This window comes from Struthio camelus, chromosome 17 (assembly GCF_040807025.1).
Source record: "Struthio camelus isolate bStrCam1 chromosome 17, bStrCam1.hap1, whole genome shotgun sequence".
Classification (NCBI taxonomy): Eukaryota; Metazoa; Chordata; class Aves; order Struthioniformes; family Struthionidae; genus Struthio; species Struthio camelus.
Window position 1 is genome coordinate 4,731,599 of NC_090958.1, and position 113,491 is coordinate 4,845,089.

General features: G+C 62.9%; 9 protein-coding genes across 23 annotated transcripts; 6 read left to right on the forward strand and 3 right to left on the reverse strand.

Moving 5' to 3' along the window:
* Positions 1-211: 211 nt before the first annotated feature.
* Positions 212-16,409, forward strand: GAL3ST1 (galactose-3-O-sulfotransferase 1). Of its 5 annotated transcripts, XM_068911234.1 has the most exons (4): positions 212-229; positions 1,010-1,076; positions 11,197-11,330; positions 12,661-16,409. In XM_068911234.1, exons 2-4 carry the CDS (start codon positions 1,062-1,064, stop codon positions 13,808-13,810), a joined length of 1,299 nt encoding a protein of 432 aa, XP_068767335.1. In that variant the 5' UTR covers positions 212-229; positions 1,010-1,061; the 3' UTR covers positions 13,811-16,409. The 5 variants fall into 5 exon arrangements, with proteins under 5 accessions (XP_068767335.1, XP_009683098.2, XP_068767336.1 ...); XM_009684803.2 differs by lacking the exon at positions 212-229 and having other exon boundaries at positions 300-1,076; XM_068911235.1 differs by lacking the exons at positions 212-229; positions 1,010-1,076 and adding an exon at positions 5,457-6,041.
* A 12,022-nt stretch (positions 16,410-28,431) lies between these two features.
* MTFP1 (mitochondrial fission process 1) lies at positions 28,432-32,105 on the reverse strand. Its single transcript, XM_068910853.1, has 4 exons — positions 31,792-32,105; positions 29,540-29,667; positions 29,222-29,454; positions 28,432-28,832 (listed from the first exon to the last, which is right to left on the reverse strand). The coding sequence occupies exons 1-4, from the start codon at positions 31,841-31,843 to the stop codon at positions 28,757-28,759; spliced, it is 489 nt and encodes a 162-aa protein (XP_068766954.1). The 5' UTR covers positions 31,844-32,105; the 3' UTR covers positions 28,432-28,756.
* A 556-nt stretch (positions 32,106-32,661) lies between these two features.
* Positions 32,662-39,125, reverse strand: SEC14L2 (SEC14 like lipid binding 2). 2 transcript variants are annotated; one of them, XM_068911208.1, is made up of 12 exons: positions 38,968-39,125; positions 37,250-37,325; positions 36,644-36,687; positions 36,407-36,466; positions 36,128-36,316; positions 35,578-35,673; positions 35,078-35,138; positions 34,831-34,914; positions 34,227-34,333; positions 33,992-34,131; positions 33,692-33,861; positions 32,662-33,415 (listed from the first exon to the last, which is right to left on the reverse strand). In XM_068911208.1, exons 1-12 carry the CDS (start codon positions 39,019-39,021, stop codon positions 33,264-33,266), a joined length of 1,233 nt encoding a protein of 410 aa, XP_068767309.1. In that variant the 5' UTR covers positions 39,022-39,125; the 3' UTR covers positions 32,662-33,263. The 2 variants fall into 2 exon arrangements, with proteins under 2 accessions (XP_068767309.1, XP_068767310.1); XM_068911209.1 differs by lacking the exon at positions 38,968-39,125 and adding an exon at positions 37,690-37,708.
* Positions 39,126-42,939: 3,814 nt separating this feature from the next.
* On the forward strand, positions 42,940-48,837 carry RNF215 (ring finger protein 215). Its single transcript, XM_068911258.1, has 10 exons — positions 42,940-43,161; positions 44,153-44,281; positions 44,715-44,786; positions 44,887-44,972; positions 45,816-45,870; positions 46,402-46,506; positions 46,755-46,871; positions 46,944-47,081; positions 47,433-47,535; positions 47,888-48,837. The coding sequence occupies exons 1-10, from the start codon at positions 42,940-42,942 to the stop codon at positions 47,908-47,910; spliced, it is 1,050 nt and encodes a 349-aa protein (XP_068767359.1). The 3' UTR covers positions 47,911-48,837.
* An 810-nt stretch (positions 48,838-49,647) lies between these two features.
* On the reverse strand, positions 49,648-60,089 carry CCDC157 (coiled-coil domain containing 157). 5 transcript variants are annotated; one of them, XM_068910991.1, is made up of 11 exons: positions 60,043-60,089; positions 58,778-59,169; positions 57,686-57,857; positions 56,243-56,936; positions 55,517-55,594; positions 54,599-54,789; positions 53,945-54,121; positions 53,189-53,357; positions 52,294-52,433; positions 50,559-50,647; positions 49,648-50,475 (listed from the first exon to the last, which is right to left on the reverse strand). In XM_068910991.1, the coding sequence occupies exons 2-11, from the start codon at positions 59,023-59,025 to the stop codon at positions 50,226-50,228; spliced, it is 2,208 nt and encodes a 735-aa protein (XP_068767092.1). In that variant the 5' UTR covers positions 59,026-59,169; positions 60,043-60,089; the 3' UTR covers positions 49,648-50,225. The 5 variants fall into 5 exon arrangements, with proteins under 5 accessions (XP_068767092.1, XP_068767091.1, XP_068767094.1 ...); XM_068910990.1 differs by having other exon boundaries at positions 50,109-50,475; positions 57,686-57,860; positions 58,778-59,188; positions 60,043-60,083; XM_068910993.1 differs by having other exon boundaries at positions 50,109-50,475; positions 56,243-56,933; positions 58,778-59,188; positions 60,043-60,081.
* Positions 60,090-60,389: 300 nt separating this feature from the next.
* Positions 60,390-75,244, forward strand: SF3A1 (splicing factor 3a subunit 1). Its single transcript, XM_068911631.1, has 16 exons — positions 60,390-60,655; positions 63,104-63,216; positions 64,902-65,106; positions 65,973-66,230; positions 66,692-66,766; positions 67,553-67,703; positions 68,192-68,385; positions 68,998-69,115; positions 69,229-69,414; positions 69,770-69,891; positions 70,055-70,297; positions 70,972-71,182; positions 71,998-72,152; positions 73,048-73,149; positions 73,361-73,432; positions 74,470-75,244. The coding sequence occupies exons 1-16, from the start codon at positions 60,590-60,592 to the stop codon at positions 74,569-74,571; spliced, it is 2,373 nt and encodes a 790-aa protein (XP_068767732.1). The 5' UTR covers positions 60,390-60,589; the 3' UTR covers positions 74,572-75,244.
* A 3,846-nt stretch (positions 75,245-79,090) lies between these two features.
* Positions 79,091-96,366, forward strand: TBC1D10A (TBC1 domain family member 10A). 3 transcript variants are annotated; one of them, XM_068911633.1, is made up of 10 exons: positions 79,091-79,321; positions 86,047-86,146; positions 90,077-90,184; positions 91,054-91,160; positions 91,839-91,953; positions 92,487-92,552; positions 92,929-93,118; positions 94,193-94,347; positions 94,653-94,979; positions 95,854-96,366. In XM_068911633.1, the coding sequence occupies exons 1-10, from the start codon at positions 79,116-79,118 to the stop codon at positions 95,854-95,856; spliced, it is 1,377 nt and encodes a 458-aa protein (XP_068767734.1). In that variant the 5' UTR covers positions 79,091-79,115; the 3' UTR covers positions 95,857-96,366. The 3 variants fall into 3 exon arrangements, with proteins under 3 accessions (XP_068767734.1, XP_068767733.1, XP_068767735.1); XM_068911632.1 differs by lacking the exon at positions 95,854-96,366 and having other exon boundaries at positions 79,107-79,321; positions 94,653-95,186; XM_068911634.1 differs by lacking the exons at positions 79,091-79,321; positions 95,854-96,366 and adding an exon at positions 85,747-85,853 and having other exon boundaries at positions 94,653-95,186.
* Positions 96,367-98,090: 1,724 nt separating this feature from the next.
* On the forward strand, positions 98,091-108,704 carry CASTOR1 (cytosolic arginine sensor for mTORC1 subunit 1). Of its 4 annotated transcripts, none has more exons than XR_011135105.1 (9): positions 98,091-98,299; positions 98,413-98,483; positions 102,340-102,533; positions 102,741-102,873; positions 103,032-103,155; positions 104,082-104,195; positions 104,288-104,370; positions 105,890-106,534; positions 107,153-108,240. XR_011135105.1 is itself a non-coding variant. In XM_068911214.1 (9 exons), exons 1-9 carry the CDS (start codon positions 98,187-98,189, stop codon positions 104,991-104,993), a joined length of 993 nt encoding a protein of 330 aa, XP_068767315.1. In that variant the 5' UTR covers positions 98,091-98,186; the 3' UTR covers positions 104,994-105,085. The 4 variants fall into 4 exon arrangements, 3 of the variants coding, with proteins under 3 accessions (XP_068767315.1, XP_068767316.1, XP_068767314.1); XM_068911214.1 differs by lacking the exons at positions 105,890-106,534; positions 107,153-108,240 and adding exons at positions 104,735-104,829; positions 104,928-105,085; XM_068911215.1 differs by lacking the exons at positions 98,091-98,299; positions 98,413-98,483; positions 105,890-106,534; positions 107,153-108,240 and adding exons at positions 98,498-98,811; positions 104,735-104,829; positions 104,928-105,087.
* A 1,651-nt stretch (positions 108,705-110,355) lies between these two features.
* On the forward strand, positions 110,356-112,711 carry LOC138061392 (leukemia inhibitory factor-like). The gene is made up of 3 exons (XM_068911216.1): positions 110,356-110,499; positions 111,519-111,655; positions 111,811-112,711. Exons 1-3 carry the CDS (start codon positions 110,463-110,465, stop codon positions 112,306-112,308), a joined length of 672 nt encoding a protein of 223 aa, XP_068767317.1. The 5' UTR covers positions 110,356-110,462; the 3' UTR covers positions 112,309-112,711.
* The last annotated feature ends 780 nt before the right edge of the window (positions 112,712-113,491 follow it).

Consider the following 113,491-nt stretch of genomic DNA (forward strand, 5'->3'; position numbering starts at 1 on the left):
CTGTTAACTTGTGTTTAGGGTGTAAACTCCAGGCGGCAATAAACGTCCCCTGACCCAGTGCGGCCCTGGGTGCTGGTAGTCCCGGCCCAAGCGCGAGGCGGAAGCTGGCGGCGGCTGGGGCCGGGGCCGGGGCCGGGGCCGGGGCTCTGCGCCCCCCCGGCGGCTTCCTGCGGCGCTGGCGCCGGGTTCGACCCTTGCCGCGCGCGGAGGGGCTCCGCGGCCGGAGGAGGTCCGAGGGAAGGACCTCAACCATGCGACAGCTTGCCGGGGCTAAACGCGGAGCAGGGCTTTCGGCGGCCGGCGTTGACCGGGCGGTCCGTAGGGCTTCCCCGGCCGCCCGCGCTCGAAGCACGGCTCGCCGGCGCCCGCAGGCACCTAAGTGTCTGCTGGAGCCGGGGCTCAGCCCGCAGGGGGCTGCAGGGGGGGGGAAAACCCTCGCGCCAAGGGAGTTTGCAGGTGTGGCAGATAAGAAAACCATCCCAGGGCTGATAAACCGAGCCGGTCCGGTCTGGCAGCGCCGGGAGAGAGCAGAGCCGAGCCGAGCCCGGTGCTGCGCGCACGGCTCTCGTCCTCCCTGGGCGGCCGGCGGCGGCGGCGGCGGTGGAGTCTCTTCTGGCTTCGGGATCGCCGCCTTGGCGGGCAGCGACCGGCGGGGGAACGCGGCGCCGGCGCTCAGGAGACCTGCCCCTCGCCCGGCCGGCGAGGCGGCCGCCAGCGAGTCGCGTCGGGCCGCGGCTCCCCCCTCTTCGCAGAGGCCGCGATGATAGTTTCTCTGCAAAGCGCTCGGAGATGTAGCGATTGGAGAGCGTTGCGTCAGAGCCGGGCAACGCGTGGGCAGAGAGGTCAAACTCTCGCGCTCCCTCTGCGCTCCCCGTCGCATGATGTTGGGACGTGGGACGTGCCGTGATGGAGCCGTGTCGTGACCACACCGGGTCCTGCGGTGATCGGTTTTATTGGTGACAGCAGTTTCTCTGTCTAAATTCAAATGCAGACCTCTCCTGCTTTCCAGCTCCTGCGTGCCTCTTCCAGGCGGGACCGGCTGTGGGAGCACAGGCTCAGCAATGGCGCTTTTCCGTGTAAGTCAGTCCTCTGTTTCTCCTTTTAAACCCAGGGTGGGATTGTTTTCTCTTCTCCTCCCAGGGTGGGCGTGAGGATCAGAGGGCGGAAAAGCACCTTATGGTCAAGGCAGAGCCCTCCTGGAGGTGTGATTCCTGGCAAGGCTAGTCCGCACCCACGGGTGCCTCCATCCTCACCAGACCATGGCAGGCAGGAGGGACTGGATTTAGGGCAGGAGGGCTTCCAAAAAATGTCCTCCAAAGAAGAAACCGCATCCGCTCAGGTCACGGAGGAGACAGTTGCCAGGAGGCTTCTGCCATGACCCTGTGCTTTAGCTTTGAGTTTGGCTCTTTTGCCTCAGGGTTCAAACGCGCCTGGGCCCCCAGCTGGGCTCCCGCTTGGCGGGGGAGAAGGCAGGATGGGACAGGTCTGCCGCTCGGGCTGTGGGAGCGCCGCCCCGCTCAGCACCCTGCAGCTTGCCGACTGCCGGCAAAGCACACGGTCCACTAACTCATTAAATTAGCGTCCCAAGGCAGCGAGCCACCCTGTGCTGGTGGGAGCGGGCAGCTCCCCGCGGCAGCTGGGCTGCCAGGTTCCTGCGGGCTGTCACGTCCCTGCCACAGCTTCTGGGTGCCAGGGTCCTCTCGTAGCTGGAAACGTCCTTTGAAGCACCCTCCTCCCCTCGGGAAACCAAAACCCGAAGGGAAGAAAAGCGCTGTTCTGGAGAGCAAAGTGCTTCGCTGGAGGGGCAGGATGGCTGCTTGCCCACAGCGGCTGTTTTGCAGCCCAGGAAAAGGGGGTGCCTTGGCGGGGGACGTGGGGAGGATCTGCTCACGGCGGCAAGGGTCAGGAAAAAGGATGGAAAAGCCACGATGCCAAAGCCAGACGAGTTGGCAGGGCCAGAGCGCATTACTTAAATCCACTGTCATGCTTAATTCACTCAGTGACTATTAACTGTGACAAATGTGCCTCAGGGGTAGGTGAGGAGATTGGCGATAAATCACCAGCGTAAATCCAGCCGCGGCTGGGTGCAACTGCAAACGCGTCAGCTGAAGGCTCAGCAGCGCCGTGAGCCTGCCGTGGCCCCCCGTCTGCCCTTGGGAGTTTTGCTGAAAGGGGTAGTGCGAAGGTGGCTGGGTAAATTGCTCCTGTTCTTTCTGCTTCTCCAAAGTGGCTCGCGCTAGGGGGCAAGCGCGGAGCCGCCGCTCTCACGCCGCGCGGTTAGTCGTTGCGCTCCTGCTGAGCAGAGCCGAGGCGCCTCTGCTGATCCCAGCAGAAAGGGCGGCCGTCTTTTCAGGAGGGCAGAGAGCGCTCTGATGAAGAGCCCTCTCCTCGCTAGAAGCGTACCCATGGCACGGTTACACACTGAAGACAAACAGCACCCCGCAGCAGCGCTCCCTGCTCTGCTGCCCCGGAGCACGTTTAATCCGAGTTTTGCCGACCCCAGGGGGCTGAAGGGCAGCAATACCCGGCACAGCAAAAGCTCAGCTTCCTCCAAAGCGATGGAGCGCTGCCATGAGCTGGACGGAGCAGGTTTTGCTCCTTCCCGGGGGAGCCGAAGCTCTGTGCTTCGTGCCTACAGCCCTGCGGCGCTCAGCTCCCTCCCGAGCCTTGGAGGGGAGGAGGTGGACGGTGGTCACCGGCCAATCTGATCAGAAGTACCGCGGCGGCGGGTGCAGTCTGGCCGAGCCCTCCCTGTGCCTGGGGATGAATAAAGCGCTGCAGGCAGAGCCGGGGCTGGCATGTGCCTGAAATTCCTCCCATTCCAGCGCTGGGCAGAGCGTGGGGGGCCGCTGCAGCCGGCCCAGGCAAGGGCTGGAGCACGAGCCGGGGGGACCGAGGGCTCGAGCTACAGGTGGGGTCGGCCTGCCCCAAGGGCAGGTGCGTGCATCTGAGCTGCTTGCTTTTCATTCCCTCTCGGCGCGTTGCGGGGAGCGGCATCTTCTGGGCTCGTTTGCACACTTGCTTGCCCCTCTCTCCCGTGTTAGGCTGGGGCCAGCCAGCTGTGCAAGTGCCCGTTTCTCTCCACTGCCTTCAGGGAGCCTAGGATGACCAGCACAGGCTTAGACTTGAATTCTTGGGTGCCTGAGGTAGCCTGAACGGATCCCATCTTCCAGTGCCATCTAGAGCTGGGGACACCTCTGCTTTGGCCCGAGCCAGAGGCTGGGCTCCCGTTCCGGGCAGTTGTGTCCTAGGAGGGAAGTGATTTTTCAGTCCAGCAGTTAGTGCCTGCATCAGACATCGAAGCAGGAGAGGCTCTTTTTGTTAAGATGGAGACCATTCTTGCTTTTCTGGTTCCTGAGCTGCAGCATGGGTAGGACCTCGGCCCTGCGCCGTGCCCGTGAGTTGCACAGATTAGCTGCGGTGAGGAGGTGGGAGGCAGGTCCCCTGGAGGCAGGACACGGAGAGCCCCAAGAGCGTGGCTGGCTATGGCGAGGCGATGACCTCCCGCCTGCCCTGAGCTCAGCAAGACAGCCCCGAGCACTACGGCCCTCTTGGGGAGCAAGCCCAGACACCATCGGGGGCTCCAAGACCTGGTGTCTGAGAACGTTGTGATCGAGCCTTTGGGGACTCCCTGTGCTGAGACCGCGTCCGGGCTGTGAGACACGGGATCTGTGTCAGAGCTCGCAGGCGTGAGCCTCTCCGCTCCACCCGCGCTCCCCGCAGCACGTCTGCCCTGTTGCAGCGTCCCTGGTTGTGTCTGCGGGGGGGGGGACAGAGTTACGTAGGCTCCTTTGGGGTGCAAAGGTGTGAAGCGAGGCCCATAAAGTGCGCCAGGAGGCCTGCAGAAACCTAAGGGCGCTCATCCCAGCGAGAGCGCCGGCCAGCGAGGGAAGCGTGGCCTGCACCGGCAGAGGCTTCGGTAGGTGCCGGGCACGGCCGAGGGGCGCCCTGCTGTTACGCTGCGGGCCAAGCCACCGGCACGGCCACCGCTGCGGTACGGCGCTGCGAGCCCCAGGGCAGCCAGCGGAGCCGTCGTCGCCTTTTACAGCAGAAAGCCGGCTTTGAGGCCGATGGGAAGGAGCCAGGGCCGCGTCCGGGTGCACAATGGCTCCTATTCTGGCCCGAGGGTGGGGTGATGCGCTAGCAGCCGGCGAGGACGGGAGCAGGGTGCCGCTGCGGACGGAAACGGCCCTCGCGAGCTTCCCTGCGCAGCTCCGGTGACGCTGCCCGCTGGAAACAAAGGAGCCGCGGGCCGCCTCGGTCCCCGAGCCCCACGCGGTGCTGCCAGCACAGGAGCGGTTTGTTCCCTCCGAACAAAACGCTGTCTTCACGGCCCTCGGAGAGAGCCCCGGCTCCAGGTCTCCGGGCCGTGCCAGCAGAGACCCTTGCCCGCCTCGCTCCCGCCGGCAGGCGCCGACCGCCCTCTCTGCCGCTGGCTCCAGTCCCGCAGGCCGGGGTGCTGGGGGCCCCCTGGGTGCCCGGAGAGCCGCGGCGGCGGCGCCCGTGCCCCAGAACCGCCGGTGTGCCCCGGGCCCCTGCCCTGAGCCCCGATGCTCGGCGGCCCCCCGGGCCTGACTCGCTCCCCGGGGGGACGGGACGGTCCCCGGGGCACCGGGAGCTCCTGGGGCCGGGCAGGGAGAGCTCTGCTGCCGTCGGGGCGGGACGCGCTGCCCTTCAGCGCTCGGGGCAAAGCAAGGTGGTTTTGGACGTGCTCTCTCCGTCGGTCTCCCTGCAAGCTTCGCCTTCTGCTGCCGGCGGTCGAAACGCGCGGCCCGTGGCTAAGGCGGGGTGGGCAGGGAGGCCGCGAAGCCCCTTGCCCGGCGCAGCAGCGAAGGGGCACGCGGGCGACCACGGGGAGGACGGCAGCAGCGAAGGCAAGCTGCCGGCAGCCGACCTCGGTGAGCAACAAGGCAGCGGCTTGCCGAGGGCCGAGGAAGGAGCCAGCGAGCTGCGGGTGGCGCGATTAGAGAGCGAAAGAGCAGAAATATTGCTGTGATCAAGGCCATAAAAGCCATTTAGATAGAGCGGGTGCCAGGAAGTCAGGCAGAAGAGGCTGCGGGACTGACGGGGAGGCCGTCGGGGCCGCGCCGCCAGCTCTGCGCTGGGCAGCCCCTTGGGCCGGGGCCGGGGCTGCGGAGCGGGCGCTCCGGCCGCGCGCGGGGTCGCCGCTCGAGCTGAGCGTGAGGCCGGGCCGCGGCACAAGCGTGGCGAGCCGGCGGCGGGCGGCCGGCCGGGCCCCCGGGCGGCTCCCGGCAAGCAGGGCGCTTTTCCCAACGAGCGGCTCCGCGCTAACGAGAAACCACCCAGCAGCACTTCCTGCCTGCCCCGCGGGCTGGCACCGCTCCGGCCTCCCTTTCCCTCCCCGCTCGCTGTTTGCAGGGGAAATCTCAGCCGCCCGCGGCGCCCCGCGCTGCCCGGGCCCGAAGGCGGCTCGGGCCAGGGCGGCGGCGGGCGCCGGGGGCGTTTCGCTGCGCTGAGCCGGGGAGCTGCGGGAAGGGTGCGCGGCGCCGGGGCACAATGCGCCCGTTGATGCGGGCGCTGCAGATGGATAGAGACGGCGCCGTTGTTCTCGGCGCTGGGAGGCAGCGGGGTGAATGAGCCCTCTGTGCTGCCTGGAGTGGGAGGAGAGAGGGAGCCGGGGAGGCAGCGCGGGCGGCCGCGAGCGCCCGCGGCCTGGACCGTCTCCCCGGGAGCCGGGGGAGTGTCTCGCTGCAGCTCCACACCTCGGAGGAGCCAGCAACGCTATCGGCCTCCCCTGGCAGCACTATAAAAGCAGATTTTTTTTTTTTTTGACCCCCCCCCCCCGCCTCCCCCGGCTGCTGCTCTGGCCTGGTATCCTCGGGATGGCATAGCGAGCAGGGCAGCGGCGCCCAGGGACGCCCAGGCTGCCTCCGAGCAGCCGGCGCTTGGGGGAGCTGCCCAGGGAGAGCTTATTCCATGTCGGAGCAGCATCTGCCTGCGCCGCCTGGTCCCCCTGCGCCCCGGGCAGCGGAGAAGAGGAACGGCAAGGTCCGCAGAGAGCAGCTCAAGCGGAGGAAAAGGTGATGTTCGCCGCAGTGCGGGGTGGGGGGGGGTGAGGGGGGCATTAAAAGCCGCAGCGGGCGCGAGTAGGCGCAGGGCAGCCGGAGGGACTCGCTGCGTGGGCGAGGGGGCAGCCGGGGAGGAAACGCCTGTACGTCCGCGGAGCTAGGGGGTGCGCGCGGGCGGGGGGGCGCGCGGCGGCCTGGCCCGCGCCGCGGGCTGCAAGGGGGGCTGTGCACGTGGGAGGGAGAGAGTCAGCGCCGGGGGGGCCTGCGGGGGTGGGGGGGGCAGGAGGAGAAAGCAGCAGGTGGATGCGCCAGGGCGTATCGCGCCGCAAAAAGTTTGGCCGTAGAGGAAATCGCCGCTGGAAGGGAGAACTGGCGAGGAGGCTGGCGAGCGGGGCAGGCATCCGGCCGCGGGGACCCTCGCGCCGGGCGCTGCTGGCCAGCCGGCTTCCGGGGGGAGCGCGGCCGGGCCGCCCCGGGGACGCGGCAGCGGCCGCGGGGGCCGCGCTGCCGGCGGGGCGACATGGCCGGCGAGGACGTGTCCTGCCCCGGTGGGAGGCGGCCGCCGGGCTCCGGCTGGGAACGGTAACTGGCCGGACAAGGGCTGGCGCCGCCGCTGCCCTGTGCTAACGGGAGCACTCGGAAAAAAGCCTCGATCTCTGCATTTCTACTCCCGGGCTATTAATAATTAAGCCGCTCACTTAAGGCAAAGTCAATAGAGCAACTGGGTTGGGAATTGTTTGCAAGAAACACCGCAGCGGTGCCAGCCTGGGTGGGGTTAGACATCCGACTGGCATCCCTGCGGACGGGGCCGGAGCCCCGCGGAAAGCGCGCCGGCGCGGGGGGCAGCGCGGGCCGGCGGGCGGTGGGGGCAGCGGCGGGGGCCGGCCGCCCGGGCCGCCGGCGCAGGGGCCGGCTCTGCAGGCGCCGGTGGCAGGGGGGCCGGCCCGGGCTGCCGGCGTCCGTGTTAAGCGCTGGGAGACGTGGGGTCTCCTGCAGGCCAACCGCCCCTTTTCCAGGCCGGGCCGGCACCTTCAGCCCCACGTCCCCGCGGAGCAGCCTGGCAGCGGCGCCCGTCTCGCCCCGCCGGACGGGGGGGGACGTGATGTGAAGCCGGACCCTGACCGCTGCCTGGCCGCCAGGCCTGCTGGCGGCACCCGCCACGCGCTCCCGACGGCCGGAGCCCGCTGTCCCCGCTCGGCGAGGGCCCGGCCGCCAACGCGCCCGCGGGGCGCAGGAGACGGCCCGCAAGAGCGGCGCGGCGGTGCCGGCTGCCCCCGCCGCCCCTGTCCGGTTCCCGGCGCGGTCTCGGGGCCGGCCGCGCTGGGGGTCGGGGTAAGGACGCGCTGCTGCCGGCTGCCCGCCCGCGCCTCGGGCTCCGCTTACGCTCGCCGTTCATTATTCATGGCGATGGAAATCTCAGCTGCGCAACACGACCCGGCGGCAGGGAGCCGGCGGCTCGCCGCCCTCCGCCGGCGCCGGGGAAGGACAAGGCGGGAGGCCGGCCGGGCTCGGGGCCGGCACCTCCGGGACACGCGGCCAGCGGCGGCGCGAGGGCCGGCCCCGTCGGCGGAGGCAGCCGCCGGCAAGCTGGCGGCGGTCGGGTAGCGTTTGGGCTTCTTGCTAGCTTAGAAATGCCGGGAAGGTCTGCGCCGCGCTGGGGGCTGGGGCAGAGCCTGGAAAACTCGGCTTTGCGAGCCGGGATCCCCGTTTGCTGGGCGGGAGGCTCTAGGGGGGCGACCCTGCTGCCCGGGGGGGCCGGCGGCTGGCACGGACCGCGCGGTGCTGAGCCGGCAGCAAGGCGCGTGGCCAGCGAGGCTGTAGGCAGCGTGCGGAGGTCGTACGGCAGCCGGGGAGCTGCAGGAGAGGCCTTCGGCGGCCGCCGGGCTGCTGGGGACGGCGGTGCAGCCCCGCTCTGCTCCGCTCCGGCTCCTCCGTGCTTTCCCCCAGAGGGGCCGGGGGGGGGGGTTAGGGCGGCTGCGCTGAGCTGCAGGGGCCAAGCTGGCCCCGCACCCGTAAATACAGCGGGACGGGGCTGCAAGTGCAGGACTGCCACCTCCAGCTCTTAGCTTTGCCCTCCAGCTCAGCTTTTTCGGGGGCGCTGCTGGCTGCCGAGAGCCGATCGCTGCTCAGAGCGCCGCGGGCGCCGGGCTGCCTGCCCCAGCGTGGCCTCGGCGCCCCGGCCGCCCCGGCCGCCGGCCCCGGCAGCGCGTCTCCTTGCCCTGCCGCGGAGGACAGCGCTGCTGCAATGCAGAGGCTCACGCGCTGGGAAAGCAGCTCCGGGCTCGGGCAGCGGCACGCCGGACCCACCGCGCCTCCCGCGCCGCCGGCCTGCAGCGAGCGGCCGTGGCAGGTGCCGGGCTGCCTGGGGGCCTCCAGGCTGCTCCTCCGGGGGCTGCGCGGGGCAGGGTGGCAGCAGGGAGGGTGCCGGGTGTGGGGGTCACGGGCACAGGGTGCTCCTATAGGAGCAGGGTGGGGGCTGCCTGTGTGCAGGGTCTTGGTGCCTGTGTGCTTCACTGTGTGTGTGTGTGTGTGTGTGTGTGTGTGTGTGTGTGCACGCACGCACAAGCATGTGAGTGGATGTGCATGCATAAGTGTGCATACATCTGCGTGTGCCTGTGTCCCTCTGCGTGCATGTGCATGCATGAATTTGCACAGATCTGTGCATGTCTGTGTCCCTGTGTGTGTGCATGAGTTTGCATAGCTCTGCATGTGCATGCATGAATGTGCATAGATCTGTGTGTGCCTGTATCCCTGTGTGTAGGTGTACATCCATGAGTACAGACGTGTGTGTGTATTTATGTCCCTGTGTGTGTGTGCATGCATGGAGCTGTGTGTATGTCTGTGTGTGCATGTGCATGCATGAGTGTGCATAGATCTGTGTCTGTGTCCCTGTGCGTGTGTGCAGGAGAGGGCATAGGTCTGTGTGTGTCCCTGTATGCACGTGTGCATTCATGAGTGTGTAGGCGTGTATCGCTGTGTCCCTGCGTGTGCATGGGAGTGTATAGTTGTTTGTGTGTCTGTCTGTGTTCCTGTATGTGCATGTGCATGCATGGGGCTGTAGATGTGTGTGAATGCGTCTGCGTGCCTGTGTGTGCATGAGCGTGCACAGATGTGTGTCTGTTTTCCTGCATATGCATGTATATGCTTGAGTTTGCATGGATGAGCGTGTGTGTCTGTGTGCATGGATACGTGCGTGTGTGTATATGCCCCTGTATGCCCATATGTATGTGTGTGCATGGACATGTGGGTATGCATGTACATGGAAATATGTGTGCATGTTTCCCTCTGCGTGTGCGCATGCATGCGTGTGTATGTTTGCACACTAGTGTATAAGCATGTTAATTTGTGCCTCCGTGCATGCACGTAGATGTGTGTGTGTGTGTGTGCATGCACGTGTGTACCTGTGTTTGTGTCTGGGCACCGGGGCGCGTGTTTGGACAGCTGCATGCCGTCATGCCAGACCACTTATGCGCACGGGGGTCCTGAGGGCATCCTCTGTGTGTGGGGTGATTGACCTGCTCAGGTGCGTGCAGGATCTGGCCCTTCCATCGTGGGAGCCTGGGGAGAGTCTTGCTGTGCCAGGGCTGAGTTATTCCTGGAGCAGCATGAGCTCAGCATTCTCAGCCCTTGGGAGCGCTGACCTTCAACACCTGCTTTCATGCCAGAGTGATATACAAGACTGATGATTCAAAGGGAAAAGTCCAGAGGAAGGGAAATCTTTAAAATACTGCAGATTTGCCCAACCATTTGTGGTTACCCCTTCAAAACCATGCCGCACAGAGAAAAAATCCCAGTGCTTTGTTCTGGATTCCTGGAGCAGAGCCAAACCACTCATATTTAATCCAACACTGACTTCATTGAAATGTTTCCCTTCCAGTCACCTTTGGAAAGCTCCTGGCCCCCGTTGGTAATTTTTTTTTTTGGCGTGCGGAGGAAGATGCTGGTGCTCTGTGGGAGAGGATGTACACTCTGCAGCCAGGGTGTGCGTGGCTGATGTGCACTGCGAGGAGGGCACAGCCCCTGCTCATCGTTTTGGGGGGTTATGCAGTGTTTTTAGGCACTGACCGCAGGGAATAGAATCTGCCAAGGGCCTGGGAGAGCAAATCATCCCCTGGTACAGGTGTCGCTGAAGACGGTCCAGGGTCCCCTGACACTGACCCTAGATGGCCAGCTTAGATGAGACGCTTGACTCAGTGGTTTGAGGTTGCTGAGAAGAGTTTCACCCCCCCCCCGAGGTAATACGCCCCAAACGCAGTGGCAAGATTACAGGCAGGGAAATCCCTCCCTCCCTCATCACCAGCACTGAAACCTAGCCATGGGGGCTTCAAAATGTTGCTCTTTGGAAAGCAAACCAATATAGTGTAGGCTCTGTGCACCTCCTGCTACCTGAGCCTTTCGAGCAGCATCACATCTGTCTAAGGTGCACTAAGAAGTGCACGGTCCTTGTCTTCCCATTTTATTTAAAGATAGCTCCAACTCTCTTGAATCCCCATCCTTGGAGGTATTTAAACTGTGGCCTTGAGCAACCTGATCTAACTTTGAAGTTGGCTCTGCTCAGAGCAGGAGGTTGGACTAGAGACCTGCAGAGGTGCCTTCTAACCTCAGTTCTTCTGTGACTCTAAATCACCAACTATTCCTGACTCGAGCTGAGATCTCTGCCTCCAATATTCTCCTGTATCGGCTCCAGACTGATAGTAATGCTGGCCCTGGTCGAAGCCTGCCTTGGCTCTGTTACCTGTTGAATCCCTTTCAGGAGCTGCTCATTTCTCACACCCTAAGTCCAACCTCAAGGTCTTTTGAATTGCTCTTGCTTTTTGCAAGGGGATTGCTTTTGCATTTTTAAACACATGCAGGAATGTCACAGTGCGGGCAGAGCTGCTGCTCCTCGGCCATGAATCCGGCCATGCCAGCAGCCGGGGACATGCTTGTCGATCGTTCTCCTCTCCCAGGAGTGCCCAGCACCTCCGTGTGCCATGTGATGTTTGCCAGGACCTTCCGCGGCAGCATGATTCCCCTGTGTGATGGCCTTATTCGGGTGTCATTTAACTTACTGTTGTTTCTTACCTGATCCCTTTATTCTCCACTTTCTCCCACACTCTATCCGTCTCTCTGTCTCCCCTCCCTTGGCTGCCTGCTTTGCTAACGGCTCTCCTCTCGGCATTTGCAGGTGACCATGATGTTGCACCATGGGAAGCACTGGAGGTCCATGTGTAAGGGGCTTGTCCTGGGAACACTCCTGACCAGCTTCATGCTGCTGCTCTACTCCTATGCCATCCCACCGCTGCAAGTCAGCATGACAGAGTGAGTGCATGGCCCGCGCGGGCCCCGGGGCTCCCTGCTGTCCAGGAGCCAGGCGGAGCGGGAGTGATTGCTCCAGGGCAGGATATGCGAAGGTGGTCTTGGCCCCTAAGACAACCTGCTGGATCCCAAAAGGGTGCCTGTTTAGATCGTAGCTAGGCAGAAGGGCAGTGGCTTTCCATGGGGTGGCAACACGTTCCCAGGCATCCAGCATAAACATACATACCTGAGCTTAACAAGCTAGTTACATAGACACTCTTTGTCTAGGATTTGTTTCTGTCCTTTGTCTAGGACAGAAACACTGTCACGTGTATAATATTGCCTCACACAAAAGTGATGGCAGGTGAGTTCAATGTTCTTTGCAAAGGGACCTTGCAAAAACCTTACCAGGTCCTGTCTGCAAAGTCATTCCTGCAGAAAGCTCAGTATAAAAATGCGCAGCTTAAACCACTCCACACTGTGGCTGCCCCAGCCACTGCTGTGCTGGTGCCTGGTGGGGCTGACTGCAGGGTGAAGCTGGATAAAGTGACCGCAGCAGAAAGGGTCCTGGTCCTGCTGGTGATTGCAGCCCTCTGCAGCCTGGATCTGGGAAGGGAGGAGAGACTCCGTAGTGCCTTCCAGCCCGGCTGCCACCCCAGCTACCTGGAGGGAAGGGGCCCCTTCTGCTTGGGCTGCACTGGTGGAAATCAGGACTAGCCCCAGGGAAGTCCCCGCTGATTCTCTAACAGCTCTTCCTTGGTGGCCGGACACGGCCCGGCTTCTCGCCCAGTGAATGTGTTTGGTTTCATGTCTCAGAGCCGCTGGCCAGAGCTGGGTTGTGGCTGAAGGCAGGTGGCTTGGTACCGAAAGGCACCAGCTCTTGAGCACTGGCTGGTCAGGGGTCTCAGAGGGCGCCTGTGGGGCGTGCATGGCTCACTGCTTGCTGAGGCGCTCCCGTCCGGGGGCTGCTCAGGGGGACGTTGTCATGCCCTGAGCCCTTCCCAGTTCCCTATGGGCAGCCGTGCCAGTGCGAGGCGGTGAACAGGTGTCGTCTTCAGCAGGATACTCCAGTGCATCCCCAAAGAAGACAGTTTCTGCCAAAAGCTGGGTGCCTCTTCCCCAGCATAGCTGGCACTGGTCAGCACTGGGCCCCTGGGGAAGCGTGGCCAGGGCTGGCTCTGCAACTGTGAGCCATGCAGAGCAGCAGAGCAGCCTCCTCCCCAGGGCTGTGAGCCAAGCACCCTTCCCGAGCGCCAAGCTCCTTTGGAAAAGAAATTTGCAGAGTCTTTGTGGTGGTTGGACTGGGAGGACCAAACCAGCCTCACTGGGGTGTCCTATCTTTTCTCTCCCCCAGGATCCCTATCCCCTATTCCTGCCCCTCCTACCCAGCCCAGGCCAAGGTGCCAGCAGAGGCAAATGGCACACGCGGCTCTCCAGGACAAGGCTGCCTGCCCAAGCTGGACATTATGTTCATGAAGACACACAAGACAGCCAGCAGCACCATCCTCAACATCCTCTTCCGCTTCGGAGAGAAGCATCGCCTCAAATTCGCCTTCCCCAACGGCCGCAATGACTTCTACTATCCCTCCTACTTTGAGCGGAGCCAGGTGCAGCACTACCAGCCAGGTATGTGCTTCAACATCATCTGCAACCACATGCGCTTCCACTACGACGAGGTGCGCATGCTCCTGCCGGCTGACACCGTCTTCTTGACGGTACTGCGGGACCCTGCCTACCTCTTCGAGTCTTCTTTCCACTACTTCGGGCGAGTCATCCCCCTCACCTGGAAGCTGACAGGGGAGGACAAGCTGGCAGAATTCCTCCGGGACCCCTGGCATTACTATGACCCTAATGGGTTCAACGCTCACTACCTCCAGAACCTCCTTTTCTTTGACTTGGGCTACGACAACAACATGAACGCCAATAGCCCGCTCGTGGAGCAGTACTTCCAAGAGATAGATCAGCGCTTCCACCTTGTCATGTTGCTCGAGTACTTTGATGAGTCCCTGGTGCTGCTGAAGGACCTGCTGTGCTGGGAGCTGGAAGACATCCTCTACTTCAAGCTCAATGCCCGGAAGGGCTCCACTGTCTCCAGGCTGACACCTGAGCTCTATGAAAAGGCTACTTCTTGGAACCTCATCGACGCCAAACTCTATCGCTATTTTAATGCCACTTTCTGGCATAAGGTGGATAGCTATGGGAGGGAGCGAATGGCAAAGGATGTGGCTGAGCTGCAGCGGGAGAACGAGAAGATGAAAAGTATCTGCATTGATGGAGGTCACCCCGTGGATGCCAGCGCCATCCAGGAGTCCTCCATGCAGCCCTGGCAGCCGCTGGGGGAGAAGTCCATCCTGGGCTACAACTTGAAGAAGAAGATCAACAAGAAGCACCGGAAGCTGTGCCGCAAGATGCTGACACCTGAAATCCAGTACCTGACTGACCTAGGGGTCAACCTCTGGATCACCAAGCTGTGGAGCCGCGTGCGAGACTTCCTGAAGTGGTAGGCAGGGAAAGGCAGCCGTCCTTTCCCTCCCCACCCAAGGAAAGAACCAGGTGCTTTCATTTTTCTTACTTCCTGATCTCTTTCGGTTGGACATGAGCAGAACTGGCTTGAGGCTCCCAAGGGGAGTGCAGTCCTCCTCCCTGGAGACCTGGGCACCCAAGCAAGATAGACAGGACCCTCAGTGACCTTCCTTTGGAGCTCCGCTTGGACAGGAGCCTTGAAAGAGTCTGCTGCTTCATCCACGTCGCTGCCCACTGCCCCCTCGCTGGCTCAGCCTCCTCGGCCGGGTGCTCGCAGCAGGGAGAGTGGAGTAGAGCAGAGGAAGAGCCCACGGAGCGCTGCTGCGACAGGCACCCACAGCCCCTAGCACTCATGGGCAGGCCCTGAGAGCAAGACCAGGTCGTAGGATGCCACTGCCAGCAACAGGGTCTTCAGGGATTGCTGGACTTTTTCTTTCCAAGAGAATCTGTTTCTTCCTTCCATGCGGGACTGCTGGAGGCAGTATACATGACAGACCGGTCCCCTGTCATCTCCTCATCACAGCAAGAACAGGGGACTGGAGGTGACACACCATGGGTCACACAGGAGAGCAAGAGTGTGCGTTGATGGCTGTGTGTGCGTGGACATGGCACAGTCTGTGAGGGCGGTGAGCTCGAGGGGGGACATGTTGGCTTCACTCGCTACTCGGAGCGCAGCACGCGCTGGTGTGCAAGGTGATGGGTACGGGATGTGCGAGGCTCCGGCTGTTGCCTTGCATATTCAGGGGAAAGTTTGTGTGTGTGTGTGTGTGTGAGAGAGAGAGACCGGTGTGTTAGAGTGAACAAGCATAGCAGTAACCGTGGGGCCAGTACACGTCAGTATTGCACGACGCCCAAGGCCGCGCGTGCGCGGGAGAGGTTGTGAGTGGTCGGTCACACTGCAGACACGAGCATCTCCCTGCGCGAGGCTGCATTCATCCGCGTGTCGGGCCGCAGAGGGTGAGCCCGTCCCAGCATGCAGGGAAAGCTCGGTGCCGGGTGTTGCCGGCACGTGGAGCGTGCAGGTGTCCGGGTACGCCAAGGGGCCGAGGGAGGCCTGGGGGCAGCCGGGTCATGGCCGAGCCGCAGCGGGGCCGGTGCTGGGGCTGGCGCGGGTGTGCGCGTGTCTGTTCAGAGCCGCGCGCACCCTGCGTCCGCGCCTGCCCTCGCGCCTCTCAGTCCTTCCTGCAAGCTGCGGTTGGCGCTGATTTACACCGACCTGGGGACGCCCTGGCCTGGGGGCAGCCAGCACCCCCCCCCCGCACCGCGGGCTGGCTGCGCGTGCGGCCGAGCCCTTCCCCGAGCGGATGCAGACCTGCCCGGCTGGGGACCCGGCGCCCTGCGCGCCTGGCTGGAGGGCATCCTTTAACGAGCCGGCTTTCCTCGAGCCCTGATTCTGGCGCTCTGTGCCCGAGCCCGCCACCCCGCTCAGGCTGGTCCCAGCCCCGCGGGTGCATTGAGCACGGCGTGTTCTCGGTCCCTCCTTGGCCGTTGGTCCATGTCACGCTACCAGCCCAGAGCCAGCCAAAACACTTGGCAGATTTTTTAAGCATCGTCAACACTTGAGCTTTGAGAATGTCAAAACCACCCCGAAACCCCAAGTCCTGCGGCCCTCGCGCACGCCAGCCTGGCGGGTCCGAGCCCGAGGGCCAAGGGCAGGCGCCGGCGTCACCGCATGAAAACGGCTCTGCCCGGCCCTGACAGCCCCTCGGCCACGGGGCGTCCGTGCTGCCGGGGAGGCCGTGCCCCATGGCAGCGGGGCTGGCTGCCCCCCGGCCGGGCAGGACGCCGGCGCTGCCCCTCCTAGGCCAGCTGGTCGTCCCAGTTAGAGGGCCCTGTGGTGCCGGTCCCTGCTGGGGACGCGCTGGGAGGACCACAGGGTCTGGTGAGAACTGGTGGGGGCGCTGGGAGGACGGCGGTACCCGGGCACCGCCGGGCAGGAGGGGCATGGGGCTGAGCGCCCGAGGGGCCAGGACCCAGCGCGGGGCCGCCTCGGGGCAGAGCAGCCCGCGGCACCCTGGTTATGGGGCACTGCAACGTCACGGGCCCAGCGGGGACTCGGGACGGTCCGGCGGAGAGCGTGAACCCCACCGCCCCCGCAGCCGGGGGTCCGGGCGCAATGAAAGCGGCAGGGCTCTGCCTCGGCAAAGCCGGGTCCTGCAGAGCGCGGCGGAGGCGGCAGCCCGCGGGCGAGCCGAGCTCTCCGGGGACGGGGCCCGTCCGGGGCCGGGAGACGATGCTGCGGGCGCCCGCGCGCCGGGCAGGCCCGAGGCGGCGCCGGAGCGGGACCCCGCTGGGCGCGCGGACGTGGGGCTGCCTGGCCGGCGGGGCGCGAGTGGCCGTCCCCGCGCTCCGCAGCGTCCTCCGTCGGGCTTCGAGGGGCGCTGACGGAGCCGGCGGGGTCTCTGCGGGGCGGCCGGCCAGCGGGGAGGCCCCACGCGGCCCCGGCGCCTGCCCCCGGCCGCGGTCCCACGCGCGCCGTTCCCGTTCTGCTCTGTTCGTAAGGATGAGAAATAAAAAGCAATTCTACTTTTGTAAAATAATTGTATTGTATATTTGGCAGTTTTTAATATAAGAATCGTCCAGCTGGTCTCGACTGGTCTCGTTCTTCTCGGCGGGGAGGGGAGGGCAAACGGGGGACGGGACTGTCTCCGGGCTGCCCCTGCTCCCCAGGGCACCCTGCAAACACCCGCCTCCTCTCGGCTCTCCGGCAGCGCAGCCCGGGGGTGTCCTCGGAGGGGCCGGCCGCGGCGCTTGCCCGGTGCTCAGCCCGCCGGCGCGGGGCTCTCCGGCTGCAGCAGGCTGCTCTGCCGGCGTCCCCGGGCCGGGCGATCCCCGCTGCTTCTGGGCTTCCCCGAGCGGCCTGCGGTTATTTCCCGTCACGCTTCGGAAGCCCAAGCGGGCGCCGGCCTCTCCGGGGCTGCAGCCCCTGCGTCCCCGCTGGCGGGCAGCCAGCCCCAGCTCGGGGGTGCGTGGGCTCGGCAGGCCCGGTGGGCCAGGGATGGCCCTTCCTGGGGGCTGGGAGCTCCCTGCTGCGGGGAGAGACCAGATAACTCGTGGCAGCTGTGAGGCTGCTGCGCTGAGCTGGCTCCTGCGGCGAGGAGGGCTGAGCCCAGGGCCGCTCAGCACAGGTGCCTATATAGGCTGCGCCGGGCTGGGCCCAGCTCTGGGTGCTATGGGGCTGTGGAGAGGGTGCCTGGTGGTGGCAGTGGCAGCTGCCTGGGGGGTGCTACTTGCTGCCCAGCGAGGTGAGTGAGGTCCCCTGGGAGGCTGGAGCTGGCTCTGGGGCTCCCAGCCCTGCTGGAGCCGGCGGGGGACCTCTGTGCTTGGGGGGGTCCAAGGTCTCACTGTGCCCTGGGTGGTTTGTGGCCCCAAGGGGTATTGGGCAAACCCTACTCCCTGTTTGGCACACCTCTTGCCTCCCTTGGGCTGGTCTCTCCCCCCCGGCCCCCTTTCTTCTGTCCCCTATTTTGAGGTGTCTATCAAGCTCAGAAAATCCAGTGCCTGGAGATGCTGGGGAGGGGCAGCAGGTTACTGGGAGCATCTCTAGAGCCATATGTGTCACTGTGCTCTCTTCCTCCCAGCGCCCACTGGCTCAGTCTCCTATAGGTGCAATGGAGCCAGCATTCACCTGGCTGTGCGGTGGGACCCCCAGGGGCACGGGCTCATGCTGGACCCACAGTTGCTGCACCTGGGCAGCTGCCCCCCCTCTGCCATCGATGGCCAGCAGGGTCTCCTGCACTTCCAGTATGAGATGAAGGACTGTGGCTTCTCCCGTTTGGTGAGTCAGGACCCTTTGGTGAGTGAAGTGTGGGGCTGCTGAGATGCCCCTGAAGTGGCTGTGCTCTCTGGGGGTCAAGGAGAAATGCTCTCAGAAGGGCTGGAGAAGATGTTCCTCTGGCTGTGGAGCCTCTGTCTGTCCTGACCCCAGATGAAACCCTTTGTGGTTTGGGCTCATGATGGGGCCACCAGCCTAGGCCCACAGACTGTATGCTGAAGAAGGACAAGCCCTAGATGGTTCAGGATGAGTTTGTAGGACGTGCAGGTGGCTGGTGTGCATGCCAGTTGGTCCCAAGCTACCAGTTTGGTGGGGGATAAGCCATGCTGGGATGCTGCCCTGGGGGGATGCATCCATGCAGTGGTGAAACCCATCTGGCAGGAAGGGAAAGCAGAGGGATGTGCTGACCTTTGCCATCCCTGCTGCCTGCAGGTGTCTGGGGACATGGTGGAACACTTTGCTGACTTGCGATACTGGCCCCTCTACAGCAGGGGCGGATACTACTCCAGCCCGTTTGTCGAGAGGATCAGCTGCACTGGCCGTGGGTAAGTTAGCAGGCCCTTGGCACTGAGCCTGGGCTGCCTGGCTCCCAGGTGCCTCGTCCTAGTACCAGTGCCACCTGGGCAGCAGCTGAGACCTCTGTACTGGGCATGTGGAGAACTGCCCTGCTGTGAGGCCCTGTCTCTAGGATGCGACAGAGGAGAGGGAAGGCCCCAAGATACCCTTTGGGGTGGGCAGGGAAGCCGAGATAGCTGGAAAGGGGTCTTGAGGAGGCACCAAGTAGGTCTCTTTGCCTTAGCTGGCCAGAGACACGGAGCAGGGATGTGATATAAGCTCTCTGCTAATGAGGCATCTCTCCTAGGGGAGGCCACGCGACTCCAGTGATGGCAGCTCCGGCCGGGGGCCAGCTCTCTGCCTTGGGCACGCTGCCGTTCTCAGTGGCCCTGCTGAATGGTAAGAGTCCTGCCTGGCTACAGCAGCGTTGCACCAGCCAGGCTGTGTTCAGCACTTGGACCAGGCATTTCTAGGAGACTCCTCAGGACCCGAGTGTCTTTGTTGCTTCCTCCAAGTCCTCACACTTGCAGATGATTGGCCTTGTTAAAGTATTTAGCAGGGTGTGTGAGTCCACTTTGCTCTAGGTCAGGGATTTTCCCCAAGGTCAGCATCTTCCCCAAGGGAAACTAGGATGATGAGGAGGATGGTTACCAGGCTGCCCTGTGTGGTTTAGGAAGTATCTCTCCTCAAAAGCTGTTAGTGAGGAGTCTCTCCAGCATGTCCTTCCCAGCCGAGACTAACAGGGGACCTTAGAAGGACACTGAGCAGATGGAGACCTCTCTTGCTGTACTGGGGCAAGACATCTGCCAGTGTGTGTTTGAACAAGCGTTAACTCACACACTCTGTCAGCAGGCCTTGGTGCCCCATCAGACCCACCAGTATTCCTGCTGGGCTCTCAGATCCAGCTTGTGTTTGCTGTGGAGAGGCACTTCCACCAGCCTCTGCAGATCTTTGTGGATGAGTGTGTGGCCACTGCAACCCCAGAGCTGCACAAGTCCCAGAAGAACTACACTATTGTCACAAATCATGGGTGAGTGGTCATGAAGGTCTGCTGCAGGTTGCTTTGCAGTGAGGCCAGGGTCAAAGGAGACTTGCTGGGACAGCTAAGCAACTGTGAAAGCCTAGCATGGATGTGGCTCAAGGACCTGCCAGTGGCATGGCTCCAAACCACAGGAGGTAGGAGACAAGCAGAGCATGATGGCTATGGTGAATGCAGGGACTAACTGGACCCCCTGGTTCCAGGTGCCTTGTGGAGGGTAAGGTGGCAAACTCCTACTACTTGCCAAGAGCAACCCCTGAAGTTCTCCAGCTCTCCTTGCAGGCCTTCGAGTTTGTTGGTGCAGGCTCTGATGTGAGTAAACAAGCTGGGTCTGGAAAAAGCTTGTGAGGGGCTTCAAAGCCCCCAGTGTTGGCTCTTGGAGGTGCAGCAAGGAGACCTTGATAGCCCTGCTGAAAAGCTGGCTGCCATGGGGGAAGGTGGCAACACTCAGTCCTGGATTTCCTTGGCATTTAGACTGTGGCTGGTGACGAGGTCTCTTGCAGAGCACCAGATCCTTGAGCCAGCAGCCCCAAGCTGAGATGCTCCTCACACCTGTGGCTACCAGTTGTGGCTATGGCAGGGCTGGGCTTAGTCTTGGTCTCTGCCCACCCCGGGGGGAACAAACCTCCAGCTTGCCAGTGGGGCGTCTGGACATGTCGTCACCTCTTCTCTTGCAGATCTACCTCCACTGCCAAGTGCTTGTGTGGGACCCTGTGCTGCACGCAGATGCCACCAGGAAGGCCTGTTCCTTTCACAGGGATACTGGAAGGTACAAACCCATGGGAGATGCTGGCCTCCAAGAAAGGAGCCAGCCAGAGCTTCTTGGTTGGCCCTTCTTGTAGGACTGTCCCAGGTAGTGCTAACTCACATGTGCTTCTGCAGAGTCCCTGAGCTCCACCACTGGAGGAGCTCCCCCCCCTTCTTATGGATGGCATCTGAGACTTGCAACAGCATTTGCTTTTCTCCATCCAACACTCTCTGAGTCAATGGGAATGGCTGTACTGGGGTGGAAGTGAGTCCCAAATGCTCAGTCTGAAGCAGAGCTGCCAGCTCTCTTCACACTACTTACACTGGTAGTGGGTGATAGCTACAGTGCCAGGAGGTGTGGGGAACTCTCCCTGCTCTGCCACTGGGATTACCACATCCCTGGACAGCATCACAAGCAATTGATATCTGGCAGGTGCTGGGGATGTAGTGCCTGGAGCATCTCTCCAAGGTCCCCACCATCCATGGAGTCTCCTGTGATGTGCCCAGGTCTCTAGCAGCTCCATGCTAGGCACAGCATCTCACTGACGGTCCCTTTGCTGCCTCCTAGGTGGGAGCTCCTGGATGAGCCCTCTGCAAGCTCTGTGTGCAGCTGCTGTGACCACCATTGCCCTGGCACCAGCTCTCGGGCCCAGAGGGACCTGCACGGTGAGGACCCCTCAGTCGTCCAGGGAGGTGAGGATGAGGCTTGCTGTGGTCCCATGAGTGGGGAATGCCTGGGGTGTCCCCCATCTGTCTGCTCCACTTGAACTCCATGGGAGGCAACAAGGGGTGTCCTTGGGTGCGGGGACCCCTCAGGTCACTGTGGCTGGTGCCACCTTCTCTGATCCATCCTGGAGTTGAAGCAGCTGTGGCAAAGCTGCACTGGGAATAGCATATGGGCTTGAGGCCATGGATGTGGTGAGGCAGCGCTGGGGATGGGGACAAGGCCAGAGCTTGTGGGGGAGGCAGGAGCCAGCTCCAAGGAGTCGAGGTTGACTTCCCATACCCCAATGGGGGGCTTTCTCCTTTCACAGGCATGCTGGAGGAAAGCAAGTTTGCACCCGCCATCCTCATCGGGCCCCTCAAAGTGCAAGGCCCAGCTCCAGAGCTTGGCAGTGCCACATGGGACCCCACCAGCCCTGCAGTGGGTGGTCACGGAGGTTAAGCAGGGCTCTGCATCAGCAGGGGTCAAGATGGGGGGGGGGGGGGTGACAGCAGCCATCTCCTGCTGCCTTGTTGTGCTGGGAGCAGGAACCAAAAATCCCAGCTTGTGCTATGCTTATTGCAGCCCCCTCTGGGTGCCAGGGCCCTGCCAGAGGTGGGGTGGGGGGGGAACCAATGTCCAGACAACCAAGTTGCTCCACTCCCTTTCTGGCAGGGGGAGGCAGGGTGTGACGGCTGGCTCACACCCACATGCTGCCCGTGGGTACCGCAGTGCCGGGCGCTCCACTCTGGGACCACACCAGCACCACTTGTGCTTGCTGCTGGCCTCTGCTCAGTGCCAAGGGAGGTGTCAGATGAGTCCTATTAAAGTCGTCTTATGTTTGAGCCCTGTGTGTGTGTAAATGCTTCGAGCGCAAGGGGGAGCAACAGGGTGGGTGCTTGGTGGGGGGGCTCCGAGGCCACGGGGCTGGCCTGACCCTGCCAGCTCTGCTGCCCAAGTACTCCCTTGGAAGAGAGGTGCTGCCCGTGGGTCCTAGGTGGTGTAGTGCTCGCTGCAAGTTGGCCACAGCTGCCCAGAGGCTGTCACAGTGCCCGTTTGCTGCCCCGCGTGCTCTGGCTGGCAACACTGAGCAGCTCCTTCCCTTGCTGCCTGCAGCCTTCCCGTAAGAGCTGCAACCAGGCATGTCAAAATGTGGCAGCAGCCACACTTCCACGCAGGGCGGGTGTGAAGTGGCTGCGGTTCAACTGCAAACGCAGTAACATAGCAAGCCGCTGCCCTCCGCGTGCCTGGCACAAGCCGTTTGCCATGTAACGGGCTTTGCGTTGTGTCCCTGCCGAAACCAAGCTGGAGGCAAGGGACTTCTGGCCCAGCTGGTCCCCTGCAGCAGGGAGAGGCTCTCGAGCTGTCCTGGCCCCAGAGCTGCCCCTCAGGGTGCAGTGGGTCCTGCCACGTTGGTGTCTCTTCTAGGCAGCAGAAGAGAGCCAAGCATCGCACGGGCTCAGCCCTTTTCCTCCCTCATGCTTGTGTTTTTGGAGGGTGGGAGAGCTGGATGGATGTGGGTGTCAAGGGGGCTGCGATGGGGTTTTCAGGCCACCTGAGACAGCCGGGAGCCGTGTCTGCGGTTCAGACGCGTGCGTGGTCTCTGTCCCAACTATGACCACCACGCCACCCTGGCCGAGCGGCTCATGCCCCAGGTCTCCAGCCGGGAGCAAGCCCCGACGGCTGGGCGGAGAGCCGCAAAGGAGCGCAGCACGGCCGTCCTGCTGCTGTGCTCCGCTGCCGACGCGTGCCGGGGAGCCAGGGTGGGTGCTCGTGGCTGCCAGGACCGCGACGCTGGCTGGGCCAAGCAACGAGACAAGGGACTACTACTAGTGGACTTGTGCTGCAACCCCGCCAGCTCCCCAGGATGGCAGCAGCATGCTGGTCCTGCTGCTGCCTCCTCTCCAGCGCCGGAGTCAAGCGGCACCCGATCTCCACATCAGGGTAACGTGGAAATGCCCCGCACTGGGCGAACGACCCTGCAAACATCTCTGTGGGCTCAGCAGGCTGCAAGCCCTGTGCTGGCACGATCTGTGCCAGCCTCCCGCTGCCCCTCAGCAAAGCAGCCTGGCATTACCTGCTCCAGGAGCGGGTGGGAAGCGGCAATACCTTTATTAAACCTCTTGGGCAGAGGCGCCAGGGGCACAGTGGTCCGTGAAATCGAGGCAGTTTCCCCAGGGGATTGACCTTGCAAAGTCCTGGCCCTAAACGCTTGCGCCTTGGTGTTATCCCGGCTCGCGCAGGCATGTTTAGTGATGGGCAGGAGCATCCTTCCCGGCTGCTTGGAGAAGGGGAGGCGGATTTGAAACAAGCTTTCCCTGGCCCCACAGTCTCCATTCAGGGAATTGCACTCAGGATGCTACGTGGGGGACTGCAATATCGCAGCTAAAACGGTCTCCGGAGCGGTGCATGAAGGCCACCACGAGTCCCTGGTAACCACAATGGGTTTTGAAGAAATGCCAGCTGGCATTGTCCTTCCCGTGGCACCGGAAACCCGCTGATGGCCTCAGCGGCTGCACGACTGGCATCAGCGTGCTTCGGGCTCTGCTCCTACTGACTTCCTGCGGTTCACGGCTATATTTTAACATACAGGAGATTAAGCAAATCGAAAAAAAAAAACAAAAAAAGTCCACACCCAAGAGTGAAACGTCCCATCAGCCCAGTGCTGACAGCCCTCACCTGGGACTTATTTGCACCTAGTGCCTGGCTGTTTAAAGGCCCCCAGGTGTGGGGGCTAGAGGTTTCCCTCTGCAAGGATGGGGCTTTGCTGGGTTATGCTGGTGTGTGGGGCTGTGCTGGGGGTGGCAGGTGAGTGGGGCTGGGATGGGAACCCTGGTGCCTCCCTCAGTCCCCCTGGGAGAGATGGGTGGTGGCACCCCAGGGGCTGGGTGCAGGAGGGTGGGGGGCACCCTGCATGGGCTCTCCCTGCTGTGCCCAGACCCTGCATGTCCCCAGTCCTCTGGCTGGAGAGAAGCCTTCTGAAAATGACCCTATGCTCTAGTGATGTGAGTTTGGAGCAATGGGACTTGCCTGGGGCTCCCTGTGCCCCCAACCCTCCTTAGGGCCAGTGTTCCTGCAAGGGCCTGCCATGGGTGGGGGAACTGGAGCTGCTCATGTGGCTATCAGAGATGCTGTCCCATCTGCCCTGCTGTGCGAGTGGCTCCAGGCCTATTCCCAACCCCAGCTGGGGCCCTGGTGCTGGAGGGATGCTTGTGGTGTGGCCTGTCTGCTCCCAAGGGTGCTTGGTGCCAGCAGCTGCCCAGGGTGCTGGGGGTGTCTGGGGGCAGTTCAACCCTGCCTTTTGGGCAAGTTGTGGAGCCCTTTGGGCAGTATGACCCCTCCTTATCTGGCTGGGATCTCTGGGCAGCACCCCAGTGTGCTGCCCCTCAGCAGCCTCCTGGGTGCTTGGTGCGCCTCGTGCCATGGCTGCCCACCCACCTCTGTGGGGCTGAGAGGGGCTGCTGCAAACAAAGCATTGCCCAAACCAGCTGCCGCTTGGCAGGCTGGGAAGGTGCAGGCCAGGTGCTCTGCTCTGAGTCCTGGGACATTAGACCTAGGCATCCTTGCTGTGCCTGGGATGTGCTGTTTTGGCCACTGCATGCTCAGCACCTCCTCTTCGTCCTGTTAGCTGAGCTCTTTCCCTCTTGCTGCAGAGACCGTGATGGCTCCAGCTATTTCAGTGTCCTCCCCTCTCATGGCAGTGACTCCTGCAGCATCCTCCAGCATGGAGCCAAGGGCTGCTCCTGTGCCTACCAGTGCCGCAGTACCTGGCCCCCCTCTGGCAGGGGCTCATGCTCACCTCCATTCAGAGGAGCCAAGGATGAACTTCACCCTGAGGCTGCTGGATGGAGAGCACTCAGGTGGGTCTTGCTTTGGGCCACCAGCTCTGGGGACAAGAACCTAGGACTGGGCCAGCCAGGGCCTCCCTGGAGAGGCCAGCTTAGGGGCTGCCTGGCAGCAGCTGATGCTTTCTACTAGTTGGCTCAGTGCTAGAGACCTTTCAGGTGAAAGTGGCCATCCCTGCAGGACCATCACTAGCAGTTGGCCATCCATAGGGTTGTGGATGGTGAAGGTCTTTGAACAGTGGTGGCTGGAGATGGTGCCCATCACATGCTTGACACTGATCAGGCTTTTGGAGGGCAGCTGAGCACTCTTTCCTCCCATCAGCCTGATGGGCAACATGGTCCTTGTGAGCTCCTCAGGAGGAAGAGGAGGACTAGGAAAGGGCTGTAGCCCTGGAGAGCAGGAGGGGAAACCAGAGTACAGGGGACAGAGCTGGCACAGCTCTTGCCCTTTTAGGAGCAAGGGCTCACCTGTGTGGTGGGCCCCAAAATAACATATCTGCAGGTGGGCACCTGTCCTGCAGGGGTTGAAGCAGAGATGCTGGTGGGCTGGGAAGTCTGTCCCACATCCCAGTCCAGAGCTGTAGCATTCAGCCCACCCTCCTGTCTCCTTCAGAGGACCCCAGTGCCATGAAGAAGCCCCCAGTGTTTGCCCCTGGCTCTCCCATCCATGTGGAGGCTCAGGTTGAGTTCAGTCCTCGCATCTCCCTGAAGATCTACGTGGATGAATGCTATGGGACAGGTTCAAAGCATCTGGGCCGTTCCAGGAGGATCTACGTGGTTGTGAACAACCGGGGGTCAGTACCTGTGCAGAGAGGGGCATACTGAATGGGGATGGGGGTAGGGATGGGGTGAGCAGGCTGTGACCAACTGTTCCCCTTGCTGCAGGGTTCAGACACCCCCAGGCAGGGCCATGGCTCTGCCCCTTGGTCTGCTGTGTCCTGTGAGAGCGTCTGCTCCCACCTCTGCTGGGGCAGGATGTCTGGGGGCAGAGCCTGGAGCCAGCCCTGCAGATGTCCTTGTGTTGCACCCCAATCTTTGGTGTCCTCTTCAGGTGTCTGCATGGCCAGAAGTTGGGGAGTGTTATTTGGCACCGGAGAGAGGAGTCTGCCCTCCAGTTCACCGTCCCGGCCTTCACACTGAGTGATGAGCCCAAAGAAGAGGTGAGGTCGGGGGGGTGGGGGTAGGGGGACTCAGTGTTGGGGGGGGAGGCCCTGCTGGGGTGCTCTAGGGGGTCCCAAAGTGCTGTTCCTCCTGCTTCCCTCCCCTGGCTGTTCCTGCTCCCTGCAGGGGTGGGAAAGGTAGGTCTAAGAGGAAGGACATGGAGGTGCATGGGAAGAGCATGAAGCAGAAGGTCCCCAAAGAAAGCTGCAGCTCAAAGCAAGGCTCGGGTTTAGCTAACCAAGGCTCTGCATGACCCATCCCACCTTCTGCACGAGTGATGTGGTGCTTGGCCAGGCCCTATGCTGGCTCTGAGGACAGCCTGGGTGTCTCAGCAGGTCTACCTGCACTGCCTGCTTGCTGCCTGGGGCACCCGGACTGCCCGGAGACGCGGCCAGAAATCCTGTTACTACAGCGATGCCTCTGCCAGGTAAGCCCTGCCCACTCTCAACGCCTGAGCAAGTACCAGAGCACCCAGGAGTGCTTTGGGAGCAGGCACCAAGAAATTGGGCTCCCTTCTGGGACTAAAGGACCCATCCAGGGAACAAGCCTCCCATCTTGCTTTCAACACAGCCTCTTCCCTGCACAGTAGCTGGGCAGCATGACCACAGGTCCCTCTAGGTGCAGACAAACTGGGAAGATGCTCTCTGGAGCCCTTGGCTGGCCTTTCCCAAGAGGGAAAGATCCCTCTTAGGTGGCTGGGATACCTGCCAGCCTTGCACTGCACGGGTCCTGGGGGTGGAGGATGTGGCACGAGGCTCCTTAGCTTCCCCCCTTCCCCTTGCAGCTGGCACAATGCAGAGGACCCTTCCCGGAGTGCCCTGTGTGACTGCTGTGACACCCACTGCCCTGCTGCTGATGCCCTCCCTGGAGAGCTGCCAGGTACCTGCCCTGGGCTGTCACCTCTGGTGCTTTGTGTGGGCACCCCCTTCCTGGGGGCTCTTGGTTTATGGCTCCTGGTGGCTTCTCCATGGTGATAACTTTCTCGGCCAAGGCTAGCTGAGACCCTGCAAGGCTCTGGGCAGTTGGGCTTTCTGCCAAGCTACAGTGGGGTGATTTGGGGGCCCAAATCTGGGTATAGCCTCCCAGACAGGGAGCAGGTCCCTGAAGACCTGTGCAGGCCTAGCTTGCTGCTGTGCCCCCCCCCCCCGCCCCAATTGGAGGGTGCTCTCTCCCTCTGGGAGCCCCAGGCTGTTAGGAGGGAGCATCTCTTGCATGCTTGGGCTAGGGGTCTTTGGGCCACACCATGCTGCTGCAGCAGGGGCCAGGGACATGATCGGAGTTGTAAGGGCCATGTCCTTGCTGCAGAGTTCCCAGGAGAGGGGATGTTCCACCAGAAGATGGTTGGGCCTCTGCTAGTACAGAAGGAGACCCCATGGTATGAAGGTGCGTGGACAGACCTTGCTCTGCTGAGACTTGGGGCTGGATGGCCTTGCACCTCTGCAGTCCCCATATCCTGCTGACCTGGTTTGGAGGAGTCTGGAGCTCTGGCTCTTGGTGCCATGATGGCCTCCAAGCCCGGGAGCAAACAAGGAGCAAGCACTTGCTTCCTCCCAAGACCAGGAGTCTGAGCAGTGCAACTTCATCCTCCTTGGTGCAATCCCCAAAACCTCTCTTCTTCCTCCAGCACCGTGCCGCACAGTGAAGAGACTCCTGCTGACCAGTATAGCATTTGTGGGCAGTGCTCTTGTGGCAGCTGGCCTCACGGGAGGCCTCCTTCTCCTGGGCTTGGCTGTGTGCCGCTTGCACAGGCGCAGCAGGCGGCCCCGGATGCTGAAGACGAGGAGGCAGTATCCTTACCATGCCGAGCTGCAGACTGTGGTGGGGGCCCTTGTTGTCTCTGAAGGGTCGGAGACACAGCAGGAGTCCAACATAGATTATTCCAGCCTGAAGCATGGCACAGTTTGAGATCAGATGCACTTGTTCCTCCTCAATACAAGTCATTTTTCTCTAAAGCTTGTCCTGCATCTCCTCCTGCCTTCTAGGAAGGAGTAAGCACCCAGGGGCTAGAGGGAAAGGTGGTTTGCAGCCTCACCCAGGGGTTAAGCATGACTGATATTTCCCTAGAACACTGGGCTCTGGTGGCATGCCTCCAGCCTGTGATGCATGGCCCAAAAGTGGATGCTGTAGGAACTGGTGGCTCCAGCTGGAGCAGTGCTGGGACCAGCCTGCTCTGGAGAACCAGGATCATGGGAGGCAGCACCTCAGCTGGTCAGAGGTGCTGGCAGATCCTAGGCCATAGTCCCCCAAGTCTTCCTGTAAGCCTGCTAAAAAGGGTTGAGGAAGGTAGGGGCATCCCTGGTGGCTGTGGGCCACTGTGGGGGGTGAGGGGGGTGGTCCCAGCTGGGGCTGGGTCTAAGAAAAGTGTGTGCAGGGTCCCACCACTGAGTGTTTGGGTCCCAGGCTGGGACATCTGGCCCCTTGTGAAAGGACACTGCATGGGGACCTCCTGTTGCTGCAGAGGGAGATGCAGGGGTCTGGCTCTCCCAGGCTGCGACTGGTGCATGCCACAAGCTGTGGCCAGGAGGAAGGTGGAGGGACCAGAGCTGATGGTGGCTGTTGCAGCATGGCCAGCTGGATGCATCCATGCAGAAGGAGTCATGTGCCCAGAGCTGGGGTTGGCCCAGGGTCCAGCATGCAGCAGCTCCTCTCCATCGCTTGTGTTTCCTAAGGGCTGAGGCTTGTGCCTTCAGCTTGGGGCTGTGGACACAGGCAGCAGGTCCTGCCAGCTCTGGCAGCACTTCAGTGCCCTAAACACCACAGAGAGAGCTGGAGCAGGGTCTGATCTGAAATGGTTTATTAGGACCAGCCTATGAGGGGAGAGTCAATCGGTGCCAGCAGAGCGGACCTGTCTGCTGCGGCCGCTCTGGGGCCGTGACCTGAGGATGGTTTCACAGTGAACGGATTTCAGCAGCCTAAATCATCAAAGTGCCTTGGTTTCCTACCGTTCCCAGAGACGGGCCGGCTCTGCTGGGAGCCCTGGCGCTGCTGGCTCGGCGCAGGCCCTGCTGGGGTGCCCTCAATGCGCCCAGGGCTGGCGGGGCTGTGCCAGCACGTCGCGGCCCCTCCAGACACCGCTAGCCCCTCAAGCCGCTCCAAGGTGGCTCAGGACGAGGCCGGGGGCTCTCCCTCCGAGCCGTAGAGCTTGCGGATGCTGGAGTCCATGAGGAAATCCACGGTCCTGCGGGAGGGAGAGGAGGGTGAGTTGGGTCCCGTGGCAGGCCTGGGAGCTGCCCCTGTTCGCTGGCATCTGTCCCATACCAAAAAGGGCCTTAGTGTGACCTCTGCTCTGCTCTCCCCTGGTGATACACCTCTCTCAGCCCAACTGCTCCAGACTTTTGGCAGTAGGACATGTCCTGGCCAGACCTGGAGCCTTTTCCTCCCCAGGCACCATCACAGCGGTGACAAACCCCCACCGCCCCGTGACACGCCGCAGGTCACCGAGACCGGACGCTGGGGCATGCTGAGACGGGTCCCTCCGCAGCAGAAACGCTCCGTCCTTCGTGCCCTGCCGGGCCGGGAAGGGGGCCGGGCCGGGGTCTGAGCGTGGGCGGGGGCAGCAGCGCTGACCTGTCGATGGGTTTGATGATGAAGGGGATGGCGGAGAGCCCCAGCGCCGTGGTCGTCCACTTGCGGACGGGGAGCGGCCAGCGGGTCAGCGAGCCCAGGAGGTGCAGGGAGGCGGCGCAGATGCGGTTGATGGTGAAGCCGGGGATGGCCACGGAGGCCAGGCTTTGCCACACGAAGGTGTCCACCACGGCCACCCCCACCCGCGTCGTCTTCGCGGGGTGGCGCGCGTGGGCCTGCGGCGGGGGGGAGCACAGAGAGGTGGGAGGGGGCCGAGGCGGGGGGCCGCGGCCGCCGAGGCGCAGGGCGAGGGCCACTCACCACCGCCGCTTTCTTGCCCTTGTCGATGGCGTCCGCCGTCACGTAGGCCGTCGCCAGGCCGTAGCTGGCCCAGACCAGCGACACGGGCACGATGGCGCGGAAGGACTCGCCCACCTCGTTGGCGTAACCTGGGGGGCGGCCGGGTCAGGGGGCCCGCGGCGCCCCCCCGGTGGGGCGGGTGGGGGGCCACGCACCTCCGACCGCCCCCCCCCCCCCCGGCAGCCCCCAGGCACAATTGGGGCTGGATCGAGCACCCCCCACCCCGGCCCCCCCCAGGCACAGCTGGGGCCGGACCGAGCCCCCCCCCCAGCCCCCCCCAGGCACAGTGGGGGCCGGACCGAGCCCCCCCCCGGCCCCCAGGCACAGCTGGGGCCGGACCGAGCCCCCCCCCCAGCCCCCCCCAGGCACAGCTGGGGCCGGACCGAGCCCCCCCTCGGCCCCCCCCCCGGGCACAGCTGGGGCCGGACCGAGCCCCCCCTCGGCCCCCCCCCAGGCACAGCTGGGGCCGGACCGAGCCCCCCCCCCGGCCCCCAGGCACAGCTGGGGCAGGACCGAGCCCCCCCTCGGCCCCCCCCCAGGCACAGCTGGGGCCGGACCGAGCCCCCCCCCCGGCCCCCAGGCACAGCTGGGGCAGGACCGAGCCCCCCCCCGGCCCCCCCCAGGCACAGCTGGGGCAGGACCGAGCCCCCCCCCGGCCCCCCCCAGGCACAGTGGGGGCCGGACCGAGCCCCCCCCCGGCCCCCAGGCACAGCTGGGGCCGGACCGAGCCCCCCCCCCAGCCCCCCCCAGGCACAGCTGGGGCAGGACCAAGCCCCCCCTCGGCCCCCCCCCCGGGCACAGCTGGGGCCGGACCGAGCCCCCCCTCGGCCCCCCCCAGGCACAGCTGGGGCCGGACCGAGCCCCCCCCCGGCCCCCAGGCACAGCTGGGGCAGGACCGAGCCCCCCCTCGGCCCCACCCCAGGCACAGCTGGGGCCGGACCGAGCCCCCCCCCCGGCCCCCAGGCACAGCTGGGGCAGGACCGAGCCCCCCCTCGGCCCCCCCCCAGGCACAGCTGGGGCAGGACCGAGCCCCCCCTCGGCCCCCCCCCAGGCACAGCTGGGGCCGGACCGAGCCCCCCCCCCCGGCCCCCCCCAGGCACAGCTGGGGTCGGACCGAGCCCCCCCCCCGGCTCCCCCCAGGCACAGCTGGGGCCGGACCGAGCCCCCCCTCGGCCCCCCCCCCAGGCACAGCTGGGGCCGGACCGAGCCCCCCCTCGGCCCCCCCCCAGGCACAGCTGGGGCCGGACCGAGCCCCCCCCCGGCCCCCCCCAGGCACAGCTGGGGCCGGACCGAGCCCCCCCCCCCGGCCCCCAGGCACAGCTGGGGCAGGACCGAGCCCCCCTCGGCCCCCCCCCAGGCACAGCTGGGGCCGGACCGAGCCCCCCCCCCGGCCCCCAGGCACAGCTGGGGCAGGACCGAGCCCCCCCTCGGCCCCCCCCAGGCACAGCTGGGGCCAGACCGAGCCCCCCCTCGGCCCCCCCCAGGCACAGCTGGGGCCGGACCGAGCCCCCCCTCGGCCCCCCCCCAGGCACAGCTGGGGCCGGACCGAGCCCCCCCCCCCGGCCCCCCCCAGGCACAGCTGGGGCCGGACCGAGCCCCCCCCCCCGGCTCCCCCCAGGCACAGCTGGGGCCGGACCGAGCCCCCCCTCGGCCCCCCCCCAGGCACAGCTGGGGCCGGACCGAGCCCCCCCCCCCGGCCCCCCCCCAGGCACAGCTGGGGCAGGACCGAGCCCCCCCTCGGCCCCCCCCCAGGCACAGCTGGGGCCGGACCGAGCCCCCCCCCCGGCCCCCAGGCACAGCTGGGGCAGGACCGAGCCCCCCCTCGGCCCCCCCCCAGGCACAGCTGGGGCCGGACCGAGCCCCCCCTCGGCCCCCCCCCAGGCACAGCTGGGGCCGGACCGAGCCCCCCCCCCGGCCCCCAGGCACAGCTGGGGCAGGACCGAGCCCCCCCTCGGCCCCCCCCAGGCACAGCTGGGGCCAGACCGAGCCCCCCCCCCGGCCCCCCCAGGCACAGCTGGGGCAGGACCGAGCCCCCCCCTCGGCCCCCCCCCGGCACAGCTGGGGCAGGACCGAGCCCCCCCTCGGCCCCCCCCCCCAGGCACAGCTGGGGTCGGACCGAGCCCCCCCCCCGGCCCCCCCCAGGCACAGCTGGGGCCGGACCGAGCCCCCTGCCGCCTCCCCCCCCCCCGGCGGCCGGTGCCCGCCGCGCTCACCCAGGTAGCGGACCCACGTGTCCCGGTAGAGGTCGGGCTCCGCCGCCCCCATGGCGCCCTGCCGCCGTCCCAGCGCCGCGCCGCCAGCCCCGCCCGGGGAGCGTCGGCCAAGTCCGCCCCGCCCGGCCCCGCCCCGCCCGCTGCCCGGCCCCGCCCTGCCGCTCTTCGCGCGCCGCGCAGGCGGGAACTGGCAGACTCTCCCCGGACGCGGAGTTTTTTTTTTTTTTTTTTTTTGGGGGGGGGGGGTGGTCTTCGCTGCTCTTCCGCCCCATACAAAGATGGCGGCGGGGGAGGGCCAGGTGCTGGCAGCCACGTGACCCAACGGAGCCTGCGCAGTATGCACATGTACGTAGGGGGCGGTGCCGGGCTTGGATCCGCGCCAATGGCCGCGCCACGGGGATGCCGACGCGATGGTTGCGTCCGGGGGGGGGGGGGGGTCACGTGGGGGCATCGGGGGAGGTGGGACACGGCGGGGGCTGGCTCTTATGGGGCTGGGGGCACAGCAGGGGCCGTTATGGGGCTGGGAGGGGGGCAGCAGGGGCTGGCTGTGGGGCTGGGGTCACAGCAGGGCTGGTTACAGGGCTAGGGACACAACAGGGGCCGTTATGGGGCTGGGGGCACAGAAGGGGCTGGTTATGGGGCTCAGGGCACAGCCAGGTCCTGTTACAGGACTGGGGCCCCAATAGGCACCGGCTGTGGGGCTTTGAGCAACGCAGGGGCCGCTTGGGGGCTGGGGGCACAGCAGGGGCTGTCACGGGGCTGGGGCTGCCAGTCGCAGCCGTGGGGCACCAGTCGCAGCCGTGGGGCAGCCCTCTCTCCCTCCGTGGGCCGAGCGGCACCGCGCGCCCCAGAGAGCAGGCAAGACGCGGCTCCATCCATCCCTTTACTCCCGCAGCGTCCCCGCCGGGACCCTCCCGGCCCGCGCAAGGCACGCGTGGGGCGCTGCCGCCGCTCCCCAGCGCCCCGCACGCCCCTCCTTGGCCGCGTGCCGTCGGGGAGCGAGCCCCCGGCACCATCCTCCTGGCAGCCCTCGGGGCTGGGGGTCCTCCTTCATGCGCCGGTGCTGTCCTCAGGAGGCAGAGAGCAGCTGTGGGGGGGCTGGTGCACCCCAAAAAGTGCAGGGTGCTTGTGCGCGTGCTTCAGGTGGCCCCTCAGTGCATTGGGGGGGAGTGCAAAGGCCAGGGCTGGCAGCGGGGGAAGGCGCTGCCCTGCTCGACTTCATGGGGTACCACCACCAGCGAGGGGCAGGGAGGCAGTGGCTTGGCCAGCAGGGCTGCCCAAACCCCCCCCCCACACACACACCCCTGTTGCCCCCCAGAACTGCCAGCCCCAGTCTGGGGCACCCAGCAGAGCTGCCCCTACATCCTCGGGCCCCTGGCACAGGGTCCTCTTCCGGGGGGAGTGATGGGGGGGATGAGGGACCACAGTGGTGGGGGGCCTGGAGCCCGTGGGATAAGGCACCGGGGCAGGTGTTAGGGGCTGTTATTGAGGGCCACCTCGCTCATCTTGTCCCCCAGTTTCTGAATCTGCTCCTCTGAGGTCTTGTCCGGCAGCAGGACCTCCACCGTGTAGCTGACCTTCTTGGTGTGGATGTAGCTGTAGGTGTTATCGAAGCGCAGCACATCTGTGGGCAGGAGGGCTCGGGGTCGGGGGAGCCTCGCACCCTGCTGCTCCCAGGGCTGCCACGACCCCCTGGAGCCCCCGTGGCACCAGCTCGTCCCCCTCCCAGCCATACCCCAACCAGCCTCCGCAGCCAGCTCCAAATATTTAGAGGGCATGTTGCAGGGTGCAGGTTTGCTCTGCAGGCACCCTCCATCTCCCACCCGCGACTCGTGTAGCAGAGTGCAAGGCCATGCTGCCACCCCAGCAGGATCAGCGGAGACACCGGGGGGACACTCACAGATCCCAGGTGCCGAGCAGGTAAGGGAGCCATCCTCGGGCACCATGTGCGAGTTGTAGCGCTGGTTCGGGTAGACCTCGGTCATGTCGCCGGCTCGCTGCCGCTCCCCAATCTTAGTCTTCAGGTACACCCCAAACCCAATGTCAGCCCCCTCCGATCTGAACTGCCACCTGCCAAAAAGAGGCGGGCGGTGCTGTGTCCTGCCGTCGGGGCTGGCACCCTTTTCTTTGTCCTCGTCATCCCAACTCCCCATCCTGCCGGGGTGCCCACGCTGTAGGGCCAGCCCAGATGCCCCCTCACCTGAGGACACAGCCAGGGAAGAGGATCTCGTACTCGACCTGGTGGGACGAGCCCCGGTTCACCACCACCGTGTGCTCGTACTGCTGCGTCAGCTGGTCCCGCACGTAGTACTTCTGGGGCACGTCCCCGCCATAGTTAATCTGGAAGGGGGCAGAGCTGGCTGTGACCACGGGGCACCGCAGGCTGCCTGCCCTCCCTGGGGACGGCTCGCAGGGTGGCAGGGGGCTCCTCCTACCTTGCTCAGGCACTTGGGGTTCCCATCAGGGTCCGTGAGGGTGCCCCCGTACTCCACGGGGATCTGATTGGGGTCAATATACTTCTGCAAGACCTCCTTCCAGTTGGCTAGCGGGACAGAGGACGGCAGGTCGGGGGCTTCCTGGAGAGCTGTAACCCACCCGGGAGCCCCCGGCCCAGCCAAAGGGTCTTCACCTGGGCCGGTCTCTGGGGACACCACCGGAGTTGGCACAGCAAAGCCCCAGGTGGACGAAAGCAAACAGGGAGGCTGCACCCTGTGGCTGGCTCTGCTCCGGGCTGGGGACCCCAGGGGCGGGGGGACGGGGCAGTCCTCCCTTGGCTTCCTCCTTTCCCACCAGCCACAGTTGAGGAAGGGCCCACAAGTCTCGCACCCCTCAAACCATTGCGTTTGGCCACCTCCTGAGAGCCCTGGCGGGGGGTGAAGGCTCCCCTCGCCCCTGCTGGGACGCTCCGGGCCAACGGGCTGGATGCGGGCCCAGGGGCTCCCTGCAGAGCAGCCCTTAGGTCTCCTCCCTGCCCTCCAGCCCGTGGACGAGCCGGGGTGGCCTGGGGGACGCGTGCGGCAGGGCCCCAGCCCAACTCACATCCCAGCACCACGACCTTCTTGCGGGTGTCCTCGCTCAGGAAGTGCTTGATGAGGTTGTAGGCTACCGGGAAGAGCTTGGGAGCTGGGGAGCAGAAGCAGAGCGTTACAGCTGAGCTGACGCCGGGGCGGCCGGCTGCGGTACGTCTCCCGTCACGGCCGGGCAGGCGCTGCCACGTGCGGCAGCGTCCCCACGAGCGTGGATTTGCGGGGTGTGTGGTCCAGGTCTTCCCCGGGGCTGAACTCACCCTTCACGATAAACAGGCGCTTCAGGGATTCGGGGTAATTCTCTTCGAACATGGACAGGAGCTGTGAGACGGGGAGAGCTTTATTCGAAGGGAAGGCCAGTGCTCGCCCTGCAGCCCCGAGCCCCCCTGCCCCGCTCCCCCTTTGGGCTCTGCCAGGGCAGCGCGGAGGGGCGCAGGCCAGCGCGCGGGACGCCCCGAGCTCCAGGGATCCCTCCGGAGCCAGCGGCATCGCGTGACGTTTCCCTGGGCACGGCCACCCCCGGCGAGGTCGGCGCCTGGCCGGGCTCCCAAGAAGATCTGCTCTTGCATCACCCCTCGGGGGCCGCGAGTCAGACCGGATCCGAGTCAGCGCTGCAGCCCGGGGACAACAAGGGAGGAGGCTTTGACCCCAGCAGCACGTCCGTCCCTCCCTCCCTCCCACGGAGGGATGTGCTGGAGCCACCCAGAGCGGAGGCGGCAAGCCCTGCCCAGGGAGGCAGCGACGCCAGCAAGCCCCTCACCTCTCCGTACGTGTCCACGGCCGGCTTCCAGAGGTGCTTCAAGCCCAGGCCCTCGCAGTCGTAGACCATCAGCACCACCTCGATCTTCCTGCCCAGCTGGGAGCAGGGGAGGACACGGCGTCAGGCAGAGCCCGGCCCCTGCCCGGTGCCAGAGCCCACGGGGAGGGACGTGCCGTGGGATGGGGCAGGACGCCGGCACCCCGAGGTGCTGGCCGCGGTGGGGTGGCCGGCTGCACCCGGGGCAGCGGGCAGACATGCTCCGGAGCGGCCCGTGGTTATCCGGGCAGCCAGTTTGCATGGGGAAGCAGTGGTTATCGCCAACGCGCTGCTCGTGGCCCAACCCTGAGCCCAGCCACCCACTCGGCCCGGCGGTTCCCACCCAGCCCTCGTCACCCCGGGCCTTCCCGCCTCTCCACCCTGCAAGAGCAGGGTGTTGGGGAACCCCGTGGCATCCGGGGCAGCCTGGCGGGACACGGGCCGGTGGGGACGGCAGGGATGGACGGGGCACGGACGGGCTGGGAGAGGGAGGCGCGGGCGGGCAGGACCTCACCTTCTGGCTCTGCTTCTCGCACTCGTGTCGCAGCACCTCGCAGTCGCGGAACTTGTTCTTGAGCAGGTCCTGCTTGGAGGCGGAGAAGAGCAGCCCCTTGGCGTCCAGGGGCCCGATGATCTCGTACCAGATGGGGCAGCCCTCCCGGTCGTAGCCGCACATGCCCCCGGACATGTACTTCCTGATCACCTGCGGGAGCAGACGGGACCTCAGGGCCCGGCAGGCGCGCGGCCCAGGGCGGGCTCGTACCCCGGGGCCACGCGCCTCGGGGACACTCACCTCGGGGGGCTCCCAGCCAAGGATGTTATCGGCGTCCATGCGCTTCCGGACCTCCACGTGCTGCGAACACAAGGCAGAGCGAGCCGGGGTGAGGGGAGCCGGTGCGCCCACGCTGCTGGATCCGTCCCGCTCGGGCCGGCGTCGGGGACGGGGAGCGCCCCGAGCCCTCGACGGGGCACGCAGCAGCGGGCTCTCCCGGGCCGGCGCTGGCGGTCCCTCCCCGCGCGCCCCTCTCACCTTGCGGAGCATGGCCTCCGACTTGGGCAGGTCGAAGCAGCGCGCTGCAAGAGAGCGGAGAGGCTCAGCCACACTGGCGGGCGCCGGGCAGGTACCCGAAACCCCGAGCGGGGCAGAACCGCCTCGATCGCTCGGGAGCTCCCGGCGGCCCTGCCGGACACCCGGGGCAGCCCCGGGCCAGGACGGGCCCCGCTGCGGGGCCGGGGGAAAAGCCCGGACTGTGAGCTCCGTTATCGCCGAACCCGCTTGCCCTCGCCCATCTCGGCTCTTATCGCCTTGCTAAAGTCCAAGGAGAGCAGGGGGCCGGGCACGCCGGCCCCGGACAGCCTGCCCGCCGGGCAGCCCCCGGCCGGGCCGCAGCCGCCGGGAGCCCGGGCTCCCTGCCCGCCGCCCACCCACGCTCCCGCGGCCCTTTCGGGCTCGCCGAGCCCAAGCGAAGCCCGACTGCAGCGTTTCGGCAAGACGCCCCCGGCCCCGCAGCTCGGGACACCGCTCTCCAATCGCTCCGGGCTGGCGTTTCCAGCCCGGCGCGCCGGCGAGGGACCCCCGGCGCTGGGGTGCCCGGCAGGGCTTCCCGGCCCCCACCGTGCCCTCCCCGCGCGTTACCTCGGAGCCATTTCAAGAGGAAATAGTCGTCCTGCGAGGGGAGGCAGGGGAGCACGTCCTTGAGGTTCTCCCGAAACTGCGGGGAGACGAGGGAGAGCGGGTCAGCGCCCGAGGCTCGCCCCCTGCCAGAAGCGACGGCCAGGCTCCAGGAGGGACGGGGTGCCCCACGCCACAGCCGGGGCGCCGGCGGAGCGAGGGCAGGTGTGATGAGCGGGGCGGTCTCTGCTCCCCTCGCCCGCAGGTGACTGTCCGCAGGCCAGCTGCCGAGCGTGGCACACAGCGTCCCCGAGGCGGCCCTCGCGCGCAAGGCGGGAGGGCCAGGGCATTCGCGGCCAGGTGCCGGGGGTCCCTCGGGGCACGGGGACGGCGGCCCGCTGACCCGGGCGTCCCCCGGCCGCAGTCACCAGCTAACGCGGGGCACAAATCCCCCCGCGCCGTACCAGTCAGGGCCCTTCCCTTAATGAGGCCAGTGAGATTATCCCCATCTGAATTTAGGTGTAATTAAACCCCGGATTAGCGTCTTCGCCCTGAGAAAAACAACGCCGCTGCGAGGGAGCGGGGCAGGCCGGCGCGGGCGAACGCCCAGCCGCCCCGGCAGGCTTTCCTGCTCGCCCTCCAAGGGGTTGCACCAGGGCGGCGTCAGCGACGGCCGACCCGCGCCCGCCGCGGAGGAGGCGTCCCGCTCCGGCGGCCGCGGGCAGCACCCCCCGGGCCCGCGCGCCTGCCCCCGCGCCGGAGGGCCAGGCGCCTGCCCCGACACGGGCCACCTCCGACGGCGGGGGCAGGCGATGCCCCGTCAGCGCCCCAGCTCGCCGCCCGCGGCGCGGGACGGAGTTGGGTTGGGTTCGAAAACAAACGATAAGATAAAGTTTCTGAAGTTGCCCTCTCATCGGGATTAAACTACCCAGGGCCAGATAAGCCCTCAGGTGCCAGCCATAAGCAGATAGAGGTGGGATTGGGCAAATCTGCTCTTTCCAGTGACCTTGCTGCTCTCCTGGCCCTGGTTATCAAGTCCAGCAGGGGATTCCCAATGCGTCCGAGCCCAGGGGACCGCAGAGGAGCCCCGCGTCCCCGGCACAGCCGCCCGGGCGATTCGGACAGCCGTCCTCCAGCTAAGAGACCACCCGGCAAAACGGGGAGCCGGTGTCAGCCTGGGAGATTTTCCGGGCTCCCGTGGGCTCGGCCCCTCTGCTCGGGAAAGCAGCGGGGGGAGCCAGTCCCCAGCCCCGGCGGAGACAGCTTGTCGCGCCGGGGACGCGCCGGTGCCAGCCTGGCAGCGACCCCTGGGGCCGGGCCCGCCCCGGGAGAGCCGCCCCGGCCCTGCGGCAGCTCTCCCCGGAGCGGCAGCGCGGGCGGGCGGCGCGGCAGGGCCGGTGGCGAGCAGGCCCGTCCCTCCCCCGCGCCCCCGCTGCCGGGCTCGCGCCCCCGGGGAGGAAGGATTTCCGACCCCTTCCTCGCGCGGGTGACCCGCGGGGGACGAGCCGGGCCGGCGGCGCACGCAGGGCAGGGGGTGGCCGGTGACAGCAGCACGCGTCCGGCAGCGACCGAGAGGGGCCGGCCGAGGGGGCGGGCGGCAGCGGCGCACCCACGGCCGAGCCGGTGCCGGTACCGATGCCGCCGTGCGCAGCGGCCCGGCGGCGCCGCACAGCCGACACCTGCCCGGCGGCCCGCGGCTCTGCGGGCCCCCCCGCCGCCGCCGCCGCCCCGCCGCCGCTCACCTGGGCCAGCGCCTCCGCCTGCCGGGGGCTGAGGTCCCCCACGCGGCCGCTCATGCTGCTCCGGCCCGGCCCTCCGCTGGCTCGGCTCGGCTCGGCCCGGCGCGGCCCGGCGCAGCACAGGGATGCGCCGCCTCTTAAGGGCCGCCCGGTGCGGCGGCGGCGGCAGCGGCAGGTTGCGGCGGCCCCGCCGGGAGCGCCGCCCCCGCCCCCCCCCCGCCGGGAGCGCCGCCCCCCCCGCCCCGCCCGGGCCGCGCGGCGGCCTTGGACGCTGCCCGCCGCCGCCGCCGCCGCCGCCGGCCGCCCGGTCAGCGGCCGCGCAGGGGCACGGACGGGGCCGGCGCCGGCGGGGGTCCCCGCTCCTGCGCCCCCCCGCCGAGGCCGGAGGTGCCCGACGGCGCCCAGGGTTGCTTCCTCCTGCTCTGCCCGCGGGGTCGGGCACCGTCCCGGCACGGCCGCCCTGCCCTCGCCCACCGTCTGGCGTGCCCCCGCGGACTGGCACCGTCCTCACCGTGGCCAGCCGGGCCCGTGGGTCCAGCCCCACCAGGCTCCTGGGCCGCGGCTTTGCTGCGTGTCCCGTGGAGCCGTGCGTGTCCCAAGGAGTCATGGGTGTCCCGTGGAGCCGTGCGTGTCCCGTGGAGCCGTGGGTGTCCCGTGGAGCCGTGGGTGTCCCGTGGAGCCGTGGGTCCCATGGAGCCATGCGTGTCCCATGGAGCCATGGGTGTCCCAAGCAGCTGGGTGTCCCATGGAGCCGTGCGTGTCCCGTGGAGCTGTGGGTGTCCCAAGGAGCTGTGGGTGTCCCAAGGAGCCGTGGGTGTCCCGTGGAGCCGTGCGTGTCCAATGGAGCCGTGGGTCCCCTGGAGTCATGGGTGTCCCATGGAGCCGTGGGTCCCATGGAGCCGTGCATGTCCCATGGAGCTGTGCGTGTCCAATGGAGCCATGCGTGTCCCATGGAGCTGTGGGTCCCCTGGAGTCATGGGTGTCCCAAGGAGTCATGGGTGTCCCATGGAGCCATGTGTGTCCCGTGGAGCCGTGGGTCCCATGGAGCCATGCGTGTCCCATGGAGCCATGGGTGTCCCAAGCAGCTGGGTGTCCCATGGAGCCATGCATGTCCCATGGAGCCGTGGGTGTCCCGTGGAGCCGTGGGTCCCGTGGAGCCTTGGGTGTCCATGGCGCAGCTCCCATGCTGGGCGCTCGCTGTGGGCAGGAGCTGCTCCAAGGATGAGCAGCAGTATGCATGCAGGTGGGTCTTGAGCCTGCAGCGATGGCCTTGCAGGGCCACGTGCTCCGCCGTGGCGCAGCGCTTGAAGCAACAGCTGCAGGGCTCCCATTTGGGGTTGTTTCACCAAAACCCAGACAAACAAGAATCCTTTTTCGGCTAGCCCAAATGGGAAATATTTTTCCCTGTGCTTCAGCCAACTCCTCAGGCAGAAAATCCCCTTTTTGGATATCCAAGTTCAAAATGCTCCTGGTGACCAGAGACAGCTGCGTATCAGGCCTCAGCTCACCAGCTTTGCCACGCGGGCCGTGGGCAGTGTGCTCACTGCCTTTCACGTCCTGGTGGAGGATGTGGCGCTTGGAACAGAGCCGGCTGGTACTTACTGTGTATTAACTCAATGGCTGGAGAGCGACACCGGGCTCAGAGATGTGTCCTGGGGTCTACTCCAGCCGGGTATCCCATCTCACCTCTACAGCCTGATCCCAAGTGAAATGGGGGCTGCTAATGGGTCTCATGTTCAGTTTTGCCCCAAACTCGGCTTTTCAACTGTTTTTTCCTTCCTGCTGAGTTCTCCCCGTGGTGCGTGGCAGACACAGCCGAAGGCCTTGGCGCTGCGACAGAGTCCTCTCCTCTGGGAGACAAATCCCCGCGGTGAGACAGGCCTGTCCGCGTGGCGGCCGCAAAGGGACGAGGCCAGAAACGCTGCCTTAACCCATCTCCTCCGAAAGCCCTCCGGACGGGGCAGCCGGTTGCCCGAGGACGCTACCCCGGAGGAGAGCGTCGGCTTCGGCCACGGTGGGAGTTTTCTGCGCTGCTTTCCCGCGCCCGGCGCGCGGAGGAGATGGCGCGCACCCGGGGCGTGAGCGCTTCCCCTGGCGCAGCTTTCGGGGCCTGGCCAAAATAAACAGCGATGAAGTAGCAGCAGCGCCTTGACACGGCGTGTCTCTACTAAGGAAAAGCAAATATAGCCGGGATGCTTTGGATGCCAAAAGCCTTTGGCATCCGGAGTCTAAAAACACCCTCGTCAGTGCATCTAACCCATTCCGCTCGCTCTTTCCTCAGAAATCCCCCCCGGCTTCAGCCGCAGCGGGAAAGGGGAAAGAGGAGGCAGAGGGGCCGAACCGCGGCGATGGCTCGGGATGCGGCGGTGGCCCGGGCAGAGCAGAGGGCTCTCGCCCACCCGCCCGAGGGGACGCGGCAGCGGGCTGCGGCGCTCCGGACAGCCGTTGCAGCGGGAGGAAGGCCGTCGGCGGGGAGGACGGCGGGGCCGTTTGCCTTGCCGGCGCGGCGGGCGCTGCTGCGGCTGTCACCGGGGGCTCGGTTACGGCTGCAGCCGGCCCCGGCTGCCCCCTTCCCGGCCTTCCTCCGGCTCTGCCTGCGGCTCGTGCTGAGCCCGTAACCGCTCCCCCGGCTCGAGGCTCCCGAGCAAAACACCAGGGGAAGCGGGGAAGGAGCGGGGATGCTGACGCCGCATCAAAACTGCTGTTTTCCCAGCTGGGGAGGCCCCGAGAAGGGAGCGTGTTTCCACCCTCGGGGCCCGGAGCCAAGGGCTCCGCTCCCTCCCCAGGCGGCGGCGGCGGCGGCGAGCGGTGGGGAGCGAGGGCAGCGGCGGCGCGGCTCACCGGGCTCCCGCGGCCGTCGCAGGTGCGCGGCGCCGGGCTGGGGAGCTCCGTGCTGGGCCGGAGAGGTACCAGCGGTATCGGCACGATACCTGACGCTCGGGGGGCTTTTTTGGCCAGCTGAGAGCGGGCAAGGCCGGCTGGGGAGAGCCCGAAGGTCGGGAAGTGCAGGCCGCGCTCTGCCGGGGAGGGCGGCCGGCGAGGGAAGCTCTGCCAAACTCGGCGGCCTCAGGCTCGGCCACAACGAAACCCACTCGAGAGCGTTTTCCCCCTGCTTGCTAGCGCCCAAAGCAGCTCTCCTCTCCCCTCAACGTCTCCCGCGGAGGAACCGTCGCCCCCAAGGCGAGAAGGGAGCCGGTGCTGGACGCGTGCAAACCGCCGCCGCGCGCCGCTCTGCCCCCGTGGCCGCCGGGGCAGCCGGGGCGAGCGCGAGCAGCAATGGGCTCGTCGGTGGGGAAACAGCAGCGCCGCGCGGCCCGGCTCTGCCCAAGGGCCGCCGGCTCGCGGCGGCTCCCGCGCTTGCGGCTCCGCGCGGCAGGAAAAGCCGGGAGCGGCGGGAAGCGGAGCCCCGTCCGGGCTCGTGCAGGGCCGGCGCGGCCCGGCGAGCGGCTGCGCCCCGCGCCGGGGGGGTCTTCGCGGCCGGGCGGGCGTGGGAGACGCGGGGGCCCGGCTGCCGACGGCGTCCCGCTGCGGCCGGGGCGCTCGGGGCGCCTCTCGGGCCCGGGGCGAGGCGCGGGGGCTGCACGCCGCAGCCGGGCGGACGGCTCCCGCCGCGCGTCCTGAGGAAGGCGCCGGTGCCCCACCGCCCCACGCGCCCTCGCTGGGCGGGTGCTGCGGTGCTGTGTGCAGGTGTTTAATCCTGGGGGGGGGGTGCGTGGGGTGGGGGGGGTGTTCCTATGCGTGCACCCGCGCATACACGTGCACGCTGGTGCACGCGCGGCCGTGCGCGCACAGCGCTCTGCCTGGGTGCGCAGCTGCCTAGTGCGCGCGGGGCCCAGGCGGGAGCCGTGTCGCCGCGCGCCCCCGGCCCGGAGCAGCCCCGGCGGCGGCGGCGCTGCGGCGCCCCCCGGCGGCGGCGGCGGGGGCCGGAGCGGCGGGTCCTCCGCGGCGGCAGGGGGCGGGCGGGCGGGCGGCGCCATGGCGGCGGTGCGGGCGGCGCTGCTGGCGCCGCTGCTGGCGCTGTGCCGGGGGGGGCCGGGGCCGGGGCCGCCCGCCGCCCGCGTGGACGTGGCCGTGGCCGGGGCCGGGGCGCGGCGCGGCGGCTCGTACACGCTGCGCGGCGCCGTGCTGGGCGGCCGGGCCGGGCCGGGCCGCGGCGCCCCCCGCGAGGAGGAGGAGATCCGCGGCGGCCTGGTGCTGGTGAGGGGCGGCGAGGGGCGAGCGGGGGGGCCTGAGCGCCGGCGGCAGCGGGCCCTGGGGGCGATGGGCTCCGGGGGGGCTGTGGGCACTGGGGGGGGCAGTGGGCACTGGGGGGAGCAGTGGGCACTGGGGGTTGCAGTGGGCACCGGGGGGGGGGCAGTGGGCGCTGGGGGTTGCAGTGGGCACTGGGGGGGGCAGTGGGCGCTGGGGGTTGCAGTGGGCACCGAGGGGGGCAGTGGGCGCTGGGGGTTGCAGTGGGCACTGGGGGGGGCAGTGGGCGCTGGGGGTTGCAGTGGGCACCGGGGGGGGCAGTGGGCACCGGGGGGGGCAGTGGGCACTGGGGGTTGCAGTGGGCACCGAGGGGGGCAGTGGGCGCTGGGGGTTGCAGTGGGCACTGGGGGGGGCAGTGGGCGCTGGGGGTTGCAGTGGGCACCGGGGGGGGGGCAGTGGGCGCTGTGGGTTGCAGTGGGCACCAAGGGGGGCAGTGGGCAGTGGGGGTTGCAGGGGGCAGTGGGGGGGCAGTGGGCACTGCGGGGGCAGTGGGCCCGGGGGGGGCAGTGAGCATAGGGATCTATGGATGCTGGGGGTTCAGTGGGCCCTGGGGGGCACAATGGGCAGCGGGGGGCAGTGGGCACTGGGGGGCACGATGGGCACAGGGGGTCTGTGGGCACGAGGTGGGGCAGTGGGCACAGGGTGGCCGTGGGCGCTGGGGGTGCCTTGGTCGCAGGAGGGCCAACAGCCACGGGGGGGCCCAGTGGGCATGGAGGTCTATGGGCGCTGGGGTGGGCAGTAGGTGCCGGGGGCAATGGGCATGGGGGGGCAGTGGGCTGCAGGGCAGGCAGAGGGGCGCCTCTGGGCGGGGGCCAGGCGGGGACCCGGTGCCCCCCTGCCCCGGGCACCCCTGGGCGTCTGGGTGCTTTTGGGGTGCCCCGGGCTTGGGGGGGGGGGTCCGTCCTGGCTGCGGCCCCCGTCAGCGCTGCCGTGCCCCCAGGTGGGAGACGCAGAGCCCGAGCTGGGCGAAGAGGACAGCTGGATCGGCGTGGTGCCCGTGGGCGAGGAGCGGGCCGAGGTCCCCCGGGGCGCCAAGGAGGAGTCCTTCACCGCCGCCGTGGTCAGCAAGGTGAGCGCCTCGCCGGGGCCGCAGGGTCACCTCCTGGGCGTTTCCTCACCGGGTGCTGGGTGCTCCTGGCCTGCACCAGGGTGCCCGGTGCCCCTTGTTTCCCCCGGGGAGCTGGCGGCGGGGAGGGTCCCCTGTCAGGGCTCCCAGGGACTGAGGCAGCGCCAGCCCCTCTCTGCGACGCACCACCGGGCCTTGGGTCCCCGGCGGCACGCTGGTGGGCCGTGCTGCCCTGGGGGCTCCCTGCGGCCCTTCAGCCAGGAGAAGGGGGCGCTGGGTTACTCCTGTCCCAGGGCAGCTGCTCCACGGCTCCATGGGACCCCCTTAAACCGGTCCTGCGCTGGCTCCCTGCTGCAGAAGGAGAGGTGAATATCGGCCGGCAGCCCGTCCTCCTGCCTGTCCTGCTCTCTGAGCTCGGTGCCCTCTCTCTCCACAGATGAAGCGAGCCCTGGTGCTGGGGGCATCAGCCCTGCTCATCCTGGCGCTGAACCAGAATGCGATCCGAGAGGTAGGAGAGTCCGGGTGGCTCACGCAGCCCCGCTGCGGCGTCCCCAAGCCGGTGGCTCCTCGCGCCCTGCTAACGGCTGTCGCTTTCCCGTCTGATGCAGCTAGACGTGTCCCAGCTTCTGGCCAAGCCTGTGATCGTGATCCAGTCCTCGGACAACGTCACCAAGCTGCTGGGAGCGCTGCTACGGTAAGGGGCTGGAGCAGGAGGCCGCCCAGAGGGCAGAGCGGAGGCAGGAGAAGGGATTCAGCAGCATCCAACATGCTCCCCATCGCCACTCGGCATGGCAGAGGAGCTGGGCCTGACGCGCGCGTTTCCGGAGAGGGTTTGAGTTCAATCCGCTGCTTCCTTGGGGCCTGCGCTCTTCCGCAGGTTCCCACAGGGCTTTAGGGGCTGACAGTCGCTTGGCCAAGTCTTTTAGGACTCTTAGTACAAATTAGCCAGCCTCAGCATCTCATCCTCAGCACCACCAGTATGCCCACCACCTGCAGCATTAGGGCTGGGGAAGGCGCTGTCATCTGCCCCCCGGAGAGGGAGAGAGGACAAACGCTGTCCTGGGCCTCTGCGATACAGGGCAGAGAGAGGAAGGGCCCACGCTGGAGCTGTGGCGCTGAGCCAGCGCAGCAGAGAGGCAGCTGGGTTTTTGCTGTTTCTCTTTAGCCCCTTCTCTGACCAGTGAGGGACAGTGTGGAGCAGCCGCGGGGATGTGGCACTCACTGCCCCTCCCCGCCCTCTCCAGGCACTCGTGGACCCCCTCAGCCCTCCTCTCATGTGGTAAATCGGTATCGCTGCGCCAGTTTTGCAGCTGGGAAAACTGAGGCGTGGTGTTGGGAAGTGCCTTGTGCATGCTTGCTCGGAGAGCTGGGCACGGCTGGGAAGAGGGAGTCACTCGCTGCCGCTTGCCCCTACCTGCTGGTCCGTCCGCGCGGGCAATGGCTTGGGGGTGGCCTGCCGTGGGCTGGTGGGAAGGGGTGCTCCCTGGACGCTCCCTACGCCCACAGGATTGATGTTCTTCTCGTCTTTTGTTAACAGAGGGCTCCGGGCTACGGCAAAGATCACATACCAGGCAGTGCTGCTGGAGAACCTGGTACGTAGCGAGGGTCGGGGCACGGCCTTGCCCAGCCAAGCTGTCCTACAGGCCCTAGCTGACAGTTGCGCTGACGTTGGAGGGAGCAGGAGCCAGATCTGCAAAGGCTGTTGAAGCTGCCCGTGCCTCGGTTTCTCCATTGACTCGCTCCAAGTCCTACAAGCAGTTGGAGCCAGGCACCCGCCAGCCCAGCGCTTTGCCACCTGCAGTTCTTCCTCAGCTCTCCATTTATGATCAGTCTCATTGTTTCCTTCCCACCCCTGTGCTTTCCACCAAGCTGCAGCCCGGGCAGCAAGCTGAGATCCTGCCTCTTTCATCATTAGATGTGACAGCCCTGCTGTTCTCTTGCTTTCGCTTTTCTGCTCCAGGCTCCTTCCCCCTTGCCCACATCTGCTTGGCCGCGCAGCGCCCGCAGGCTGCCCAGGCATGCTGGTGCTCTGGCTTGTGCTCTTGGCCTCACCCTGCCCCGCCACCTGCGCTGTGCTGTGAGCCGACACGGGCTCCCGGGCAGCGTTGTGTCCTGCCTTGCAGGGAGTGACTCTCACCCTGTGGTCAACCTGCGGTCTCTCCCGAGGAGGCCTCTACGGAGAGTGGCAGGGAGTCATCTGCACGGGAGAGAACAGCTCACAGGTCCAGGTGCGTGAGGAGCTCCCGCGAGGGCTCCCCGTGGAGCCAGGGGTGTTCGTGTTGCGAGAGTTGGACGCACGGCTCCCAGCGAGCAGCACAGAGCTGGGGAGGGAAGGATGAGCGTGCCTGGCATCACTGTAGCGAGCAGAGGAGGGTGGAGCTGCTCAGGGACAGAGACGTGCTGTGCAGTGATGGGGCTGGAGGTGAACAGGAAGGTCTCCCGTGTCCCTGACTGCCTCCTCGTGCTGTTCCTGCAGAAGTACCTCCAGCAGCTCTGGAACACCATCCTGCTCATTGCCCTGCTCCTCTGCACGGGGGTGATTGTGCAGGCCCAACGGCAGTCCCGGCAAAGCTTGTTGGAGCAGGACACTGAGGTGGGACATCCTCTGCTCTCCTCGCGCTGGAGAGATGCAGCCAGGGCCTGACCCTCTGCTCTGCCTTCACAGCTGGACCTGAAGCAGCACATTCTGCGGCGGCTTTCGGCCCTGAAAACCCGGCGGTACCATCCTGGCAAGCCGCTCCGGAGCCGGGCCTGTGAGATAGATAGCTGCGCCGTGTGCTTGGACCAGTTCCACAAGAGCCAGGTAGGGCTGACGGGACAGCCTGGTGCTGCAGCGGGAGGCCTGGAGCCAGTCCGGATCGCGCCGTGACTTGGGGCCGACCAGCACACTCCAACTAACGTGATCGCTTTGCTCAGTTCCAGCCTGGTTTCTCTTCCCTAGGGCTGTCTGACCTCTGTGGGGCTAAGCCTCCTCTCATCTCAGCTTTCAGGGGTTGAGATGTCCCCGCGAGAGAGATGCGAGGCAGAGGATTATCCCTTTATCCTGGGCACCTGGCCGGTCTGTGTGACAGAGGCAGAATTGTGGCCCAGCTAACCTGGTCACTGCACCCTGTCCAGCTCCGCTCATGTCTCCTGTTCGCTTCGCTCCCCACAGTGGCTGCGGGTGCTGCCGTGTTCCCACGAGTTTCACCGGGACTGTGTGGATCCTTGGCTCCTCTTGCAGCAGACCTGCCCTCTCTGCAAGCACAACATCCTGGGTAAGAGCAGCAGCACCTGGGCTGGAGAGCCTGTCTTCCTGGGCAGCATCTCCAGCTGTGCCCCATGTATCCTGCTCTGGGGCACGTTCCTGGTCTGGTGCTGGTCAGGGGAGGCCTGCCTTCAACCTCTGGGGGCAGGCAAAGACAGGCAGATGCAGCAAACGACCTCGCTGCTGGGCTCCGGAGCCCTCAGGGCCTCCTAACCCATCTCAGAGGCTTTGCTGTCCCACTGTGGTGACCAGGGAGCACGTTTGTGCCAGGCCGACGGCTGGGGAGGAATCGTTGCCAGCCAAGGGCTGTTGTCTGCTCCGAGCTTCCCTGTGTGACAGCCCTCCCTCCTTCTCCCTTCCAGGGAACTGCTGCGGAGAGAGCTAGCTGGCCCGACGGATGTGCTCCAGGGACGGATCCACCGCTGCTCCGGGAAGAGAGAGGGAGAGGGAGGGGGGCAGGGACAGGCATGGGGTGCTCTGTGAGCTGTGCTCGGTGCTGGAGTGGGGTCAGTGCGGCGGGCTGAGCTGCGCCTGGGGAGGTGGGGGAAGCCCTGCCTTTATGCTCAGCTCAGCACGGGCTCTGCCCTTCGCCGCATCCAGGCAGCGCCAGCCGGTGCCTGGCCGTTAGGAGAGCGAAGGATCCTGGAGCTCTCCCCGCTTGGCACGGGTAGAGGGGGTGGGGGGAGGCGTTTGGGCAGTCTGAACGGCTGGTGCTAGGGGTTAGGGGGAGTGGGTGTGGGGAAAGGAAGCTACGGGGGCACCCATGGGCGTAACGGGGGGCAGGGGTGCTGGGGCTATAGGCAGGGTCTGAAGACCCTAAACGGGAGAGCCCTGGCCTGGCTGCTCCTTCTCCCCGCTTGTAGTAATCTTTCTCCTTTTCTAAGTCTCTTTTGTATGTGCGCATGGCCGCGGCGAGCCGGTCCCTGGCAGTCAGCGCCGTCCCCGGGCCGTGCTGCACCCGAGCTCAGCAGGGCGGCCTGGCTGCCCGCTCTGCGCCCAAGGCGCGTTGGGTGGCAGGTCTGCCAGAGCTGAGGGATGGGCACGGAGCTGGCAGGGCTGCTGGGCGACCCGCCGCCCCGCTGCTCACGGTGGGAGGGAGAGGGGTTGAACGCTTCCTTTATTTATCCTAAGTTATTAGAGAGGATGGCATGGGTTAGCTGCAGAGGCTGAACGCAGAGTCACGGGTGTGCTGTGGTGTCCAGGAACTCGCCGCAAGCCCTGGATGGCTCCTGGTGGCAGCCAGAGGCTGCTGCACCAAGGCATCGTGTGTGTCCGAAGCCACCCGTTACTATTAAATTCAGAGCAAGGAGCAGCCTGCTGTGTCCTGTGTCACCCTTTGCATGTACAGATCAGGTTGGTGCTGCCCCCGCCACCCTCCCATGTGGGGCTTGGGTCGCTCACCACCTATCACTCGTGTACCAGCCCTATCACTCGTGTACCAGCCCCGCACCCAGGCGGGGAGACTGCGCTCCGGGCCACGTGCACGCAGCCCCGAGGCTTGTGAGCTCACTGGGGTGCTCAGGGCCGGTCTGTTCTGCAGGCTCGGGAATCCCTGACCCCTACGACCACTTACCGCTGCTGTGCAGTACAGAGAGAGCAGCTTTCCTAGACTGAGTCTGTGCTGGTGAAGTGCTGGTGAATTTAACGTGGCTCAGGCTCCTCTCATCCTGAAGCCAGCTGGCATGGGAGGGTGTGAACTCTGCCTATAAATTCTCTTACCCTTCAAACCAGGGTGGCCACATCCCCAGTCACCTCTTGGGATCGGTTCCTGGCCTGAGCTGCCTCTTGAGCTGTGCCCAGGCATCGTAGCCAGGATTGAAGCCGTGCCAGGGATTACACCAGCAGCTTAGCCATGGGCGACTGAGCGCCAGTGCCCAGGAACGTCCCTGGCACTATTTAGTTAATTGTACCCAGCCAGGCCTGCACTCCCAGGGAGCATTTCCCTCCCAAGGTCTCCTAGCAGATCTGCTGCTCAGTCCCCTTGCTGCCAGGGATGCTTGGTACCCGCTGGGGAAAGCCAGGCCTGCAGGCAGCTCTGGGCAGAGGGGCTATTCGGACAGCCCCCCTGTGCTGGGGGAAGAGGAGAAGGAGGCACACCAGCCCTCTGCGCCACAACCTGCTTGGAGGTTAAACAGCAGAGCCTTGCCAGCCCGCGTTTTATCACAAGCCACAGCCTTGCCCAACAGAGAGGGACAACAGAGGAAACTGCACGAGCACGCTCACTGCAGCAGCGGTCCTGCAGAAAGCAGGGAAGCTAGAGGCGGAGGGCTGCCGTCAGCAGAGGGGACTGCGTCCCAGGCTGGCGCCGTGCTGCTCCCGGAGCCCGCCACGCGCTGCCGTTCGTCGGGCACGTCGCCTTCCCAGCCTGCCCGGCCCGCTTTGATTCCCAGCGTTAGATGTTGCGGTAAAGGCGCTGGGAGCTGGGCAGGGGTGGGTGGCGCAGACCCAAGGGGTGCCCCGCTGCGTGGGAGCCAGCGAGGAGAGGGTTCCTCCGCTCCTAAACACAAGGCTTGGAGGGGCCGTGCTCGCTCCCCCCCATCCCAGCCCGGCCGGGAGCAGGGGAAGGGAAGACAGGCCCAGATTGCCCAGGGGAACGTACCTTCGTGTTTGCACAAACAGATAACAAGGTCCTGAGGGGAACGGTAGGCAGCTTTGTGTTGCTCGTCGAAAGCTTCGTTTCTGCGTTACTCTCTCGCGCCTCTATTTCTGGTGGCTCCTGGTGCCGTGGGAGGAGAGGCTGTGCGCTCTGGCAGCGCTGCCTCTCCCTCTCGGCTCGCTGTGGGGGCCGAGCACCAGGCTCTCCGCCGGGAGCGAGAGGCAGGGGCCAGCCTTGCGCGTGGGCTCCGCAGAGGGTGGCTTGGTCGGCTGGCTGCTGGGAGGCCGCTGGTGGGTCCTGCCCGCGGATCTGTGGGCCCCTGCGCCAGCCCTGCTGCCTTGGCTGCCCGGGGGCCTGTGGGGGGAAAGCACGTAAGAGGGTGGAGGGGAGGAAGAAGAGGGAAGCTCCCCAGCCCCTTTCTTTGGGTTCCTACTCACCCTGTGGCCGGCGCATGGAGATCCTGCGTGCCGGCCTCCCAGCCGTGCTGGCTGCTGAGCTGAGTCCACAGCTGGGTCTGTGGGACGAGCTGGGGAAGAGAAGAGGGGGTGAAAACCTCCCAGCTCCACTGTCGTGGGTCTCAGCCTCTGCTCTGGGTGGACATCACCGCTGAGCTGCTGGCGGTGGTACAGTGATCTGGTAAGGCAGCCACGGCAGGGCTGGTGGAGGGCAGCTGTGAACTGGCAAACAAGCTTTCCTCCGCCAACACCAGCGCTATGCCAGACTGACCTCTCGGAGACGCACGGAGCCCAGGCCCTGGCCCTTTCTAGGGTGACCAGGTACGACCGGCACGGGAGGACCCAGTGGCAGAAAGGACCGTCTAGAAGTCCCAGGGTTGACTCAGGAGCTCGTGGACAATCCCTTATCCAAAGAGCTGCCCAGCTAAGTAGCACTAAAAGCTCAGCCCTGCCTGATTGCACGGATGGGCAGCAGCAAGGGCTTCCCTGAGTTTGGACTAGAGCTGCAGAGGAGCAGCAGCAGGACATGGGGCAGGACAACACAGCGTTGCCACACTACTAGCAGGCTCCAGCAGTGAGACCGACTGCCAGGTGGCACGGCACCTGCAGCTCCACCAGCCCAGCCTAGGGCTCTCCTCCGGGTGCCTGCCCTGATCCCACTGAAATGCTGCCATGGATTGCTTGGCCCCTGACACCAGCGTGTGTCCTGCTCTGTTTGCTCAGATACCAGGTATCAAGCAGGTGCCTTCCCCTCTAGGCTGCGCTCTGCCTTCCTCTCGCCCAGAGCAAGCGGTGCTCATCAGCCTGGGGGTTTGGCCATGGATGCGCTCCTGCGCTGCCTCTCGGGAGAGCTCTGCAGAGGCGCCTGGGCTCTGCCCTCGTCCCTGCCTGGCCCAGCGGTACCTCTCAGAAGTGGATCTGGCAGCAGTAGCACCGGTGGGGAATTCGCAGCCCCAAGAGATGACAGCCTTTCTTCTCCAGTGAGCAGCTGGAGGTTGAGCTGAGGCTGATCCCCTCGACTCCTCCCTCCCCAAAACACTGCAACAACGAGCTGGCCTGAACCTAGTGAATCCGAGCGGGAAGGACTGAACCAGGGGAATGGCATCGCAGCGTATTGCACCAGGCCCTGTTCCCAGCTGGAGCAAGACGTGCTTCAACAGCAGACTGCTCTGGGACGGAAAGGCTGCTCCAACCGCAGCTCCCACGCTGTCAGTGCGAGCCCCTGCGCTGCCCTGCTCCGTGCCGTTTGCTCCTAGCGAGTGAATGACCCTGTTGCCGCTGGCCACGGTTGCAGAGAGAGCAGCCTTGCACAAGGGCCAGGCTGCCAGCACCTGTGAGCAGCAGGCACTGCATGTGCTGCGATGCCCGCAGCGTCACCTTAGGCACTCCACCTTGGAAAGCATCAGACAGGAGTACCAGGTTCAGCTGCCCTGCGGCTCAGACGAGTTCCCAAAGGCAGGATCAGTGGGCCAGATGTCTGCATTTCCTCTGCAGCGAGCGCAGGACTCCAAGACTGCCCTGGACAGGCCGTGCTGCTGCTGATGTGATGGCAGCTGAGGTGCACCCCAGCCCTGCTGCCTGTAAGGGGGTGGTCTCCAGTCCCTGTGCACGGCCTGGAACGGTCCTGGGATAAGTAGTGCCCCAGTGGTGCCTGTATGCCTTCTCCCCACCATGACACCCAGCTCTCAGGAGCACCCTGAGTTGGGTGCAGTCTCACCTTCAATACTCCCTGTTGAGCTGCCACCTTCACCTTGGCTAGCGCAGCCCTGAGCCGCGCGTTCTCCTGCTCCAGGACGCTGAGCCTGATGTTGTTGGCCTGCAGCTGCTTCTCCATGTCCTCAGTGAAGTTCCCAGTGGCTGCAAACGAAATAGAGTGCCCTCATGACAGGAGCTCCCTGCCGACAGCCTGCTTGTTCGAGGTGTTGATGGCACACGGAGGAGAGACAGGCAGCTCTTTCTTCAAAAGGAGTCCAGCCTCGACTCCCAAATTCCTCACCTTAGCTGGTGATGTTAGGGAAGTGCTTCTCCCACCCTCATGCGCTCCTGGGAGCAGACACCCTCTACAAGAGGGCACCATGCAGCAGAGGCTCCATCTATACTGCCCAGGACCCCATGCTCAGCCCTCCTTCCTGCCAAGCAGGGTGGCTCCAGGCACGCTGCCCACTGGGAACGGGCTTTCCCAGTCTGGGGAGCACGAGCACTGTCCAGGAGGTGGCAGCGGGGACCCACAACTGTGCCAGGGAGCATGCCGGCAATGAAATAGCCAGGAAAAACCCAACCACCCCCGAGCCTGTGCCCTGGCCTTGCTTTATTTACTGGCCCAGAGGCAGTCAGAGAAGTCCTGACTTTTGCAGGCAGGGAAGGCTCAGGAGGAGGGCTGCGAAGAATAGTAACTCTGTTGGTACCAGCTTAGCACAGCCAGGGACTGGACCCTTCCCAGCTGCCACTGGCTCATATTAGTGGGACAACCTGAGCTATTCAAATAATGTTGACAAGTCTGAGGCCAACATGATCCCCTGTGAGCCCCAGGGAAGTGGGTAGTGGGGCAGAGAGGCTGTGGGAGCTTCCCCTCCACCGCTGCCTGCTGCCTTCCACACCTTCCTCTCCCTTACTCTCAAACTGTGTCTCAACAGGGACATGGAGCTCTGGGAAGGACACCAGGAGCCTTTCCCGCTCCTTCAGCTCCCGAATCAGCTCCTCCAGGCCAGAGATGTTTGTGCGTAGCTCGGAGATGGACTGCTCCAGGCCCAGCTTCTCCCGCTGCAGGGTTTCCAGCAGCTTCTGTGGCGCACAGCAGAAAGACAGTGAGGTTTGCAGAGCGCCCTCCCAAAGCCCAGTACAGTGCAATCTGGGGGAGGCCCACAGAGTTCAAAATGCAGCTCTACACAGCTCCCAGGAAAAGCTCCCTTTCCTTGTGGGATAAAGATGTCCTACAGCAGCGTGAGGAGCTGCAGGGTCTCAGCTATAATCGTCCCTGTGTGAGTTTGAAACAGGAGTCCAACCATGAAATATCGTGCACGTCCAGGAACACACACTCTGGAAACATAGGGAAGCTGTCTGAGGAGTCGGTTCCTGCTGCTCCCCTTTGCCTAGCCCCCGGGGAAAATCAGCAGATTTGTCTGCGCAAGGGCTGCGCAAGGAAGAGGGGTCTTGCCAAGGTGGCTGCTGGGTGGAGATGGCCACCTGGCAGGAGCCAGGGCAATGTCACACATCGTCCTGGAGGCCCCCTCCTGGGAAGTCCCTAGCAATGGGTGGGGAATGGGACAGAGGGTGGCTGTTGACACCCCCTCGGCACAGCTACATCCCGCTCCAGCCCACTGACCCAGGAAAGGGTGCCCCGCTCCTGGAGGCTGGATGCCAGTGCTGACCTGCTGTGCCTCTAGCTGGCACCTGCTCTGCTCCCTTGTGTCCTGGCTCTCCTTCAGCTGCTCTGCCAGCCTGGCCTTGTCCTCCTCAACTTCTCCCAGACTGGCTCGCAGCTCCTCACACTCCTGGTCCAGGCTGTCCAGCTGCTGCAGCAGAGCTCTCTGCTTGGCCTGGAGGGACTGCATGGGAGAGGCAAGCACGCAAGAAACAGCTGCTCCAGGTCTCTGCTGCCTTTAAGCCAGGACAGGCATTTCCACCCTGGGGCCACAAGGAAGCAGGGACCCAAGAAGACAACGGCTGAGGCAGCAGCTAAGCAGGCAGCGAAGAAGCACTGGGGAAGGTAAGTCATAACCCAGGCCAGCACTAGGTAAGGAGGGCTCAGCCAGAGCACAGCACTGCTAGGGCACAAAAAGCTGTGCCGAGCCCCCTCACTGGTGCTGGCTGAGGATGGGCACATCAGGGCACACCGCGGCCCAGGACGACACGTGAGATCTCTTTACCTTCCCCACTTACACCCTGGCCTTAAACCAGCCAGCCCACAGGCAGCCTGTACCCAGGCAGCATGGGTGTATGGCATGGGAGAAGGACTGCGACAGTGGGAAGGACAGAGCAGCCCCGGAGTGGGGGAGAGCTGGCAGCAGCAGGCCTGGTCGTACCTCCTCGTGCCTCAGCATACTCTCCACTTTGGCCTTCTCTTTCTCCAGCTGAGTGGTGACAGTACTCAGCTCCTGGCCCATGCCCTCCTGCTGGCCAGTGAGCAGCTGTACCTTCTCCTCCAGCTCCAGCACCTGGTTCTTGGCCACCATCTTGGTCTTCATGTCCTCCAGCAGGGTCTTCTTGGTCGCCTCTGGGGAGACAGAGCACCTTTAGCCCAGGCTGGGCAAGAGGCGGAGAAGCTCCCAGAAACAAGGTGCCGCTATGGGGCCCTCCACCCTCAACAGGCCCTGGCAAGGGGGTGAGGCAGGTCTGAAAGGAGGGCTGTGCTCCCCTGGTGTCCTGGAGACTGAATCCCAGCCAGCACCAGCACAGCCCAACAAGCACAACCTGGCAGACAGGCTGCAAGATTAGAGCATGTTTAGCTGTGAAGGGTGCATGTTAGCGGCCTGGAGTCCTTACTCCTTTTCCTGCAGACACGGGTCCCCTTGCTACAGCTGCCTGGGTGGTGATCTGGCTGGGTGGCAGAGCTCCTTCTCTTGAGCATGCTGAGCGGGCAGTAGCAGGACTCAGGATGAGCCAGCATGGATCCCACTGTCACACAGCTTCTTTCCAGCCCTACAAGGCACAAGGCTTCCCCCTGGGACTTCACACTCTCTGGTGATTGCTGTGGGTCTGAAGAGCTGGGGACCTTGCTGCTGTCCCTGGCTGTCCCAGAGGGCCCACTCTAGCACTAGATGTCAATGTAATGATGGAGGCCATCTACACACTCTGGCCCGGTTCTCCTCTCATTCCTACCAACACTAAGCACGAGCAATTCCAGGAAAGCCAGGAGTTACATATGTGTAAAACAAGTGTGAGATCAGAGCAAGATCTCTGGATGAGATCTGCCAGCTGGATGAAGCCTCAGGGATCCTTACCCAGCTCCTGCAGAGTAGCTTGCTTAGCAGCCAGCTCTTCCTTTAAGGTAGAGATTCGCTCTTCCAGCAGAGCAGCTCCTAAACCAATGAGAAAACTCAGCTAAACTTTTCACAGCTCTTCAATGAAACTAAAACAAGCAGGTAGCAAATGACTACGCCAAAGCATTCCTCATCCAGTAACAGTATCATGCTGTGCTTCAGCAGAGAGAAGTCAATGAAAGGACACGGACAACCCATTCCACTGTCTGAGGACAGTGTCTCACAGCAGGGACCAGGCCCGAGATGCTATATAGTGACAGGGCATGGAGAGTTTGCAGAGAGGTGGAAATGAGAGAGTGAGGAGTGGGGACGGAGGGCTTCAGCAAAGGAAGGTGGGAGATGATCAGGACATCAGGAAAAGCAGTGGTTCCAGTGCACCAACCCTTATCTGCTTCAGGGAGGAGCTCCTAAGAGTTGCTGTCAAGGGATAGATGAAGAGGAAACTTCCAAGCTAAAGGAAAGTCCACAGTAAGGCTTCTCTCTGGGTCTCTCAGCCACAGGACCATGGAGAAAACACCTGAAAGCTGAGGAGTGATGAACAGGCATTTGCTGATGACACTTGGGCCTATCAAAATCCATGGCAAAAGCTCTGCTCATTGCAGGGGGACCAAGACTTGATCATGGGCTCTGTGGCTCTCCTGCAAATCCCCACAATCCCAGGAGGGGATGCTGGAAACAACACTGTACCTCTCCGTAGGTCCTCCTTATCCTGCTCCAGTTTGACTACAGTCTCCAAATACTCTTTCTTCTTTACTTCCAGGGTCTGCTCAGCCTCCTTCCTCTGCTGTTCTTGGGTTTTCTTCTCTTCCTGAAGCAATTTGGCAAATTCCTCAACCTGCTTCTGCAGCTCATCCTTCTGTTTCTCTGATTCTTCCAGCTTTGACTTCAGAGGGTTTATCAGCTGCAGCAGCATGTGGAGATGTTTGCTGATCCGGGAGAGGTCCTTGCTTTGTTCTGAGGCCCAGTAACTCATGTCCATTGCAGAGAGGGTCCTTCTACCCATGGTCTCCTCCAATGTCTCGTGGAATCTGCTCAGAGCCGAGGGGATGTTCTGACTCTGGCAGATGCCGGTGATGGCTTTGCTGACCTCCCGGAGGCTGGCTTGTGCACTAGCACATGAGTCACAGGGTACCAGAGATGACTCAGTTGTCTGTGTGGGGATGCTGCGGCTGCATGTAGACCTGGGAAGCGAGTTGCCAGAGGTGTCACAGTCTGGCACGCTGACACTCTGCAGCAGGCACAAAGAGGTTGACTGGGCAATATCTATGGATGAGGTTAACTCCGAAACAGCAGGTGAACAGCTCTTCAAATGCTCCTTCTCAGTTTTCACACCCTCAGGGGTAGATTTCAGTGTGGAGATGTCTTTTGTGCAAGTCATCTTCTGGGGGAGAGAGCACAGAAGAAAAACATAGGGCCCAGATTGAACAGTGCAACCAAGACAGCTGCAAATGATCCAGATCAGCCTGAATGCAAAGGTGTTAAATGTGGGAATGGGACATCAGTGAGAGCGCAGCCAAATGGCTACGAGGGCAGTGAGGCCTTCTCTTGGAAGGAGAGAAGTTCCAGGAGCTTGGGGGAAGAACAACGTTACCAAGCAGTTGGGGGTTCCTATTTATTGTGCTCCATATCTTAAATATCTTACATATCCATATATTACAACCAAGACAAATGGCTAATGAACAAAAGATCAATTTGTTCACGCAGATCCTGGGTACTCCCTGAGGGAGGAAGCCAGGGAACTGAATTTTAAAAGCTGCTGGGTAGCTTTTCAGCCACTGATACCTTAGCCAGGTGGAGGCTGTGGTTTCACAGTGGAAGGCGTCTGCCATGAAATTTGCTTCCCAGCTCCTGCGCTGGTTACTGTCCCTTCCTTCACGCCTCCGTGCACTGTCTCAAGGTTAAGCCAGAAGACCTGTTATGAGACCATGCCACCTGCCAGGGCAGGGCTCCCTCCTGCTCTGTCACCCCTGCACCACCACACATCAGGTGGCATCCCAGAGGACTGTGACCTTAGCACGATGCTGCATGCAGGCCTGAGGCAGCTTCTGAACCAGGGGGGATTGAGGCAAGGGGTATTTCTGTGAGCCTTGCTCTCGGCTCATGGCAATTGAGGGCCCCCATATGTCCCACCTCAGTCAGGAGCTGCTTGTAGAGGGCTCCCAGTTTCAGCATGCTGTTCCAGTACTTCCGCACCGTCAGCCCCGCCGACATGCAGGGCCCCACTGCCTGCGCTGGGGGGATGGCTTTGTCGCTGAGCAGGTTTTCTGCATAGCCTGTGAAGCTCTGAAGCAGCAGGAGCAGCCTTCTTCGACAGAAACGAAACACAGCTTAGCGCAACAGAGTATTTGGAACAGGGAGAGGGCCCTTGGCATTTAACAGTGCAGGGCCAGGGCTGAGGCAGAGGTTCTCCTCCCTCCCCATTCCCTGCACAGTCTGAGTTGGTCCAAGGAGGCTGGATATCAGCCCCCACGCAGCTCCCCTCCTCTGTCCTGAATCGCTCAATGGAGCAACGTTTGGTGGGATTAAAATCCTCAGGCAGCCGCAAAGATGCAGACCGTGCACTCTGCTTGCAGGGGGTTACTCAAGGGGGACGTACTCTTGGTGCAGTCAGCCAATTCCAGGAGATTTGGGGCACTAAGGCTGCCAACATCAAGGCCAAATATCCAGAAGCAGCTCTGCATGAGCAGCTTGTCTTTAAAATTGAGTATTATTTTACTTAACCCAGGTCGCAAAGGGCACTTTTGCCTCCCAGGCTCTCCCAGGTAGAGCTGCGATTGGGTTCGAGCGTTCCCAGGGTTTTGGGGGGCTATTTAATGAGAGGGGCACCAAGCCAGGGACCACACAACAACCATTGCTTAATAACTTTCTAAAAGGTTAAAGGCCTTTGAGAGTCCCAACTGATCCACAGACCCCAATGTTGATCATAATGATGGCATCAGGGCCCAGAGTGCCTTCCCGGTAGCTCTGATCCCACCCGGGCAAGGGAAAGGACTTGGGTTTTAACACTCAGCGCAGGTGGGCTGGGCTCTGGAGCACAAATCCCACCCTTCCAACTGCAGGTGTGCCAGCACCTGTCTCCAAGCAGAAATGCAGCTACGTGGACACGTTTGACAGGTTGGATGCAGAAATGTTGCCTTCCTTCCAAAGGGAAGGAGCCACTGGACCAACCAGCCTTCTTTTAAAAGGAGTAGGGGATGGTTTGGGCTCGTTTTCTCTTCTCACCTGTCGATTACCAGCTCCAGCAGCACCACGTGGGAATGCTGGGTGAACTCGAGGTCGTTCTCCACGTAGTCGTAGTGCTCCAGCAGCTCCACCAGGTCCAGCTCGCAGGATACTTTATCGGGGAACTTCCAGGAAGGGTAGCGAACAGCCCCAGCCCGGGAGAAGACGTCGGCGATGGCTCCTTGCAGGTCCGTGATGTCAGCCCTCAGGCTGTCCATGCAGGTGGGGCTGCCCAGGAGGTGCGCCATGCCGGGGTGGCAGGATGAGGCTCCGCAGCTCCAGCCTGACTCAGCCCACGGGCCGCCCCGCCGCTGTGCTGCGTCCGATGAGCTCCTGGTCCGATGGGGAAAGGCTGCGGAGGCCGGCCGGCTGCCGGGCTGCAGGCGGGAGCTCTGCGGGACCGAGGCTGAGCTGAGGCCAGCCCAGGGTAGGGACACACATGTGGCACCAGGTCAGATCCTACGTGCCAGGTCAGACCCTAGGCGGCAGGATGGACCTGTGCACTGGAATGGACCCCATGCACCAGGATGGACCCCACGCGCCGCGATGGAGCCTGTGCGCTGGGACAGACCCCACACACTGGGACAGACCCTGCACGCCAGGATGGACCCCCTGCACTGGGATGGACCCTGTGCGCCAGGATGGAACCTGTGCGCCGGGATGGACCCCACACACTGGGATGGACCTCATGCACCAGGACGGACCCTGTGCGCCAGGATGGACCCCATGCACCGGGATGGACCTCATGCATTGGGATGGACCTCACGCAGCGGGATGGAGCCCGTGCACCAGGACGGACCCTGTGCGTCAGGACGGACCCCACGCACTGGGATGGACCTCATGCACCAGGATGGACCCTGTACGCCAGGACGGACCCCACGCACCAGGACGGACCCCACGCACCGGGACGGACCCCACACACTGGGATGGACCTCATGTACCAGGACGGACCCTGTGTGCCAGGACGGACCCCACGCACCGGGATGGACCCCACGCACCGGGACTGATCATACGTGCCAGGATGGAGCCTATGGGCCGGGACGGACCGTGTGTGCCAGAACGGACTCCGCGCGCTGTGCGCCGCCGGGCCGTGGGGGTCTGTGCCGGCAGGGCCACGCGGTGGGGCCTTGGCGGCGCGCCGGGGGGAGCCAGCGGCGGGTCCCGGGGAGGACGGCAGTCTGCGGGAGGGCCCCGGGGGCGCGGGGGTCCCCGGGGGGATGTGCCGAGGCGGCGCGGAGGTGCCCGTGGGGGGGACACGCACCCACCTGCCGCCGCGCCGCGCCGCTCCGACCCCGACCCCAGTCCCGGCCCCGGCCCCGCGGCGCGACCCGCTGCCACGGCAACCGCGCCAGGCCACGCCCCGCGGTGAGCCCGCTGCCACGGCAACCGCGCCAGGCCACGCCCCGCGGTGAGCCCGCTGCCACGGCAACCGTGCCAGGCCACGCCCCGCGGCGCGCCCGCCGCCACGGCAACCGCGCCAGGCCACGCCCCCGAGGCACGGCCCACTGCCCCCGGCCCCCGCAATGGAACGCTCCTCCCCCTCTTGTGGCCCGTTAATGGCACTGTCCCCGGCGCATGCGCCCTGCTCCTTCGTCGGCCCCCGCCCCCGGGCGACCCGTACTCCTCGAGCCGCGCGTGCGCCCGCGCTTCGCCTTCGCGCGCAGCGTGCGTCACACCCGGCGCGCGTGCGCAGCTCGGAGGGGCCGGCCGCCATTTCGGCCGTGGTGGTGAGGGTGCTGCGGGGTTCCGGGCAGCGGCGGACGAGGAGCGGCTCCGGCGGGGAAGCGGCCCCCGTCGCCCCGAGGGATCACCATGCCGGCCGGGCCCGTGCAAGCGATGCCTCCGGCGCAGCCAGCGCCGCCCGCGGAGGGCAAGCCGGTACGGGCCGCGCGGGAGCGGGGCGGCCCGGCCCGCTGCGCCCGGAGGGGCCGCAGGCCGCGCCCGGAGCCCCTGGAGTCCGTCGGCAGCTGAGGCGGAGGGGCGCTCCGGCTCTCCTGGCGTTGAGCTGGGGGTGCGGGGGCTCGCTCTGCTTTTTATGGGTGTATATTTTGGATGCAGAGGCAGCGTTTTGTTCAGTGCTTCCTGTTGCGTTTTAGCGATCCGGGCTCGTTGGGTTTATTTTGGCCGGTGGCTTCTGGGTTTAACCCATTTCTCTTGGTTTTGGGGCGGCTACATTTCCATCCTGTTATTTTTTGCTGCGCCCATAGGACTCACCCGCGGTTCCCTATACGTCTGCGCTAGCTGGGTGGGGCAAATAGTTCACTTCCGGGTAAGTACGGATCCTTTCGTGGAAGCTGCAGAGGATTGTGATTGTGATGGAGGTGAATGTTTGCTGTTAACTGTGGAAGCAGCCCTGCCCTTGGGAGGGATGTGCAAAAGCTTGGAAAAGACTCAAGAAACCTGTCCTAGAGGGACTTAGGGGACTCAGTCTCTCATGTTCTTCTAGGGCCTTCACATATTCTTGCTTGTTCTGTCTCGGTCATGTTCACCTCCTCAGGAGCCTTTTTTGGCCTTCTGTAAAAGCCAAAATCATATGTTGGTGACATATGGTTCTAGCGTAGCTTTAGCTGCCATCCTGGTTGTGCGTTCTTGGTGTTCCCCACGCTAGCGTTAGCATTAGTGCAGCCATGCAGTAAGATAGGGTAAGGAGCTGATCTAACTGAAAATCTGTCTCCTGCTCCTGGTAAGGTTAATTTGAACGAGTATGTTGAACTGGCCTGTTTTATGGCCGTTAAAGCTGTAGGGTTAGTGCACAGGGTAGAAGTGCAGCAGCCTGGACTGATGTTGGCTAAGGCTACAATGCAGCTGCTCCTGGAATATCGCTGCTTAGGTGATTTGGTGTAGCAAGTGCAGTTAGGAGGAAAGCTGTAGCTCCCGATAAATACCCTGTCACTTTCATAGATGTAAATTAACAAGGTGACTCAGCATGGTATTCAAATAAAAATGTCCCTCAAGCGTGGTATTGCCTTCTCCTTCTGGTCCTCTGATGTTCTGGTTCTCAGGGAATGGGAGTGAAAAGTAGAAAGGTTTATGATGCCTTTTTCCTTACAGAATACTTTGTTAAAGTTGTATTTTGCACGAATCCGTCTTCTGACTTGGAATCACCAACTTCTGACACAGAATCAGCAAAACTAGTAGCAGCATAGCGGTGTTTTAAAACTCCCCTGACCCTCACTTTTAAGATTACAAACACTTCTCATGTATCTCCTGTCTTTTATAATGGTGTTTTTTGTGAAAATTACTTGCTAAGACAAGAGGGGAGATATCTTTCCTATCCTGCAAAGAACAGCTTCTTATCTTACTGAAAGATAAAACTATTCTTGGGAAGAGTTCTGTGATTTTTAGTTTAGAGCCTACTGTAATATCTGTGAGGAAAATACCTTGCTGAGTTTAGCCTCTATGAAAAGAAGCTTCTGATGCAACCTCAATATGATTAAGATCTATGGGATTTTTTTTTAATCTAGATGTAATCATTCAGGTTCTAGCTTTTTGTAGTTCCACAAGCTGCTGGGAGTGTTCATAACTTCCAAACCTATTTAGCAATGCTAAATTATTCCCGCATGTGTTCTTACAGGCGGTCTCTTCCACTGCCTCTTGCCACAGTGTTTATAACCTACTCAGGGTCAAGGCTGAAATACTAAAAATGCTGGAAAGACTTATTTATGGTTCCCATGGAGCGGCCTTCCTTTTTATTGCCTTGCTATGTCAGCCTCTGCAGTAAATGCCCTTGACAAGCAGACAAATATTATCTTCTCACCCTGGGAAGCCAGGAATGGGCTGTTGATTGAGATTGTTAAACCAGTTAGAGCAGAAAGGATAAGACTTTTGCATCAGAATAGTAAAATGATTTGGGGGCTGGGGTACAGAATAGACAGTTCTGTCAAGCGTTTGGGTTGCTGGTTAGAATACTTGGTTCTGATACAGCGTTCATTAAGCCTTTTGTAAAGGTATGCTAGGATTGTTATTTCCAATACAGATAAGGAAGCAGAGAGAGAAGGGAAATTCATTTTTCGAGCTAACCGATTCAGGATAAACCCAGTCTCAGTTTGCAGCCTGTCAGAACGTGCTTTCACACCCTGATGCTGGTGGATAGCCTGTTGTTCAAATATTATTTGAATTTCTTTATCTTATCAGCTTTGATTTAGGTTATTACAGCTTAGTATCTTGACATACTGATTGCAAACTCTGCAATGAAAGATCTCTTCCTGTACTATCCTATAACCATCTTATGAATGATGAAGTGGCTGACAGGACTGTTTTAGTTACAAGGCAGCAGTACAGAGGACTGTAGGAAATTATATATATCTATCTATATCTTTCTTGCAGCCAGAAGAGGAGCCAAAAGAGGAAGCAGCACCAGCCAAGCCTGTGGTAGGAATTATTTACCCTCCTCCAGAGGTCAGGAATATTGTTGACAAGACTGCCAGCTTCGTAGCCAGGTAAATGATGCTAGTGTTGTGTCCCGTGTTTTCAGGGTTTTCCATGCCTCTCTACCTCCAGTGCTCCTGTCTCTGTGGATCTAGAAACTGGAGCAGTCGCTATCCTATGACTTGACATGAAGGGAAAGAGAATTGCAGGTAAAAAGGGAGCTTACTTACCAGTGCTCCATTTTAGTAATTAAGCTAAGATGAGGTTTTGTAACTGTATTTTACAATGGGTAGGCAAATAATAGGTGATGAACTTTCCAGTAAAAAATGCTCACTCTTGAGCCCTGAGGCTGAGTTTCATATGTATTTGTGTACAGCTTTGTAAACTGCTTCAGTGGCTGGGATTTGTGTTCTCTAACTAGCTTTCCAAGTCGGACCCGAGCACCTTTCGCTGCCTTTATAGCCAGGGGAAAGAAGTGCGTGCATCCAGAGTGACCTGTCTTAGGTTGAGATGACCTTTCCCTCATATATACCGGATTTTTTTCCCTGTTGACTAAAACAGGTTGATCAGTGTGAGCATAGATCTCAAATTTGTAGGAGGAGTCTAAAGTTCAGATAGGCAAATGAAAGAAGCCCACCTCAGCAGAATCTAATTTCATTATTCTAAAATGCAAGCTGTTAGCGCTAGCTAGGCTGTCTTCCTCCACCCCCGGCCCTCCCAAATGCGTCAGTATTTCTGGCTGTCATAGCCTTATGTGAGGTGTCAAGAGACTGGATCTTGGTCTTCCTGGCAGTGTACAAAAAGCACTGAAGGTAAATATCTCAGCTGGTTGTGTCAGTTCTCAAGCCTCATGGCATGCAGATAGGCTGAACACCATGTGTTTTCATATTGCTAAAATGGAACGATTGTTGCTGTTGGTTTAAGGCAATTACTAAATGATAGTATAGTGAATGACACTTACTGTGAAACTGATTTCTAAAATGCTGGCAAGGATCTTTGGCTTGGTTAGAGGATAAGTAACGGACTGTAGTATCATTTCTGTATAGTAGAGAGACCTCTTCTTTTGAAAGAAGCTTAGCGCCTAAATAAAATTTAGAGGTAACTGGAGAATATAAATAGAAACATGCTACAGCAGCTGTTAAATTCCTCAAACTACTCTGAGAAGTAAATGGCTGTTTGCTTTGGAGCAGGGTGGAAACAGAAGTTACCCCAACTGCAAGTTCCGTTATCTGAACTTACGGCTCCCATAAATACAGCAACGCAGCATTCCCGTTTGGTCAGTCTCTGCACTAGCTGATGATTACCTAGGTTTTTTTCCTTCTATGACCTTGGAAAAGAAGTTAGCATGTTCTTAAAGACTCATTATTATATCCTAGTGATATTAAATCGATCGAGTAAACAACCTGTAAACTTCATCCAGTAAACTGTGTAATCCCATAAATGGTTTTGCTTGTATGTAAGCCAAATGAGACTGTGGAGCACTTGTAACTGTGAGGTTTTAACTATCTTGAGAAATATTGCCCGTGAAGTGCTATAGACTAAATTAGGGCAAATGTATTTAACTTGTACAGAACTTGTGTAGAGCTGGCTGCTGTGTTGGGTCTGAGTTACTTGGAGAGCGGTAACGTTCTTTCCCGTACGAAAGAAGATTGTCTTCTGAGGGGCGGAAATATCAACATGCCTCGCTATGAAAGAAGCAGGCGTTTACACTTGAGTGGATACCCGTTCATCTAAACTTCTTTTTTTGCTCCTCCAGAAATGGTCCGGAATTTGAAGCTCGAATTCGTCAGAATGAAATAAATAACCCCAAGTTTAATTTCTTGAACCCCAATGATCCTTACCATGCATACTACCGGCACAAAGTCAGCGAGTTCAAGGAGGGTAAAGCACAGGAGCCCTCAGCTGCTATTCCCAAGGTCATGCAGCAGCAGCAGAGTGCTCAGCAACAGCTTCCACAGAAGGTGAGCTATTTGTTTTCACTTTTGTTGAGAACTTGGCTGCTAATTGTTCTTTCTCACATCCTGGTGTTTGAACAGAAGGTCTGAAAGACAGTGCAAATTGAGGCTTTGTTTTGCTTATACACTTGCAGCAAAGACAGTGCTGACAGGCTTGGACTTCTTTGTGTCCAAGACTTGTTCTTTTGATGCAGATAAGCGTCCTTCAGTTGCTGATAACTCAAAATTGTGTGTGAAACAGAATTTAGTGCATTAATGGATCCCTTCTTAGTTCCATGCAGGTGTTTGTTGACTTATGTGGTACTTAACACTAGTGATCACTTGAATTGTAACAGTTTAGGACTGCCGCCACAGGCGAATCCTTTAGAATCCATTGGAGTCCTTGCTGCGTGCACTGTTTTATGGAATATTTCCTGTTTGGGTGTGGTTTTTTTCCCTGCTGGAAGCATTGGTTTCTCCTCTCAAACTGTGAGGTACAAAATGTTGCTAAGTAATCTCATGTAATCCTATACTTAAGAATATTGCGTTATCTTTGTCAAGTACATGTTGGATGGAAAAAGGGCACTGACTGAATCCCTTTTACACACTTAGTGTGGCCTACAGTCATGCTGACCATGGATAGACCCATCCTGATGTCTTGATAGTTTCCACTTCTGTTAGATGTTGGAGTGACATTTGTTTTATAGTAGGCCTAAGTACAGATGTTCACATATACCCTGTGTTACTAATTTTCCCATCCTTGCAGTTACCCAAACATCTAGAGTGTTGTGACTTTCTCTCAACAGCTGGAGAACAAATGAGCTCTCCCAAGTGTTTGAATAGTAACAACTTATTGAGTGCAGTCACTGAGCTGTTTCTGTTCTGCTCTGTAGGTGCAGGCCCAGGTGATCCAGGAGACGATTGTCCCAAAGGAGCCACCTCCGGAGTTTGAGTTCATTGCAGATCCTCCTTCAATCTCAGCCTTTGACTTGGACGTGGTGAAGCTAACGGCACAGTTTGTGGCTCGGAACGGCCGGCAGTTCCTAACTCAGCTGATGCAGAAGGAGCAAAGGAACTATCAGTTTGACTTCCTTCGCCCACAGCACAGTCTCTTTAACTACTTCACTAAGCTAGTTGAACAGTACACCAAGGTATTCTTGGCAGTTTAGCTGTCAAATTGATTCCTTCAGCAGCAGTAATGCATTTGAAAACTACTGAAGCCCTAGAAAAAAGCCAGACTAGAAATATATGCAGTTCTAGGAGTCCCTCCTTTCTATCTGTGAGCGAATAGAGTGGATGTCTTGAAAGTTGTTGGCAACGAGTGTGCAGTATTTAACAATTTAACACAGTGGGTTGTTATTTAAGTTTATCAGGCGCTGTTGTAAGTAGAAGTTGCTTTTTAAAAATATAGAGCGTGTATAGCAAAGCCAATAGTGAATGTTTTAAGTGCCAGCATAGGCAGTAACTAATAGCAGTGCAGTAATAGGAGAACTGGAACATAGCCTCAAGGGGTCTTGCAGTATTTTCATGAATGTGGAAATAGAATAATTGCTTTTAAGGAGGCTTTGGCAAAAAAAAAAAAAGTCACCAACTGTCATGCAAACTGTTTCAGATCTTAATCCCGCCTAAAGGCTTACTCATCAAACTCAAGAAGGAAGCCGAAAATCCTAAAGAAGTCCTAGATCAGGTAATAGATGAATTATTTCCAAAATTGCTGAAGCATTTCAGTTGTTTTGAATTCTTTCTCTTTGCATGCTTCTAAATTATTGACAGCAAATATAAACTAACAGAGAATAAAATGGATGTATCCACCATAGTCACAAGGGACTATCAGGGTACTTAACCTACTAGCTAAGTGTTGGGGGTAGCTTACCTGTGACAACAGAGGTGTAGATACTTGTAGTACATAAAGGATATTTCAGATAGCTTTCAAAATACAGGAGAACTTTAAGGACTTGATTATGCACTACACCATTTTCAAGGACTTTAAGAAGTAAAACGTTTGTCCTTGTCGAACAACTTCACTCTGACACCTTGCTCGCTTGTAATGCTTTTGATAGGTTGGTGGGGGGTGTTTTGTTTTCTTTTTTTCTTCTGTCTTCCTCAGACTGCTTTTGGAAATGTGACTTTACAGGGTCATGACAAAATGTCTGTGAATTGCTTACTGACTGTGAATCTTCAGTGATACCTAAGTCATGTTGTATCTGGAACGTATAGTCTTAAACTGAGAAGCCTGCAGTTGTGGCTTCAGAAAGCTGCTTTACAGAGCTGGTGGAGTATTTCTATCAATAGGCAGACCTGTCATTTCTAAATTAAATATAAAGAGCTCTGCCAAGCCTCCTTAGTAATGCTTGTAAAACTGTCTTAAAAGGATCGATAACATAAACTTTTAGATGCTGTAGAGATGATTGTGATGTGCTTTCCAGTCTGAGAGCCGATTTTTTTTTTTTTTTTTTTTAATCTCCTTGGACAGGTATATTACAGAGTGGAGTGGGCAAAGTTCCAAGAACGGGAGAGAAAGAAAGAGGAGGAGGAGAAAGAAAAGGAACGTGTTGCTTATGCCCAGATTGATTGGCATGACTTTGTGGTGGTGGAAACAGTTGACTTCCAGCCCAACGAGCAAGGTACTGAAGCTAAGCCTTGTATTCTCTTTGAAACTCCGCTTCCTATGAGTGGAGAGTATGCTTTTTTCCTTAAGAGATGTCCTGAAATGCTGTTTTAAATGGACATCAGTTTTTACAACTGCATGTCTTTCAAAGATGAAAGGAAGAGCCTTTTAATGTTGTATACAGGGTTCTGTTTCTTCAGGAGTCCGTGATGTTCTCTTTGCACAAGGTTCAGGACTGCACTGGTGTCTGCTGTCTAAATGAAAGTGGAGAGGTGAAACTTGTCCCACTTTCTAGTTTGCTTTCACCTATAGGTGCCTTCAGCTGACATGCTGATGTTTCTGTCTACGCTGTGTCCCTTTCTTTCTAGATAGCTTTGCTCCTATGAGCTTTTTGATACCATTGCCTTGTTGCGAAACTGCTTGTCTGTTGAGAAACTGGTACTTCTGTCTGCCCATTCAGTAATGAAATGGGGCAGACAAACTGAGTTGTTTTCTATGTTGCAGGGAATTTCCCTCCTCCTACGACTCCAGAAGAGTTGGGAGCTCGCATCCTGATACAGGAGCGTTATGAGAAGTTTGGGGAAAGTGAGGAAGTAGAAATGGAGGTGGAGTCAGATGAAGAAGATGAAAAGCAAGAGAAAACAGATGAGGCCCCATCTCAGCTAGATCAAGACACACAAGTGCAGGATATGGATGAGGTAACTAGCCAGTACAGTCAGTGTTACTTTTGTCTCATAAGTAGTTTGGGAGTAGTTTATTAGGCTCTTCATTTTCCCTAACAAGTGCCTCGGTTTCTTGAGGAAATGAGATCTCATCTTCTGATGGAATTTCCAACCAACCTGTTTCTGCTGAATTGGTTAAACCAAGAAATTTTGTCACCTGATGGTATGAATTTTATATTCTGTGATCAAGCCTTTTGATCTTTCTGCTGTGCAGAGTTTGAAACACTGAAAGATGACTTATTTTAGACTTCCTCTTCTCACAGTATATTAGCTTTTTGGCCGTTAACAAGAAACGAGAGAATGGTTAACCATAAGCCCCTACTCACCGTGCTGCGGTAATGTGGAAGCTGAAGAGCGCTTGCTTCCTCCTCTGGGCCTACTGAATTTTTGAATTGTGACTCTCCGGAGGAACTGCTGCAGCATAGTTGTCTAGAGAAAAAAGCTCAGTTGCTTAGAAGCTGTATAATCAGTTATTCCTGTGCTACATAGGATTTCTGTGCTGTTCTGGTAAATGCTTTATGTGGCTATTGACTACTGTAACTTGGTTATGAGATAGATATATCTATATATCTTTTTTTTCTAAATAAGGGCTCGGATGACGAAGATGAAGGTCAGAAGATTCCTCCTCCTCCAGAAACCCCAATGCCACCACCTCTTCCTCCCACACCAGATCAGGTCATTGTGCGGAAAGATTATGATCCCAAAGGTAACTCATACTGGTGAAGAGCAATTTAATTTCTTACTGAGTAATCGCAAATACACTGCCATAGGACGCAGCCTAGAAACAAATGCATTTTTAACATGGTTTTATTTTTTCAGCCTCAAAGCCATTGCCACCTGCCCCAGCTCCAGATGAGTATCTTGTTTCCCCCATCACTGGAGAGAAGATTCCTGCCAGTAAAATGCAAGAACACATGCGAATTGGTCTCCTAGATCCTCGATGGTTGGAGCAGCGTGATCGATCTATCCGTGAAAAACAGAGCGATGATGAAGTTTATGCCCCAGGTTAGTCTGAGCATCTGACAGGGCTTGCAAAACTCAGTTTCTTAGATTAGTTCTGTGAGCTTTCTTCTGCACAGTTCCACTGATAAGGACCATCTTAAAGGCATCTTTGCATTCTATGTGTTTAATGCGCTAGTTATGTGGATATGTTTGTTATTAGCGCATTGGAGCTTTTCTGCACGGTTGAATGCAAAGAGCATTAGCTGCTGCTGGCCAGCTGCAGTCGCTTTCTGGAAAAGGCAGCACTATACCCTTTGGTACCAAATGGTTTAAAAATCATGAAAATCAGCTTGACCGTGTTTGACTTCATTGTTTCACTTGGGATAGGAATATCTCTTCTGTCTGCGTCTTTCTGCAGGTTTGGATATTGAAAGCAGTTTGAAGCAGCTGGCAGAACGCCGTACGGATATCTTTGGTGTAGAAGAGACTGCTATTGGTAAAAAGATTGGTGAAGAAGAAATTCAGAAACCAGAAGAAAAGGTAGTGTGCAAATTCTACTTTAACAGGTTCTTACGTTATTCTGAATGCTCAGAGATGGAAGCTTTTTGAATTTTATTCTGTAAAACTGCTCTCTTGCTGTATCTGTAGCTCTCATCTTAGACTTGACAGGCCGAGGTTATTCTGATCTATTTTATCTTGTCAGGTGACCTGGGATGGCCACTCAGGCAGCATGGCCCGCACACAGCAGGCTGCTCAGGCCAATATCACTCTTCAAGAGCAAATTGAAGCTATCCATAAGGCCAAGGGACTGGTGCCAGAAGATGACAGCAAGGAGAAGATTGGTCCCAGCAAACCCAATGAAATACCCCAGCCACCCCCTCCTTCATCAGCATCGAATCCTCCAGCTAGTGCTCAGCCTATCACATCTGTGCCTCGTCCTCCCTCAGTAAGTGTTTGGGCTTCCAAAAGCAAACAGCTGTGACCATAGTTAACTGGAAGGAAGCCCTGACAAAGCTCAAGGGTCGTAGTAGGATACTGGTCAGAAGCAGATATGGCTTTTATACCATCAGAGGAACCCTGTTGAATGTGCTGTTAGAAATTAAAAACCCCACCTAAGTCTTATTTTCAAGTTTTTCATCCTTAGAGGTATCAGCTGATGATCGACTGGGCAGAGGGAAAACTTGGGCAGTGAGAAATCGGAGGAAGGAAGTTTGGCTAACAAATGGTGGGTGGGTGCCTTCTGGACTAAAGGGTAAAAAGGCATAATGCAGAAAGAAAGTGCTTGTGGGTAAAAGGAATGTGCTTTCAGATGGCTCACTCTGTCCTGCATCCCTCTGTCCTCAAATTGCCTTGATGTCATGAGGTTGCTAGGATTCTGCTACATGACTCTGAAAGAGCTCCTCCTTTAAGATAAAGGAAGGAAGAACCGCTTAATGCGTTACTGAAGTTTCTTTACCAGCTTACAGGCTGCCCATATAGTGGGCACACAAAGGTTCACAGGACTGTGCCTAGCAGAAATCCTCACTGTATTGCTCTGGCAATTTTAATCAAAGTTTGGACAGCGCTGAGATAATCGTTCCTGTACGTACCTGCTAACAAAAATGCCTTCTCTGTCTCCAGATGCCTCCTCCTGTTCGTGCCGCTGTTGTTTCTGCAGTTCCGGTCATGCCTCGTCCCCCTATGACTTCTGTGGTCCGTTTGCCTCCGGGATCTGTCATAGCCACCCCTATGCCACCAATAATCCATACCCCACGAATCAACGTTGTCCCGATGCCACCATCTGCTCCTCCCATCATGAGCCCCCGCCCACCTCCCATGATTGTACCAACAGGTTGGTAACCTCAGTCCTTTCCAGTTAATTGTCAACTAATTCCAGTCTAACATGGGTTTGAGGTTTGATTACCTTGCGCACCCCCCCCCCGCGCACTGCCTCTGATAAAGGCATGTACTTGGGACTGCAAACCCTAACTCCCTTTGTTAAGGTGTTTTTGGTGGTTGATACAACGTTTCTGGGGGGTACTCCTGCTTCTGGGCTTGACTCCTGCCGAAGTGTGAAATACAGCATGAGGGTTCTGTCTTGCTGGTGGGATGTTTACCTCTGTGTCCCCATTCAGCTTCCCTGGGAATCTGACCAGGTGAAGATTAAGAATCCATGCTGCTTTCCAGAAGGAACTAGAGGAAAAGGGGAACTGCTGGCCAAAGTTATCACTCGTACCTCACTGGATGTTGCAGCTTGTCATAGAAGTTACTGCTGCAGAAGGAAAAGCTGTTGTCTGGCTTTGTTCCTCATGGCAACCAGATAGCATTAGACTTTTTTAAAGTTGAAAAGCACAATGTAAAAGCAATGTTTTAAACCCACTGAGGTGCTGGCATTGCTGCGGGCCGAACTGAGAGCTTTTTCTTTTTTGTGTGAGCTGCAAGGAAACTCTTACGCTGCTTGTTGTCTTTTCCTGCACTGTTTTCCGATATAAAAGATCTTCTAATAGCCTAAGACTGCCTGCTACCGTTGGTTGTGCTAGCTTCCTCAGTATATTGTAGCATTTCTTTTCAGCCTTTACCAGACTGCTAAAGTGCCCGTGAAAGGGAGTATCTGCTGCACACTTGATACGTGACTACAAGTTTTGTTCCCCCTCTGTCCTGTTTCAGCATTTGTTCCAGCTCCTCCTGTGGCACCAGTTCCTTCCCCTGCACCAATGCCCCCTGTTCACCCACCACCGCCTATGGAGGATGAGCCAGTTTCAAAGAAACTGAAGAGTGAAGATAGCCTGATGCCAGAAGAGGAGTTTCTACGCAGGAACAAGGTATGTTATGTCAAACACGACTGCCGTCAAACAGCTGCTTGTTGTGAAGTGCTGCAGTTCTGACCCTGCCAGGCTGTTGAGCTTCCTGTCCTAAAGAGGATGTGAAATCAATTGACTGATGTGTTGAGAGGAGCTGGCATGCAAAAGTATCTCGAAAAAGTGACTTCCTGAGGTGGCTCCTTCCTTCTGTCATGCCTTCCTGAGGTGGCTCCTTCCTTCTGCCGTGCCTAAGTACATTGAATTACTTCATATTGTACTGGAAGGAGAGCAGTACTACATACAGAAGCTTAGCGAGATGACCCTTTTCTGTAATTAAGGGCAGTAAAAGGCAGGTTCATAGTAATGTAAAGAAGAGCTAAGGCTGCTAATCAGCTTTAAATTAGAGGACTGCTAAGCTGGAGGTGCGGGGAGATTTAATACCTCAATGTCAACATGGTAGCATGATGACACGATATATTCTGTAACAACATGAACTGAATGTTAGGCTGAAGTCCTTCCTGAATATTGCCTTCATCCTAGGCTGAATTTTAAGCCCTTGAAGAAGGGAATACTGGCTTCAGTCATTTGCACAGTGAAGCTGTCTCCTGCTTAATGGTTTGTACATTTGCTCTATCTGGGTTATGCTATATGGAGTAACTTTGCTGTTAGTGCCATATGGGCACTTGGCAAATGGCACAAGAAAAGAAGGACTGATAGGGAAATCCAGCTAAATGCGCTATTTTGGTAGCGATTAAGTGACTTTCTTAGTATTGAAGACAAATATTTCTGTGTGTACTGAGAAGTCAAGAGGCACAAAAGTATTGGAAATATCTACAAAAGTAACTTGTCTGCTGCTTTCTTATCACAGTCCTGAGTCTCCTTGCCTGTAAGACGTGTTACCTTTGTTTTCTTTTAGGGTCCAGTCACAGTCAAAGTCCAGGTTCCCAACATGCAGGATAAGACTGAATGGAAACTGAACGGCCAAGTGTTGGTGTTCACCCTCCCACTTTCAGACCAGGTACGTAGCTTATTAACCTAGCCTTTACCCCCTACTGTTTTGTTACAGAACGTCTTTGCTTTGAGAATAGTGGTTGAACTGCGTGACTGGAGCTGTAAAACTCTGGATGCTCCCCATGCTGTGACCTCTTACCGAGGGGGTCTGTGCGGCTGGGGGAGCAGTGTACTCTGCACTGTACAAAAGCCTGAGCAAGCTCTTTGATTCTTCCTAGGTGTCTGTTATAAAGGTTAAGATACACGAGGCCACAGGGATGCCGGCTGGGAAACAAAAGTTGCAGTACGAGGTTGGTGTAAGCCCTTTGAATGCTACTTTATTTCAATGTTTTGTCATGCAAATACTGTCTTTTTTTTTTTTTTTTAAGAAAGAAACAAGTTGCAATGTACCCACTTCAGTAGAGGGGAAAGCAGAGGGAACGGTTTTTCTGCCTATACAGCACTGGGGGCTGTACTGTTGTACAGTGTTTCACCAGGGCAGACCCTTAGAGGTGATATCAGTGGATTTTTCGCATTGTCACTGTTGACTGTGAGGCCTTTGAGGCCTGATGGCTTTCTCTGATGATTTCAGAGATTGCCTATTACAAATGAAGGCTGTTAGGTCCTCAGTGTAAGTGCTAGCAGGATAGTAGTATCCTGTTGCTTTTTAAGGCAAGCACTTCATCACAACTCTACCATGAAAGTTTCTTGGTTTGTCCATTTGTCTTTGTTCACATTAAATGAAGCATTTTTTTTGTACTGTGTGCTCTAGAAGGTAGATGGGAGTACCCTGAAGCCCTGGTGGCTCTGAAGAGTTTTCCCAAAATATTGAAGGAGAGATTTCTGTGTCTCCTCCTCTTGTGACTGGAGCTGTTAGAGAGGCCCAGTTCCTTTTTAAGAACTTACTTCCAGTCATGTGTGTGTGTGCATACACAACCTGCTGCATAAGCAGTGAACTTTGTGCTCTTACCTCCCCAGGAATTCACCTATGTTAACTCTTAGCAACAAATAAAGCCTGACCATGTTTTTAAGGGGGGAGGGGGAAGGTGAAAAAACCTAAATAGCTTTATTTGTGGTGGTGACCAACTCTGTATGCGTTTGTAGGGATATATATTGGCTGTTTGTACTCCTGCATTATTCCACCTCCTCCAGTGCCAGGCTTCTGAGAGACTGGGATCTCTGCAGGGTGGTTTTTTTGTTTTTTTGAAGTCTGCAGCATTCTCTCATCACTGTTATGAGAGTAGGGCCAGGAGACCTGCATCTATGTGATGCATAGGGTTTGTGGGAGGGGGAAGAGGGAGAGGAGCATTAAGGTTTCTGCTGTGACTCTTTTCCCCTCCTTCCTCAGGGTATCTTCATCAAAGATTCGAACTCTCTGGCGTATTACAACATGACAAGCGGCTCTCTGATTCACCTGGCACTCAAAGAAAGAGGAGGCAGAAAGAAATAGAGCTATGGAGCCCAGAGACATGATACGGCTGCTTTGCCATTCGTGTAACCCAACCGTTTGAGTCCTCCAGCCTTTAGGGGCTACTGTGACAAGCTGTAGCAATATCAGTAGATTGCATACCAACTCTAGTTTGTAAAGGAAGGCCGAGTCCAGTGTTTCTCTAATGAGAGAAAGAGAATAGGGCCATGAAAGTTGTGTAAATGTAGTGACCTAATATGTAAGTGCAGCAGGCTTTTAGTGATCAATGCTTTGCTAGAATGCTGGTGTCCGCTTTTGCTATCTGTCCATTGAATTCCCTAATGAAGTGGCATTGAGGCCATGCCCAGCTTAGATTAGCTCCATCTTTGTTTGTAGAAGGGGTTTATACTGATCAAGAATATCATCTGACTACAGTGTTTGCCACTTCATTTAATCTTTTTCTAATTGAAAACTTTCTTCTCGATATACTTAATACACTCCTTATTCTTTCTCTGTCTCTGACCTATCTGCAAGAGTCTCTTGCACTGACCCTGACTTGGAATTTTATCCTCCCTCAGTATGAGTGCACACTGCCATTCGTCATGATAAAGATGATCTGGGACTGTGCATGCTAAACAACTTCATGATTATTCTGTACAGTCTGTGATTTGTTTTAATAAACACCCATCTTAGTGTGGGATTCTGTCTATAACAACTCTAGTTCCTTGGGTTTTATGTTTTTTGTTTTTTTTTTTTTAAAGATTGAAATGTGCCTGGCTTTAAAGTGTTCAAATTTTAGATGCGTTGTGGGGAATTTTTTTTTTGTAGTTGGCTTATAGAAAAAGCTTTTCCTTCATAGGAAAAGCTGTAAGAAAGGGTTTTTGTTAAACTTCTCTAAGACTACACAGTTATTCCCATATTGTAATACAGGTGTATATATAATTGCTGTTTATGTCCATGTATGAGGTGACAGATTATTCTGAATTTAAATCTAACTAGTGAGAATTTCCTTGTAAAATGCATTACATACTTTGTGCTTCTATCATCTCTTGGTCACGGAGAGCATTAGCTTCTAAAAATAGATTATTTTTGTACCGTCAGTCATAGCTGTGTCACGGTTTGATGCAAACATAACACAGAACATGGTGAAACAAAAAATAGCCATTAAAATCTATGTGTAAATAAGTGGTCAAGGAAAATGCTGTTGTCTGTTGTTGCCCAGCAGCGGCCACGTGACTCTAGTACCTCTGCTCTCCTTTTAGGATAATCCAAAGCTATGATTTTTGGGGTATAGACATTAGCTTTTAACATCCTGTTATTTTGTGCTTAGGAGAGAGAGAGAGAGATTCAACATCCTACACAGGACAACATCCTACAGTCCCCTTTGTGCCCTCATCTTTGAGGGTAGGTGGGAGAGAGGAAATCATAGTGGTGTGGGAAAGGTGTTTGGCCCAGGCCCAACCCAGGTGGCTGGCGGTCCTCCCAGCTCATGGAAGCCAGCTGCTGTTTTTGACAGATGCCGGTGTCGGATGCCCACGTGTCTGAGAACAGCACAGCGCTTAGTCACAAAAGCGCAGCCTGCTCTGGTGCTGTAGGATATTGAATTAACAGCTTCTTGCAGCTGTGGGCAGGGTGTTTGGGTGTATTGTGGATACAGAGGTGCTCCTGCCCTGCAGGAAGGCGTGCTAATTACTTTTGGCTTGTAAAAACTAGACAATAGTTAGGTACAATCTCCTGGAGACAACAACACTCGGTGGCATAGCTTGGAGTCATTGCAGTGGAGGCAGCAGTTTGCTAAAACAGCATGTGCATAGCTAGCTAGCAAGTGGTGTTTTCCAGAGCTGATCAGCTCTGCAAGGAAGAGAGAGCTCTGAAATGGAGAAGTGATGTTTCTACATCCTGTGTAAGACACCAAGCGTGATGGGGCTGCATTTAAGGTCATCCAGCTGTTGTTCTGGGCTGCACCCATGCAGTATGAACTGCCATAGTGCTTGATGCAAGGAGCATCATCTGCGCTCCCTTATCAGACATTTATTTCCTAGGTGTCTCTGGATGAACGCTGTGCTGGTGCTTAGGTGACGTGCTCGGTCTTCAACAAAGTCAGGCTACTTCTACAAGCGTCTGACTACATCCTGCACGGGGCCGAGTGCCCAGCCCAGCATTCCTGCAGGAGAACTTCCTGCACTGGCCTCCAAGTGAGAGCACTAGAAATAACTTGCGTGGAGACTTGCCAACAGCCAGCCCGTTTCTATCTAAATATTGCAGATGAATGTTAAAACAAGACTGCGTGTGTGTGTATCCAGTACAAAACAACTATTATCAGGGCCTTCCACTTCAGTGGGGTGGATCTGCAAAGCTTAGACTGCCTGAAAAAAATCTGAAAATAGGCCCATAAAGCCAGCACCTGAATTAACCTATCAGTCTCCTTGGCCCTTCGGACTTGATGTCTTGCAGGTTTGTGAGGGGTCTTGACTCTATTAAAGCCCCTCTGCTTTGCTGTTCGTGGGAGAAAGTCATGCTTTGTGTTACTGCCACAATAAGTTTAGCCTTCAGCATGGGGTCATAATTTTATCAGAGGGTGATAAGGGTCTGGACACAGGGAAGGAGCTCTAAGGCTGCCTCCTCGCTGCAAAACTGCCAGTGGAAAGTTGCATCCATTTTGACCTGTACTGGACGAAAGACCCAGTGCTGACACTGAAGTCTGCTTTGTGCTGGGCCCTGCTAGATCCTTGTGACTAGCCGGAGGAGTTTTACTTGTGTGAGGTAGAGACGAGAAAGCTCCGCTAGATTTCAGCGTGCTCCTTGGGTTTGTGCTTCAGGCCACTAAGAGACTCGCAGATAGCGGCAGCTCGTTTGCAGAGACCTGGGATCTGTGGGCTTCACTGGCTGCCGGTTCACTCCTGCTGTCCAGCTGAGATGTGAGGGAGATGCTTCTGCTGGTGACCCTGCTCGCGGTGTTGCCCTGCTGGCAGTTGAGCTGTTGTGTGCCTGGTACCCTGCTTCCTCCCCTCCCTCTCCAGGGAGTCCTGGTACAAGCTGCAGTTGTAATATGAGAGATTTTTCAAGGCTTGATGCAAAGGTTGATCTCGTGGGAGCAGAGCGGAGGAGAGGTAACCAAAAGGGTTTCTCTAGAGAAATGGGCAGGTCTGTTTTACGCTGCACTGGTGTAGGCCAAGCTGGGGGACAGTTTGTGGTTGTGTGCTGGAAATCACAACTACAGCATGCTTTTAAAGGCAAACGCACGTGTAGTTTCCTTTTAAAGTATGTTTTTTGTGAGCCTGTTGCCTTTTAACTGCAGTACCCAGCCCTACAACCAGACCGACTCTCACAGCTTGAGCTCTGATAATGTGAAACAGCTCTCTGTGTCTATATGACTTGCCACTGAAGCCTGACCATAGCAGATGAGGAGTTGCTGGTTGTATCTGGTGCCCTAGGAGAGCATGAGGAGAGGCAGAAGATCACACAGGTGGTGGAGACTAAATTGATGGCTTCTTTAAGTCTTCTGTCACCAGCTGGCGCTTCTGTGATGGCTTTGCCATCTGACAGCCTGGGCTGCAGAGCTGCTCCCCTCTGAAATGATCTTGTGAAATGGTCCCGAAGCTGAGGGCGCCTGCGCTGCCCCATGGAGCCCTCGGTGCCTGGCTGGGCCCGGGGCAGAGGTGAGCCTCGGGGCGGACGCTGCCCAGAAAGAGCTGCTGGAGCTCCAGGAGGATGTGAAATAGGCTCCTTTGGGGGCTGGAGGGGCAGGAAATCCACTGCAGGGTCAGAGAGAGAGGGACTACGGTGCGGCCCGTTCCCTCGCTGGCTCTTCAGCACCAAGACAACCCCACGCGTCTGCAAAAGCAGCTGAAATCAAAGCAGAAGAGGCAGATGCGTTGCCTCGCCGGCCACAGCACAACCGGAGGAGGAAATGGGAGCTGCCAGCGGGCACTGGAGCCGCCCCAACTTCAAAAACAACGGGGCGCTTCCCTCCCGGCCGTTTCCACGTTGCGGGCTGCGGTGCTGCCGTGGCCCATGTGCTTCCCTCCCGCGGCGTGGGGGAGGCGGAGCGGGCCGGCGCTCCTGCGTGGCCCGAGACCAGACTGCCGTGGGCCGGGCGGCGGCGGCGGCAGCTTCCCTGCACAGCGAGGGAAAAGGCAGACGAGCCTTTTTGAGTCTCGGCGGCTCCTGCCCGCGCGGCGCCGCCCAACAGGGGCCGGGGCTGCCGGCCCGCCGGGCCAGAGCGGCGCCTCGGGGCCCCTCGGCCGGCGCTTCCGGCGCGGCCGCCGCGCTGGGCCCCGATGGCGGCGGCGCAGCCCCCGCCCCCGCGCTGACTGACGGCGTCTCTCACGCTGACGGACAGCTCCCGCCCGGCGGCTCGCCCAATCACCGCCCGGCGTGAGCCGGCCCGGCCTCTCCCCGCGGCCGCCGGTTGGCGAGAGGGGGAGGCCCGGCCCCGCCCCCGCGCGGCGCCCAATGGGCCGGCGGGGCAGGGGCGTGGCGGCGCGCGGTTGGGCCGTGGCGGCGGCGGGGGCGGGCCGGGCCGAGCCGCCGCCGTGGCCGGGCCGGGCGGCGCGGGGGAGCGGCCGCGCCGCCGCCGCAGCGCCATGGCCAAGAGCCGCGGGGGCGGCGGGCCCGGCTCGCCCGGCAGCCGCCGCGGCCTGGCCGGCACCCGCGAGAGCCTGGCGGCCGAGCCGGGCGGCGACGAGCTCAGCTCCCTCGGCTCCGACTCCGAGGTCAACGGCGGCGGCCCCGAGGAGCGGCGCGTCGACAAGTTCGGCTTCATCGTGGGCAGCCGCAGCGCCGAGGGGCCGTGAGTGCCGGGGCGGGGGCGGCTCCGCGGGGAGCGGGCGGGCCTGGAGCCGCGGGGCCGCCCGGGGCTCGGCGGCGCCTCCGGCCCCCGCGGCCTGCGGGGCGCCCGGCCCGGCCCCGGCCGCCGGGGAGCGGGCGGCGAGTCCTGCCCCGCTGCCCCGGCCCGGCCCGGCAGCGGCCTGCCTGCCTGCCCCGGGCCCGCGCTGGCGCCTTCCCCGCCGCGCTCGGGGCCGGGCGGCCTCCGCCGGGGGTCGCGTTCCCCGCAGCCGCCGACTGCCTTCGCCTCTGGGCCCTGTTTCACGCGCTCCGGCTCTGCTCGGTGGCCGGGCTCCCGCGCCTGGGCTCCGCGGGGCCGGGGGGAACCTCCCCCCGTGCCTGGGGTAAAACCCTGTCAGCAGGGTGGACGACCCGCAATAAACCTCGGGCTGCTTTTTTTCGTGACTCTCGTATCGGCTCTTAGCGCGCGAGGCTGGCAAGCAGCGCCCGGGAGGAGAGCGGTGCGTGACGCCTCCCTGGCGTGCTGCACCGCGTCCCTGCCCGGCGGCGTCAGCCGGCTCCCCGAAACCGCTGCCTGCAGCGAGGCGGCTGGGGGTGCCGGGGAAGTGCTGCACCTCGAGGAATCCAGAGTTCAGCTGTCAGCCAGCCCAGCATCCCACGCAGACCCGTCTCAAAGCTGGCTTGCAAAACACCGATGCTCCAAGGCCAGCTTTGGCTCGGTGGCACCATAGTGAAAACAAAACAGTCCCTGTGGCCGGAGAGAAGTGAATTTTGGGCTATGTTGAGCCTACAAAGTGTGAATCTTGGAATGCACCAGGATAGGGTGATCTAGAGCTGTTGTTTGTCCCCAGCGCCTCTGTTTAGGCTGCTCCTGCCGACGTTCTGACGTCGCTCGAAGTGACCGAAGCTTGCTGGGCAGTGTTCCTGCCTCGTGCTGTAAATTGTTTAAATTTTCTTGGGGGAGTCACAGAAGCAGGACGGTGCAGGGTCCTCTGCCTTTCCCCAGCCTCCTGCGCTCTGGCGCCGGCGACTGTCTGTGGGCTCTCCGCTGCTCGGAGCTGGGACGTCCTGCGGCGTTGCTTGCGCCCACAGCGGAGCGTGAGGCTGGAGGAGCGACGCTCTGGGTCCACGTGGACGGCTTTCCTGCTGCACCAGAGCAGCAACGGGAGTTGCAACGGGAAAAAAGGCAGCAGGGGAAGTTGGGAGAGCCCCTAACGCTGTTCCAGCTTCTCCCGTGTCCCCTGCCGGCTGACTGGGAGGAGAGAAGAAGGGAAACACGCAGGGGGCTGGAGCAGTTTCAAGGAGAGGCTAGAAAGCAGCGCTCGCCTTGGGCGGGGGGAGGCGTGAGGGAGGAATTGCTGAGCGCCGTAAGTAACGCCAAGGCCTGCTCGCTCCCCTTCCACTCGGTGATGTCAGTGTCTGGTTACCTTGAGGCCTGTTCTCGTCCAGGCGCTGGATTCCTGCGTATTTTTGGCCGTCGTCTGACAGGGGGAGGCCGTGCCGTTGTTTGGCTCTCCTGGGTGCTGGCTTCCTGCGAGGGGAACTCGTAGGCTGGTCGGGAACATCTGTAGCCGCTGGAAAAGCAAGCAGTTACTGGAGGGGCCATGGCGAGGAGGGGAAGGCGGCTGATCTCCGTTTGCAGAGGAAGCCATCGGAGGAGCCTCCAGAAGGGCTCCCGCCCTCCCCGAGCCCCGCGCAGCTGATGGTGGGAGGAAGCGAGGCTGCTGAAGTCAGCTCTGAGCAGAGCAGCGCCAGGCTTGCTGGCAGCCAGCTGGGAGGCAGGAGGGCTAGTGGCCGTGCTGGCCCCGTGGCTTGTCCCGCAGCACCAGACTCCGCCGCGGAGCTGGGTGGCGCTGGTTGCGAGGCGCGCTGGAATGTGCCCCGGCCGCCCCAGGTCCTGGGGAGCTGGTTTGGCGGCATGTTTTTCTTCCTGGCGATGATGTTTTTGCAGCGACACCCAGAGAAGCGAGGGATCAGACCTTGCTTGGGCAGGTGGCCAAGGTGGCAGCTTGATCCTCTCTAGCTGTGGCCTTACCTAGGACTGGCTCCCCTGCGATTTGCACCTCGCAGGACGCTCCTGGACGCCCTTGTGGCCGATGCGGGGCCGGCGTGACAGCTGATCTGGCCTGGCCCCCAGCCAGCAGGACCTAGCTGTTTACCCCCCCCCCCTCACCCGGTGCGCGTATTCTTAGCGCGTCTGTGAAGTTCCCCGAAGGTCAGAGGGGTGCCGGGGCTGCGCACTGACATGTCTGAGCTCTTGTCCCCGCTCGCCTGCTCTGATGTCGATTGGGCCGCATGCCTCAGTTTCTCCATCTATGAGGAGCAAAGCGTGCATCCCTCCTGAGTGTGGGAAGCCTTCGTAAGCCAGGAGCCTGTGGGTGCTAACTCTGCTCCCCCAGTACTGGTGTCTAGGGAGAAAAGCTGCTGAAATGTTGATTGCTCGGCTGCTGGGCAAGGTGCTTTGCTCTCTCGGTGGGTGTCAAATCCCTCATCTGCCTGTCGGGATCATTCTCGGTTAATTCATTCATGCGCTCGGCACTGCATAAAGTGGGAGGCTCTTTCCTGGATGGAGGAGCTCTCCTGCCCACAGTGACTGTAGCCGGAGGCAGCTGGCTTGCACGTGCCCCTCTGAACGAACCGTCACCTCTCGGGGCGCTTCTGAAGGCGCCGTGGTGGCAGCCCCGTTACTCGGGTGCCCTCTCTGCGGACGAGAGCACAGGAGGATGTCCCCGCTGTCGTCCCAACAGATGCGGGCTGTCACTTGTGTTCGAGTTCCTCCCAATGGCTTTCTCCTGCGGTTGCTCTACGCTCCTCTCTCCTCTCCTGCGGTTGCTCTACACCCCTTTCTTCTCTCCTGCGGTTGCTCTACGCCCCTCTCTCCTTTGAAGCACGAGCAGCTTCCAGGAACAGTTGCAGCCGATCGGCTTCAGTGCTGCTTCCTGGCCCTCCCCAGCGCGCTTCTGGTCCGGTGCTGTGTGTGCAGCAATACCAGCAGGAGGGGCTGGCTCCCCTACCTCCCTACACCCCCACTGGGGTGGGGGTCCTGCAGCATCACTGCCCCTTCAGGGCTTCAGTAGGCAGCAGCAGCTCCCCCCGCCAGAGCTCCCAGCCCTGGAGGCGAATGGCTGCTCACAGAGTTGCTTATGGTATAGTGGCAGCAGACACAGGGCACAGTCGTCCTGAGGACCGAGCTGGCGTCCTGGGGACTGAGCCTTTCTGCTGGCTCCTGCAGGTGCTGGGCGCGCAGCCCCATCCTGCTGTCCCTCGGGGCTTTTATCAGCTCCCCAGCTGGCAGGGAGTGCATAAACAGGAGCACACAGCCTCCCTCCTTGGTCGGCAAAATCAAGGTTCCTCTAGCTGGAAAGGCTTTTGGGAAGAACAGGCAGGGTAAGCAGAACATCTCGGTACCCTGCACAGGCCCTCTCGTACCTCCACGCAGCAGGGAGCGCTGAGGCCCAGGGTGCAGGCAGGCCCCAGTGCACCCATTCTCTGGCCAGTTGGGGCCCAGGCTCCTGCCTTCTTGCCAAGGGGTCCTTCTCCGCAAGCTCTGGCTGCTTTTCTGCAGGGGAGCTTCTGCGAGCTTCAGCCCGTAGCTAGCAGAGCCAGGCTGGATTGGGAGCCCCTCTGCACCAGGCCCTGGGCTCCCGGGGATGTGAGCAATAGCAGCCGGTGACGAAACCTGATCCTGGTTTGCGGTTCTTGCCTCTGCTGCCGTGTTGGGCCTGGTGGCACTGAGAAGGGCTGAGCTGGGGGGCTGTTGCCCACAGGGAGGTACAGTGTGGAAGAACAGGGCCCGGCCACCCTGCCGGCTTGGGGTGATGCCCTGGCTCTTTGCATACAGCACCTAGTGTGAGAGGCAGGGTGGGAGAAGGGGATCCCTCCAAGCCCATCTTGCACGGCTCAGCCACGGGCCATGACGGCTGGCTGCAGTTCCCTGGGAGGGCCTGGAGCAGGGTACACCCACCCCAGCCTCAGCCGTCTGAGATGCCTTTGGTCCTTGCTCTGTGCCCGCTGCCAAGCAGGCATCAGCTGGTAACAGCTTCCAGTCTGGGCTGGCCCAGCTCCAGCAGGACAGCGTCCAGATCCTGTATCCAGTGTCCAGAGCTCTTAAGCTTCCCACGCCTCTGAGAGCCTCAGCTCTTCCAGCAGCCCAGGCGCCCCCGGCATGGAGCCAGCGCTCCCTCCGGTCCCCGCGCTCGGCTGTAGTGCCACGCGCTGGCCTGCGCTCACCTTCACGGGCAGCTGGGGAGCTGGCCATGCCGTGCCCTGCCGGCACTGGGGAAAGTGGGGTGGCTGTGCTGAGCAAAGCAGATCCCTTCAGGGCAGGTTTGCTGCTTGAACTGTGCTTAAAAACAACTGTGCTTGGCCTGATCTGACCTTGCTGCTGTGGGTGGGACCTTGCAGGGGAAGGGCTTGGGCTGGGAGTAGGGCAGCACTGCCAGCTGGATGTGTCCCATTCGGCTCCAGGGAGCTGTGCCGGCTGCGCCCTTCCCCAGGGAGTTTGAGGGCTCTCCGTAACGCTTTCTGGCTTTAACAGCTCTTAAGACAGCATGGTCTAGGTGGAGGCAAATCTCACTGGCTTGCAGGTCCTCCAGCGATTGCACTGCCCCAGAGCAGGCACCTGAGCTGCAGTGGGGCTGGGCACTGTTCAGGGCATTGCTCACTGCAGCGGGAGCCCAAGATGCTGGGTTCCTCTTCCCAGTCTGGGTGTGGGGGTCTCTCCCAAGCAGACGCTCGTGCTGCTGTGCTCAGGTTGGAAAGGTTTTACCTGCTCCTGGGATCGGCGCAACTGAGCCCAGGCAGCGTGTATCACCCCAGATCTGCTCCTCTTTCCTCACTGGGGCTGCGTGAAGGGGCAAGGTGCCACCTTGCGCCACCGCCTTGTGGGCAGTGGCTTCAGTGGCATCAGAAGCCCTTGTGGGGAATCAACTACCACCTGCCTCTGCCCACTGTGGAAGAGCTTCAGTTTTGTTAAAGTTGACCCATCTCTGCTGATGGCTTGAAGAAGCTTCTGATCTCCCTGGGATGTGGACAGCAAGGGCCTGGCTGAGCTGTCCCTGCTGCTTGCAAGCCCCAAGGCTTCTGGCATCAAGGGGCTCCTGCTGGAGCAAGCTGATGCCCTGGCCCACGTAGAGTTGGGGGCTTGGGGCAGCCGGCCAGGGCTAGGACGTGTGGTCTACTGCAGCCTGGCCATCCTAGAGCTGCCCCGTCGCAGCATGGACGCCGCACCAAGCTACGTGCCGTGCTTGGCTGGCTCAAGCAGCGCTATGAGCTGTTACCTCCGTTCTCTGCTCTGAGGTGGGCCCGAAAGGCCTCCCCGGGGGCTGCGTTGCCTTGGCCCCGTTCCCCAGCTGATAAAAGGGAGAGGATGCCTGGTAGGGCATAAGCGTGCGGTTTTGTGGACCCCGCAGTCTGTGTGGGCCCGCGCGTGCCCGCTTGTGGGAAGCGGAGGCGGGGGAACAAGAGCAGCCTGGCGCTGGAGAGGCCAGGAAGCGCTGCGCTGGGTGAGGCCCTGCCGAGCTGACGTGGTGGCTCTCACCCGAGCAGAAGTGAGAGTTGGGCTGCAGCTCTCAGAGCTGAGCTGTTTTGTCTTTCTCACCATCTCCATGCAGGCTGTGGCTTTGCCGGCAGCATCCTGCCTGGCTCGTCAGGGTTAAATTTTATTCCTGATCTAGGCTAAGCTGTTGCTGGAAAATGCTTCCCTCCCTCCTGGGGGACCCTCGGCTGGGCTCAGAGCCGGGCCTGGAATAGTGCCAGGCTTTTCGGGTGCGAGTACAACCAGAGCTGAGCAGATAACAAAGACTGGAGCGCCGGGAGCTCAGCAGCAGGGCACTTCTCAGAAAAGCCCGTTTACAGCAACGCTCCCTCCATGGGAGAGGGCTGCCTTGTGGCTGCAGCTTTCTCCATGTGCAGCGAGTCTCCTTGCGGGGGGGAGAGGGTTTGAACTTGCTCAGCTTAGCTAATGGCTCTTAACATGCTCCCCTGGTTCCTCCGCTTCCCAGCATGCCCTTCTGGCTGGGCCTGGGTCCCCAGGGTTGCTCTGTCTCTCTGCCTTGCAGCACTGTTGTCCCATTCAATGCCATGGTGGGTGCAGCGCGGGCTGGTCCCAGGAGGTTTTGAGCAGCTGAGAAATTGGAGGAGGACTATGTCAGGATGAGTGCTTCTCCGGTGCTGCCAAACTGAAGCTGGTAGGACCTGCTCCTGCGGGCTGCAGCTTGCGCGGCGATCTCGCAGGTGATGAGCACTTTTGGCAGAGAGAGTCAAGTAGCTGCCAAAGTGCCAGCGCTCTCAAGCATGTCCTATCCCTGCACTCCCAGCCGGTCCCGTCCGACCTCCTGCCCCTGGGCGCTGTGCCCAAGGGATGCTGCGGTTGTGGGGATGGAGGCCAGGCCACGATGGGCAGATTTCCCTGGCTCTGACCGGCAGGTTTGCCAGTTCCAGCTCCATCCCACAGAGCTCTGACTGAGGGCTTCTCGCTGGTCAGATCCTGCTGTGGTTCGCAGAGAAGAGCTATGTGCAAGCCATGCTGTGACGAGGTGCGTCAGCACCCGTGGATCTCCTTGGTGTTGCGGGGCTCGTGCTGTAGGTCCAGGGGCGGGTTGGGCCTGAGCGTGCTCTGGGGAGCACCTAGAAGTGCTGCTGGGGACAAGAGGGCTCCCATGATGTAGAGAGGGCCAAAGGCAGGGTTTGCTCCTTTACTGATGGACATCTCTTCCTTTCACGCTGCAGGCTGGAGGAGGTGCCCCTGGAGGTGCTAAGGCAGCGTGAGTCCAAGTGGCTAGATATGCTTAACAACTGGGACAAGTGGATGGCCAAAAAGCACAAGAAGGTAGGTGCCTGTAACCACACTGTCCTCCAGGACGTGGTGGGGGCTGTCTCCCTGGGACACTGGTGTGGATGAGCAGGAGGTAGCGGGGAAGGATTTCTAGGTACAGCAACATCCCCTTGAGGCTTTGGGGCAGTTACTTTGGCCAGTCTGCATGCCACCAACTCCCCAGAGGCAAACATATTACCTTCGGATGATGATGTTGGCTCAAATGGGCCGATCCTCCCGCTGACACTCCTTGTTGCGGGAGGCAAGTTAGACACTGGGACTGAGACTGAAGTTTGCATGTCCTCAAGCCACGCTGCTCCTGCCCACGTCTGCTCAAAGGAATCATCCCATAGCCAGTGTCTGTTCTCTGCTGGGCTGTAGACTTCCTGGGACTTATTTGGCTGCTACTCTGGCTTGCAGGCAGCCATGGGAATTGTTAGGTCATGGAAACTTCTGGTCTGAGCATCTTATAGACTAAAAAAAACTCGGGGTAGGAAATGTTTGAGCCTAGTGTGTATGCTTCTGGTATGCAAAGCAGGCCCCACGGGAGAGAGATTGTCCTGTGTGCTCATTGTCCCCATCTCAGGACTGTGTTGGTGTGTTAGGCGCTTCCTGACCTCCTGAACACGTGAACAAGCCAGGGATGAGATGCAACCATTCTTGGGTTGCTGCAGTGTGTCTTTTTGGAAGCAGTGAGGCTGCTGGCTGGTGGGCCAACCATGTCAGAGCGGCCGGAGGGCCTCCTTCTCCCCTCTTCCTGCTGGCAGTGCCTCTTGGCACTGCTCTGCGTGCCGTGCTCCCCGCCAGAGCAGCCTGCTGTGCCTGCGTCGTTCCTGAAGTGCTGTCCCTGCTCAGTGCTTGGTGAACAACTGAGAAATCCCTCATCTGTTTCTTGGCTGCTTGCAGTGGGTTTCTGAGAGCTTTACAGGATATGGCAGATGGGCAGCTTGTTTTGCAAGCAGCTTCCACTCTTCTCCATGTGGTCTCCTGCCTTGCAGGAGTGTGGTCTCCAGGCTGGGATGAATTACTCCAGCAGCCCTACCTCTGGCAGAGGAGTTCCCCTGTGTTTGGGCTGAGGTCCTACGCGTCTCTGTGGTGCAGCTGTGATATGTGGTCTGTCCTGCAGTGAAATCAGTGCCTGGAGTCCTGGGCAGCCGAGCTGAAGCCTCTGACGTCTGCCTCCAGAGAGCCGCTCCTTGCCTGGGGCGCTGTGGCTGGCCAGGCAGTGCAGGGCTGTTAAGGGAGGGTGCCGGGCCTGATCTTGGGCTGCTCTTGATAGTCCCTTCACCAAGCCAAAATGAAGCTGGCTGCTTTCGTACTAAGCCATGCAGTGCAGCTCCTGGCACTGTTGCTCCAGGGGAGCTCCCTGTGCCCCAGAAACCCCCCAGTGCTTTTCCATCTCCTGTTGCTTGGGGTTGGCTAATGGCTCAGGGATCTCTTGGGCAGGTTGGGGCTGAGCTTTGGACCAGTTCCTTTCAGGCCTGGGCATGCCCTAGCTCACTCCTGCACAGCTCCAGGATCCTGAAACGCTCCCTCCCTGGCCAAGATCACACCAGAGTCATGCCCCCATGTTCCTCGTGTGGCCAAGAGCTGCCGGTACCATGTGCCGGTCCTTGGCCTTTCCAGCCAGGCTGAGGAAGGGCAGATGTAAGCAAGTGGGTCCCGCCTCTTCCACGCTCTCCAGGGACTGGCACTGCTCCAGGTGCTCTTTGCTTTTGGTATCCCTTAGCCCAGGTTTGCCCCCAGTCCCCCAGAAGGGCACGGTGGGATCCTGAGGACCAGGTACTCTGCATCGCCAGTGCAGGGGCAAGGCAGGACACCATGCAAAGTCAGTGTGGCTAAGCCGGCTTAGCCACGGGCATCACCTGTGCAGGGGAGCAGCGTCCTGTGCTGTGGCCTTGGCCAGCCCCCAGCCCTGCCTGCCATGGCCTGGCTCATCTTCCCGCTTGGCCCTGGCCGCGCTGAGCCCAGCCAGCTGGAGGGACTGCCGAACCGAAGCCGCTTTCGCTCCCAGCAACGGGGTTTCCTTCCTGCCCACTTGGCCAGCAGGAAGGGGAGCCAGCTTGAAAAGGAGCTGTCAGCGGTGGAGAAGCTGCCTGCAGCCACCCTGGGCATTGCCCGCTGAGTTTCCTGTTAGCACAAAGGCCTCGCGGAGACCGGGACCTGCCCTAGTAAACAGCAGCGCTGCAGGGAGGGAGCAGCAGGCCGTTCCAGGAACGCACGTGTGGGGCTGGTACTTGGCATTACTGCCCCGCTGGATCAGGCTGCTTGGAAACACAAACGTTTGCTCCCAGGTTGCACTGGCAAACAGGGAAAATGAGCTCTGGCCAGGCAGGAGAGGCCCACGACCCCGCTAGTGCTGAGCAGAGAGCTGGGGCAGGGGTGGGTTGGCTGGTGCTCTGGTTCCCTGCCTTCCCGTCATCAAGGCTCTCCGGGGCTTCCCGCTGCCCTTTGGGAAGGTGGCCATGTCCTGGAGCAAACCTGGCTCCTGGTCTGCCCCACAGGATGGTGGAGCAGGGAGGCCTTGGGAGCCGTCAGCTGTGGCTCAGAGCCCTGGCATGTCTTGGGCACTTGGCACGTCCCACCCAAGTGAGGACACGAGGCACAGAGGCTATGTCACGTGCTGGGTTTTTGCAGAGCTTTATGCTGAGCAACTGTGCTGAAAGCCCGGGTCTCGTTGGTCCGCACGTTGCTGCAAGCCCTGGCTGGCCCTGGGGAGCTGGTGCTGCTGCTTCCTCAGAAGCTGCCAGCTCTCTGGGGCCACCCTCAGCTGGTGGCAGCCTGCCAGGGCATGGGGCCAAGGCAGTACGCAGGTACATCCCGGCTGGCAGCCTGGCAATGCTTTCAGGGTCAGTGTCCTGCTGATCCACTTGGCTTCTTTGAGACCTTCACAGCACCGCACAGTCCTATCTGGAGGGCCCGTGGTGGGCTGTGGCAGGGGCCTGCCGGCCACGTTCCTGCCCCACGCTGTGACTTTGGGGAGGGGCACAGCCTGGCCCGACCTGCTGGGGCCCTGGCAGTGGCAGAGTTAAGTGAGCTGTGCTCCCTGCTCTGGGGTTGGTGTGTGCACTGCCTCACCTGGACTTTGGTCCTGGCCAGTGCCCTGTGCCAAGGAAACCCGGAGCTTTTGTAGGCCTGCAGCCGGCACGAGGGGCCTCGCAAGCCAGCCCTGCTTGGAGCTGGGGCCCCCAGAAGTTAGGCCTGCTCTTTTGCCCAGAGTGCACGGGTGGAAAGGCTGAGGTGCTCAGCAGGGCACATCTCCCTGGTCAGCACAGCCTCCGTGGTGCTTGTGCCTGGTGAGCGATGCAGGAGGGCTAAGTCGGGGCTGAGGAGCCCTCTCCTCTGTCAGCCGCTACTGCATCGCCCTGCCCCAGGAATCAGGGCAGCGGGCAGCTCATTCACGCTGCTGCCCTGCATCCGTGGTGCTTCCCATGGGCTGTGTCTGGGTGGAGAGGAAACCACCCTCTCCCCGCTTTGGCCCTGGATTTGTTTTTCCAGCCCCAAGTGGCATCCTGGCTTTGGGCAGAGCTGGGCTTGTTTGGAGCCGTTTGCAAGCTGCAAGGCCTTGACCTGGCTCCTAGCAAGGAGCTACAGCTCCCTCTTGCTGGCCCAGCTCCGGCTGGCGTCCAGGCTGACATGCTGGGGAGAAGGAGGTGAGCAGACCCCAGCCCGCCTGGCCACACGCGTTGGCCCTGAGATCCCCAGGGTCTCTAAATACAGGGTCACGTGTCATCCCTGCGGGTCTGCGCAGCACCAGCCACCTTAATGGGACATGTGGCTGGGCATGCTGTCTGTTGGGGCGCGAGGGCACGTCCCCTTGTCAGACACGGGGAGGCAGCAGCTGGCCTGCCTGCGACTGCAGTGCGATCCCAGGCAGTTGCTGGCTGGATCTGGCTCCCGTCTTGCTCCGGGGGCCTCTCTGCTCTGCATTGCTCTCCCCCGCAGATCCGACTGCGGTGTCAGAAGGGGATCCCGCCCTCGCTGAGGGGCCGTGCCTGGCAGTACCTCTCTGGGAGCAAAGTCAAACTGGAGCAGAACCTCGGCAAATTTGATGTAAGCCTGGCCAGGGTCCTTCCCTCACCTGAACCTCCTTGGAGGGGATGCTGGTGGGGGGGGGGGGGTGCACTGGAGTGCTTGGCTCCTCCTTCCTCTAGGGCTGGGGTGCATGCTGGGGTCCCGAATGCTGCTCAGTCCTGCTGCGTGGGGGCAAGGGGTCCTGCTTGCCCCAGTGAGACCCGCAAATGCATCCTGAGGCCAAGCAGGTGGGAATGTCACGTCCATGTTTGTGCTGCTGCATGGCCCCCTTCTCTCCCTGGTTTTGGGGGTTTCTCCTTGCCTCTCTGGCCCTCACAACACCCTTTCTCAGTTGCAACCTGTAGCCAGGGGCTGTGGGGAAGGCGATTGGCAGGGGAATAGGGCCGCGCTGCTCCAGGTGAGATGGAGCAGAGCATGCTGCTCTGTACGGCGCTGCTCACCCTGCCTCATGTGGAGGGGTCAGCCCTCAGTCTCAGCCCACGCATTTTGGCAGCCCTTTCCTTGGGATTGGGGTACTGGGCTGTGCCAGCACCCGAGGGGTCCTTGGCCTGGAGGAGAAATAGCCTCGAGAGAGGTGGCTCGGAGCAGGGGCACGTACCTCCCGCCAGCAGCCCCAGGCCAGCATGGTGCCTGTGGAGCAGGCGCGTGGGGCTGGGGAGGCCTGCGGTGCCCGGTCCTTGACGGGCCTTGCTGAGTCAGACCATGACCTGCCAGGGCTTGCATGCAGGGAAGGGCCAGGCCCGGACCCGTGGCCGCTCCTCTGACCTGCCTTTGCCTCGCCGCGGACCCCGCATGCCAGCATGGGTCTGGCATGGTGGTGTGGCAGGCCTGGCAGCGCCAAGGCCGCTGGCACTTGGTACTGCTCACCTGGGCCTTCTCTTCTCCAGGAGCTGGATCTCCTCCCGGGAGACCCGAAGTGGTTGGACGTGATTGAGCGGGATCTCCATCGGCAGTTCCCTTTTCATGAGATGTTTGTCTCGCGTGGAGGCCACGGGTAGGTGGAGCTGCCTCGCATCTGTTCCCCGGCAGCCGATATACTGGCACCTTGTGGTCTATGGTGTCTGTCCTAGTTTGCAGAGCCGCACTCGATTCCCTGTGCAGTGTCACCCTATCTTGCACCCCCCAACTCACAGGGCATCCACAGGGGCTCCAGGTGCGTGCTGAGAACAGGTTGGCTTCCTGAGCACTTGGTTCCTGGGTCACTGCCATCAGCACCTGCTCCAAAACCCCAGGGAGGGCATTGCTGCAGCAGGAAGGCAGATGATGGAGGGTGGAAATGCCTGTTCACAGCTTCCATATCACCTGAGAAAAGCAGAGCGCAGCAGGTCCCTGCGTGTCTGCACCCCTGTGCTTGCAGCCAGGTCCCTGCTCGGCTACGGTGGCCTGGGAGATGCTTTCCCTTGCCCTGAGCCAGCATGCCTAGTGGGAGCAGCAGTGCTGGAAGACTAGTTGGCTCCCTGCCTCATCTGTCGGGACTCTGCCAGGGCATTTCTGCAGCCTGTGGGACCTGCTGGTTTGGCCTGGAGCAAAGCAAGGCTCTTGGCCAGGCTCTGTCTTAGGGCTCTTCCCAGAGACCCACCGAGGGCCTCCTGTCCCCAGGCTCTGCAGGGGAGGCTGTTGGGCTCTGTCCATGCTGGCTCTCCACCTCTCCCTTGCCCCGGTGTCTCTGCAGGCAGCAGGACCTGTTTCGGGTGCTGAAGGCCTACACACTGTACCGCCCGGAGGAGGGCTACTGCCAGGCCCAGGCCCCTATCGCTGCCGTGCTTCTCATGCACATGCCGGCCGAGGTACGAGCACACGATCAGGAGGACGGGCAGCCCTGGGGAGATGCGGTGGCTGGAGAGCTGGGACCAGTCGGAGGGTACAGTGTGCTTTGGGGTGGTGCTGTGGAAGCAGAGGCACCTGCTGATGGGCAGGGTGCTCACAGCACTGCCTGAGCCAAGCTCTAGGCTCCAGCTCCCTGCCTCTGTGGACCTGCGGGTGCCCAAGTGTCTCCCTGCTCAGGGAAATTGAGACTGCGCCTGTGGCATAAGGTGCTTTATGGAGAACCCCTCCTTCAGTGGCCTCTCCTGCCAAGGCCAGAGCAGAGGTGGGTGAACCACCACGGTGCCTCCTCAACGCATGCCTGAGATGCGGTTTGCCCCAAAGCTTGGCCAGCAGAGGGAGGTGCCCTTCAGCCCAGGTGTGCTCTGTCTCCTCCTGCCAGAGCTGAGCCTTCTTCCCCCTCTCTTCTTCCCCTTGGAGCAAGGTGGGGGCTGCAGGGCTGTCCCTGGGGCACGGGAGGCGTCTGAGCACTGACCCGCTGTCTCTCGGCTTGCAGCAAGCGTTCTGGTGCCTGGTGCAGATCTGTGAGAAGTACCTCCCCGGCTACTACAGCGAGAAACTGGTGAGTGAAGGGCTGGCAACACCTTTGGGGTGGCAGGGGCTGGAGCTGTCTGCAGGCCACGAGCTCCCCCAGTTCCTTACCCTGGTGGTAGAAAGGGTGCAGAGGGGAGTGCTCCCATGGGCTCCGTGTGGTGCCAGGGCCCCATGGGCACCCAGCAGTGAGGGATGGGGGAGCTCAGTGTATCTTCACTGCTGGCATCCACGAGGCACAGCTCCAGTCCCTTAACATGACCTGGAGGCTGTTCTGCTCTTCCTCTCCATCTGGGGTGCTGTGGCCGGAGCTGAGTGCTGGGGAGCTGACCCCTGGGGCAAGGACTGAGCCGGGAGCTGGGTTAACCCGCTTGCTGTGGAGCTCAGCGCTGATGCTTTCCCTGTAGGAGGCCATTCAGCTGGATGGGCAGATCCTCTTCTCACTGCTGCACAAGGTCTCACCCGTGGCCTACAAACACCTGAGCAAGCAGAAGATCGACCCCATCCTCTATATGACAGAGTGGTTCATGTGCGCCTTCTCCCGCACGCTGCCCTGGAGCTCTGTGCTGCGCGTCTGGGACATGTTCTTTTGCGAAGGTAGGAGCTATTCTCTGCCGTGCTCCTCTTCCTGATGGGGATTTGGCTGCAGCGTGGCAAGGGGCAGAGGCGCCCTCCTCCCTTGGCATCCCTGTGCCCGTGGGCAGTCGACAAGCCCCCCAGGCCCAAGGAGAGCACTCCTGGTTGCAGCAGGAGCACTGCTACGGGGTGGCTGGCTGCTTGCTTGTGTCCGCCAAGCGGGAGCAAGTGAAGAGCAGGTTTGGGGAAACTATGCTCTTAGGATAGAGACCAAGAGCTGCCCGTCGGCATGTTCTCCCCATCCCAGAGCTGTCCCTTCACCCTCCGCAGCTGTTTGGGGCCTGATGGGGAGCTAGGGGCCAAGTTCACACCTGTGTTGATACGCATAGAGGCTGTAATCCGCTCTGGACCCCAAATGCCATCATTCGTCCTGACTGTACTGACAGCCCCCATTCAGCTTTGCCTTCCCTTGCCCCCCTGCTCCTTCCCAGGCTGGGGTTGTTCCCCTGCAGTGGATGGTGCAGTGCAGGGCCTGTCCTGTGCCCACGGCATTCAGCGGGTCACTGCGGTGCTGGGGCCCTGGCCTCCCAGCCTGGGGTGGGGGAGCAGCTCTTACAGGGTAGTACCCCAGCACATGCAATTCCCAGGTTATCTCCAGCCGAGCAGCCCCAAGCTAGCCTGAACTTGGGGCAGCTCTTGGATGCTTCCTGGTATGCAGTGAGAGCAGCCGCTCCTGGGATCAGCACAGCTCCAGGCACCATGTTACAGGCAAAGCGGCTGCTGCTGGGGCCCGGATGGGCAGGAGGATCCTTGCCAAATGCTGGATGGGATCAAGGGGAGCTTGGTGCATGTAAGAGTGGGGCAGCAGGGCAGGCCTACCCTGGAGCATCCCTTTGCCTCGGCAGCCGCCCCAGCGCAACACAAGGCCGAGCAGACTGTGTCATGCCATGCTCGGCCCGTGGTCGGCATCAGGCCTGTTGGTTGGGAGGTTCTTGGGGAAGAAGAGAGCACGGGAGCATCAGATGGGATATGGTGGCAGCATGCTGTGTCACCCTGTCCCCTCTGGTGCTCGCTGCCTCGCCTCTCCCCTTCCAGGGGTGAAGATCATCTTCCGGGTTGGCCTCGTGCTGCTCAAACACACCCTGGGCTCCTCGGACAAGCTCAAGTCCTGCCAGGGCCAGTACGAGACCATGGAGAGGCTGCGGGCCCTCAGCCCCAAGATCATGCAGGAGACCTTCCTGGTGCAGGAGGTGAGGTGCTGGGGAGGGTGAAGGGGGCCAGTCCGCCCCTTAGGCCACCCTGCAGGGTTGGGCTGCCCTTTGGTGGGCAGAGCTCACGCAATGCAAGGGCAGGGGTTCCTGGGCACCTGCTCCCAAAAGGCCTGGCTTTGAGGTTGGTTCTGTCCTGGGGAGGTATCCCGCACACTGCCAGAGCGGCTCCGGTGCAGAGCCAGCCCCCTGGCTCGTCGTTTGGTCCCTGTCGGGCTGGGATGGCCATCGGGTATCCTGTGTCTTGGGGAGATGCTGATGGCACAAGTCTCTGTCGTCCCCGCCAGGTCATTGAACTGCCTGTGACGGAGCGGCAGATCGAGCGGGAGCACCTGATCCAGCTGAAGAAGTGGCGGGAGATGCACGGGGAGCTGCAGTGCAAGTCCCCACCGCGCCTCCACGGCGCCAAGGCCATCAGCGACGCAGAGCCCCCCACCCGCAAGGCGCTGGAGCCCGTGCCCTCCATCATCGTTCCCCCTGGGCCAGCCCCCGTGCCCAAAGCCCGCAAGAGCAAGGAGAAGAGCCGAGAAAAGGGGCTGGGCGGCCCTGCCAACGGCCCCGGAGCTGAGGGCAACGGGGCACCCGTCTCTACCCGGGAGCTGCTGCACCCCCAGGTCTCCCCCCACCACCAGTCCAAGGAGAGTCTGAGCTCCCGGGAGAGCGAGGACACGTACTTGTAGGGCCGGCATGTCCCTGGGCCCGCACACCCTGGGCAGGCCGGGCTCAGCTGGGCTGTGCACGCGCCCAGGCTGAAGGACGCTCTTCCTTTGGCAGCTGAGGGAGGGGAAGGGGGCTGCGTGTGGAGACTCGTGGGGCCTGACGTCACGGGAAGTCTGGGCTGGAGGGACGTGGACGGGCTGATGCGCTGCGGGGCTGGGCTCGCCGGTGTGGGACTGTGGGGACACCGTGGCCCTGGTGTGCGGGGACCACAGGGGCACCCACTCAGGGCAGGTGAGCTGTGCTCCCACGGGGACATCTGTGGGAGCTTAGCCAGGCATGCGGTGACAGCGGGTCGCGCTCAGTCCTGCCTGCCCTGGGTGCCTGTACCGTCCCCACCCTGGCAGGGTGCTGGCACTGCAGGTGGCAGGAGCCCCAGCACGAGGTGCAGAGGGCCACAGGGTGGCTGAGCCACCCGAGCTCCTGCGCTGCTCCTGGCTCGGGGGCCAAGCTGCCCCTCGGCATGTTCTCCCCATCCCAGAGCTGTCCCTTCACCCTCCGCAGCCCCTCAGCCCGTGTCCGCCAGGGTGCCTCCTGCAGGCGCCGGTCCCCGGGGTTTATCCGGCCGAGCCCACGCGCTGCCTGGGGCAGACCCCAGACCCGGTTCCCGAGCGCTTGTGCCTCATACAGTGGGACTGGGGGTACGCGAGGAGCTGGGGGGACTGGCTGCCCTGCTCCTCTTTATCTAGCGAGGATGTATTAAGCTGTAGCCCTATACGTAGTACTGAATTTACCTATTCACTGAGCCTATTTATTGTTCCTCTGTGGCAGTAACCGTTGCAGGACGGAGGCCGAGCCTGGGAGACCGCGGACGGGGCGTGCGAGAGGCAGCAGGGTCGGGTGGCAGGCCGTGACCGCGGGTCCGAAGCACCCCGTCCCTGGGCTCCTCCAGCGCGGAGCAGTGCCGACCTCGCCGCCGGGCTGGGGCCGCGGCGGCGCCTTGCCCTCGGGAGAGCGTTAACGGTGCTGGGCCTTTGCTCGCGGCTGCGTCTTCCCGCTGGAAGGAAGCGCCCTTGCGCCGGCGGCTGCGGCGGAGGGGAGGCGTCGGGTGCCCCGCCGGGCGCTCGCAGCCCCGTCCCTCGCTCGCGCACGCGTCCACCTTCCTGTGCCGCGTGCCCCGGCGTGGGAGGGCAGGCGGCTGGGTGCCCCCGGGCCCAGCGCGGGCAGGGCTTCCCCTCTTTTTCTCTCTCTCTCTCTCTCTCTCCAAGGGCTGGGGGCGACTTTGTAAAATAAAGTGGTAAAAATGGTTTTGTACAAAGGGTAAATAAAGCAGGGTTGTGTAAAGGCGCAGCGTGTGCGGCTCCCTGGGCCTGCGCCGGGGGCGGTGCTGAGCCCCCCCCCAATCTCCCATGCCTTTTCCGGCACCCCCAGGATCGAGGCGGGCGCGCGGGGCAGGCGGCGAGCCCCCCGCTGCCCCGGACGGGCCCTGCTGCCCTCAGCCCGGCCTCCCCGCAGGGGCGCTGGGTGCTCGAAGCGGCTCCACGCGGGGCCGGGCCCCGTCCTGCTCGTGGGCCGCCGAGGCAGGGTGACCCCATGCCGCGCCGCCCTGGCCTTGCTGTCTCCCCGCTGGCCCGGCCGGGCTGCCCTGCCCTGGGGCGAGCTGTGTCCCCACGAGCTGCCACCACTCCACTGAATAGCAGTGCTGAGACCGGCCGCGCTCGTGACTGTCCTGCTGCACAGCAGGGACGGGCTCCAGCCTTGGCTGTGCTGAGGCCGTGGGCGCCTGGAGCGGGTCCTGGCTAAGCTGGGACAACGCGGGCAGCCCGGGAGGTTTTCGCCGCCCTCCGAAACCGGCTAAAGCCCCGTCCCCGAAGCCCGGCGTTGCGCCCTCGCGACAGCACGGTGGGACGAGCCGGTGCTGGGGCAAGCGGAGCCGCTTCCGCATGCAGGAGAAGGCGGGAGCCGCGGCACCGGGCACCCGGGCCGGGACCTGCGGCCGGGGCTGGGAAATCTCCCCCCGTGGGGGTTCTCGGCTGCCTGCTCTGGGGCGCGCTCCGCTCGCGGCGGCCCCCGAGGCCTCTGCCCCTCGCAATTTCACAGGCACCGTTATTTTTTCCCTCCAGGTTCCCCGGAGGCCTGAAGCGCCGTCAGCGCGGCGCCCCAGCGCCCTCCGCCTCGCCGGCAGCCCAGCGGGCCGCCGCGCGGCCCAAAGCGCAGTTTCTGCCCCGCTAAAATCCTTTTCCCGGGGAAGAAGCGGCCGCCGGGAAGGACCGGCCGGGTTTCCCCTCTCTGCCTTCGGGAGCGGCGGTGCCGGGGCGGAGCGGGCTGGGGCGGAGCGGATGCCGGCAACGGGGCCGGGGCCGGGACGATATCGGGGCGGTGCCAGGGCGGTACCGGGGGCGGTGCGGGGCGGTACCGGGGCCAGAGTGGTGCCAGGGCGGTACCGGGGCGGTGCAGGGGCGGTGCCGGGGGCGGTACCGGGGCGGTGCAGGGGCGGTACCGGGGCCAGGGCAGTGCCGGGGCGGTGCCGGGGCGGTGCGGGGCGGTACCGGGGCCAGAGTGGTGCCAGGGCGGTACCGGGGCGGTGCAGGGGCGGTGCCGGGGGCGGTACCGGGGCGGTGCAGGGGCGGTACCGGGGCCAGGGCAGTGCCGGGGCGGTGCCGGGGCGGTGCGGGGCGGTACCGGGGCCAGAGTGGTGCCAGGGCGGTACCGGGGCGGTGCAGGGGCGGTACCGGGGGCGGTACCGGGGCGGTGCAGGGGCGGTACCGGGGCCAGGGCAGTGCCGGGGCGGTGCCGGGGGCGGTGCGGGGCGGTACCGGGGCCAGAGTGGTGCCAGGGCGGTACCGGGGCGGTGCAGGGGCGGTACCGGGGGCGGTGCCGGGGGCGGTACCGGGACCAGGGCAGTGCCGGGGCGGTGCAGGGGCGGTACCGGGGGCGGTGCCGGGGGCGGTGCCGGGGCGGTACCGGGGCCAGGGCAGTGCCGGGGCAGTGCCGGGGCGGTGCCGGGGCGGTACCGGGGCCAGGGCGGTACCAGGGCCATGGCGGTAGCAGGGCGGTACCGGGGGCGGTACGGGGGCCAGGGCAGTACCGGGGCAAGGAGGTAGCGGGGCGGTACCGGGCCGCCCTTAAAGCGGCGGTGGCGGGGGCGGGCGGCGCGGCTCGCCATGGACCTGCACATCCTGGAGCACCGGGTGCGGGTGCTGAGCGTGGCCCGCCGCGGGCTCTGGCTCTACACGCACCCGCTCGTCAAGCTGCTCTTCCTGCCCCAGCGCTGCAGGTAGCGGGGCCGCGGGTCCTTCCTCCCCATCCTCCTCCTCCGGCGGCGGCGGCGGCGCCCCCGGGGCCCGGCCCGGCCCGAGCTGCTGCCGGAGCGCTCGCCTGTCTCGGCAGCTGCAAGTTCTTCAGCCTGACGGAGACCCCCGAGGACTACACCATCATGCTGGACGAGGAAGGCTTTAAAGGTACCATGCGGCCGCTCGCCCTGGGCCGGCGTCGCCGCTGCCGTCGCAGCAGAGGCCGTCCGCTCCTGGCTCTGCCCTCGTTTGAGCTCCTGAAACAAGTTGTGCGAGTTCTCGGCGTGTCTCTGCGGGCAGCTCGGTTGGATGCTGCGTACGCCCGGATGACTCAGGAGCCCGGACCACAGTGATGCTTTGTGCTTTTGTACCTGTGCCGCCGGCAGCGAGTCGTAGCTTGCACCTTGGCGTGCGCCCGTCCCGCGCGGAGCCGCCCTCTGCAGCGGCGGCCGTCGCTGGGGGATGCTCCAGCTGGCCCCGGAGAGGTCTCGTCTCGGTAACGACCGCTTTCAAGACAAAGCGACGTCTTCGCGTACTTGCCGGAGGAGCGCGGTGCGGAAAGCGTCCCGGCAGCCCGCGTTGCAGCAGGCCTCGGAGGGCCGCGGAGCGGAGACGGGCAGGGCCGCCGCCAGCGGGTGCTGCTGCCAGACCGCTGCGGGCGAGCACGGGGCTCTCCAACACGTTCCCCCCGGGCCCTCTCTCACGTTGCTGGCCTGCCCGGCGAGCGCCGGGGCCGGGCGGCGCGGGGCCCGTTCAGCGCCCGCCTCCCGGGGGGCTGCGCGGGGGCCCGCACCGGCCCAGGCGCCCGGGGCAGCGAGGCTCGGCCTGGACCGGACCGGTGCGTCCGCCGCGGCGCGGGGCGCCGGCCCGGCGCTGGGCCCGCGGCAGCGGAACGGGCTGTGCCGGAGGGGCAGGTCCCTTCCCGGCCGCCCCCACCCAAACCTTCCTGTCGCAGGACAGCGGCGGCCGCAGCCGGCCGGCGGGATCTTATCTCCTTGGCCGTGCCCCAAGGAGCAGGGGTCACCGGCGGCGGCAGCGCCGAGGGCCCGCTGCGTCCCGGCACCCAGCCGCCTGCGGCCGACGCTGCTCCGGGCCTCGGGCCGCCTCGCCGGGAGCCCGCGGCACCGGCTCGCCCCCCGTCCCGGGGCCGTTCGCCGGCAGAGCCCGCGAGCTGCCCGTGGGGCCGCGGCGCCGGGTCCCCCCCCGCCGCGGGGGGAGCCTCGGGGGACCGCGGCCGCGCGGCGGCCCTTCCCCGGGCATTGTTTATCGATCCGTATTTGCCGGCCGGTCGCGGTCCCCAGGGCAAGGCGGGAAGCGCAGAACAATGGGGCCGCGGCGCCCGGCCCGGCCTCGGCGGGCCCCCACGGGCCGGGGGCTGCCAGCGCCGCCGCCGCCTCCCCGCGCGGGGCCCAGCCTGCTGCCGCGGCCCTGCCGCCTCGCCGCTGCCCCAGCGGCTCGCTCGCCACCCCCCGCCCTTAGTTTTGGGGGGATTCGCTGCTGCGTCTTGTCCGTGCGCCGCCGAGCCAGGGGCCGGGGGAAGCGGCCGCGCGCGCGGGGGGCGCTGGCTGTCCCCCCATGCCGGAGCGGGCTGCGGTGCCGCCGCCGTTGGCACGGCTGGCGTCTCCGCGCCGCGGGGCCCGCAGCTCGTCCGCAACCTGCCGCGGCGGCTCCAGCCGGCCCCATGGAGCAGCCGCCGCCTTGCGGCTCCCGGCGCTCTTGAAAAGCGATTAGTGGGACGCGCTAGGACAGGGCGGGCGGCAGCGCAGCCGCCCCGCGCGCCTCCCCGCCTGCCTTCCCCGGGAAGGAGCAGCGGCCGCTCCGGCGGGGGCAACGCCTGCGCGGCGGCGGCGGGCCCCCCCCCGCCGGGGCCCCTCGAAGCCGAGCACGTTTCTTCCTCGGCGCTGCGGGCGCCCCGGCCTTGGGAGCCGCGGCAGCTTGCCGTACCGCCGCGCGGCCGCCAGCGGAGGAGCCCGCCGGCCTTGGGAGCCGCGGGCGGGCGGCGGGCGCCTTCCCGGCCGTGAACCAGGAGACCTCGAGATCCTGCCCCGAGCGACGGTTTCGGCAGCACGGGTGCCAGGCCCGGCTGGGGGCGCCCGGTCGGGCCCGATGCCGCCGGGGCGGTGGCGGTCCGGCAGCCCGGCTTGCGCCTCTCCGCCTGCGTTCGGGCCCCGGGGACGCCGGGACGGATCGCGGCTACGTCGCTGGCGCGGCGGAGGTCGGCCGGGCTGCTCTCGGCGCCGGCAGAGCCCCCTGGGCCCCGGCGCTTCCTTCCAGCCGCGGCGGCGGCCGCCCTGGAGCAGCAGGATGCCAGGGCTTTGGGACGGAGGAGGCTCCCCTTGCTCCGGGCGGTCACTGCTGTGATGAGTTTGCCTCCTCAGCCCGGCTCCACTGCAGACCCCAGCTGAAGCACGGGGTTGCCCACCCGCTGGGCGCGCGGGGAGCAGCGCTCGCCTGGGGCGACAGGGCTTTTCTGCGGTTCCCAGCCCCGGGAGCTGTCCAGGGGACGCGGTGGGGGTGTCGCGCCGTGGCGGGGAAGCGGGTCCTGGGGATGCCGCTCTGCAGGGCGAGTGGTCCCACCCCGTGGGGTACCGCCCGCCCCTTCGTGCAGCGCCCGGGGCTGGGGAGCCGGCGTCGGAACGAAACGCCTGAGGAAGAGCGTGGGCCGCATCCGTCCCTCCCGGGCGAGAGGGGCTGCCGGCAGGGAGGAGCCCGCGAGCGCCCTTGGGCCCCTCCAGCAGCAGCAGCCGCCCTGGTGCCCGGCCCGCGGTGGCGCGGCGCTGGGGACAGTGCCCCGGTCCCCGAGCGTCCCTGGCACGGTCTGGCTTCGTGAGGCCTCCCTGCCCGGGCGGGGGCCGCCGCGGTCTGGGGGCAGCAACGTCGCAGACCCCCGTCCCTGCTTCCGGGGAGCTGCGCGCCCTGACGCCCATCTTGGCCTCGCGGCCGGCTCGGGGCAGCCGGTGCGGGCAGCAGAGAGAAGTCTGGGGCTTGGAGGCTTCATGGCCTTGGCCCTGCTCTTGCCTGGGGCTAAACTCATGCTCCGTCTCTCTACATCCGGGTGTAGGCTGCTGAGCCCCCTGCAGCTCATCTCACTAATGGATTCAGGCTGGCCGCTCTCGGGCGTTCGGCCTCTGTGCCTCGGGGCAGCCCCTTCCCCACGTCGGGCTGAAGGAAACTTCTCGCCCCAGAAGGCGCCGCGGTCCCGGGCGCCGGCGGGCGCTGGGGCAGCCGCCCTTCCCGCACCGGGGGAAGGGGCTCTCCCACCCTCGGCGCTCCCTCCGCGGCAGCCTGAAGCTGGGGGGAAAGCCGCCGGGGGTCGGGGGCACCGGCTGCGGCGTTGTAAGCCTGACGCTATTAGAGCTATCGCGAAGGGCCCGCGGTTTCCCCGGGCCGCCTGACGCCCTGCTCCCGCCGGGGCTGCCGAGCTGCATCCGCCGAGCGCCGCGGGGAGCGGGGCCGGGCGCCGCGCCGCTTTGCCGGCGGCTCCGTCCCTTGAGACGGGGAGGGGGCGCCGCTGCCCGTCCGGGCGACGGCCGTGTCCCGGGTGGTGCCGGCTCCGGTGCGAGCGGCGCCCCGGGTTGGCGCTGTGCTGGGTTCAATGGAGGCGTAACGCGAGCCTGGCGCCCCCCCGCCCCCGGTTGTCCCCCCGCCGTGCCGGCTCGGCTTGCAGCCCCCGTTGCCCTCTGGTCGCTCCCCGCCGCGGCCGGCGGGGCGAGCTGGGGCTTCGCCCGTTCCCGGCGCCCCGGAGCAGCGCCGGTTCCCGCGGGGCCGCGGGCGCCTCGGCGGCTCTCGGAGCCGGCAGGGGGGCGCGTGGGGACGGGGTGCCTGGGGCTGGGCGGGCGGTCACCTGGCTGCCTGCGAGGCCGGCGCTGTATCGTCCGCGCCGCCCCGCCGCCCTGGGGCGGCCGATGCAGCGGCTCCCGGCCGCGCTGGAAGCCTGGCGGGCTCTCGCCAGCCGCCACGCGCAGCCTTGCTCTTCCTCGGCCCTGCTGCCTCAGTTTCCCCTTTCCGGCCCTCCCGTTTGCAGAGCTGCCGCCCTCGGAGTTCATGCAGGTGGCCGACTCGACGTGGCTGGTGCTCAGCGTCGTGTCCAACGGCAGGGCCCCCTCCGGCTGCCAGGCCACCGGCGTCACCAAGATCGCCAAGTCGGTCATCGCTCCGCTGGCCGAGCACAACGTCTCGGTGCTCATGCTCTCCACGTACCAGACGGACTTCATCCTGGTGAGCCCCGCGCGGGCGGGCGGGCGGGCGGTGGGCGATCGCCCGCGGCGGGTGCGCGTGCACCCTCCGGGGACTGTGCGCCCGGCAGGGCGCCGCGGTGCGGCCGTGCCCGTCGCTGCCGCCCTCGGCCGTGCGGGTGCTGTGGCCCGGCTGGGAAAGGGGGCGGCCGAGGGAAGCGCCCGTAGCGCTGCCTCCGCCGCGCTCCAGGTGCGGGAGAAGGACCTGCCCGTGGTGATCCACACGCTGGCGGGCGAGTTCGACATCTACCAGGAGGAGAACGGCGAGTCCGTCCCCGTCGAGCGCCGCGACGGCACCAACGGCTTCCTCAAGGCCAAGCCGGGTGAGCGGCGCGGCGGCCGGCCGCCGGGCTGCTCCCGCCGCCGCCGCGGGGCACTGCTGCGCTGTCCCCCCGCTCTCCCCGAGCAGCCGGGCTGGTGGCGCCGCCGGGGCCGCCCGGGGGGCCCTGCCCCGGGGTGACAGCTCGCCGTCGCCCGCCAGCCGCCAGCCCCACCGTGCACCCTGTGCAGAGCCCGCGGAACCGCTTCTGCGTCCTGGCCGTGGCGCCCGACACGCTGCCCGCCATCGCCACCATGCTCATTGACGTCCTCTTCTACTCCCCCAGGTGGGTCCCCGCGGGTGCTGGCACCCTGCGCGGGTGCCTGCGGGTGACCAGGCACGGGAACCCTGCGCTGGCGGTGGCACGCGCACCAGGTCCTTCCCGGCACGCCGTGCTGGAAGGGGTCTGGGGCTCGCGGTGCTGTGCCCTGCGCGGGGGGTGCGGGCCGGGAGGGCTGGTGCGGGGCGGGCAGGGGTCCTCCGACCGATGGCTGCGGTCACGGTTTGCACCATGGGTGTAAGCAGGTGCTATGGGTATTTGGGATCTGCTGCCCCGCTCTGGCCTACCTGGACCAGCCGCCGAGGGAAGCGGGGTGTCTCCTCCTGCCTTCTGCTCCCACCGCTTTCAAGCTCTGGGTGCGTTTGGCACGCTGGCTCTGCTCTGCCAAGGGCGTCCCGGTGCGCAGCCGCCCGGGTGCTGCGGGCCCTGCGGCTGGCCGGGCCGGCCGCCCCCGGCAGACGGGAGTCCCTCGGAGCATCCCGCCAGCCGGGCTGGCTCTGAGCGCTGCCGAGCCGGGGGAAGAGGCCACCTCTTGCAGCAAAGCCCGGACAGGGGAGTTATTGCAAAATAGGAAACCTTTTGCAAAAGGCCGTTTGCAACCGTGCACGGGGGCCGGCGGCGAGGCTCTGCTCCTGATCGGGACTTGCTGGCCGTTGCAGCTCTGCGGTGTTGCCTGCTGGGTCCCCACGGGGACGCGACGCCTGGGGATCCACCTTCCCTTGGGGTTAAACCTTACGTTTCACCTGGTGCAGGCGCCTGGGAGCACGCAAGGGTGCAGGGTTACGAAGCGCAGAGCACACGGGCCCTTGCTCCGGGTGCCCTCCGCCCCGGGCGGGGGTGGCGGTGAGACGCCCAGCTGTGACGCTAGCAGAGGCTAGCGCCCCAGGGTGCTGCGCTGCCCGTGCCCCTCACGCCGCCGCCTCTCTCGGCAGCCCCCCGAAGGAGGCCGTGCCCGGCAGCCAGGACCTCGACACCATCACCTTCTTCGCCTTCTCGCTCATCGAGGGCTACATCTCGATCGTGATGGATGCGGAAACCCAGAAGAGGTGGGTGCGCTGCGGAGAGCCCGTCGCAGGGCCCCGGCTCCGCGGGGGGGGTTGCGCTCAGGGTCCCCCCCCCCCCGCCGCCGCTCTTCCAGGTTCCCCAGCGACCTGCTGCTGACCAGCTCCACGCGGGAGCTCTGGCGCATGGTGCGCATCGGCGGGCAGCCCCTGGGCTTCGGTAAGCGTCGCCGCCGCTCCGCCGCCCTGCCCTGCGCCGCGGGGTCGGGGCCGCGCGGCCCTCGCTGCGGCAGCCTCCTTGCAGAGGGCTGAAGGGACGGGGGCAAGGCCGGCAGCGCTCCGGCGGGGTTGGGTGTCCGCGTGGTGCTCAGCACCCCCGGCCCCGCCGCCGCCGCCGCCCCTGGGGGCTGAGTCCCCCCCCCCCCGCCGGCCGCTCTCGCGGTTGCTCCGGAGCAGAGCTGGGCGCTTGCTGCAGCTTCAGCCTCGGCCTCCGGGGCCGTCCCCGCGTGCCTTCGCCCCGGACGTCCCGGCTGCTGGCACGCGTCCCCTGGGTCACCGGGGGGGGGGGCCGTTTGCCTCCGCAGACGAGTGCGGCATCGTGGCGCAGATCGCCGCGCCGCTGGCCGACGCGGACATATCGGCGTACTACATCAGCACCTTCAACTTCGATCACGCCCTGGTAAGGCCGGGGCCGGCCCGGCGGCGGGGCGGGCCGGCGCGGGGCCGGCGGCCAGAGGCGGCAGCGCTGACGCCGGCCGGGCCCCGGCCCCGCTCCAGGTCCCCGAGGAAGGCATCAGCGAGGTCATCGAGCTGCTCCAGAAACGCCAGGAGGGCGGCAGATAGCGGCCGGCGCCTGCGGCGGGACCCTCGCCCGGGCGCTCCCTCCGGCCCCGGGGCGGCGCGCGGCCGCCCGGCCCCTCTTCCTGCCGCCGCCGGCCAGCCCAGGCCTGCTCCTTGCGGCTCCGGCCGCGGGGCCGGCACCGCCGCCTTGTTCGCCCGCGCTGGGAGGAGAGAGCGAGCTGCGCTGCGCACCGCCGCTGGCGAGGCTGAAGGGCAGGGCCGGCCCTCCTCTGCCCGGCGGCGCTCGGGGGGATTGGGGCGGCGGGATCGCAGCCGCAGGAGCGGGGTGGACGGGGCCGGGCCGCCCGCCAGGCCCAGCTGCCCCGGCGGCGGAGCCCGCGCGCCGTCGGGCCGCAGGCTGCTTTCGGGGCCCCTTTGGGCCGGGGCCGAGGTGGCCTGGACGCTCTCGGCGTTTCCCGGCGGTGCGGGCCGGGCCCCTGGGCCGCGTCTCCTGCACCCGCTCCGCCGGCGGGGGCCCCACGCCGCGTTTCGACCCCGTCCCCCTGCGCTCGCGGGGAGCCCGGGGCCGGGTGCTCCTGCCTGGCGCCCTGCGGCAGCGGCGCCTCTTCCGGCCTCTGTTTTGTCCAGAGTTTTTTTACTGAGTCAATAAAAGTCCCGTTTTTCACGTACGGCGCGGCCCCGAGACCACGTACTCCCGCGACCCCCCGGCCCCCCGCTCCCGAGGGCCCGGCGCTGCCCGGGCGGGGGCACCTGCGCCCCGGGGCGCTGCGGCCAGGCCGGGCGGACGGGCACCGCGGCCCCCTGCGGCCCCGCCGGGCAGTCGGCCCGCTGCCCCCCTCTGCCCCGGCCCGGGGGCTCGCTCCGGCCTGCGCTTGCGAGACCTCGAGTTCCTACGAAGTCCCCAGCCTCTTTCCTTCCTGTCTCACTCGCTTTTCCAGAGTCATGAGACAGCGGTGACGTGCGCCGCGGAGATTAAGAAACTGCAGTCAGCCAATGCGGTCACCGGCTCTATTTTTAACTGCGTTGGGTATTGCACATTCTTCCACGACGCGCTCCTCTTTCATCTTCGTCCTCCTCCCATCGGTGCGCGGGGTCGGCTGCTCCCTCCGTTTCCTTCTTCCCGGCGGAGGGCTGCGGCGGCAAAGAGCTGCCACCCGGCCCCGCGGCGGTGCTGCGCTTCCCCGGCCGCTGACTTAAGGGGATGAGCCATCCGCGTACAGCACCGTGCACCTCTCTGGGCGGCCTTGGGGTAGCAGCCCGGCTCCAGGGCTTTCCCCTGGCTTTTGGAGTCATGCAATGAGCCTGCTGGATCTCAGCGTTTCCTGCTTTGCGTGGTGCAGGCCCCACGGAAACCCCTTTGATTTTCCCTGTGCAAGGCTCAGGGTGGTGCAGAGATGGCGTCGCTGTCCTGCAGCTCTGGGGGTCTCTTCTGGAGGGGATCCTCAGTGCTGGTCGGGGCCCCGGTGCTAGCATGCAGGCCCCAAGGACCACGGCCAACCCAGCTCGCTTCACCATGGCCATGGCCTGGCTGGTCCTGTCCCAGACATCACACACCCGCGTGTGGCATGACGTGGGCTGTGGCTGTGAGTGGATGAGCAGCCAGCTTGGTCTTGGTATAGCTAGGGGGATGGATGGATGGTTGGGTAGATGGATGGATCGGTGGATGGATGGATGGATAGATAGGTGGAGGTATGGATGGGTGGGTGGATGGATGAATGGGGTAGATGGATGGGTGGATGGTTGGGGTGGATGGATAGGTAGATGGATAGGTGGATAGATCGGTAGGTAGATGGGTAGATGAATGGATGGATGAGTGGGGGAATGGATGGGTGGGTGGGTGGATGGGTAGGTGAATGGATGGATAGGTGGATGGATGGATAGGTGGGTGGGGGAATGGATGGGTGGGTGGGTGGATGGGTAGGTGAATGGATGGATAGGTGGATGGATGGATAGGTGGGTGGGGGAATGGATGGGTGGGTGGGTGGATGGGTAGGTGAATAGATGGATAGGTGGATGGATGGATAGGTGGGTGGGGGAATGGATGGGTGGGTGGGTGGATGGGTAGGTGAATGGATGGATAGGTGGATGGATGGATAGGTGGGTGGGTGGATGGGTAGGTGGATGGATGAATAAATTGCCTTTGTCAAGCTGGTGTGATTTCTCCTGGAGACAAGGAATTTCTGGATCCTTCTTCCCTCCAGCATTGTCCTGTTTACAGCCTTTGGCAGCCCCCCCAGGCCAGCGTGAGACAGCCCCTAGCCTGGCCAGATGCGTCTGTGAGCCTGTGCCCAACGCCTGTCCCTGGCAGCCATGCCGGGCCCACTGGAGGAGGCCGTGGCAGCTCCCTCCTTCCCTGGTCCCATCAGCGCCCTTGGGGCCGCAAAGGCCCATCATGACTTGGGGTCCAGCGGAGCCAGGACTGCAGAGATGGCCGCTGCAGCCTCGCACGTGCTTGGCACCATGGGGAGGTGCGTGCTGGAGCAGCCCTGATGGTCATAGCTGCCCTGCATAGCGAGACCATGCCATGGCACACACGTCCCCAAGCCGCTTGCTTGGTTGCGCAGGCACCAGCACGGATGTGGCCGGTGCCAGCTAACACTTTCCCAGATGACGCCTGGAAGAGGAGGAGGATCCGGCCCCGGGGAAACGACCAACCTGGGCCATTTGGCCTCTGGCCCTCATTCGTTTTCTAGTGGAGATACGGCAGTGGCTGGAGGGGACGAGATGGAAAGAAGACCCAGAGGTCCCCTCGGAGGCACCACCGCAGAGAAACCCGGGCCGCGGCTGAGGGCAGAGGAGCCGAGCGGTGGTGGCGGAGGAGCACCAGGCCGCGGGAACCTTGCTCCCGGCTCATCTCCAGCAGCCCCCGACGCCCGGGGCCTGCTGCCCCGGCCACCTCGCTGCCAGGGGACGGGGACGGGGACGGGGACGCCCTGCCCGCCCCGGGGAGGCGGGAGGCCGCCGCCGGCAGCCAAGGCACCGCAGCCTCCGCCTCTCCTGCCGCGGTGAGTTCTGCAGGTCGGCGGGGCGGCGGGGGGAGAAATTTTGGGAAAAGGAAACGTTTCTTCGTCTGGAAATGACTCACTGCTTCTCTCTTCCGTTCCGAAGGAGATGTTATTTCTGGTTTTCCCTCCCCTCGCAGGGGCCATCCGATCCGAAAGTGCAAATTCTGCTTCGGGTGGCTTCCTGTGCCGGCCAGAAAGGCAGCGCCGGCCGCCCGGGCCGCCCGGGCGCGGGGCTGCCAGCGGGTGCCGGGCCGAGGCAGGGCGGCGCGGCAGGGACCGGCGCGCTGCTCTGCCCCGCGACGCTCCACGGCCCGGGCAGGGGCGCGAGCGGGGCCCAGGCGCGAGGCCGAGGTGCAGCTCCCGCCGCCCGCCTGGCGCTGCCAGGGCCGGCGACTCCGGGAAAATCCCGGCTGGCACCGGGGGGGGGGGCGAAGCGGGGGGGGAAAAGGCACCTGCGAAAAAGCGAGATGGCGTGGCGTCAAGGGGAGGCCGAAGGGCGCGCTGCGAAGCCGGCGCCGGCCCTTGAGGAGGGGGCTTTCGGGGCCGCGGCGGGCGGCTCGGGCTGGCGCAGCGCTGAGCCGAGGGGCCTTCGCGGCCTCGGCCCCTCTTCCTCCCCGAGAAACCAGCCGCCGGTCGGGGCCGCTGGCGGGCTCGTCGGGGGGCGGCGTCAGCCGCCGTCAGCCCGGGGCGGGCGGCTTTGCTGCGGCCTCCTAGTAATTGTAACAGCGCCCGATAAAATAAAATACAATTTCGCAGAAGCAGCGGCTCAGTTTTCGCCCGCCGGCGTTGCACAACTCTTACGCAGCAGACCGGGGCGGCCGCGCCGGCACCCCGCTGCCAGCTGCGGGGCGGCGGCGGCGGCTGCTGCCCGCGTGCGCTTCCCCTGACCCCGGCGGCCCCGGCCGCCTGCAACGCCGCGGCCCCGCGCGAGCCCGGCCTCTGCCCCTGACCCCCCGGCGATTGCATTTCCTTCCCCGCAAGCGCGGCCCGGCCCCGGCAGCCCAGCGGGGCTCCGGCCGGCAGCAGGGACGCGGCCGGGTGGGAACGGGGACCCACCACCACCACCACCCCGGCGGCCCCGGCCCCGCCGCGGGGGTCTCCCTCCAGGAAACACCTGCGCGGGGGCCGGCGGCGCCCGCCGGCACGTCCCTCCCCGCGGCCGGGGCGCTGGGGCGTGCGCCGCGGCGTCCCCTCCGTCGCCTTAGTCAGCAGACCACTTCCTCCGCCGCTGCCGTGCACCGCGGCGTCCCCCCCCCCGCCGCCGCCTGCGGCCCCCCCGCCTCCGCTTTCGGGTTTACCACGTACGGCTCCGGCGGCAGCGCCCCGGCTCCCGACCCGGGCACGTGGGGCAAGACGACGTTTCCAGCCCCGGCAGCCCCGGAGCCGGGCTCTGATGGGAAGAGCATCCTCTGGAGCATCGCCGGCGTCAGCAGCGGTCCCCGGGCCATCCCTGCCACCACCGCACGCGCCGGTGGCCTCCAAGCCCGCCGGCTCCGCTCACCCTGCCTCTTCTGATGGCGCCTTCCCTCCCAGGCCGTATTTTCAGCTATGGCCCGAGGGCAGCTGCTAGACTGCGGCTTGCCTGGCATGCTGTGCCGCAGCAGCAGGCCAGGGCTGGCACGGCACAGCACGGCACAGTGCAGAACAGTGCAGCGCGGCACAGCACGGCACGGCACGGCACGGCACGGCACAGTGCAGAACAGTGCAGCGCGGCACAGCATGGCACAGCACGGCACGGCACGGCACAGTGCAGCACAGTGCAGCAGAGCTTTCCTGGCTAAAGCATCCATGCAAAAGCCTCCCAGGCCCCACTGCCGCCCCAGACCCGGTGCCCCCGCGCACGGCACCCGCTCCCCGGCCCTTCGCCGCGCCAGGGCGCTGCACCAGCAGCCTGGGGGGCTGGCGGCCCCGCACCGCGGCACAGCTCCCGGCCGCGCCGCACTGGGGAGCGGGACAGGACGTCTCAGCCCCGGCTCGGCTGCAGGAGCCGCCACTGCCAACGGTCTCGGCGCGGCAGTTTTTGCGTTACAGTTTCGGGGCAGGTAGCGGAGGCTGTTTTCCGTTTAACGTGCAGCTACGGTTACTGCCAGCTGCCCCCTTTGAACAAAGAGATCAGTGAAACCGGGCTGACTCAAAGAGGCTCTTTCCTACGGCACCGTTGGGCTCGCAGCTAATGCCGCGCTGGGGCAGCAGGGCCCGGGCGAGCGGGGGGTCCGCCGGCCCCCCGGAGCGCGGCGTGGACCTGCGAGGACTCCCTCGAGGAACTGAATCGAAGAACAAAACCATGGGCCGGCCGGCATCGTTTCCTCCCCCCGGCGCGGCTCACCCCGCTCATTGGCCCCCGGTCATCGCTTCACTTCTGTATTTCTTTCCGTTGAATCTGGGTGCCTCCTTTGTAGGTGGTGGCTAATCAGTGCACTTTAAAAGGCGAGCTTCCCCATAAGCGACCAGTAAGGAAGTGGCTCGCGCGCCTTGCAGCACTGCTCAGCAACACCCTGCCCCGAACATGCGGTGCAACGCGCGGCCCCTGGGCGTGCTCGCAGGTAGGTCGCCGCCGGCGGCCCGCAACTACCCTCTCGCTCGCGCGCTGGCGCGGCTGCTGCTGCGCTCAGCTGCCCGCTTGAGCTGGCCCCGGCAGCAGCCACGCGGGGGAGCGCGGCGGCACGGCCCGCTGCGGGGCTGAGTCACTCGGAAACGGCAGCGTGTCTCGCTGAGCCTGCTCGCGCTTTCCTCTCCCGGCGGCGCGAGTGGGCAACGCGCGGCGGGGACCTTTCTGGCCACGGGGCGCCTCTTCCTGGTGGCGAGCGGGAAGGGGAGCGAGGGGGGCTCTGCCCGCCCCCGTCGCCGGCTCTCTGGGTCCCTTTGCCGCTCCGGGGGCAGCGGGGAGCAAAGCGAGATGCTTCGCGCGGCGGCGGGCCGGCCGGGCGGGAGCGGGCCAGCTTTCGGGCCCGTTTCGGGCAGGAGGAAGGATGCTGGGTCCCACCTGGCGCTAACGCCGGGCTGAGCCGCGCAGTGCACCCAGAAAGAGTGCCCGTGCTCTCCCTCGGCCCCCGGCACCAGCCACCCGGCCCCGGCGGGGCTGGGGACAGCGAGGTGCACGGCAGCGCGGGTGCCCCCCTCTTCCTCCTCCTCCTCCTCCTCGCAGCCCCGGGGTCGCTGGTGGTCCCGCAGCGCCTCGCGCCCACGGGTGCCTCCTGCAGGATACCACCCCAGCGGCCACGGGCACCCCCCGCCGGGGAGGGCGGACGTGCCGAAAGGCCCCGCCGCCGCGCCAATCTGGGGAGAAATCTCCGCGCCTGACTCGCCCCGTGCCCCGGGGCCGTCTCCGGGGCCGGAGCAGCCACCCGCGGGCCCCGCGCTCGCCCCGGCGGCTGCGGGACGTGCTCGGCCCCCACGGCCCCGGCCCCTCCCCGCGTCGCCTTTCTCCCGGGAAGCTTTGGGCTGTCACCCAGGCTGGGCCGGGCCCCCCCGGGGGCGCGAGGCTAGGCCCCTGCCGCGGGCGGGTCTCCGCAAGCAGTGACAGTGACGCCGAGTCCCCCCGCTCCCTGCTCTCCCTCCCCAGCCGTGGCCGAAGGTCTCCTCCTCCTCTGCGCGGTGCCCGCCAACGCCAGCAGGAGCGCCCAGCCCTCCTACCTGCAGCAGACCCACTCGCTGGTGCGGCACATGGCCGAGGACGCGCAGGAGCTTTTCGTCTTCTACGTAAGTGGGGGCTCGCTGCGGCGCCCTTGGGAGGGGACAGCGCGGAGGGGTCACCGCTCTCCTCCGGCGCTTGTCCCCGCCGCCGGGACCCCGGGCAGCTCCGGGCAGCGGCTCCCGTCCGGGCGGCGACGACCTCCTAGCTTTCCCCTTGGCAGGAGACCAACCAGAGGTTGAACGTGAACAAGATATGCCGAAGCAGCAAGTGGCTGGAGGGGCTGCCCCGGGGCGACGTGGCGGACCCGCTGGCGCCCGGCGCGCTGCAGGACCTCTACGGGGCCATGGAGCACGTGGAGCGGGCCCTGCAGACCATCTTGCAGCACCAGCGAGAGCTCAACGCTCCCGGGGCCGAGCTCCTCCGGAGGCTCACCGCCACCCACCTGAAGGTGCGAGGGCTCCTCAACAACCTCGAGGGCCTGCTGCGAGCCTGGGGCATCGCGCCCCTCCGCGTCGCCCTCCCCCAGAAGCCGGCCGTGACCAAGGTCTTCCAGCAGAAGCTGGAAGGATGCAAAGTCCTCTGGAGCTACTCCCGCTTCATGAGCAAACTGAGCACGGCCCTGGACGCCAAGGGCCTCCGGGAGCGCCAGGAAAAGCGGCGGCAGCGGCGAGGGTCGAGAAGAGGCCCCAGGGGCGACAAGCGGGCCAGGCGCTCCTAGACCGCCGCCGGCCCCGGCTGCTCCCAACGGTGACGTGAGCGGCTGCCGCGGGACGGCTGCCCCGAGCGCGGGGGCCGGCCGCAGGAGTGCTGCGGAGGGGGCCGTTTGCGGACGGGCTCCGCAGGCGGCCGGCAGCAAGCGGGAGCTGGACTCCATCGCTGCCGCCGCGCCTGGGACCGGCGTCACCGGCAGGCCGGCCCCTGGCCCAGGGGCTCCGCGGCACCGAACTTGGCCGTTCTCCCCCGGACGCGCCGGAGGCGGCTGCGGCGGGAAGCCGAGCGCGTTGCTCCTGGATGCGCGGCTCGGCCGGGGGACAGCCTCCCGCGCCGCTGGGCTCGCACCTGCGGACCGGCGAGGGCGAGAAGCGGCAGGTCCCGCCGGCTCCGCTCCCGGCCCCTGCGCGAGCCCGGTTCGGCGCGCCGCTGCGGGACCCTTCGGGCGCGCGGGAGCCGGGCTGGCACCCGTCACTGCCACCGCCGGCCGCCCCGGGCCAGCCCCGCTCTCCGGCCGGCCCGAAGGAGGGCCGAGAGCCGGCGGCAGCCGGGGAGCCGCCGACGCTGGCGTTGCCCCAGCAAGGACGGCCTCTGGGTGCCGCCGCGGCCCCGCTCGCGGCCAGGGCAGCGCCGTGCGACCGGCGCCGCGGGGTTACTGCAGGCTGGCAGCTCTGCGTGTCGGAAACGTCCTCTGCTTTCAACCCCTGCCTGATTTTCCAGTGATTCAATGGGTCTGGTGACCCGTCCTGACTAAGTCGCTGCTTGCTGAGCACCCGGTGCTGCACACGCTCTCCTCCTGCCCTCGGCGGCCCGCGCGGGCTAGCGGCAGCGCTGAGCCTCCGGCCTCGCCGCGCCCGGAGACACCAGCTACCGCGCAGGAGCAGCTGGCCTCAGCCGGGGCTCACACCGACCCTGCCTTTCACCGAGGTCACAGACCCCAGGGAGCAGCTGGAAGCAGCATTGCTGTGCGCTCGGCGTCCCCATTCTCGCAGCACCCCTGTGCCCGCAGCACCCCTCTGCCCTCGGCATCCCTGTGCTCGCAGCATCCCTGTGCCTCCAGCATCCCTGGGTGCTCAGCATCCTTGTGCCTCCAGCATCCCTGTGCGCTCAGCATCCTTGTGCTCGCAGCATCCCTGTGCCTCCAGCATCCCTGTGCGCTCAGCATCCTTGTGCCTCCAGCATCCCTGGGT

What these genes read in the sequence shown, in the direction of transcription:
- GAL3ST1 (XM_009684804.2), top strand. Translation starts at nt 8,275, where the DNA reads ATGCAGAGGCTCACGCGCTGGGAAAGCAGCTCCGGGCTCGGGCAGCGG. An exon ending in GCAGCGAGCGGCCGTGGCAG is followed by an intron (nt 8,380 to 11,196) that starts GTGCCGGGCTGC and finishes CGGCATTTGCAG; the next exon opens with GTGACCATGATGTTGCACCA. An exon ending in CTGCAAGTCAGCATGACAGA is followed by an intron (nt 11,331 to 12,660) that starts GTGAGTGCATGG and finishes TCTCTCCCCCAG; the next exon opens with GATCCCTATCCCCTATTCCT.
- MTFP1 (XM_068910853.1), bottom strand. Translation starts at nt 31,843, where the DNA reads ATGGGGGCGGCGGAGCCCGACCTCTACCGGGACACGTGGGTCCGCTAC. An exon ending in CACGTGGGTCCGCTACCTGG is followed by an intron (nt 29,668 to 31,791) that starts GTGAGCGCGGCG and finishes GCCGCCCCCCAG; the next exon opens with GTTACGCCAACGAGGTGGGC. An exon ending in AGGGCAAGAAAGCGGCGGTG is followed by an intron (nt 29,455 to 29,539) that starts GTGAGTGGCCCT and finishes CCCCCGCCGCAG; the next exon opens with GCCCACGCGCGCCACCCCGC.
- SEC14L2 (XM_068911208.1), bottom strand. Translation starts at nt 39,021, where the DNA reads ATGAGCGGCCGCGTGGGGGACCTCAGCCCCCGGCAGGCGGAGGCGCTG. An exon ending in CCTCTTGAAATGGCTCCGAG is followed by an intron (nt 36,688 to 37,249) that starts GTAACGCGCGGG and finishes GCTCTCTTGCAG; the next exon opens with CGCGCTGCTTCGACCTGCCC. An exon ending in ACCCCAAGTGCCTGAGCAAG is followed by an intron (nt 34,132 to 34,226) that starts GTAGGAGGAGCC and finishes GCCCCCTTCCAG; the next exon opens with ATTAACTATGGCGGGGACGT.
- RNF215 (XM_068911258.1), top strand. Translation starts at nt 42,940, where the DNA reads ATGGCGGCGGTGCGGGCGGCGCTGCTGGCGCCGCTGCTGGCGCTGTGC. An exon ending in CAGTGCTGCTGGAGAACCTG is followed by an intron (nt 45,871 to 46,401) that starts GTACGTAGCGAG and finishes CCTGCCTTGCAG; the next exon opens with GGAGTGACTCTCACCCTGTG. An exon ending in TGTTGGAGCAGGACACTGAG is followed by an intron (nt 46,872 to 46,943) that starts GTGGGACATCCT and finishes CTGCCTTCACAG; the next exon opens with CTGGACCTGAAGCAGCACAT.
- CCDC157 (XM_068910990.1), bottom strand. Translation starts at nt 59,025, where the DNA reads ATGGCGCACCTCCTGGGCAGCCCCACCTGCATGGACAGCCTGAGGGCT. An exon ending in CTGGAGCTGGTAATCGACAG is followed by an intron (nt 57,861 to 58,777) that starts GTGAGAAGAGAA and finishes TTTCTGTCGAAG; the next exon opens with AAGGCTGCTCCTGCTGCTTC. An exon ending in AGCTACTCTGCAGGAGCTGG is followed by an intron (nt 54,790 to 55,516) that starts GTAAGGATCCCT and finishes CTGTCTCCCCAG; the next exon opens with AGGCGACCAAGAAGACCCTG.
- SF3A1 (XM_068911631.1), top strand. Translation starts at nt 60,590, where the DNA reads ATGCCGGCCGGGCCCGTGCAAGCGATGCCTCCGGCGCAGCCAGCGCCG. An exon ending in CGCCCGCGGAGGGCAAGCCG is followed by an intron (nt 60,656 to 63,103) that starts GTACGGGCCGCG and finishes TCTTTCTTGCAG; the next exon opens with CCAGAAGAGGAGCCAAAAGA. An exon ending in AACAAAAGTTGCAGTACGAG is followed by an intron (nt 73,433 to 74,469) that starts GTTGGTGTAAGC and finishes CTCCTTCCTCAG; the next exon opens with GGTATCTTCATCAAAGATTC.
- TBC1D10A (XM_068911632.1), top strand. Translation starts at nt 79,116, where the DNA reads ATGGCCAAGAGCCGCGGGGGCGGCGGGCCCGGCTCGCCCGGCAGCCGC. An exon ending in TGGCCAAAAAGCACAAGAAG is followed by an intron (nt 86,147 to 90,076) that starts GTAGGTGCCTGT and finishes TCTCCCCCGCAG; the next exon opens with ATCCGACTGCGGTGTCAGAA. An exon ending in GCTACTACAGCGAGAAACTG is followed by an intron (nt 92,553 to 92,928) that starts GTGAGTGAAGGG and finishes CTTTCCCTGTAG; the next exon opens with GAGGCCATTCAGCTGGATGG.
- CASTOR1 (XM_068911213.1), top strand. Translation starts at nt 107,262, where the DNA reads ATGCCGGGCCCACTGGAGGAGGCCGTGGCAGCTCCCTCCTTCCCTGGT. An exon ending in GTGCTTGGCACCATGGGGAG is followed by an intron (nt 107,420 to 107,644) that starts GTGCGTGCTGGA and finishes TTCGTTTTCTAG; the next exon opens with TGGAGATACGGCAGTGGCTG. An exon ending in CCTCCGCCTCTCCTGCCGCG is followed by an intron (nt 107,957 to 108,093) that starts GTGAGTTCTGCA and finishes CTCCCCTCGCAG; the next exon opens with GGGCCATCCGATCCGAAAGT.
- LOC138061392 (XM_068911216.1), top strand. Translation starts at nt 110,463, where the DNA reads ATGCGGTGCAACGCGCGGCCCCTGGGCGTGCTCGCAG. An exon ending in GCCCCTGGGCGTGCTCGCAG is followed by an intron (nt 110,500 to 111,518) that starts GTAGGTCGCCGC and finishes CTCCCTCCCCAG; the next exon opens with CCGTGGCCGAAGGTCTCCTC. An exon ending in AGGAGCTTTTCGTCTTCTAC is followed by an intron (nt 111,656 to 111,810) that starts GTAAGTGGGGGC and finishes TCCCCTTGGCAG; the next exon opens with GAGACCAACCAGAGGTTGAA.